General features: G+C 41.6%; 3 protein-coding genes across 3 annotated transcripts; all 3 read right to left on the bottom strand.

Annotated features, from left to right (window-relative positions):
• Positions 1 to 574: 574 nt before the first annotated feature.
• mgst1.2 (microsomal glutathione S-transferase 1.2) lies at positions 575 to 3,773 on the bottom strand. The gene is made up of 4 exons (XM_085769240.1): positions 3,683 to 3,773; positions 3,044 to 3,181; positions 2,122 to 2,213; positions 575 to 823 (listed from the first exon to the last, which is right to left on the bottom strand). The coding sequence occupies exons 2-4, from the start codon at positions 3,158 to 3,160 to the stop codon at positions 577 to 579; spliced, it is 456 nt and encodes a 151-aa protein (XP_085625366.1). The 5' UTR covers positions 3,161 to 3,181; positions 3,683 to 3,773; the 3' UTR covers positions 575 to 576.
• A 35,840-nt stretch (positions 3,774 to 39,613) lies between these two features.
• dera (deoxyribose-phosphate aldolase (putative)) lies at positions 39,614 to 58,982 on the bottom strand. The gene is made up of 9 exons (XM_085769540.1): positions 58,820 to 58,982; positions 57,447 to 57,544; positions 56,611 to 56,758; positions 55,782 to 55,877; positions 55,492 to 55,626; positions 48,397 to 48,525; positions 43,822 to 43,934; positions 40,739 to 40,888; positions 39,614 to 39,872 (listed from the first exon to the last, which is right to left on the bottom strand). Exons 1-9 carry the CDS (start codon positions 58,848 to 58,850, stop codon positions 39,816 to 39,818), a joined length of 957 nt encoding a protein of 318 aa, XP_085625666.1. The 5' UTR covers positions 58,851 to 58,982; the 3' UTR covers positions 39,614 to 39,815.
• A 17,187-nt stretch (positions 58,983 to 76,169) lies between these two features.
• On the bottom strand, positions 76,170 to 120,882 carry hmga2 (high mobility group AT-hook 2). Its single transcript, XM_085769539.1, has 5 exons — positions 120,638 to 120,882; positions 119,299 to 119,385; positions 111,323 to 111,373; positions 86,165 to 86,197; positions 76,170 to 77,450 (listed from the first exon to the last, which is right to left on the bottom strand). Exons 1-5 carry the CDS (start codon positions 120,743 to 120,745, stop codon positions 77,394 to 77,396), a joined length of 336 nt encoding a protein of 111 aa, XP_085625665.1. The 5' UTR covers positions 120,746 to 120,882; the 3' UTR covers positions 76,170 to 77,393.
• Between the last annotated feature and the right edge of the window lie 250 nt (positions 120,883 to 121,132).

Genomic DNA, 121,132 nt, shown 5'->3' with positions numbered 1-121,132 from the left:
TATTAAATTTAAAAATAAAAAAATCTTATATGTATAAAATGAACTCTGACTTTGTCTAAGGCCAAAGTTTAATATTGCACACAAAACACACCTCCAACTTACCCATAGTGCAACTCAAAGGTGGCACATTATTATGATTATCATTATTATTAAAGGTGAACTGTGTACATGTAACTTTATGTTATTCAGGAAGTTTGCATCAAGAAGTAGTCCATAATATTCAGTACCCTTGAAATAGCTCTCAGTTTCAAAAACATTGGCGACCCCTGGTCTAAACTAACCATCAGGAAATATCACTCATTTTACATGAAAGCCTTTTTTAACAATAGACCATTTTATACATGCACTTAGTTAAAGCTGCAGAACCCGATTCATCACCTTGAGAAGTAACTATACAAACACAGAGTTTAATAGAAAGGTTTATTAAAAACATATCTTCCATCTATAGCTCCAGAAAGTCAAAGAAGATGCACAGAATAGACACAAAGGATGTTTAACCATCAAGCTCATGGGTAAAAAGACACATTCAGGTTTCATGTAAGGATGTAAAGAAAGCGAAGGTGTAAAGTATTGTCTCTAAAGGAGGAGAACCGCGCTGAGCACCCTGTAAGCCATGGAGAAGGTGGTCACCATGCCGACTATCCAGGACAGACCCCTGCTGGGCTGAGGCAGGGCACCAACGTAGGCGATGGTGTGGCAGAGCCGTGAGCCGGCGAAGACACGGAAGTGAAGCAGAGCAGAGGAAAGCTCAGGTCCAGTCAGAGTGTAGAGCAGACCAATCACCACGAAGGGAATGATGTTCTCCAGGTCGTTCTGGTGACACCTGCACCACAACACACAGAATATAATGTAACTAAGTAGTGGGTCTGATAACAATCAATTTGGTCATAGGAGCTCTACATTTTGCTACTACCCAACATTACCATTAACACCTGTTGACTCACCTGTGAATGATTTTTTTAATTTACTAAGAGCTGCTGTCCCCATTGGTTGAAAGCAAACCACTTGTTTTAAAGGTTCATGGTTACTTTAACCCTATGTACCCATAGTTAAAGGAGCTGTTATGTAAAAAAAAAAATGTACAGCAACTAACCATAGAAATCTCTGTCACCAGAGACTAAGGAATCATGTTAATTTGAAATACTAATCTAATTGACAACAATGGTACATCCGGAATATTCACATTTATGAATTGTATTTGCAGCCTGCAAATCATGCTTATGTTTTGATTTTGTGTTTTGGCCTGTTTTGGCCTGTTGCGCCACCCACCACTCTCTCCCAATCACACAGTCAGTGGCATTTCGGCCTCCGGGTTGCCAGTTACACTACCACTGAGCTGCATCTTCGGCTGGGAGAGAAAACGACCTCCAATTGAGATCTGAGTGAGTTTTTGGCCACCATAGCCACAAAACTGGAGCAGGAGAGTCTGGCCTCATCCCCCCTGTAAGCGTTTGGGGTGAAGGAGCTGGTGGGAAGCAAAGACGGTTTAATATCTTTGGTAGTAGCGTTGACAGACAACCCCATTCAGCCAATCAGCAAGATGGTGTAGTGACGGGGCTTTGCACCAGTCGGTTCCTGATTGGCCAACGTGCTGTGTCAATCACAGCGGGTGACGCTGATTGGCTCGGCCTTCTGAAGGTTTCAGTCCAAACGCTTAGAATGGGGATGAGGCCAGACTCTCCCGAGAAATGAAATGAAATGCATTTCCGCGAGAGGCTGGTTTACGAGCTGAGCCTCCATTCTAATGGAAACTCAACATTAAGACTTTGGGATTCATCATTTAAAAACAGAGCCACTTAAAATGTTTTTGCTTTCATCTCAGTTAGCCTGCTAACCTGCTATCTTGGGCCAACATCACCACTCTCTGATACTCAGTGACTGCAATATCCTAAAGAAGTAGCACTAGGATGTCACATGAAAATCTCTTGTGGCTGAAGGCCAGTGGCCATGTAGCAAAAGCAATTCCTACAAATGGCTCCTTTATGTTTAGGTATAAAAACAGCATCAGGTTCAGGGAATGATCACCAAAGGGCAAATATTGCCATGGTTACAATGGTAAATATGTGTTTAAGGGTCATAAGAATGTTTGTAACAGGCAGAAAAATAGCTCAGACATCTCACCTTCGAACACGCTCCACATCTGGATGGATTCTCAGCATCTTCTTCTTCTCCTCTGCAGACTTTCTGCTCACATCCTCCTCATTAGAAAAAGCCTAAATGAGGGAGATAAACATTCATTAAATCAAAGGTTTTGACTTGAGTAGTTACTGTACCTCCGTCCATATTATGTGGAAATGAAGAGAGCAGCTCAGAGCTACGCTACGGAGGCTCATAGAATTTCTTGGTTTCCCTCATCAAACTCATCAAATACACAATCCAACAACTCCAAAACTCCACCACGCTGTGAGATAATAATGGAATGTTACAGAGCTGTTTTCTAGGTAAATTCATGCAAAACCGCTGACGCACCTTCCCGTCGGGAGCAGTTTTTCGGCAAGCAGTCTCTGCATTTGCCTCGAAAACAATTCCGTCTTGTAACGTTCCACTATTATCTCATAGCGTGGTGAATGTGCAGCTCACAACTTGTCCACGAGAGCATTTTGGAGTTGTTGGATTGTGTATTTGTTGAGTTTGATGAGGGAAAGCGAGAAATTCCATTAGCCTCTGTAGTGTAGCTCTGAGCAGCTCACGGTTCTGCTCCACCACCAAAATGTTGAACTATCCCTTCAAAGCAGTGAATAAAATAATTACGTATCATTTTGATTTCTTTTTCAGTTATTTCCATTCTCTTTGTTTGAGTGCATACAGTACATGACTTTTCATTTTGCACCTCTGCAGAGTGCAAGACACAGTGAATCTGGGGGGTTATTTCTTGCATCACCTTGCAGCCTGTTTGCCAGGGATGAAAAGCAACACAACTCTTACAGGCTTTGAAGTTGTTAGAAGGCTAATCTAGGCCAGAGACCTTACATACCCAGAGTGCATTAAAACCATTTTTAAAATGCAAAAAGATCTTGTTTTAACAGATATTGCCGTTACCCACCCCTCTGGTGAAACGGAAGTATCCAGTCATGGGCCCCATCAGCAGCATCTTCACAGTGACAATAGCAGCATAGGTGGCGAAGGCCTTGAACACATCATTTTCCATCAGCTCTTCCATCTCTGCTGCTTCACAGGTTGGCTGAGGGGAACAGGCAGAAGGTGGTTTAGCTATTCAGTTTCACATTCACAATTTAAATCAAATCTAGTTTAATTAGGAATGAAAACTGCAGCACATACAGATATGTATAGCCTAGACCAAATGACAGAGAATAGACAGAAAATCAAAAACAAACTGCTGCTAAAGACGTCTTCAAAGCTATTATATAAGTTTGAGCAGTAATAGATATATTACATATATTATGTAACATCAGAATTTCCTTATCTATACAATTTAGCACGTATCCTATTATTCAGTGTTAGTGACTGTTGAGCCTCTGTGTGGAGAGTAAACCTTGTCTGTGAGATAAAAGGACAAAACAAACAGACACAGTCATGCTGACTGATCAGACTAGTTTTAGTTTTAACTGTGAGTGTAACTGAGTCGAAGTCTTTTCTAAAAGCAGTGAATGCTCTCATTAAACAATGTGCGAATGCTCTATCGCAAACTATATACAGTAGGTAGTTCAAAAGTTTGACTTACCTCGTGCTGTGACTCTGCACAAACGCAGAAAGAATGCGTCTCTTATACAAAAACAGTTTGACTTGTGACCCAGAAAGCTGAAGGGGGCGGGGCAAGCACAGCCACAGCACGGTGCATGACTTCATGTGAGAGTTACAGTGTTCCTCGGCATGTAAATATAATTTATGCACTTATTAAGATTTGGATTAAATATTGTGATCTTGAGCGTTATTTCAAACTCACACCACTGATTTATTTGATCTCTGCAGCTGAGAGTTAAGATTCCTGCATGTCGGTCATGCAGGAAAAGAAGTCCACTTCCTCATCAAGGAAGGAATTCTTCTTATCTTAACGCTACTGGAGCAGGGGGCATGTGCTTGAATGAATTTTTTTTGTCTAGCTTTTGCAGCACCTGCCTCCATAGTGTCATCGTGACTTGCTTGTTATTGATTCCACACCCCCTTGGTAAGAACTGCACCGCCCTGAGTTCACTTGGCTGCAATCAGGAAAAATAAATCAGCGCTTTCAAATGATATGAAGTTTATTTCAGTCAATACTGGTGAAAAATAATTAATTGTTTCTGAAAATGTATCTGAAAGTCTTTTTAAACATGTTTAAGCATTTGTCTGAGTTTTTAGATGAGGTGTTTATATAGGCTGCCTGTGCTTTCATGTTGATCGCCTACTCTTCCTCTACCCCAAGGGAAAGTTGGTACTTTTTTTTTTTCTTTTTTTAAAAAGTGTGACCTTTTTATTTTTTTTGGCAGGAGTTTTTGTTTTTTTGGGTAGGGTGGGGTGCAGCTGCCCACGACTTTGATCAGATAGCAGCAGTATCTTTTCACCCACATTGTATGCCAGAGACAGCGTGGGTGAGTAAAGCATGAATTTACTGCTTTACTTATTAAAGACTGCAGAGCTGCATTAGGAATCATGCAACCTGTTGTTCTGTGGCTCGTTTTTGTGTGTGAATTTCCTTGTGAGCTAACATGAGTTGGATGAAACCTGATTAAAAAGAAGTTTGCCAAAGTTTGACTGACTTTTTGTTGACTAGCTACTCCTCAGATGACAAAATAAAAGACTAACAAAGTAAAACAACACAATGGGCCAGTGGCTCGATGTGAGAAATATGAAACATCAGAGACAAGAGAGAATAAGAGGAGCCCAGAGGAGCGGCTGAACCGTCCACTCTGGTTCTGTGTGTCCATCTTGTCCCTCATGTCTGTCTCAATCTCAAGTTAAAGGGTCTGTTCAGTCCCACTGCTCCATCCTCACAATTACAGTTTCAGTGTTGGTGTCTTCATCATGGTTTAAACAGCAGTAGTGCAGTGTTTTCCATGAATGATGTCTTAAAGAGACCCCGAGGAGTTTGCTTTTGGTTATAAAAGAGTCTCATATAAATGTGGATGAATCTACATTACCCACTTGTTAATGGGTCCATTTTCGATAAATATATCGTTTTTTCTTTATAGTTATTTTTGATATTATTATTTACTGGTCGACGCGCCAAGCATTTCCAAGTTTCGGTTTCCTGGACGTTGCCCGGCGGGTCATGGGAATAACGCTGCCGGATCACTAGTTGGTATCGTTTATGGTCAGAACTATGACGGTATCTGATCGTCTTCCAACCTCCGACTTTCGTTCTTGATTAATGAAAATGCTTTTGTCTGTCTTGCGCCGGTCCAAGAATTTCACTGTGCATGTGGAGGCTCATGGGAAATGTAGTGTGAAAACACTTCCGAAACTCCTCATAGTCCCTTTAAAGGGAAATGAGTGAGTGCATTGTGGTGGTGGTGGTGGTAGTGGGGGGTCACCTACTGTATAGGGTCACCAACTATAATATTAATAATATTAGATATTTCAAATCAATATATAATGTAAAATATGGGAATAATATATAATGTCACTACTCCCTTATGTATTTTTACACTATTTTGTATGGTTATGACATTTTTGTTGTTTGTAAGACATCATGACAACTTTGTGTGGTTATATATCACATATTAATATGTGTAAATGTAGTGAGAAAACAGGTCTTCATAGTAACAAAAAAAAAAAATATGAACATGGAAATGATTGCTGTAGTTGTGCATAGCAGCAGTAACTCTGCAGACAACAGACAGGAGGCGCAGAGCAGGAGGGTGGGTTCAGGACCACCGGTACCGGTAAGTCCAGTCCAAACACCAGTCACGTTTTACAACATAACAGGCAGGAGACAACAGGAAGACTGTTTGAGTTTATTCTGCAGGATAATGTTGTACAGCTCTGGTTTTATGAGAAATTCACGTACGCTAATCTAAGCACTCAGAGTCTGTGAGATCAGCTCAGCTCTACAGTGTTTTAGTGCAGAAACATCTAAAAGCTGCTCAAATCCAAACCTGCCTGCTGGTGTATTTACTGCTGCACTGTCCTATTTGGATTCTAATGTCTCCCTCTGACTCTGTCGCAGCCTTTGAGAGCTTTATTGTCTCAGCTGCTTATTCAACATCAGGTTCTGCAGAAACAATAGCCTGTCTGCAGAGTGTGTGTGTGTTTGTGTTGACCTCACCAGTGGGTCTGTCAATTGAAGCGATATAACGATTTTTTGGCTGTAACATTTAATTTGTCTGCAATAACAGGTTTACTAGTTGGAATGGATTCTTTTTTCTTTTTTTTTGTCTGGAGCTGCCAATGATCAATACGTTATGATCACATATCATGACACGGAAGCTAAACGCCTCTAATGGATCTTACATATCTGCAGCCAGACATCGTCCTTTGTGCAGCAGTTTCTCCAAGTAAAATAATGTCTTGTGATTTCCCACAAGGAGTAGTAATGGCAAAAAGCTGCATTGATTTCTCACCAGCCCTGCCAGTAATTGGGATGCTGGCTGCGATATGCTGCCATTGATTTCTTATGGTAGCCAGGTTTTGCTGCTGGTGTAGGACAACAATGACTAAATAACAGCCTGGCCAATGATCTTAATGCCAGAAGCCAAGCACAGCTATTGATTTCATTACAGAATGCCTCCTAGGGTCGAGGCACATACATTTTTTTATTGATCAGCGGTGGTGTCCACATTACTTGAAGCACTGTCACATGCAGCCAATCAATGGCAGCAGAATGCTGAGTGCATGGAATTGCATAGGTACAGTGGGGCGCAATAAATTTGGCAGCATATAATCAGGGTTTGGAAGGTGACAGTGAAGGTGAAGGTGAGAGAATTGATAAGTGTGAGCTTTTTTTTTTTTCTTTTTTTTTTTCCCTAGCTGCAACCTGTGGGATAAACTGTAGATACTATGTGATTAACTCGTGCAATAGGGTTTCATTTGACCCTATTCACATCTCTGTGGCCCAAGGGCAGCAAGAAAATAAGAAATCAGACCAGTACCCAGGGAGACGAAAATGCTCTGATAAGGCTGTATTGATGATGGGTGGGTGGGTGTAATTTGTTCAGCCTAAACCCCCCGAAATAGAGGAATCATATCAACTGGATGGACGAACAGCAAAATAATGGATAAAGCTATAATACCAGTAATTGGCTGATTTTTGTTGAACTGGAACCTGATGATACAGTCACAGCCCGACAATTTTCATGGGCTCTAAAAGGGGGTGATGGGTGAAATCACAGGAGGAGGGGTTAGTTTATGGTTTAGGACTTCAAGATGAACACACAGGAATCTAATCAAGTTTAAAATTATTATTAGATCATACATGACTTCCTCATTGATGCAGATATAACTCTGAACACTGTGTCTGACAGCCGTAATATGGACGGGCCGTTATCAGACTTTGTGCCCGGTTTGGAAGTAAAGCAGCTCTTTTAACGGCCAATAGGTTTTTTATCACAGTACTGGAAATGGCTTTTGTTAAAGCCCTTCCTACCCCCTAAAGACTTAGATCAGCCTCATGGGACGTGGAAGTATGTGAGCAAAATGGCAATTATCTTAATGATTGGGTTTAATTGTTTAATGACTAAAATGCTTAAAATGGCCCCGGTTACAAATGTGTTGAACAAAAGAGAGAGAGTGACAGAGAAAGAGAGAGAGAACGAGTGTGTGTGTAGGCTATGTGTGTGTGAGGTGGACTTTAACTTTGTTTCTTGAACCCTCCCTCTTTTTTATCTCTATGTTTTGTTACGGTGTTTCAAAGAACACCCTTGGGTGATTTTGGCACTGTCACCAAAGCCTGAGCTCCATGTCATGATGCCAACCAGCTGTAAAATGCTGCATAAAATGAATAAATAATAATAATAATAAATATAATATAATAGACATTCATGACAAGCACCTACTGTATGAGAGCAGTGCACTGATTTCTTTGACCCATGACCGTGATCACACCCAGTTTTACCTGCATGAGGTAGTAGATCAGAAAACCACTGAAGACCCTGATAACCGACCTGTGTTGTTATGTATTGTGGGGATGATGACTGTAATTGTTGTGAAATACGGTCTGATATTCAGTCCCACAGAACCAAATGTCCTTGGTTCTAAAACATACTGTTACAGTAATGAAAAAAGAAATCAATAGCAGTGTCTCTGGCTGATTCTCTGGGCAGGCAGTGGTCCCAGGAATACAACTGGGCTGTAAAGTGGTTTTGGAGCACGGGCCATGGCCAGAATTGCAGGTAATTTGAGGCACAAGGTTGTAAACAATGATAAAGACAAAGGAATGACTATTTGTATATAACTCTCTTCATCGGAGTGGGTGGGCACCATCTGGAAACATGGAATCCAGTTCTCTTAAAGGTCCCATACAGTATAAACTATCAGTGATGCATATTATCAGGTCTAAGTTCTGTATTAATACTGTGAAAGTATCAAAGCCTCAGTCCACCGAGAAACTCAGCCTCGAAACGAGCCATCAGGATTTCTGTAATGTTGTGATGTCACAACGAAGCAGTCACTCTCAACCATGCTCCAAGCCCCGCCCACCTTGTCGCTTGACCCAATACCATTCCTTGTTTGTTTATCAGTGTTGATCAGAAACTGGCTATACATTTTTCTTTTCTTTTCTTTTAGATCAGACAGAAAACAGTCAGCCAGTCACAAAAGAGCTGATTGGCTAAATGACCAGTTGTGTATAAAGCAGCAGAGAAAAGCCTGAGAGAGGAGAGGAGTTTTTGTGTATGTGTGTCTAAAAAACACTATCATGGATCAACACTTCAAATAAAAACACAAAAGAATGAAATATAGATCATTTAAAACTGTATACTCATGGCTATGGCTCATCTGTTGTTAAAGACACACATTGAAGTTCAGTGTCCAACATGCAGTGATTAATGTTATCAAATGTTTGTTCATTACTACTTTGCACATGATATAAATCCTCCCTGCACTGCCCTCAGTGCCCTGTGATGCTTTTCAACTTCACTGCCAGTACATTTCATATTCAGAGCTTCTATCAAACTAAACACTAAACGCCACTGAAAGTCAAACTACAGGTTATCATATCAGCTCTTTCAAGCTTACATCCTCTCCCAAATACACTGCAGCATTCAAGTGAATTAAAATGAGCAAAAAACTGACGTATCAGTGTTTCTCATTCATTTTTATTTGCTCTGTGGTCAGATAGGATCACACAGAACAGCTGATATCTAATATTGGAAACTACAGGTTGATTGAAGTGTGAGCAATAGTAGAGAGGATTAAACCTTGTGTTAGGATCTATTGAGTCGAACGTGTCCTCACATACACCATGTCATTCCGTAACTAGCGTATTTGTAACAGTTGTCCCTGATGGGGGTATATGTTGCCCTGCTGCTCCAGGTGCTGAGCCTGGCTGTCTACAGGCCTTTCTCCTTCCAAATGGCTCTTAATGAAGAAGCTCATTAAGGATCAGCGGTTGCTCTACACTCTTAATGAGGGCCACACAGCTGCTCATTAGGCTCAGGCCGTTAGGCTTTGTCTCTCCACCAAGCACTGACAGCAGCTCAGCACCTTCTTTACGTCCACCTTTTTAGCAAGTTATACTATTGAGGTGGATGATCAAGCAGGTTAGTACATATAGCTGCATTTCACATTCTTGTCACTGGCTGTTTGAAAAGAGGATGAAGGTTAAACAGCCCTTGAAGCCGCAAGAGGCTCCAATGTTCTCTATATTCTTTTTTTTTTTCTTTTTAAAAGGTGCTGGATTGAACAAACGACCCTTTTCTCCTAAAGCATTTTATAGCTATACTTCTTTTTCATTAATATACAAGAAAAAGTTTTTAAAGGGGCTTTTTCTAAGTTTTTCCAATGCTAGGCTACATAGTTAGCATGAGCATTAAAGGGATAGTTCAACATTTTGGCAAACTGGCCCATTGCCATAATCACTATAATCATAGCAGTAGGTTAGTTACCTTTAATTGTCGGTGCAAGCTGTTTTTAGAACAGCGGAGCAGAGCAGCAGACTGCTCAGAGCTACGCTACGGAGGCTAATGGGATTTCTTGGTTTCCCTCATCAAACTCATCAAATACACAATCCAATTATTATGGGTTCACAAGAGGTGCAGCAAGAGGAGACTGTATTATTCCATTTAGGAAAAGTTCGTTTAGTCAGTCTGCATTCTCTGTTAGAGCTGCACTAGAGTGGAATTCCATCCCAGCTACTATTAGAGACCTGAATACTTACAATCTATTCAGAGCTCATTTGAAGAGATGGTTGATTGGTGCTCAGATCTGTCAGCACTAGTTTTTTTTTTTTTTTTTACACCTTCCTTCCTCTCTCCGGTCCGTCTGTGCTGAACCTGTAGCCATCTTGTTGTTGTCTGTCTGCCTGTGTCGGCATGCATGTCTTTTTGTGGTGTCGTTATATTGTGTATGCATGCAGTTTGTGTCTGTGCTTCTGCTTTGTATGCTGTGGTGTGATGTGTCTTTGCTGCATGTGTTGGGGATGTATTGAATTATGTTTTCTGATTGATGTTATATATGTTCTTTTGTCATGTCATGTTGTATGTTCTTTTGTCAAGTTGTTAATTGCTGTGCATGTTTGTAGATTGCCTTGGCTAATAACTTTGTAATTTTAATCATATTCATATTCTGTTTTTAGGGTGACTTTTTAACATCCGTCTGGGGACTACAGATGAAAAATAGCCTCTTGGCTAATTCTGGCGCATTTACAGTGATGTTATTAATGTGCACTGTCCCTGTTTTCAAATAAACTTATAAACTAAAAAACTAAAAACTAACAACTCCAAAACGCTGTCGTGGATAAGTTGTGAGCTGCACATTCACCACGCTATGAGATAATAACAGAACGTTACGAGACGGAGTTGTTTTAGAGGTAAATTCATGCAAAACCACTGATGCGCGTTGCGTTCAGGGACAGTTTTTCAGCAAGCAGACTCTGTATTTACCTCGAAAACGGCTCAGTTTCGTAACGTTCCGATATTATCTCATAGTGTGGTGAATGTGCAGGTCACAACCAAGAAATCCCATTAGCCTCCGTTGCGTAGCTCTGAGCAGCTCACGGCTCTGCTCCGCCGTTCTAAAAATAGCTTACACCGACAAATAAAGGTAAAGAACCTGCTGTGACTATAGCAATTATGGCAGTGGGCCAATTTGCCAAAATGTTTACCTATCCCTTTAAAAGTTGTTTACATACCAGTCCAGAACCTAAACTGCCAGTCAAACATGAAACTTAATTTCTTTACCCACCAACAGCTGTCTCTCAGAGGTGGAAAGCAATACCAGTGATAACTACTGTCTCCATCATAGGAGTTAGCATGCCAAGCAGTTAGCCTTGACCTGGCCAATCAACACCATTTTCTGGTAAATTGTAGATCCCCAATCTTTCCTGAAGAGATATAGCCTAATGTATTTTAACCTTTTGTATTGTCGATACAACATTGTCTTATTGTAAAACATCACCACAACCCACTCCTGGCACGAAAACACAGTCAGTGTCAGAGAGAACTTTCAAATAACTCCCTTAATGCATTTTCCAGCAAATTCCCCAAGATGTTCATTTGAATGAATGGGAATGGATTTCATTTGTTTTCCTGCAATATCCACAGTCTGGGTAATGAGGGATCGTTACTGTAAAGTCAGATTCAGTTTGACTTCCTGATAAAGTGCTTAAGATACGTTTGATAAACTGTCGGCTTGTTTCCAGCCTGGACTGATCATCGCTGCCGACCCATTTCAAGCTCTGTCTTCGAGATCTCAGCAATTACACTGGTGTAAGACTGCAGTGTTGTCCCATAATCAATAGGACTAATAGCCAAAGCTACGAAACTAAAAACCCAAGTTGTAATAAACCGCTTCCCATTAAGCCGCTTATTAACCTCCCAGAATTCATTTTTCTTGATTGGAGCTGATAATCATCAGAGACAATCTGCGAGCATCTGGGTACAGGTGAGCCGCCGACGGTGAATGTTTGAGCGGAGAGACAGTCGGAGCTGTAATTAGCTGTAACAATGACAACAATGATTTTCTTTTCCCCTAGATGTTTTTCTGATGAGGACATAATAACCGCTCAGTCATCCCTGCTGCCCACAGTCTGAATACAAAGTCACCGGAGTTGTACCCTGTGATTAAATGCTCAAGATAACTGAATTATTTCTAACCCATTTAACGTACATTGTGGGGAGTGCACGCTGATAAGAGGAAGGCTTCCTGTTCTCACCGGCGTTGCCTTTAAAGAAGGTTGATGGGCTGAAATGAATAGAGAATCTAAATCATTGCTGCTTTAGGTTCTAAGTGATTCTGGATGTGTCATCAAGCCCTCCTTATCTCTGGTTCACTTTGGGCCCTCGGTGAATAATAAGATCTTACTTAGCATTAATAGCTCTGCTGCATGCTGGGAGAGTGCGAGTCTGCTTTTGTGAGCTGGCAGGACGGGCCTGCGGATGAATTCCCCGAGTGATCGTGTTTCAGAGCTGATTAGCACTCGGTGACGGTGGTCAGCCAATACTGCAGCAGGCTACTGCTAATGTGTCTCAGACAGCGTTCACTCCGAGCCATTCCTTTCATCTGAGGCCGTCTGTTTATAACACTATTTATTACTGATGGCCTTGTTACACTTGTCCTGCAGAAACAACCTCAGTCGCACCAAACAAGTTGGAGCAGGACCTGATCCATGTTGTGTTTTCACTTCAGTCGGCCATGACGTCCCTCTGCTGTTACATGTTCACACATGTAAAGTGTAGAATGGTAAAGTCACATTATCCAGTTGTTTAACACAGTATTCAGCTCAGATTTGGTTTATAATGTCTGGGGAAATTAATATTAGCTAAAGACTAAGTTTTATTTTCTAACAGTGCTTCTATTATAAAATCTGCCAGCCCACCCACATTTTCTAAACTGTCAATCATCTGGGATGGATTTCTGTTCGCCAATGCAACATTGTTCACAGGAAAGTCTCAGCAAGATATAGCTATATAACTCTCCTGTTTAAATTACATTAAGGCTTTAAGTAGCATAATTGAAGGTGTACTGCTTTGAGTGACAGGTGGGTGCACACACAAACCTGGGAGTCAGGTGGAGTCAGGCCTTAGCAAGATAACGACTATGAGCTTCCAAACTCATCAGAAACCACAGGCTGTGGAACTGGTAGGACCAGGTGACTTCAATCTACATCCACATTAACATCTTAACATCTTTAAACATTGTTTTTGAATGATCTCCATCCACTTCACATCATAAGTAATCTCATGCTAATGCACCTGAGAGCACGTTATACAGTACATGACCTTTCACATGTAGGACATGCACGTTAACAGGAAGCAGCTGTTTGCTCTTCAGGAACAGTCAAGGCAGTTGTTGAAAATAAACCGCAGAGCTGCTGGACAACAAGGAGTGTGACACCTGAAAGGTTGATATGACCTCATCAATGAGTAAATTTTTCTATCATCATTAGGCCTGGGACGATAATAAATTTTGCTGGACGATATATTGTCCCACAAATTATTGACGATAAACGATATTATTGACACATTTTTTTGAGAACAAATTAACCACTAATATAATAATAATATTTCATAATAATGCAAGTAGACCCTTTTAAATGCGATAAACTTTTATTTCTCATGAGTATTTTTTTTTTAACCATTGTAATTGGAATGACAAGAACTTATATAGCTACTATCCTAAATAAATAAAATAAACAAAAAATAATAAACAGTGCAGTGCAGCTCTTCTGTCCAATAACGTTACACACCTGAAGCTCCACTTTTCATTCAAACAAACTAATGTGACTTCCACAGATGTAAAATTTCATCAATGAGACTAGCATTTATCTCCTAAAAAGTATTAAACCAGCCGGTGGTAAACCTCTAAAAACCTGCTGATAAGTTTTCTTAGTCGTTTTCTCCCCCAATGACGGATGTTGACCGGCCAGTGAGCTGCTGCAGACCATAATACATCCATGCTGCAGACTGTGGGAAGCCCCGCTCCCCCTGCTCGCTGCTACCACATTAGCTCCAAAAACGTGGGAGGAAATCTTCTAACAGGCGATATGTGGATAAACTGACCACAGACTGGGGATCTTAACTGTGACTTTCTGGCATGAAAAAATATTAAAACTTTAAAAAGTGACGTGTTAACAGCGCGGCAGCAAGAATTACGGTAAAATAGCTTTTAGCTGCTTAGCTTTACAGCTAGCGCTGCCGGTTGCTGCCAAATGCATTCTGGGAAACAAAGATCCTGGATGACTGAAAAGAGGGTTCACTCCTTTCATTCTGCAAAACAAACGCCCAGGTGCTGAGACCGATGCAGAGTGAAGCCTCTTGTCATCCAGCCTGGTTGGAGGCCAGAGACCAGGAAAACAAATACGTGCGCATGCACATGGCGATTTATCGAGGCCGGAAAAACTATCGAGTTCATTTTCATTTATCGTGCGATTAATTGATTTATTGATTATCGTCCCAGGCCTAATCATCATCATCATCATCATAGTAGATAGTGCCGCACTCACATTGCCGCACTCACATTCCTATACTCCATGATTTTCTCTCATATTGATTACTGTATCACCACCTGGTCCTATACTAGTGCTTCCACCCTCAGACTTATTGAATCTTGCTTTAAAAAAGCTCTGAAGGTCTTGGACAAAAAACCCCTCTCCTATCATCATTGCAATATCCTAGACAAATATAATTTCTTAAGTTTTATTAATCACAGGAATTTTAAATCTGCCTGTCTCATCTACAAAGTTCTACATGGCCTGGCACCCCCTCCACTAAACACCTTTATCACACAAAAGTCTATCCGTGGCTCTACCTCTCATATGACTAGAGCCACTGATAGAGGCGACTGTGAACTCGCTTTTAGACGGACATCTTTCGCTCAAAATGTCTTGTCTGTTAAAGGTTGTACGATATGGAATAGTATCCCACCTTCCATGAGGGAATGCCCAAGCCTGGTAACCTTTAAATCCTCGTTGAAATCATGGTTAAGGGAAAACCAGACTTGTGACCATCAGTAATGTGTGCTACATATTTGTCTATTTGTTGCTGGTACCTCATCATATTACATAGCACTAGTTGCAGTTGTAATAAGTATTGCAGCACTCTACCCCATCTTGCTTATACATATCCTCACTCTCTTATATACCCCAACAAGAGTTATGACCTGGTTTTTGCATTGCTGCATCCCTCTAGTCCACCTTCACATCACCCACCGTCCCACATCTTGTACTGAGCTGTCCAGCTGTAGTATACTGGTATTGGCGATGTTGGTTCTTTGCCCAATTGTTGTCCACTTTTTTGCTGTTGTTGTTTGTTTGTTTATCTGTTTTTTATTGTATTTATTGTTGTTTGTGTGTCTCTGGTGTGGCGATGCTGTTTTTTTTTTGTTTTTGTTTGTTTGTTTGTTTGTTGTTGTTATTTGTTTGTTTTTTTTTGTCTGCTGTTATTGTTTTTTGTTTGCTTCTCAATGTTCTGGGGACAACGGATGGAAATTAGCCTTTGGCTACACTCCGGCTTGCTTACATTTTATTCCTAGTGAAGAAATGTTCATTAGCATGCACTGTCCCTCCCAAATAAACTAATAATAATAATCATCATCAATATCATCATCGTAAATTGAGGGTTCATTGTAGTGGTATGGGTCTTGATGCTCAGAAAACAGGCAAACAGGAATGGAGAAACAGAGACGGACTTTGTGTTTACTCTCGTCTTCACTCACCGGCCTCATCACCATGACAACCACAAACAATCACAACTACCACTAATGTTCAAGACAACTCGGAAGTCGGAAAAAAACAAGCTCCGAGTTGTAAAAAATGAATTGAACGGCGTTGAACTCGGAAATTACAGGTCGGAAACTCAGGTATCATATCAGAGCTCCGACTTTCCGACTTGACGTCACGACAACATCAAAACATGGCGGCCCTCGTCTTAAACGGTTAGAATTTAGACATTTGAAGTTGTTTGTTGAGGTTTTACTGCATATTTTTGTGTATTATTGCAGTAGCCTATATGAAATACGTTTAAGCTGTGATTGTTGTATGGTGTGAAATTGTGTTCCTCGTATATGACGGAAATAATGTTTAACTGTTATCAAGGCTGTAACATTATATGTGCATTGTGCACTCATCTGCGGCGTCTCCTCTCCTCCAAAATAAACATAATTTACTGCTGCATTAATTTTCCGTATTCAGCTATGAGCCACAATACGCCAAACTTCCTTCAGGTATGCATGTTTTTTTTCTTCCGAGTTCCTGCAGCGTGAACGCAATTATGTCAGAAGTCGGAAATTTCCGAGTTGGCCTGGCCAGGGGAAACAGCTGATAATTACAACACATACGAATACAGGCTACAAAATAACAAACTATTAATATATTAACTACAGCCTATGCACTAAATGTAACACCCAAACATATCCCAACTTTACATTATCATCATCATCATCACTTTAGTTAAAATGTCTCTTTTTCTGCCCATTCAGACTAATCAAAAGTCTCTGATTTAGGAACTTGAACAGCAGGCAGCATGGACACCAGGTGGAAATGAAGGAAACGTGACTCAAATGTATTACAATGGATTGAGCGCCAGAACAGTTCTTGACACTTGTACACAGATTTTCCTTTTATTTCAACATATTCATGTGTGTGATAAATCAAACAGGCCTACACTAAGACAGCCACACTGAATTTAAGCGGAGGATGTTACAGAACAGAAAGTGAGAGCATTTTCTAAGCAAATATCATAAGCAGTGTTTTCACTGTGGATTATACTCACAATGAAAATCAGAAAGTGATCAGTGAAAACAAAAACAACCAGAACTGGCAGCACAAAACAAACCTTCCCACACAGACGCTAATAAATACGTGAAGTGCATAAAAACTCCTTTGTCTTTGACAGACACAAGAGTTTTCCTCTGGAACGTAGCTGAGCTTTTTCAAAGGTTTCCTCCCAGAATTCATGCTGAACACACGTCCTCAAAGGGGCAAATAATCATATAAAGTTAAAAATGTTAACTCGAAAAACGAAGAACCGAGGTAAAAAAAAAAAATCACACCTTAGAAGCTGGAATAGAACATTTTCAATGACCTCTAATGAGTCTTTCAGCGACATCAAAATCTCGCCAGCGAACCGCTAGCGTGATTTCCATGTAGCCACGTTTCCTCCACAAAAAAAAGGGGCCATAATTGAAGAAAAGCAATGCACTCTGGGTGGTCAGGCCCGGCGCCGCTCCGCTGCAGCAGGAGCAGCGGCTGCGCCTCATTAGGGCACTATTTTAACAAAGCCCCCTTCTCTCCACGCTGCAGAGAGGCACCACGGCTCCACATCCCATGCTTTCCCTCGCAGCCGCTCACAAAGGGATATAAATCTCCTTTGGGCAGGATAATTACCAAGATAATTTTATCCATAATGATGCTTGTCAGTCAGGAGTGCTGATGAAATTAAAGAACTTCTTCTCTGTGAAATCTCTCCCCCAGATTTCTCCTCCAGATTTATGTGACAGGGGAGGAAGAAAAAAAAAAGGAAGAAGAGAAACTGAAAGTCGGAGAAACTTTTCTGTCTATTATAGCCTGACTCCATAAATCCACAGTGTGAAGGGTGTGTGCATCCCTCACCTGGCCTCGGGCCGCACGTCTGCTTAGAACAAAAAGGTCGGAGGGGAAGCGGACGGATGTTGACAGAGCATTTGCATTTTCTGCGGCGGCGGCAAAAACCTACAATGGCGCAGAACAGAATGTACTCAATGCGCGACTCCTGTCATCAGAGAACATCATTCAACTTGATGCTTAACTCGCTCTTCACACACACACACTCACACACATGCTGGTAAATATGCAGACACATGTACTAGCGGGTAGATCTTGGGAATCCAGGACAGGATCCTTTTAACAAAACAGTGCACTTGATCATGGTGTACTGTCGGAGAGGAAGCTGGAGGAAGTCAGCCTTCGCCCCTTGCTGCAGAGAAACTTCACACTTTGATCTTGAATCTGAATTCTTCTGACTTGTCTTAGTGTTTTTTTTTTTAAAAAGGGCTACTTAAATTATTTCTGAGATGCTGTTATGAGGCTCAGTGGCAAAGGTAAAGGCCTCCTGTGGATAAGAGGAGATAAAAGCGGAAAAACAAAAGACATCACTGCCTGAATGTTATAATATTTAGCATAAGCAGCGGCAAACATTTCTTCAAGGAATACATGTCTTGTGCTTTCTTTTAAAAAATTAACATGGAGGAATTGGGACCCTGTTACCCATTGTATCACTCAACAAAGGCAAACTGAACAATCGCTTATGTCAAAGTTTGACAATGACAGAATTAGAGCAGGGTTTTTCTCGGCTCCCTGTCCCCCACAGGGAACCTGCCGCGCACAACTCGGAGAAGAAGTTTACTTTCGTTGTCATTTGAAATTACGCTCATTTGCATTTTTCCAGAAGAACGGGACCAACATGAAAAAAACAACGCCACCGAGAGGGGTGTGAAGACGCGCCTTTGAAATGGAACCTCGGAGCGCTTCAATGAGATAAACTGTCTGGTGATCACCCCTGAAGGGTTTTAAAAAAGAACGCCGAATTCGGGGTAGAGACGGCGAAACTTCTCCAGATGGCTTCCAGAGCTACGAACGAACGGTGGTGAGGGAACGTGTAGCCCGCCGGATCACGTTCCCTCCATCCAGTAGCTGCACTTCTCATCTCCATCAGCATGTTCAGAAGAACTCCTATTCTCTGACTTGGTGAGACCAGAAGCTGGGTATCATGTGGTTGCAATGAAAACAGATCTTTACTTGGCTCAGTCCAAATTTAAAAAATACACATTCCAGCACTTTCATTCATTAACAATTTGACACTTTAAAACCCATTTGTAGCTTTTACTTGGCAAACCAGAGCTGTATGGGGACACTGACATTGCAAGAGAGCATTATCATATATATATATATATATATATATATATATATATATATATATACAAAGTTGTCATGATATCTTACAACAAAAATGTCATAACACAATAGTGTAAAATTACATAATAAGAGAGTAGTGACATTATATATGATTCATATTTTACATTATATACTGATTTGAAATATCAAATATTATGAATATAATAGTTGGTGACCCTATAGGTAACCCCCCAACTACCACCACCACCACAATGCACTCACTCATTTCCCTTTAAAGAGACTACGAGGAGGACTTTCGGAAAGCGAAAGTGTTTTCATACTACATTTCCCACGGAGAAATTCTTTGACAGGCGCACGACAGACAAAAGCGAAAACATTTGCCAAGAATGTTTTCATTAATCAAGAGCGAAAGTCAGAGGTTCGAAAACGGTCAGATACCGTTGTAGTTCCGACCATAGACAATGCCAACTAGCAATCGCAGCGTCCGGAAACCAGGAAATGCTGGGCGAGTCGACCACTAATAATAATATCAAAATAAAAAATGATGATATATTTATTGAAAATTGACCCATTAACAAGTGTGGGTAACGTAGATTCATCCACAATAATATGAGACTCTTTTATAACCAAAAGCAAACTTCTCAGGGTCTCTTTAAGATGTGATGATGTAGGTAACATTTTACTAATTCTTGTGTTAAACGCTATAAGTAAGGAGGCAGCTGGGGTGGATGTGTGAGTGTATGAGGCACAAGACTCTGAGATTACAGGCAATGATTCATGTTGTGTGGCTTGAGCATTTAAGCACGTAGGTTAAAGGTCAAGAAAAAATCAAGGCAACACATTTAGCATCAGTCTTGATTCTCTCCATAATTCAGCAATTAATCAAATCCCAGTCTGTACTGTGATTGCTGCCTCCCAAATACACTGAATGTGCCTTAAAAGTTGAAAATGTGCATCTTCACTATCTTTTCTATTTCTACTCTGTTAATCTTTCTCCACCTTTACAGAGCACGTTGTGTTTCCTAAATAGAATCATAAGAGCATTAATCATGTTAAGGTTGCCACGGGTTACGAAAAATAATCAGCGAGCCTTTCACAAACGCACACAGATGCTTTCCATTCATTAAAAATGTTGATTATTAAAAATGTAATTAAGGCAGAATCACAGTTCCTCTCAAATGTATCTGCTGTTGCAGATTAGTACACAGACGTCACGGATTGCTAAGAGATGAGGTTGGAAAGTGTCACAGTGTAGCGAAATGATAATAATTAATAATAATAAAAAGGTCATTACATATAACCAGGTTGTAAGTTAAGGCAGAAGTCAGTATATTGTTAAACATGTTGCTCTCCTTAGATGAAGATTTAACTTTTTGCTGCTATAAAGAAAAAGAAGCCCTGTGATTTCAAAATAAGAAGAACCTGCCAAATGTATCTAAACACTTGAAAGTAGCAGTGTGTACACATGTGGTCCAATTTCCTGAATAGCTCAATTTCTCAAAGAAATCTGCTTCCTCTTTGTTACACAGTGCACTGTCATGTCCTAAAAATCACAGCGGGTGCAGCGCTCCTCGGTATGGATAACCTTTTAACAGAGCAACATTTTAAAGAAGGGAAATGAAAGCAAAATCAATGAGGCTGGATTTTTTTGTGCGAGCGGGTCAGTGTGAAAGATACAGCCGAGCGTTTCACATGACGCTGAGGCCGAGGCTGACCTCCATACAGCCGCTAGATCAATGGACAGGACAGAGGCCACTGGGATATTGATTGATTAATCAAAGCCAATTTTCTTTTGATCAGCAGAGCCGCCCGATGAACCGACGAAGGCAAAGTAAAGCGGCATGTTTTATTTACTCGTTGCGGGGTCCCTTGTTGACTCGTGCCGCAGACTTCAAATAGACTGCGACGATTCTGTCACGGCTGTGATTGACAGGGAAAAGTTTCCCCTATATTCCCAGCGGAGTCATCCAACAGCGTGGGTTTGTTTAATCGGAAGTTGTTTGATTTTTGTTAATAAATCCCTGAAAGAAGTAGCTGTGTTGCTCATGCCTGATTTATTTCCTTCAGTCTCCTTCCTTTGTCTCTTTTTACTCTGTGTTCTCCACACATTATTCATTTAAAGCATTTTCTTAAACTTATTCATACTTTTTTCTGTTATTCCTATGTGCATAAGTGTAAGTGTAGATTTCTCCCCTAAGTAACGCCTCATGTCCTAAATGCATATTACAATAAAAGGAGCAAAGGAAGCAGGAAGATACATCCCTACTGCTGACTGAGGTACAGACAGTGAGATGTTATTGCTTATTCTCTTTGATGGTCAGACCTTATCTCCACATACTGTAAATATTAGATTTTTTTTGGTCCATAAAACCTCTGCTGCCTAAACATTTACTGCATTAACTTCACACTCAAGGGCCAAATGCAGAGAAATGAGGGGAACCGCTAATGCTAACACCACTAAACACTGGAGTTACAGAAAGAGGCAAATGAAGTATTTACTGAATGAGCAGATCTAAGCGTTGCATTAAAGGTCCAGTGTGTAAAATTCTAGAACTCGCTCACTCGCACTCACCCCTCCCGTGACGGTGGCCTCCGAGAACAAAAAAACTTGTTTACCACGTCGGGGACGACCAGGATTCAGCAGCATGGAGCGATGAGGTGAAGATCTAAACCATGTCTGCTGTTTCCTACTCCTTCTTTGTTGGTTTGTTTTTGAACGCAAAACTCGCAAAACCTGCTCTCTGGTTGGCTGGACTTTCCGTTCGGGCTGCCGTACAAACATGGCGGCGGAAGATTGCGACACAAAACCCTTGCTATATGTATATATAAAATAATAATTATAAGACTATGAAAACCATACAAATTTTATTTTATAGCGATTATACAAATATATAAATGGGTCGTATATTCAGATTTGCCAATTAACCATGCCAATTATTACATACTGGACCTTTAAGAGAGAGAAGGCTAACAATGGTAATGCCACTATGGGTGTATTTACGATTTTGCATGCGTTGGCCTGTATTTTTGCACACGTCATTTCTTCACACCCTGCTTGGTGGCATTCATTTCATCATTATAAAATATGTCCCCAAAGTGCTGTAATAGAATAATTGAATGTCAATTAAGGCAGAAAAGTATTTCAATGAGTTGTAGACTGAAAAGACACATCATATGCAGCATCAGTGGTTGCCCTCTGAGGGTAGAAATAGCAGTTTATGTGTGATTTCTCAAAGTCCACAACTTTATAATACCTCATCTATCCACGGAGATGTAGAGCTGATATGCTACATATTTATAAGTCAAAAATGTGATGGAAAGCACCATTCAAACATCTGTCTCAAACGCCCACGTTAAGGGTGGCAATCAGTCCTGATTAACTAGTTTAAGTGAAAAGTGTCATAAGAGATACACAGTAGCTTCTGCAGCTACATCAATACAGACCATAAACAATATTTTTTAACATTTTCACGTATTTAACGTAGCCTATAAGAAATGTCAATTATTAAAACTATTCATGGTCAACATCTGAATTCTTCCATTTCATTAATGATATACCATATGTCATTGTCTTTAAATAGCAGGGCTAATTAGCTGACAGATGTAAGTTTAATACATAAACATTTATCTGTTTGGTCCAAAGAGTCTCTGAGTGACTGAGAGAAACACAAAAAAGTGCTGCAGCCGTCCTCAGTCTCCTCTACATCCAACTACGGAGGCACTGATGTTATTCACTGTCAAAGACTCATTTCCACTTCACTGGTCTTGAAGTCCACAATAAAGATTCATCTCATCTTAAAATAACACTTTGTTGATGGAAATTATTGAAACAAGTTGATTTCTATTAGAATCGGCTCCATTTTAAGACCCAGTGATAAACAGAGATTATTTTACAGCGTACGACTTCGTGTACGGGCCGAGTCCTTGTAGTTAATAAAACATTTTCTAAAAGAAGGAGTTTGGAAACATTTCTCAGTTTGAATTGGAGACAGGTTTGTTGCTGCATCATTCATCAGTCCTGGGCCTTGGCTACATAGTCCAAGTAGTTAAAGAGAAAAAACACAGGAAAGAAGAGAAGAGCTCTACTGGATGTGGTGCTTAAGAGCAGTCCCGTCCTAATCAGCCTCCCAACTGTTTCTCCCAGCATGCACTGGGATCCAGAGCAGAACCCTGACCACAACAAGGCAATCAGCTTCACACATTATGTCTTACACGCTGTGGGAAGACATTTGATAATAAATTCAAGGTTTTTAATGTTTTCGGGATTTTTTTTTAATACACTTACATACTATATATATAATATATATATACATATACAGGTTTATAATGGAGGGATGTTTCTCTCTGTTTTGTTAAGCCACTGCTCTGAAAGGAACGACAAGGTCCTCCGCTGAATCCGCGCGGTTCAGACCACCTCGCTCTCTCTCCCGCCTCGCAAACACAACTCGTTTCATTTTTAATGATCTCCTCAAGTGCAGATATTCAGGTCTTCCTTTTGCTTAAGGACCCCCACCCCACCACCTCCCTTCCTCTCTCCCTCCCTCCTCCTCCTCCTCCTCCTCCTCCTCCTCCCCCACCTACACCTCAGTTTACTCTCACAAACTTGACGGCTTCTTGAAAGCGCTGCTTATAATTTCAGAGGTGAACGCCGGCTCCATCTTTCTTCATTTGAGAGGGCCCCTCGTTCCCTCCCCGCCCTTGAGTTTCTCCAATGTCAGCGCTCACTTCAAACGCCTCGGAATGAGCTCTGAGGACTCCATTGAGATTTCCCATTGCAAACAATTATTCTGACCATGGTTCTTTGACAGAGATTTCTCTAGATTTATATTACTAGGCCATGAATCAAATTTCCCTCTGTCTCAGTGGTGCCTGGTGCTTCACAGTGGTTATGCTATTGACCCAAAGCTTGAGCTGAATGTAGATTATTCTCTACAGAGGGATCTAGGAACTGATTTAATTCAAATCAGTTCAGTCAGGAGTGAGATTTGGAGAGCAGATTTAGGGAGTTTAGATGTAGGAGATTTTTCATCTTTGCTTGGCGTCTTCACACCCACTTTTTTTGTGTGTGTGAGTGAGTGGAGAGGTGGTAGTTTAAATTCACAACTTCTATGCAACTTCTAACTCACTATTTCTGGTCCAGTCCTCCCACCTTTTCCCTCTCTTTACCCTGAAACCCTCTGCAACCTCTCTGGCCTCTATAGCTGACATCTCCCACCTGGGCTGAAGGGGGATCTTTCATGGTGTGTTTGTGACTGCATCATCCAAAATAGATAAGAAAGCCTCTCTATTGCCACAGGAAGTGATTGTGAAGTCTCCCCAGCAGTGGCCCCCACACGAGCAGCTGATGAGAACAAGGGGGCCCCGCGCTTTGAAGAGAGAGAGGCTCCAGCACAACACAACACAACACAACACAACACACCTCCCTCAGGTAGCCGCCCATGCTGCGGAGGCTTCACTGATGCTGCACCTTTGTCCTGGAGGATAAAATGAATTTGAGTAAACATGGCTGAATAAATAAATGCATCAACTTTCTGTACTCTGAATCTGAGATTATGGCTGGAGGACTCTCAGGCGAAGTCTGAAAGCAGCCCGGGCCCACCTGAGAGACGCTGTTCACACAGGCCAGCCAGCTCCTCCAAATAAATCCAACATTTTTTATTGTTGTCTGGTTCTGTATTAGGGAAGCTGAGTATGAGATATATTATTATGATCAAATATATCATATTGTTTCTCTTGCTTTTCAAAGGGCGCTGTATTATTATAAACCTTGGTCTCCTGTCTTATTTACAACAGAATGAAATCAAGATTACAGAAACCTGAGACCTGCTGGAGTTCAGGAATCCCAAAGTTGACTGTCATTGATGTCCAGTGGCGCTTGAGTTGGTTCCTGGGGGCCCCAACTAGAGACGGGACTCATCTACTGTCATAATGGGTTTTTTTCCTTCTTTTAAAAGCAAACTAAAAACATTCTTTTTTCACAAGCTTTTAGTCATGTTTAAAGAGTGTGTTTTATTTCTGTCTTGTTTGCTTCAAGAATTTATCTCCCTTTTTAAATGATGATAACAATAATACATTCTTGTGTGATTTTATAATGTCCTAAATGTTTTTTATATGTAATATTTCTTATCCTATATGCTATTTTATGTTATACATTGTATCTTTGTTTTAACTTTTTGAAGCACATTGAGTTTACGCTTGTCGTATGAAATGTGCTATATAAATAAATTTGACTTGACTTGACTTCATCAATCAATTAATCAATCAATCAATCAGAATGTATTTATAGAGCATGTTTCATACAAATGAAATGCACGAATTGCTTTACACCATAAAAGCAGGCAAAACGGGGCGGCGTTTAGCTCACCTGGTAGCTGCTGCCCCATGTTGAGGCTACAGTCCTCACTGCAGGCGGCCCCAGTTTGAATCCCGCATCGGGCGGCCCTTTCCTGCGTGTCATTCCCCCTCTCTGCCTCCCCATTTCCTGTTTCTCTCTCCTATCAATTAAAGGCAATAAAAGCCCTAAAAATATACTTTAAAAAAGAAAAAAAGCAGACAAAACAAAGCAAGAATAAAACCACACACACATACACACACACACTCATTCATAGAGCTTGAAAGGAGGCAAATCATTCTCTAATAAAACATAGACAAGATCGTGTATTTTGCATCAATTTATGGATCATTGATTCGAGTCAATAGCACTAAGAAGCTTTTAAACTGTTTTCTTTGCATCACTGATGTTGCTGCTGCAAATGTGAACTATGTTTCATTCAGTGCAGTTATTCAGAGACACTTATGCATCATCTGATTTTTTCATTTCAGAAGCCGTTGTTATTTGATTATACTTTTTAATGGATTCCTCACAACAGGCTGACACAGTTTGTTTTCTATTGATCTGGTACATTGTGTTAACTCACATGTTCTGCATCATCATGAACCACTGGTTAGTTCACAAACTGTAACCAACGATACAATCTGTTGTTTGTGTCGGATTCCAAACTTATTTGAGGGGGATGTGAGTCAAAATCAGGTGGTTGTTTCGTCTTTGTAACTTATCCTTTTGAATTTGCTATTTATTTTTTTTAATCTAAATTAAACACTTGTTCTGTGTTTATCATTTGATGCTGTTTTATGAAGTTGTATCTCTGCATGACTTCCTCACTGGAGTAAGCCAATTTCCCTGTGTTGGGTCAATGAGCTCCATCTCATGTGATCTGTTGCTGCTCTTCTCTTTCATGTTGCCATAGTTAAACATTTGATCATTAATATTCTGGACTGAATATGTCACTGCTGCGGCGTCGGTCCATGCACGACAGATATCAGCGCTAGTAAACTGTGTCATTTTTTCTCTCCACAGTGCACAGCTGTGTCTTGGAGCCGGGATGAATCGATGCTGATCATCTTCTATAATGAACGCGGGCTGTGAAAACTGTGTGCCAGTGTTTGTGGAGACAGGTGAGCCTGGACCGTTTTGATCTTTCAAACATGTATTCCATCTCTTCTCTCACCACAAGGGAGCCTCCAACCAAGGTCAGCACTAAAGGCAGGGTGCACCCTGGGAAATGAGCCCGAGCAAGTGTGTGCCAGCCTCCCACTTTTGTGGGATCAGCACGGCATCAGAGGGATCAGACTGACACTAGTGAAGTCCCCCGGTATCACCTATCACTACCTGTTTCTGCCACAGAGAAAACCAAAGGCCTGCTCTAATTGTATCATTAATATCATTGCAATCTGAGGGCCAATTATTCTCTCTTTTGAGTTTCACCTGCCTCAACCTTGAATCGGGGCTCTGCCTGGATATGTGAGCTCAGACCGGGCTGTGTAAGTGATGGAGGAGCTTTTCAACCATCTGTGATCAAAGCTGTGTGGATGCTGGAAACGAGCCTGAAGACGCAGCCAAGTTCAACACGCAACAGCGACGCGCCTCAAACGGCGACTAATAAGGAAACAAAGCGGCGTAATGTACAGTAACTAATGAGATCCGCGCACTCGCTTGACCTTTGCTCTGCTCTCGCGCACACGTCAAGCTCTGTGTTTTTTTTTTCCTGATACGAGGCACAGATGCAACAGAACTCCAGCGCACTTGCACACACACACAAAACGGGTGCACGACCAGCATGGCGCACAAGAACCAAGGCGCAACAGGGCGCAGCTGGGCGCAACACAGAGGAGAGGCTGAATGCATCATTAGCAGGACCAGCAGGTGGAGTTGAAGCGAGCTTCGGTAATGACCGATCACAAGAGCTCCTCTCATCCTGGTTAATAGCCTCTGCTGAGGTCTGAGAGAGGGAGGAAGAGTTCACAACACGGAGCTGGAAAACATGTGTGTTGCAGATGTGCGATGGAGCAACAGCAGCAGCAGCAGCAGCAGCAGCAGCAGCAGCAGCAACAGCAGCAGCAGCAGCAACAACAGCAGCAACAGCAGCAGCAGCAGCAACAGCAGCAGCAACAGCAACAGCAGCAGCAACAGCAGCAGCAGCAGTGAGGCTGGTTAGAGGTGGAACAATTAAGTTCCAGGTTAATTTCTCTAGAGTCTCACCCTCCTCTTCACATGTGAACACTCATTTGGCTCTTTAAAGGGATAGTTCAATATTTTGACAAATTGCCCCATTGCCATAATCACTATAGTCATAGCAGTAGGTTTGTTACCTTTATTTGTCGGTGCAAGCTATTTTTAGAACGGCGGAGCAGAGCCGTGAGCTGCTCAGAGCTACGCTACGGAGGCTAATGGGATTTATTGGTTTCCCTCATCAAACTCATCAGATACACAATCCAACAACTCCAAAACGCTCTGGTAGACAAGTTGTGCACCTGCACATTCACCACGCTATGAGATAATAACGGAACGTTATGAGACGGAGTTGTTTTACAAAGTAAATTCATGCAAAACCGCTGATGCGTGTTGCCTTCAGGGACAGTTTTTTGGAAAGCAGTCTCTGCATTTGCCTCTAAAACAACTCTGTCTCTTAACGTTCCGTTATTATCTCATAACGTGGTGAATGTGCAGGTCACAACTTGTCCACCAGAGCGTTGTGGAGTTGTTGGATTGTGTATTTTATGAGTTTTATGAGGGGAACCAAGAAATCCCATGAGCCTCCGTAGCGTAGCTCTGACCAGCTGGCGGCTCTGCTCCGCTGTTCTAAAAATAGCTTGCACCAACAATTAAAGGTAACGAACCTACTCCTAAAACTATAGGGATTATGGCAATGGGCCAATTTGCAAAAATGTTGAACTATCCCTTTAAGGCTCAGTGTAGTTACAGAAATGTAACTTTTTATTTATCCAGTGGAAAATGAAATTAAAGTTAAACGGAATCTTTAAACGGTTTGGAGATTTTACGCGCAAGGTCAGTTAACAAAATCTTTTTGTCTCATCAAAAGATTTAAATAATGGATGAAGGCAGCCGGGCGGTGCCAGCGGTGCTACAGTAAAGCTGGGAGATCAGTGTGCAGCTGTGCCACTGTGTTGGAGGTAGAGAGAAAAACAAGAGAACATAATACACTCACACTAAACAACCTGCACTGGTGCATTTTACTTCACGTGTCACGTCACTGCCCCTAAACTGTCCTAACTCGGCTCAGCTTGAGCTTTTGGCCGCTGCAGAGGAGTGGTACAGATTTGCACACAGATTAAAAACAACTTGACATGTGGACTTGTTTATAAAAATAAAACCAACACCTCTTACTCTTTTCTTTTTAGTAACTGTCTTATGTTCACACACTCTTCTTAACACTCCACATTATTTATTGTTAGACTCTGATTGATCCTGTCGCCGTTTCCAGGGATTTTAATAATTCATCAATGTGTAAAATTAGGCGCAGCCCTTCTCTCAAATCAGATGAAATACACACATCATCTCTGCTGCTGTGAGATGAGTCCACACAAAGAGCTCATCCTCCGATAGGCAAATCAATCTAATAGTGACGCACTAAGAGAGGCCGACACCAGACGTCACTGATTTTGGAGATGTCCGTGCGCGTGCGTGACCTTGTGCTGCCTAACCCTAACCCTGCCAAAAAAAAAAAAAAAAAAAGCCACCAAAATTGACCTGCTGCATCTTCTTCCACGCGGGCAGGTTTTAATGGAAACGCAAACACACACACATACATTTGCGCTGAGGAAAACTGTGTACAAATGTGTTTGCACAAGCAAGAAAATAGACCATAATGTTTAAACCAGTGTCTTAAGATTAAAAATTAACTTAAGATTTTGCTATTTCTTTATTCTGACTTTCAATTTTTAATTAATCTTTTAAAAATGGTCTCCAATCGAGCACTTTCAACAACAATTGTATACTAGTAATAACTGTATTTATATGGCACCTTCCAAACCACCAGTGTTAACAGACATAGAGAAATAGAGAATAAAACAAATGAAATCTAAGACCAAAACCAGGTAAATTATTCAAACCAACAGGAACAAATAGCTCCAGGTAAGAGAAGCCAAAAAAAAGCAGCAAACTCACATTTACCACTGCATTCGCTACTGGTACAACTTATCACTTATTTTCGGTAAATGCACTTTGACTACCTAATCAAAATTCTTGCCTTGCACCAGTGAGTGTAGTGTATTACAGTTTGGAAGCATCTGAGCTAAGATGACCAAAGACTCTCCCAGACGTGGGCGTGGTTTCAGCCATCAGGCTCATGACTGGCCATGTTGATGAAAATGTTTTATGTTTTATGAATCAGCAGCCCATTTGTCCATTTACATGTGTTTTCTTTAGTTACGATGCATTGATCTCTCAAGGTAGCGAGAGAGGGTGTGAACAATTGCACAAGTTACTTTCAAAGGACAAAAACCAAAGTTATGAACCCAATTCTTTTAACATTACTGAATATGACACTGACGGGATGAGAAGTAGTTGATTCTGCTAACACTAGGTCCAGGTGCTGTAGTTACTATTCACTCAGCTGCAGGGAATTAAAGATCATACGCGTCCTTTATTCCACCCAGGCAGGACTAAATAAATAACAAATAAATGGTACAAGGCTTTACAGTGACATTGAACATATTGTCTGCACAGCAGTCAAAATCAATAGTATGCCTACACATGATTTACCTCACGGATGGTATCCAAATAGTAATCAAAAGGACACCCAGAATAGTTCCCTGAGGGACGCCACAAAAGAGAGAGATAACACCAGTTCGGAGCTACAGCACTGAAAGCAGACTGAAATTTGATTACTGTCTGTAAAATAAATTTTTGGGTGAGGAAAATGTTTTCTCTTACAGTAGATTTAAATACATATTGTATTTATAGTTTGGCTTCTATAAAAGGGTGTAAATAGGGCCATGATTAAAAATGGATGGAAGAAAAGCCAGCAGACAGGCAGCGGTGAACAATGACTAAAATATTTGAACCAACCATCTGAAATACTGCTTTTTTTTAAAAAACAAACAAGTGTGTGTCAATGCAGTCTGAAGGGCAGATGGAAGATTTTAGAAAGTGCTACAGTGCGTTCCAGGGTTGACAGAGAGATTTCATTAAAGTGAGTCAGTGCTGAAGAGGGGCAGGAGTCAACATGCAGCTCTCTGAATTCTGTTAATGTCCTTCACATCTCTCTGGGGAGGATTTGAGCGGCTGCCTAAACAGGGGACCAATCACAGGGTTTATGGGTTTTAAAGGAGCTTTTTCTAAGTCATTCAAATAGTCTCTGGCTTCTTTGACTGCAGGCTGCTAAGTACCTCACATGTTCAACAGAAACGAGGGGATCACTATGTTTATTCCTCTTTCGTCTCCACTCTGCCTCCTGTGTTGTCTTCCTAAATCCCTTATTTTCTAGTTTTTTTTTATATTCCGACAGGAGCAATAGGATCTCAACATGTACAAGATGCAATGAAGTGCAGCCATGATGTCACACTTGAGACAGTGAATTTGGAGGACAGGAGTAAATCAGGATCTGGAGAGACAAACAGACTTGGAAGAGCTCTGCTGTAATGACTGGGATGCTTCATATAATATATTTAAACATTTGATAAAACTAAAATGAATATTGGAACATAATGACTTGTAGTGGATTGCCTGTGAATTTCCATGGGTGACATTCGGAGTTCCCCCCGACAAAGGTTTTCCAGTAGTCAGATTATTCCCCACAAGGATCACAACTCAGCCACTCTAGACCATGTACTGTGTGTAGGGTACATCATGATACAATCAACCACCAAGACAAGGCACAGCCATGACAAGCAAAAGAGCCAACTGACAACACAACACAGCTAATCCCAAAGTTTAAGCACCAATCCCAATAGAAAATGTCCTTTTCAGGTGAAACCACAAGTGAAAAATGTCCACAACGTCCCACACCAGCAATGAACAACAAAGGCCTTTTCAATTTGAACAACCACAAAATTCAATCCTGTAAAACCAGACCCCAAAGTGACCCCCTCTCCCTCAACAAAACATCTTCGGGTCAGGCAAGTTCCATTTTTCTCCACCTGAGTAACTCAACTTCCCAGAAAAAACAAACAGAGGATCTTTCTTTAAGTCAAACTTTCCACAGTTAGTTGCACAGCTGTTGCACTTACCTTTAACTGGCGGCTGATTGGCTGCTGCTGCTGTAGCTCCAATATTCCTGCAGAGCGATGATTAATCCTACATGACCGTGGAGTATGTTCAAATGCCAAATGCCAATGCCAAAGAAAAGCACGAAGCTGGCACTGCTTTTCCTCAGGTAAGGTGAGACGCCATCTTGCCACCTGCGCACCATTTTTTTTTTTTTAAGGTGGGCATCATTGAGGGGGCGCTATTGGTCAATGTTGGAGGTGTGTCGGGGGCGTGACTTAACGGGAAGGGACTAGAAAAACCTCTATTTATTGTCTGACCGCTTCTGTTGTTTTATGTATTCATTTGCTTGTTTGCTTATTTTTATTTTGTGTCATTATTTCATTTTAGTTATGTAAATATATTTTATTTCTAAAGTTCTATCTGCTTTGATATTGCTGCTTGGTTGTTTTTAAAAGTGACTTATCCATTTTGTACTGTAAAAACAGCGTTTTTGTAATATTTCTTTCTTTCTTTTTTTCAATTAAAATTTTTTATTTTATTTTTTATTTTTTTCCTGGCTGATCACCACACTCTGATAAAAGGTCTGCAAATTAAATGAAATTCAAGAGGTCTGTGTATAAAATGGAAAACACCTTTTTATTTATTTATCTTTAGGGAAACTGAAACTATGGATGAGAAAAGGTGCAAAATCATCAAGTGAAACTGGAGAAAAACTAAAACTGTGTATTACTGCAAGGCCCTCGCTTTGACCTGTCTATCATGGCTGCTGGAAAAATAAAAAATAAATCCTGGAGGCATGACTCACGAGAGGGGCATATTCATCAGGATTAATCCAAGACTGTGGAGAAAAAAAAATCAATATTGGTCATGATAAAATCCTGGCAGATAAAAGACTTATTAGCGAGGGATCTTGTATTAACTGAGCAGAAAAGAAGTGTTTCGACAGAGGGAATGGAGGAAGCAGCTACGATCAGATTGTCTGTGAGTAAACGCTGGTATTGCACCGTGACATGAGTTAGTGAGGGACTGTGGAGCACACAGCCAGGATATTGGACAAATCATCAGCTATGGCTAAAAGCAATGACATTGTTTCTATTTTTCATGCATGCATATATTATCATATATTCTAATAATTTATCCTGTTCCTTTCCTGTTAAGATGTATGACATATTCTCAAAAACACTCATGAAACCAAGTCCAGTAGCCAACAATAGTTCAGACTACAAGGACAAAAAAATCGTTCAGCTGCTCAATGTTGTTTTAGATTTCAGACAGTAGAGATTACTGAGCCTTCTACAGTAAATACAGCAGCTGAAAGACTAATATCAAAATTATTTATACATTATATAGGGTCTACTGCACCTTCTAGGTAATTTCACCACATTCTAAATTCAGTATCTGTTCTCACTAAAGTCAGAGAGACCCACTGACAGGTCTTTTTATGGGGCAAATGATCAATTATACAACCTTTGGACTTAACATTAGATATTCTAAACCTGCAAACTTTTACCTTTTTAGGAGATTTGATAAATTGGTTATAGTGGTTTGAAGCATTTGATATTCTGTGAGAACAGACATTGAAGGGGGATTGATTTTACTACTGTATTTCTGTACCTATTTACTTTACTTTTCTTGTTTTGTAATACTCATTATGGCCACACGATGACAAAGTGCACCACTCCTTTGCTGGCTTTTACACATAGACTGTAAAAAATATAGACGTAGCATCCGTGACGTCACCCATTGGTTTTGGGGAGTCGTTTTTGTGACTCAAATATGGCGGCCTGAACAGCGCCATGTTGGATTGGCCGGCTGAGAACCCGCCCACTGGCCTCGAAGCAGCTGTCCACGGACCGCCTCGGACCTGTCACTCAACGTTTTCATGTCTTAATTGGCCAGAATTTTAAACCTAATAATAGTAAAACGGTAGAGTTTTAAAAAAAATTCACCCCCCTCAGAGTGTTGAGACCAAAAAACGTTCTGACACCAGGCTTTTAACATGTTTATTGAGGATGTAAAGTCAGTGATTTTAACATGGGGGTCTATGGAGAATGCTGCTTTCTGACACCAGCCCCCAGAGGAAGCCAGATTGGAGTTTTTTGAACGCGGAAGTGAGCTTCACTTCTCAGACCGACAACTGCCCCCTTGCTTTTACAGGTAAAACAAACAGAAGCTTCCCTCTGGGCTTCCGTAGAAACCTGAATCCCTCACAGTTCGTTAAGTTTCATAAACAGGTCCAGTCACTTGAATGAATCTGGGGCTAGAAACAGTCGTTAGAAACAGTTAAATGTGCAGAAAACCAGAGCCATATTAACACTGTCACGTAAGTTTATTGCAGGTCTAATGTAATGTAATAAAACCTTGTTCCCGGCCTGCGTCAGACTATACGAGACCGTATCAGACTGCGCAGTGAATCAGGGTGAATCATGGCGCCAAGATGTAACAAAAAAATTTTATATCTCCCAAGTGTTGGTGCCAGTCGTTGACTTCTTCATCGCTTCCACGTCTCCCTCTGATTGGTTTGTTATGGCAGACGTGGGTCATAGCAGCCGTCACGCTGTCACATTCTGATCCTGGATTTCTGTCACTTGCAGAATTTGGCCCCGGGCTGTTTTCAGTCTCCAAAGCTCAGGTGACTCGTCTCAGAGAGAAACATTTTAGATTGATGATCACACTCCTCACCTTCAATTGCACAATGCATATAGGAAGAGATCTCTCGGAGCAGAGATGGCATGTGAGTGCTGTATTCATTTGCAAAGACTTGAACCTGTCCTTTAGTTTCTAGTGTGTGTGTGTGTGTGTATATTTGTGTGTGTGAACTGAAGTTGTGAATGGTTTCCACACAGCTCAGAATCAGATATTGGAAACACTCTCCCTGCGTTCTTCTATCACTCATCCGCTCTTGATGTCTTTTCATTAACATTTCATTGGACACATCAGAGTGCTGATCACTGATAATAGGCCACATGACCAACTCCATTAGCTGCCGCGTCTTCATTGTCTCCTCATGGCGTGTTCTGTCTCTGCACCAGCACCATCCTGTTGTCCTGGAGGTGGCTTATGAATTTATTTAGCCCAAAAGTAAAAAAATAAAATAAAATAAATCTAAATTTGAAGTTGATGTATATCTGGCGGCTTATTCAAACACGTCGTATTAGAAGGGTATTTTAAATCATAGTGGCATGAATGGGATATTGATTTACATATCTACTTATGTTGGTGCGTAAAAATGAAAAAAAGATTCAGATATGTCAAACACTTCTTTAACAAATCAGCCATGAAGGCCAATATAGCAGCAGTGCATCTTGGGATATTAATAAAAGCATGTACAGCCACAAATAGCATGACAAATCCGAGCTGTGGCTGATAATGGATAGTCAGGCCATTACTGACACTATGTCCCCCGCCCGGGCCATTTTTTCTCCATCATAAACTATGTGTGAAGGTGCTGCGGGCTCACAAAGTGTTATTTTTTCACACCTGCTTCAGGCTAAAGAAACACTGATGAATTAAACAACAGGAAACCAATCAATCTGAGCGAGCCGATTTGTCAGGTATGAGCGACTGGATCGCCGCCTGTGACAAATTCAGCCCCGGCTCGCTGCTGGGTGTTCATCCAAACCACCGGGAGCCTCCGAGGAGAGGACAGATCTGCACACACTGTCCAATAACACACTGTCCAATTCACATCAAACACACACCTCGTGTTGTCCAGAAGGCCACAGTGCTGCATCAACACCGTGAGGTCAGGAAATCAAATCTTATCTGAGGAATTGTGTCACTTTTCTCAATTAAACTCTTCTTGTTGATTGGAAGAATCTGCTGCTCCAATGTAAGAATGAGGGGGAAAAAAGTTTTTTGTTGAATAATAGCATTTTAAAAAATATATATCCTGTTTCTTTTCACATGAACAGAGTTTATTGCAGCTCATTAATTCTTCGCTTTTATTTCAACGTCCCTTCATTTTACATCAGCAATTTCCCCAGTGACTGTTTTATTTCATGGTTTCATGATCCACTAAGTCATTTTTTGTCTGTCACCAGAAACAGGCCGGAGAATGTTATATGATTGGCGGCTTCATCAGCCTATAATCAATCTAATATTTCATAACTGAGCTTAAAAAAAACGCTATTATTATTGTTTTTATTATTACATTAAGACATGTTTTCATGGAATACATTAGTCAAACACTATAATTATTCAAATAATTTAAAAAAAAAAACAGCTTATTTTAAAGGAAAATACTCAATAATCAAATAATTAAACAACTTTTCAATTTATTTTCTAACTCTTCACCCTTTTCCTTATATATATATATTTTTACTATTATTATTTATTGTTGTTTTATGTCATTTTATCTTCTGTCCTCTTATCACTTTCCTTGTCTTTAACTTGCAACACCCACCTAAATTAAAAATAAAATGTTTATAAAGGTTGCAAAGACGCAGCTTGTTTCACAAATGACTTGTCAACACCTCTTTTATATACAGTCTATGGTCAACACCTACCTGAAATACACCAACCACACACCCACAACACCTCTGGATTTAAACTGATAACTGGACACATTTCAGTGATTTAAATGAACTTTAACTTGTGTTTGCTGGAGGAACTGATTTCTAAATATACAAGCCAGTGAAAAAGCATGAATGTAAGCGAGTGTTTGAAAACCTGTCATTTCCATTTGTATGATGAATCAGTGATGCGGCCAGGACAAGGTTACGAAGGCCGGCTTTTCATCCTGCCGTCCGCCTCAGACGTTCAGGTATTCAGCTCCGGTCCTGATGCAACCGCTTTGTTTGAAACACTCTCAGACCTTCAGAATAGATTTCCTCAACAAATTCACAGCCGCTGAAAAAGTCTCAGTCAGTAGTAAAAGCTCTGAGCACCAAACCTGAGGTCTTAGTCAGATGACATACCTACTAAACTTTTAATCCTACAGCAGTCTACTACTCTCTGCTCCGTGTGTGTGTGTGTGTGTGTGTGTGTGTGTGTGTGTGTGTGTGTGTGTGTGTGTGTGTGATCTTTATGGATGGCCCAGAGAATCAATCAAGCAGAATCAAGTTCCAGCCTCCGTGCCTCTGTCTTGTCAAGTGGCAGCGTGCTGACCGATGGTCCAGATTTGAGATGATCTACATGCCTTTACGTAAGTGGGACTAATCCATCAAGAGCAGACCACAGAAGCTCACTCCATCATCCCCACTCACACACCTCACACACACACACACACACACACACACAGGGGGAGGGGATTTTTTTTTTTTTATCTCCCAGGAGGAAACAAGAGGGAAAAAAAACTATTTTGCTACAAAGTTGTTGAACAGTTGGCATCATTTTTTATAACATCAGAGACGGCATCATAAACACTTTCACTCTGACTGAATCACACAGGTCGGACTCGGCATTTGTACAGTTTCCAGATGTGAATTGCACCCGACATCTGGGCTAAAGGTAAAACTGGGAGAAGTTCCAACCGTGCAAATGAAGACAAGAACGTCAAAGAGCCCTACACTGTTCTGCTCTAAACAGCAAACAGGTTGATTCTGCTTCATTACCACATGGATCCTGGAGAGCTAACGGCACTAAATGGTCTTAACTCACTTGCACTTCTGTTTCCGCCACTACAACACCAACTGAAAAGGGTGAAGCAGGTAGAGTGAGTGAAAGGAGCTGTAGATGAGGTGGTCGTGAATGCCCCTTTAACATCATCATCTTGACATGGCAGCATTTTAACTGAGCAAACTCCATACACTTACTAGGTTTTCCTGAAAGCCTTGGAAAAAGCTAATAAATTGACCTTGTGTTAAGATTTTTACCAAAGTTTGATTTTGATGTTGTTTGCCCTGGACATTTTCTTCTTGTACCTTCATACACACACACTGTTGGTTTGGTCAGGATGGATGGTGGTTGTAAGAAACTGATGGCACCAGAAAGCTGAGTTCAGTTCAGTTCAGAAAAAATGCTTTTGTTATGGTTAGAAAAATATAATGGATTTATTTTGTAGTGTATGTGTGAAAAGAACCATAATTACTGCCACTCAGGTGGATGCTGATGTTTTCAGTAGCTGTATTTCCATTGCAGTTTTGCGCGACATAGAAGTGATACTTTTAAAAGCTTGGTTTCCATTGAATAAAGTTGTAGAATTTCTTGTGTCCTGAGGTTGACCTGGTGCTGTAGATCCTGAATATCCACAACATACGTCAAAGAAATTCTGAGGAGCGTGTGCTCGCATGGCTGCAGACACATGGTGATGTGAGCGGTGAGTAAATGACACAATAAAGGTACTGTTATCACGTATGAGTGGTAACACATGTGTAACGGTGCTAGCAGCATCGTTGGCCGTCGAAAAATCATCCTGCTTCTTGGTGAATTCAAGATCTCTCTGTGGTGAGTGGCATTTGTATTTGAGTGTAATAAAAATTCAAAATTGTAACTTGTTTGACAAAAATTGGCATTTGGGTGGTTTAGTTGCAGTTTAACAGTCGTCCAGTAGGTGGCACTGCCACAAAAACATAAGGGGCCTAGAACTTGTGGCCTAAATCCGCATCCTTCAGGTTTTGAAGACGCATACTGTAAATTTCCAAATAAAAGCGAGTCTCAAATAGACGCCGGTCCGCTACACTGGCTGGATGGATCTGGCTACAGGTTTCAGCAAATAGAAGGCGGTTTTAATTAGAAGCAGGGTCTATTTCTATTTCCTGCAAGTTCTTGTGAATCTCAAAGCCCACAATCGCCCATTTGGTCAGTTTCTAAGCTGTTTTATTTGGGCTAGAGATCTCAACAGGCCTGGAAATTAAACGACCCGGTCCGACCTGTGGGTGTTGAAGCTCTGACCTGGTGGGGCTGGACTCACAAGCATTAATTCTCAGCGTAAACGCAGCCAAAATAAAGGACGCACGTTGTCCGACCCGATGAGTTATTTGTAGTAAATGTTTTCGACCCAAACCCAACGCATCTAGTCGTGTTGTTCAGCCTGGCCCGCCCGGCTCCAACTGACCCAAGGAAAGAGCCAGAGCCTATATACAGTCTACGGCCGGTGCATGCATTTCAGAAATGAATACGTGCTCTGGATCCAGCTCTTTCCTTTTATTCTTTCCCTTTTAAACAGTAAGAACAGAGCGATTTGAGAGGATTGCTGGGTATAAGATTTGTTGAAAATTAAATAAAAGCCTGTCCCATGTAGATATAAGATGGGTCAGTTCAGCAGTTGAAGCAAATAAAAGCCTGGATGTCTATTTTGAGAATTTACTGTACCTAACTATAACTATTGGAAATTCCAGGTATATTGTCATAAGCATGTTGTCAAGAGAACAGAACCAAAGGTGTCATTCAAATCAGTACAAATCATCATGTGTCATCAATATCCACACAACATCATGTCCTGAGCATCGTGTTTTGTTTTGACGCCCGGGGGCCAAAGTGTTGAATAGAGGAAGGTTGGAGGGTGAAACAATGCAATTCATTTCAAAGCTTTGGGGATATTTGTTCTGTAATCTGTGTAGACGCGCGGGCTTACTGACCACACCTCTGCACAACACCCTTCAAAGTTTAGTACTTAACCTCGTCAAAGCACCACCTACGGTTCCTCGCCGAGCGTGGCCCCATTCCCAGCCCTTCCACCGGCGCCCTGAAGCCAACCTGCTCCCAGGAGTTTTTCATCTAATCCCACATTTTTCTTTCCCCCCTCCCCGAAAAGCTCACATCCCCTTCCTTCCACAATTAATTTACTCATTTATCCTCTGTTCCAGTCAAGGTCAAGGCTTGTGATATTTTAATTAAAGAGGAAAAGGAAGAAGAAAGTTTTCTGTCTTCAAATGAAGCCTCAAATTTGTGAGCTGTTCAATCAGATCTTTTAAACTCACTTAACCCCTGATTAATCCCCAGCGCTCTTCAGTCGGCCGTGCTTCCTGCTTATGAAATTAAGAGCAAAGGAAGCCTCAATAACGGATTCAGCGCACATTGCTGGGATAGATCGGAGACTTGACAAGCGTATGCAAAATCACACGGGCAGCACGAACGGGAGGCTTCATGGATGTGATGGAAGCTCTGTGGGTCTCTCGCTACGTCTCTGTATCTGCGCGTGAAAAAAAGAAACCGTTTGAGCAATCTCTAAGCAATCCAGATCACCAGTGTATTCTTACGTATGAGGAACAAAGAGGGAAAGACCAGGAGCCGCTTCTCTCTCCACTTATATCAACTTTTATTGTCAGCAAGAGCCAGAGTTACAACTTTAAGACTTTCTTTTTCATTTGTTTTATCAGGATTTAAGGAAGGATTTATCATAATTATAAAAAAAAAGCCAGTGTGCTGCCTGGACAGTCACTGACAGGCTCGTGTGGTGAATCGGAGGTTTTGATTGGTCATTGAAACAGGAAGTCCACAGCTTCAGGCCATTGGCAGCTCATGATAGGCTGCGTACTGTCCAGTCACGTGATGGTAGATCTAAACAAACGAGAACAAATAAATACAGTTTGGAAAAATTGACAGTTTTTCAATTAATAATTTTTCTAAGAATAGATTTTTTAATTATCTGGTGCTTTTTTTACATTTATTTTGCTAGTAGCAACAAACAAAACAGACAACAATCCAGTTAGCAGCATGATAGCATTAGCATAAGATAACTAAATTCTACGATCCACTGTTAATAAAATTTATTCCTTCACAATGAAACTCCTGTTATAGCTGCTGTGTCTAAACTTGGACTCAATCGTTTTTTCTAACCCTCTAGGAAACATCATTAAACTTCATTAACATTAGCGTTAGCATTGATATTTTCAGTGTTCGCTATCAAGTTCTCCAGCATACAGTATGATTGCTAATGCAAAAAAAGAAAAAGCTTTTCACCAAGTTAAAACAAGACTTAAAGAATGACTTTGTAAGTGTCATTTACAGTGTCGGTGACAGGATCATCAGTTCTAAAGTTCCAGATTTTGCACAGTTTTGTGATCATTTCAGCTCCTCAGTCAAACAGCAAAGTGACACAGTAAAGGGGCTGAACTCCACTGATCTTCCCGCCTACACTCTGAACACTGAGCGCTGCTCTGCAGACAGAACCTCACAGAACCAAGTCAGAGAATGACTGATGATGGAACTTTTTCCTTTTTTTTCAAATTATAGGGCCCTGTAATAGATTGAATTAAATATAAGATCACAAAAGTGTCACTAATCTGTCAAAGAATACTTTCATGTCAATAACACATTTTAGATCAGGAACCATCCTATAATTCCAAGGTCATATTAGGTGTAGAAAAAGTATTGTGTAGTAGTGTGTGTGTGTGTGTGTGTGTGTGTGTGTGTGGACGCCTCACCTGTCTCTCAATGTCAGCCAACAGACTACTGGCTCCGATGCGGAACAGGTGAGGACAGAGCCAATCGTTTCCCAGCTCCTCTTTGATCAGTGTGAGCCACACCAGAGACTCCTGAGCCGTCCGGATGCCTCCTGCCGGCTTAAACCCCACCTGAGGAAAACACACACCTCTGTTAATAGGACACACACACACACACATCACTTAAACGTGATTATACTTTAAACTTAAAGCACTTATATTGTTTAAATTCAGACTCCAATGTTTTCTTTGACTATAGATCAGCTCTAGGTTCTTTATTAATACTGTGAAAGTATCAAAGCCTGATTCCACAAAGAAGTGCAACAGTCTGTATTCACAAACTGAGCATTAAAACAGGCCGTCAGGCCCGCTGTAACTTTGTGATGTCACAACAAAACAGTTAAAGTCAGTCGGGAGGGATAGTGGGATTCATGTTGGGGTTTTCTTTTTGTTTCGTTTTTTTTTTTCTTCACTCTAATGCAGATGCTCCGACGTAATGTGAAACTGATGTACTTTTCTACTGTCTGCAACAATTCAATAAAGAAATTGGGGGAAAAAGCAGTTCAGGTCAACGAATCAGGAGAGAGAGTCAAATCCTCTCTTCCGATTGGCTCACCACCCTCCTGCACTCGTGTTTCAGAAAGAAGGTAAAAGAAGGAAAAAACTAACTGTAATGTTGTATGTCATGTTAATTGTAAATTAAATTTCTAAATTGTGTTTGATAGAAAAAATCTCATGTATATATACGTATATTTTTTTTACTTATTTGGTATTTCTCATGACTATGTCATACTACAATAGTGAAAGGTGTCCATTTCATGTAATATAGCTGGTTTGATGTCAATATTAATATAAACAGGTCTTTTCTCTGTCTATCTGTGCTGGGAGATCAATGTGAGATGTCAAATCTCCAGATCATTTGAAGCAGCTCCGAGGCGTGAGATGTGCGTCTACTCGAACCCATCAACGCGGGCGTCGAAATGAAAACAGCCGCGACACACACACATGCACACACCGCAGCACATGCAGTGTGTTTCTGGCCTGAGGGTGTGTCCGTGTTAGGAAAGCAATGATACGTTCACTGTCTTCACAAAGAGTTCTCCTTATCAAAGCTACACAGCTCACAATTTCTTCCACAGTACATAACATACCCAATATGGATTTTATAGGCACGGTGTAAGGTTTCAGCTGTTAGACTGTGCCGAGTGCTAATTACCAGCTTACAGCTCTGTTAGCTTTCAGTTAATTCACTTTTACATCTAATTTGCAAAAATTCTATTTGCAGTTTTAAACGCACTCCAGAGGGTAGAGCGCATGGAAACGTCTTACAACAATTATCTTGGTTCATTTTGATACAAATTATTCACCAAATTAAACTAAATGCACACATTCAACAACAAAACACAGGCTACACAGAGAAGCCTCATGTTACGTGTGGTTGTAGCCACACTCATGTGTCTGTGTGTTTGAAACACGCTGCAGAGACGATCCTCTTCAGTGAGGGAAAAACTTGTGTCGACTCTTTCTGTGTCGGCTTTAAAGAGCTTGTAGCAAGCCCAAAACGTAATAACGGCCAATAACGTAATCATTTTTGTTGAACATTTTTTTGCCAATAATATAATAAGTTATTATTACGTTATTACAAACACAATTGTGAAACATTTGAAGTTGTACATTGTGTGCCTGTGTCTGTGTATCTACACGGAGAAGCAAACTCCTACCATGCTTCATGATCGATGCGATGTGACTGGCCGTTTCTCACATACTTTTGCAAACGGAGAAAGTAAACACAGTAGGCTCAACAACCTTGAGTTGGAACAAATTGACATATTTGCACTTCTGGCTGTCATTATTGTTATTGTGCAGTGCATGTCTACATATACGTATGTATGCCTGCACTGCACTTGACTTATTTTTCTATACTGCACTGTGGACATTGTCTTCGTGTGTGAGAATGGGACTTATATACCCGCTGCTGAGTCTCCTATGTCTTGGTCCACTCTAAGCAGCAGGAGAGGGCCATCACATCTGGATCCATTCATTTATCCATGCACTTTATATAGTTAAACTTGCATTTGCACTTTAAAAACTGGCACTTTATACACGGTACTTTATAGAATTCACGCTGACATTACTGCACTTTATGTCTACGTATGAATGTGCATATGATGTGAATTACTGTTTCACTCTGTGTATTTTTTTTCTTTTCTTTTTAACTCTACCTCTTATTCCTGTGTCAGTTTGTTTATTACCTGCCAAGGGAATGCGGATGTAAATTAGCAGGCTTGCTAACTCCGACACATTTACATTTGTATTCACATACTGATGTTCATTAATGTGCATTGTCCCTCTCAAATAAATGAAAAAAAATCTAAAAAAAAATTAAAATCCACCCAGAAAAAAATAAAAATAAATTAGGTGATGCATACAGTATATTATTCCATTATTGACACCAATTACATTTTCAAAGGGGTTTTTAATACTAGGCCAATAATGTAATAATTTCTTACATTCTTGGCAAAAAAAAAAGGTATTATGTTATTGGCTCACACATTTTATTACATTATTGGCAAGTTATTATGTTATTGGATTTATTACATTTAAAATGGCCAAAATGATTATGTTATTGGCCGTTACTGGACGTTTTGCTACAGAGCTCCAACTGTGTGGAGACCTAGAATGTGAACAGGTTATTGTCCCATCTACAGGTCATGTCCTTTATTGGCTCATTGTGGAAGTTTGCATGAGACACTTTGAAACAAGAACAATGTGTATGTACTGTGTTAGGGCTCCATAAATCTGAGCTGCTCGTTTAAAGGCTTGTGTAGATTTTTGGGTCTTGATCTCCATGTGCCTGCGTTGGCTAAAACTGAGCAGATTTACACGTTTGTGCCCTTTAAAATCCTGTGGCTGGTTAAGAAATGGAACTAATAAATTAGACAATACCAGTGGTGAAGCAGGCAACTTCAATGCGGCTGATCTACGGCGTGTGTCCCACTTTCCCCTCCTCTCATTAACCAGGAAATATTCACACCCGGCAGAAAGGCGGGAGTTCAGTACTGTACCTTGTGGCCTGTACACAAGAAGTAGTCACGGATGGCTCTCACCATCACTATGGCAACAGGGTAAGTAGCGTTGACAGACTCCTTTCCAGTGGACGTCTTGATGAAGTCCGAACCTGTCGGGGGGTTTGAACAGGTGACATGTGAGCGAAGCGTGGAACACGGCTCTGCAGATATGGTGGCGCCGCGCTTATCATTTATCTGCCAGGCATGTTTTTCTGCCGAGCCGCTCCACGCTCAAACCCGTGAAGATCTCACATGTGACGAGCCGCTACAGTGGAGAAGCAGAGTCAGCAGCAGCAGCAGCAGCAGCACGGCGGCAGACAGAGGACGGACAGGACATTACTCTGATAGTCTGGCCCCGGCCAGACAAGAACATATGCTGCTGCTGATGGCTAACAGAGGGCAGCTGCATGCTCATCAATAAAACCCTTAATTTTTCCTTCCCTTTCTTCACAGCCAATTATGTTTTATCAGCTTTCCTGATAAAAATAGAAGATGAAATGATGCTCTTTAATAGATTACCCACAAACTGCGGGCTGCAGGAAAGGGAAAAAAAAAAAAATCACCCCTTCTGCCTCCCTGGTGTATAATGACTGTTCATTACTGAACAGAACAAGATGAACATTTTCCAGTTCATTAAAGACATGTTCTATGTATTCTTCCAGTCAGGTCTTTTTTTCAGCTTCTCTCCCCTCTTCCTCAAACTGGCATAATCCTTAAGATTCGTTATGGGGAGTCTTAATTACCAGATAATGGATAACGGTTATTAAATGCGGGTGGCGGTAATGAAGCTCTATTCATTTGCATGGGCAGGGGGATACTGGCGGGGAACGGCAGAGTAAAATAGCCTGCATCAGAGATTAATAGGTGAAATTATCATTCAATTTCAGGAATCTCATACGCAATTCATAGGAACAAGGGGAGATTAAGGAGCGAGTGTGGCGACAAAAGCAATGCATTTTAATAATGATCTCTATCAGAGCCCCTGACAATTTGGTTCTGTAATCGGCTTATTATGTGATGGCTAGTTAAGCATACTGTGTGTGTGTGTGTGTGTGTGTGTGTGTGTGTGTGTGTGTGTGTGTGTGTGTGTGTGTGTGTGCGCGTGTGTGTGTGTGTGTGCATGAAGAGAGGGAGAGCTCTACTCAGCTCCTGCCTTTTCAAAGAGGCAGATGGAAACGTTAAGCAGCAGCGCCACAAGCTGGATGACTGCAGGAATTACACCGAGCCTTTTTACTTTTACAGACTTGGGACTTTTAAAAACTTCTTCAGCGTCACATGATAATCAGGTTGGTACGGTAACCGGGAGGTGCAAAGCTTACAAAGCTTGAGACAAATTTACATTTTAGAAAACATTTTCACATATCATAAAACAAAATGACATTACCATAACACATTTACAAGTCCCCAAACAAATTTACATTTCAGAAAACAAATTAACAAGAAACAAACTCCATCAACAACAACAACAACTCCTATTGGCTGCTGCCGTTATCACTTCCGGTTCAACCCCAGAGTTGGTATGTTCCTTTTCCAGTTGATGCTATTTGTAAATTTGTCTCTGTGTTTGTAAAAGTGTTTTGTTTCTTGTTAATTTGTTTTCTGAAATGTTCATTTGTTTCAGGACTTGTAAATGTGTTAAGGTAATGTCATTTTGTTTTATGATATGTAAAAATATTTTCTAAAATGTAAATTTCTCTCAAACTTTCTAAAAGTGTTCCGGATTTTGTAATGTTGGTTTGCACCTCCCGGCCACCATACGTTGATGACAACAAAGACAATTTAACGCACACATGAATATGGAGCTAATTAAGTGAAAAAAAAGTGTCGCAACTGACCACAGTGTAACAAGAGTTGATCTAATGTTGCAGTTGGCAGACATCATAATACAAACTGAAATTTGCGTTGTGTCTCTGATGGGAACCTGAGGTGAAACACTCACACAGAGAGAGCAACAAACTGCGTACAGGAGGTGCAGCTGGAACATCAACAAGCATTAAGGTACAATAAACTGACTAGGTCACCTGTGTATTACAGCTTTCAGAGCCTAACGCGCAGTTACTGTAATTACTGTGAAGTCATGGTGCAAACAGCATGATTAAATCATAAGCTGTTAACAGTCTGTGTGGACGGCTTGACATTAAAACACAGGATTACCTGTTCTGTCAGACACGTGGGATGGACGAGTGGAGGACACAGCTGGAACACCTCCTCTAGACATTATGTGAGTTTTTTAAAGCTAAACTTGAAATTGTTAGGATTGTGCAATATATAATATATTTTGCAAATGCAGCAGAGTATGTGTTGTGTTATTATTTAACAGATGTTGCTGCTGCTCCAGTTAGAGCTGAACATGTGGGAGCAGCATCAGGAGACGGAGGAGAAACTGCTGTGGTGATTCAGGTGTTTACTGCCGAGCCTCCAGGTAGCGCAGGTACAGGTGATGCAGGACAGTCTGCTGCTCCTTCTATTTCCAGCTCAACTGATGGAGAACATCTGGCACAACTGGTTTGATTTAAAGACTTGAACTCACTATGATCTAAACTTAGAAATCTGACGCCTTACATCTTGTCGTTCAGCAGCTTTCTGCTCTCCTGACTCCCTCATCATGTGGTTTACACAGCCACCGACACGGCCGTAGGGTGTCACCAGCAGTTTCCACTTTGTTAGCAAAATTATATTCTCACACATTACTACTGTGTGATTTGCTATTTTACGCATAACTGAAACATGCTTGGCTTTTTCAATGTGATGTACCCACTTGTACAAACAGACACAATAATAAGGAAGAAACATATTTGTTGAAATGTTAATTGTAAGTTTTGATCTCTCCAATATTAGCTTTAACAGCTGTTTACTTACCAAGCTATTGTTGCATTTACTATTAGATGATATACAATACAAACTCTGAGCAGAGCTACATCTTCAAGGCTGCCAGGATTAGGGCTGGACGATTAATCGAATTTTGATCGTGATTACGATTTTGGCTTCTCACGATCATAAAAACACTGTAATCGAAGAAAAACGATATTTTTTTTGTCTATTGGTGTTTTATTCTGAAAAACACACATGCGCGCTTCCGCCCCGGCGCCTGCACTGCACTCCTCTCTCAGTTAACGCTGTGGACGAGTCCACTCATGCGTTTAAAGGTGTACAGAAATGGCCGTTTGTCCTGTTTGTCGCGCCGAGTTGTCACGAGCTGCAACACGAGTTTACCCGAGTAAGGAAAACGAATTTGATTGGTCGTTATCGAGCGGGCGGGATATTCAAAGCTTGGGGCGAGCCCGAGCTCCGTGTGTGTGTGCGTGTCTCAGACGTTTGAATGACGGATTACGGATCCAATATCAGTGGCTGGTGAATCGTGTACAGGCTGACGTATAATCTGTGCGCCTGCATTAGCCAATGCGAAAAAAAAAATACACACTTTCATCCCGGATTTACTCAAAAATAGAATTTTGCACAAAGTTTGGCCTACATCGTCTGAAAGATGAGTTATCACATTAATTTTATGATCCAGAGTGGGCTCAAATTCAGTTTTCTTTTCTGTACACCTTTAAAAATCAGCGTCAGTGAAGAGAGAGCAGCAGCCACCGCTCAGGACGAATGAACGGGAAATAATAATTTAAAACACTCGCTCGTCTCCTCAAAGCGGCCGCACAACAACAACCCTCCTCCTCCTCCTCCTCCTCCTCCTCCTCCTCCTCCTCCTCTTCCCCCGGCCCGTAGGCTACATGTGCATGTTTACAAAGCAATCTGTAGAGCGGCGGATAACGTTATACGATGTTACGACGTGTATTTGTGTAGTTTAATCTGTCATAAACAAGAGATCACTTATGGGGCGCGTCAAAAAAAAAAGAAAAAAAAAAGTTATGGGGTGCGTTTGTGACGAGAGCTGGGACAGCACAGCGGGGCGGAGGCTCTGATCTTCCCAGGTTGGATTTCATCCCAGAGACGCAATAAGCGACACACGGAAGCAGAGAGCCTCCATTCTCCCTCTTAATAAGTTAAACCATGACAATTACTCCAAATCTGTTTATTCAAGGTAAAAATGTAGAAAAGTTAAGCTAAACATCCTGTATAGTTTCTGCTGCTGGATCATAAAACTTAAAAAAAAAAGTTTTAAATACATTTTGAATAAATATTTTAAATTATAAACTTAAAAACCTTAAAACACACATTGGCACTGTTTATTTAAGGTAATAATGTAGCATGGTCAAGCTATAAATCCTGCATAGGCCCCCCCCCCCGCATAATCGTGTAAATAATCGTGATTTCAATATTGACCAAAATAATCGTGATTATGATTTTTGCAATAATCGTCCAGCCCTAGCCAGGATGCTACAAAGACTCAGTTACTTGAGTGGAAGAAAAGAAGTAACAGAAATAGAAGGTCAACAGAGGAGTGGAAAGAGTTCTCAGTGAGTAAAGGAATAAAGTTTGATTCACAACGAATGGTGAGTAAACAGCTGTTAACGCTAACATTGACTATGGCTAATATTTTTCTAAGAGACATTAAGTAAGGCTATGTGACTACATCTAAGACAGTGAAAGGTGTGAGGGTGTGGTGAGACTGACCAGCCATCATGGAGACCATGCTGGCCTTGTAGACGTTGGTGAAGGTGCCCAGCTCTCCGATGGCCAGGATGGTTTTCATGTGGGCGTCTCCGCAGGCCGACCGGAACTGACGGATCTCATCGTACATGGCTGTGGAGGGAGACGGGGAAACCAGGGACCAGCGTCAAAGTCAAATTCATTTCTATAGCACATTTAAAAAACAACTATACAGTAGGTGACCAAAGTGCTAAAACACTTCAGATACACTCATGCTCCAATGCTCCAATCACAATTTTCTTTGTGATCAATTCAATTTTTGTTCCTGAAAATTGAGATGTGACAGGGAATAAATGTACAACAGAAAAAAAGGAAGGAAAATGGAAAAACACAGATTAATCAAAAAGCAAAAAGAAGATGACAACCATGAATTACTGATAGAGATATTGTTATTAATAATAACAGAAATAATCAATCAACACTTGAATTTAAGTACTTCCACGTCCATACGTAAACAAATAAAGGTACAACATTTAAATAGGTTTTAAAGTGCTTCAGATCCTATATTAGAAATGAATGAATGAATAAATAAATATAAGATAGATTAAAAATACACAACACAATTGAAATGAACAGATTCAACCTGAGTTAAAGGCCAAGGAGAAGTGGTGCATTTTTAGCAATGACTTAAATTATTGGATGTTTTCAGCAGTCTTTATACTGTATATATGGGAAGCTTGTTCCAGAGCCTGGGAGCCGCCACCGCAAAGGCTTGGTCACCTTTGTTTTTGCATCTGGATCTTGGATTATCTAAAAGATGCTGGTGTGAAGACTTTGTCACTCTAACTTGGACTTGAAGGCTTAAAAGGACATAAATATGGTGGCACTTGTCCATTTAAAATCTTAAAAACAAATGATAAAGTCAATTAAATTGGGTTTATCCCTCTACACATACAAGGAGCTTCTGGTTTCACATGTCCAGGCTTCCTGAGGAGATCAAGAGGTGGAGGCCGGTGAACATCTCAGCTCCACCCTTCTCCTCGTCCCCCTGCTCCTCAGTGTTGGGATGTGGCAGATGTGTCTCTTTGCTTCTATCGCCACGGACACCGACCCTTTTAAAAGCCAGCCACTTCTCAATAACAACCACTCCTTCCCCTCTCCCTCCCTCTGAGTGGTTTGCAGTTGTTTCTGTTAATGCGCGCGTTGACTCATCTACGCTCTCGCTCTCTGTCGGGCTCATCTCACTCCCACGCCGTCACCAGCAAAACAGATTTTTATCTCAAGTGAACACGCCAGCCCTCTGTGGCCTCTCCACTTCTCACTCATCTGTGTGTGCTAGTGGGGGGTTTCTCTTCATGGCGCAATTCAGATTTTGAAAATGATGTTTTTACTCACATACATGCCCAACACACACTTGAGCTTTTTGTGTGTGTGTGCCCTCCCATGGGCTGCACTGAGCAAACATTTGGCTCACACTGCAGCAGAGAGGGGCTCTTCACTGGCTGTCACTGAAGTCCACACAGGTGCCTCACATGTGGGCTGGAAAATTCTGCTTGCTGTGAACATTTGGATGGTCAATTACACAAGAATTCCTTAATACTCTTCTTTATGGAAGAGGGAAACTCTTCCATAACTCTTCTTCACAGCCCTAATACTCTTCCTTATGGAAAAGTATTATGGCCGTTCATGAAAAAAGAAATGAGGAGAATAAAGTCAAAATGTCGAGAAAAAAGTCAAAACTTCGGAAAAAGAGTCAAAATGTGTCTACTACTACTACAGTACTTGTGCACATGTTAGGTTGACAACAACCAGGTTAAGAATATTTATGACTTGAAAACACATGATCTGATATCAATGAAGTTGCAATGAAGTTGTTATGCAGTTGCATAACTTCAGAAACCCACTCTTACTGTTACACTCGGAGGATGCATTGTCAATCGCACTCAACTCCCAATTTGATGGACCACAGAGAAAATTTTGACTTTATTCTCAACATTTCAACTTTTTTTTAAACATTTCAGTTTTATTCTCGAAGTGCATGATGGAAAAAGATCTCCCTCCTCTTGTTTTTTTTTCATGAGTGGCCTTAATACTCTTCTGTACCTCCTCCATTCAGACTTTCCCTGTTACTGATGGAATGGGCCCCAGACTTGCACTGTCCTTCTTCAACAAACCATTGATGAAGATTCCACTTCACATATTCACCGTAAAGCATGGGATGTCATGTGTACGTCCTGGTATTTAGACGTCTACTTCTCCAGTCACAGGAAATTCCTGCTTCACAGCCCAAGAGTCTCGCTGCAGGAAGACCATCAGTGTTTTTATCGAATCTGGACATCCTGATTCTGGTGGAGGAGAAAGTGCAACACTCAACATAATGGAGCTAGCGATGCATGTGTGACTGTTGGGCTTTGCCACTGTTTACTTCCTAGTAATTTATCCATGTGTGAATTTGCATTCCTCCAAAACCGTCCCCCCAGAGAGGGGAGCTGCTCCTCTCTCTCTCTCTCTGCACATCTTCCTCACACGGTGAATGAAAGCTGTATCTGTGATGTGTTTACTGAGCATCATGTCAGACACTTGTGGTGGTTCCTCTGGGCCTTCTTCACACGATGATGAGGTTTGGTCCTCTCCGTCTTCACTATGTCGTAAAAAGGCTCGGAGACCGTCTTTTTTTTTGCCATTATGTCAAACCCTGGTACAATGGAAATGTCCACTTGTTCTGTCAGCAAAGGAGGAGCGGCGTCACATACACACTGGCCTTTCAGATGAAGTGGGGAAGAATGTGTCGGTCTCACAGTGTGACTCCTTATATATGAATAGCATTGTTCAGCAGCGTTCAAAAGGACTATAATCCAATCCAGCAATTTTCCAGAAATAGGCCAGTGCCGACGGGCCTAGTACACCCTGAATGAGAACACCTGGACAGAGACATATCTTTGACCATTCACTGATCAAACACTTACTGAAAGGAGAACAAAGACACCAACAAAACTACCCAGGTTTTTACACACTTAAAGGAACCACTCTCTAGACAAAAACACAACCGCTCTCTTGACTCTGATCCTCAGATAAAAGAGTGATTTACAGTATATAAAATATATGCCCTAACTTTTGCAAGTCCACCGTTGTTTCTGGTGACGGATTCGATCCTCCTGGGCATGGATGATACCAGTCTTCTACAAGTCTGTGGGGAGATGTTCTTCTTCACAGATCCACTCTTTGCTGGAGGGGTTTTGTTGCTGTACCTTCTTCTTACTCTGGATTCAAGTCAGAAGACAAGCTCTCCTGTGATTTTTGCAGCATTTGTGATCATCCTCATGTTGGAAAAATCCTCTCCTGCCAAGCCTCAAGACTGGAAGCCTCCTGTTTTTACTCAGTATTATGTACCAACTTCAATCCACAGTTCAGTCCGGTCCAAAGCAAAAAAATGCAGATGCAATAAAAGGTTTCCTCTGAAGAAAGAATGTCTCTTAAGCCTCTTTTCATGCTCTTTGTCAAAGTTTAATTTTGCAGTTTTCTGCAATTTCCCCCAACAGCATCCAGAGAGGTTGACTTAATGCAGTTAATGCACCGTCTGATCCGTTTCCGCAGGTAATCATAGAGTCAGACGCACTTACAGTACAAGCTGGAATGAAGAGAAAATAGAGGATGGCCACTCTTTTTTATAAGTAAGTTTTATAAGTGTCTCTTCCTGTACCACAGCTGCAATTGTGCCTGTGTTCATATTCAGTAGCCTGCTGATGGCCTTGTCTCACTGTTGAGTTACTTAGTTGCTGAGGCAGCTCTGTACCAAGAGGAGCCATGCTGTAGTAAACAACCCAGGTTCTTTTACCATCCTATTAATGCATTTACTCATGATTTGGATTTGGGAATCACATGTTCAACCCAGTGAGGCCCACGGATTTGTTGCAGTGACCACAAGTAAAGTGACCAAAAAGCATGCTGGTCAATGAAGTCCATCTAACCTGAAACCAGGCCTGTCTCAATTATTACATCATCGCAATTATTTTGCATAATCGTTAAAACTGTTTCCATTCATCCGTATAAAACAGCTGGATGAAACTAACAGAAACGTCAGATTTCCTCATCGTTTTCCACTGTTTGAGGTTTGACTGGTCCTCTTTTAATGACATCATCACGTTGCGCCCCTCTTCTTCTTGTGGTGATGACACATGAGTGGAGCCACAAACTGTTTCTCACATTCGACGACCGCATTTCGATGAGCATCTATCATGGATTTAGCTGCAAAGCCTAAAGTCAAACAGAAATGTAATTTTTATTTCTATGTTCCAATGTTTAATGCCAATAAGTGGCTGTTGTTCTTCATAACGTGTATGTATATTATCAAATTATGTTTAGGCTTATATACTGTAAAGTGGCAGAAATTGATCAGAAAAAGAAAATTAAATCATTAATCTCAATTATTGGTGTGGCAGTTAGTCGTCAACTAAAACGTACACACCCAAAAATTCTGAATCATTTAACACTTTTGTCATTTTACACAGTTGTGTACTCGGCTGCGTTGTGTACAGCGTGTCCTCTCTCTCTCTCTCTCTCCATCTTGTCTCGTGACTGAAAGTGACGGGACTCACTCATTTCCTTGGAGGGAGTGTGTGTGTGTGTGTGTGTGTGTGTGTGTGTGTGTGTGGCCCCCCCTTCTCAAAGGAGTGAGATGGAGGAGGAGGAATCTTGTCGTCTCTGTTCTGTCTCATTATGTGACGTGCGCAGCAGCCTTCAGACACGTCCAACAGCTGCTTGTGCATTATAGGGAGGGTTCCCAAGGGAAGCCTCTGACAAAACAGCAGCTGTCTCATTGGCTGTTGCACAGAAGGACCACCCACATGGTATTAACGCTCATCCTGCTACACCCTCGTGCTCCTCCACATCTCCTTTCAGTGGAGAGACAGGAGATGAACTCTCTGCAGCGGCATCGTGGGCTTCCCCTTCTCCATGTATCCATTTCTAACTACATTTGTCTCAGTTTTCCTTAAAGGGATAGTACAACATTTTGGAAAATTGGGCCATGGCCATTGCCATAATCCAAGTTTTAGGAGTATTTTCGTTAGCTTTAATTGTCAGCGCAAGCTATTTTTTGAACGGCAGAGCAGAGCTGCGAGCTGCTCAGAGTTACGCTACGGAGGCTAATGGGATTTCTTGGTTTCCTTCATCAAACTCATCAAATACACAATCCAACAACTCCAAAACGCTCTGGTGGACAAGTTGTGACCTGCACATTCACCACGCTATGAGATAATAACGCAACATTACCAGACGGAGTTGTTTTCGAGGTAAATTCATGCAAAACCGCTGATGCATATTTCGGTCAGGGGCAGCTTTTCGGCAAGTAGTCTCTGCATTTGCCTTGAAAACAATTTTGTCTCGTAACGTTCCATTATTATCTCATAGCGTGGTGAATGTGCAGGTCACAACTTGTCCACCAGAGCGTTTGAGTTGTTGGATTGTGTATTTGATGAGTTTAAGGAGGAAACCAAGAAATCCCATGAGCCTCGGTAGTGTAGCTCTGAGCAGCTCACGGCTCTGCTCCGCTGCTCTAAAAATAGTTTGCACCGACAATTAAAGGTAACAAACCTACTCCTAAAACTATAGGGATTATGGCAATGGGCCAATTTGCTGAAATGTTGAACTACCCCTTAAACCCATTTGGTATTGAGTGACATTGACCATAGAGAGGTTAATATGTGTGTCTCTTTGAACTTGAATTTGTTTTTTGAAGTGCACAACATTTTTCTCTGTCTGCTTTGAAAGCATCAGTTTTCTGCCTGAACCTGAGACTTTAACAGTGGTTTACAGTAATTATCTCTCTGATCCTTCACAGCAGCATCGTGTTATGAGAGTGGACAGGCTGCACAGGAGGAGGCTGTGACTTCAATCAAGCAACATTTTCGCTACATCGACTTTTGCCTTTTATCTCAACAGCTCATAAAGGTCAAAGCCGATGCACAATGCAACAATAGTTACGCATCATAACCCTGGATTTTACAGGTACAGACATGACTCACTAAGCTGTGGGTACGATGTGCAGGCAATGATCACACTAAGGTTTGTTCTTTAGTCTCAATTACTGTACAGCTACATGCACTAATAAGTTTGATCAGTGACAAAAGAAAATTTGAAAAAAGTAATAAGACATAGTCAGCAACACAATCAGCTGCTAAAGACCATGTGATTAGATGGTCAAAAATAAAAAATCAAGGGGAAAACTATTTCTGCCACAAAAAAAGCAGAAGTTTGTTTTGCAACTTTCATTTTCCTTCGTGCCAGTCACGTGAAACCTCTCAACTCCTCAATATCTAATGGGGCATGGGACAGGGACTAATGGGGCATGGGACAGGGAAATATATGACATTTTGCTGAGAGCTGGATATGAAGACCATTATTATTATTAACAAAGAGAAAGTGGAGATTAACGTATTAAAATAAATTATTTTTCAACAAAGTAAAGATAGATGGGCATTAGATATTTGGGGTAAACCAAAGCTGCGTACTTACTGTGAAATAAAACTGGTATTTGGCCCAGAAAATTATGTTTTATATAATTTGTCTAAAAAGAAAAGATCCCTGTGTGCTCAATTGAGAGCAGGTATTCTTGGTCTTCATATCGAGACAGGCAGATACTTTGGCACAGCAGAAGACGATATAATTTGTAACTTATGTGACATCCAAGAGGTGGAGAATGAAATTCATTTTGTGTTCTTCTTTCCTTTTTATGACTCTATAAGACAAAATTTGTTTAGTAAGGTAGATCCAAATAATGAATTTGTGTGGTTAGACGATGCTGAGAAGCTAAAGCATCTTTTTCAGTCGAATATATTTGCATTTTCTTTATTTCTTGAAAAGGCTTGGGTAATGAGAAGAAGAGCGATATATAGTTAAGTAATCTTAAATTGTTTATTTATGTCACACCTGTGTGGCAGGTAACACCAACAGGAAGAACTGTTTAGTCTTTTTTTTTGTCATTAAATGTGTCTTGTCTCTCATATGGGATGGGCCACAGTGGTGGCATGACACCAAAATAAAAATTCATTAATTCATTCATTCATTCTAAAAGTCCCAGCAGGCCTCAGTCAGTGACCTGGTGGTGTGATCACAGCGTACCTTCCCACTGTCCCGTCAGGGCGAGCGTCCTGTTGATGACGATGTCGATCTCGGTGGCGCCGTCAGCCACCGCCATGCGCACCTCCTGCAGACGCGTCTCCAGCGGCGTCTGACCAGCTGGGAAACCGGTGGCCACTGGGAGAGGAGGAAGAACACACTGTCCGTCAGTCCCAAGTACAAGTCTTATTCATTTTCTACACAACATACACACACCTCATGTCATCCAAACAGTAAGGAGTTATTCTACTTGTATCAAATAGGTCTGATTTGGTTCCAGGTGACTTTCTGACCTGAGGCCACAGGGAGGCTGGAGTTGGCTGCTCTCAGAGTCTTGACAGCATCAGCCACACGGGACGGATACACACACACTGCTCCTGTGGTTATACCTGACACACAATACAACACAACACAACACAATACAACACAAGACAAGACAGAAGAGTATTGAAGAAACACTGTGATGACGTGGTCTTTGTCGCCCTCTGCAGGATGAAAAAGTCTGACACTGTCAACAGGCTCCAGATCTGTTGAAGGGGAAAGTTCACTGTTCATCTTCACTGTCTCACTGAAATAAGTCAGACTAACTACAAACACACTGTCACACTGTCTTAGCCTCACTTCTTTTTAGGGTTTCAAGGTTTCCAGGCGGCCAAGATACAAATACAATGGACAAAACTATACTATATAACAGTATAATATATAAATCTATATTGTGATTTTATCTATTACGTAGACCTGAAACAATTAGTCGATTTATCAGCTTGTCGATCAAAGCCCTGGAGCTTGGACTCAGGGAACTAGGATCAGGACTTTTAACCATTTTCCGGCATTTCATAAGTCGAGAAATATTTATCAACTTATTAAGAAAAGGATCAAAAGATAAACCAAAACAAAATCTATCATAGTTTTCTCAATAGTTACAGAAAAAAATGCAACAGACTATTTTCAATCAAGCTTTTGAGGAATGTATGTAAATTAGCAACGCTGTTAGGAATAATGAGGGAATTTTGGTGGAACTCAACAGACAGGATCTGGAGTGATGAGCTCTGCAGTAAACTGTGCTTTATGTTGAAACGTAGCCACACCGTGGGGTTTGTGGCAGTAGCAGAAGCGACAGACCTTTGTCGTGCATATCCATCTTCTTGAGCAGGTCGTATCTGACCGGCTGGATGGCCTTCAGGCACAGCCGATGGACGTTGGATGGCGTGTCGTCTCCAGCCAGAGTCGTCAGGTCAATGCACGTCACAGCCTTCAGCAGCCAGGCAGCCTGCAGGACAGACATGTAGAGAAGAAAATAGTTTTAGTCTGACTCAGTGTTGGCGAGTTATTGTTTCAAATAGATCAAATCAATCCCATATTTTACACTTTTCCTGTGTCAGTGTAGTTTTATATTTCCTCTCTCTTAGTCTCTCTGAGGAGGCTCTGAGTCACTCTTATGATTGTCTACGTATCATGATTGTTTTTTTGTGACATCACAAAGTTACAGAACTTCTAACAGCTCAGTTTCTGAATACAGGCCGTGCACATTTCTCTGTGGACTGAGGCTTTGATACTTAAACAGTATCAATATAAAACCTAGAGCTGATTTATAATCAGAGAACACATGAACATCTATCTGTATAGGACCTTTAATTTGCTGGATCAGCCAAAACTGACATTTGGGTCTCACTATTTATCTGCAAAGTTTGAATGTCCAGCAAAGCTTTGTACTACACATGGCTACTGCAACATAGAAATACCATGTTATATCAGATTTTATACCTACTCTTATTCATCTACTGTCAACCATTATGACTGAAAGATTTTTGCTTGCGCAGAATAAAGACAAATAAACAAACATTAATATACATTTGCATGCAGACAGAGAGGCATATAGTAATAAACTGGTTAAGTATTATGGACTTGGTGTCCTACTATGTGTAACATAGAGGATGCAGGTGAAACAGAAGAACTACCTGCCACTGTTTCTTGGGGGTCTTCATCCCTTGGATCTGCTGAGCCCTCTTCAGGACAGCCTGCGTGTTCACTCGCACCTTGGATACCGACTCCAGGTCTGCGGAGGGAAGGTAGCAAAAAATAAATTCATGTCAGCTTGTTTATACAGTATATTTCCCTATTTCTTACGTATCCTCACTCATGAACGAGGCACTGAGATACTGAAACTCCTCCACCTGAGGCCTAACTCACTCCCTGCCTGATGGGAGCAATCTGCCATTGTCGGTAATTATATAGATTTATATCGGCCATTATGTTGTAAAGAAGTACATTAGGACAAGTGATTAATGAAATGGCACAAGTCAGGAGGATTTTAGGAGCATAAGCAGATAATTTAGGGGTGCACATCTTAAATCACATTTCCTTTTCATTCATGATCCTCACACACAAAATCTACTGGTTGCACATGTGCAAGTAGATGAAAAATTTACTTGCACTGTCTCAGATTTTACGGGCCATCATGACCCCTCCCTAATGCCATCATATCCTCCCGTCCCATCACACCAACCATGACTTCTGACCACTGTTTCCCTCTTGGTCACTGACTAATGCTGCAGCCTCTCTGCAACACACACAACAATTAGTATCTTCAGAAATCTGCTTCACTGCACCATCACTAGTTTTTCTTAATAGTGTAAGATAAACATATTTCAAGAAGTAATACTGATACTGATTTTCTCAGCTTGACAGAGAAATTCAAGCACATGAGTGTTTCTAGAACAACACAACTCTGATCTGAAGTTCCATCTATGTTAAATCAGTGTAAAGACACAATTACAGCTGCTACAACCCAGAGCACATCTGGACAGTGACCAGCAGTGAACCATGGCACAGTGGGGTCGACCAGTCAGCTGAGCAGGGAGAGGTGGGCTGTCATGAGTTTACAATTACACCGTCATGAGGGGCTCCCAGCCGCCACATCACATCTATATTGACTGTATGTAAAGGAAATACCATTGTGTACGTGTAATTTCTGTTGTGCCCTCGTTTGATAGCGTTAATAAAACACTTGTTTCGTGATAACAGTGTGTGTGCTGTGTGTTTGTTACACAACAACATCTCTACTGTTCAGCAGGTCAGTTACCTTTACCGTTACTCATTAAACTGACAGGTGTTACTGTCCAAAGTCGCTGTCCGTCTCTCTCAGCAGCGGTATTTTCACTATTACACAGCGTGAGGTGACAACTAGTGCGAGCTAAATCCTCAATTAAACGCAGGTTTACGTTATAACGTGATGAGAAGTTGTGATAAAGTGGGAGCTGATGACCACACGTGCAAAAGTGGAACTGAGCTCCAGCTCCGGTTTAACGGCGGCGGCAGCGACGAGACTCACCGAGCTTCATGCCGGGGTTCCTGGCCGCCATGTCTGCGGACGGACGGTGTTTAATAAACACAAGATATTAGAAAAGAACAACAGCAGCAGCAGCAGCAGCAGCAGCGACCTCCTGGCGAGCTGCAGACCTGTCAACCCTCCACTTCCTGACTACAACGTGTGTGGCGGAAGAAGACGAACCCTTTCAAAATAAAACCGTTTTTTTTTGTCAACTTTATTAACACATGACAGGCAACAGAGCAGGGAGTAACGGGGGGGGGGGGGGGGGGGGTATAAAATGCAAGTAACACAAAAACAAACAAATAAGGGATACATGAATAAACAATTAAAAAATAATAATATATAGGCCAATGTACAAATTTATGTCAAAAAATTTGTTTGTTTTTTTTGCTTCTTTAGACTCTACACACAGACGGGGTAGCCATGTGTAAAATGAAAATAACACCAAAACAAACATATGGGGATACATTAATAAACAATTAGAAATAATAATATTATATAGCCTATCTATATTTTATTTTATTTTATTTTATGCTTCTTTTTTTCTTTCTTTCTTTTTAGACAGAAGTTTATAAATAGGCTAGCCTACTTAATCCTGATTTCTGGTCAGATAAAAATAACAGATATTATGTAGACATCATCACTGCCAGATCTTTCAGGTAGCCTACATATTAGAATAAAACCAAATAAAACTCATTTGACTCTGCTGTTGCTTTACATAATGTTTCCCTACATCTGCCATCCTCTCTGCTTGACCCAGCCCCCAGTCAGTCACAGCCCTCTCAAGCTGATTGCTTCACTTTGGTTTGCTCTTGTGACACTATCACTTCAGTATTATCCTATCTAGCCCGTGTGTGCAAATTGGATGTAAAACACCTGTGGTAAATTCAGATGATTGGACTTGGAAAGGCACACTGTGTTTATAATCACAGCTGACAGAGGGAGAGAGCCGGGCAGCTCACCTCTGAAGGCTCAGGTGCTATTACAGCTTTCACTCCCTCCCCATCCTTTATCTTCTCCTCATCCACCTCCTGCTTTCTTGAGCTCCTTCTCCGAGATAGGGATTTTTCCTCCTCTAACTGCAGCAGCAGCACCGTCGTCAACATCCCAGAGGTCTTGAGTTAAAGCTTAGCAGGGAAACTCCTCTACCATTTCAGCAACAAACTGAGCTTCAGATTTCTTCTCTCCTCACCTCTTGAGCCTCATTAAACACTCTTGTCATCTTCTTCAGTAGCGTGCTACTCCTCCGTTGCCTTCAGGCTCTCTTGGGCCTGGAAGGCATGTTCACTCTGCAAATCGTTAGTCAGTTGTTGAATGTACAACAGTTCTCTCCTACATGCAGGCATTTGTTTTTTGTTGTTCCTTTGACAATCTCTTTAATGACTCTATTACTCTGTTGTTGAAGGTTTCCTGACATCTAATGTGTTCCTGCCTGTTCCTGAGTCAGGGGTCTTATAAACAGAGGTCATCATCTCTGCAGATATGCTTTTTACTTTTAACACACTCCCAGCTCGTGATGCTGTAGCCACGGGCAACCCACCAGATTATTAGTTGATGCAGTTAGTAGGCTAGTCTCAACTGCATCTTCTCCTCAGCTTCATCTGTCCACCAGGCCCATCACCTGACATCAACAAGGAACCTGCCCTGACAGCTGCCCATTGCCCTACTCTCCTCCAGGTCCAGGTCTATTCTGTTCCCTTCTCAAATTTGGACAGATCTTGTTTATACAAATCTGAGAACAGTTTTCCCTAGAAGATCAAGACTTGTGCTGTTAAATAACATGAAATTCTGTTAATAGTTAGAGGTAAACTTCAAACACCAAACCATACCCACATTCAGGGGGTCGGAAATGTTGCTATTCATATCAGAAATACATTTTCTACCATCCTGGTCACAGTTAGTGCAGAATTTGGAAGGAAACAGTTGTGAAGTCTGATTTACTTGGTTTACGACTGAAGCCTAGAACTGAGGAATGCTTTGAAGCACAATTCTTAATGGAAAAGGGATCATCCAAAAAAAAGAGGGCTGTACATTGTGTTATCAGATGTTGTCCTCCATTCTCACACATCATCAGGGTGATTCTCAGCTCATGGAGAAAGTAGCGGAGGTGCAGACAACAAAACAAAGGAAAGCTAGGTTAAAATACGAAGCTCTGTAAATGTTTAAATCTTGAAGATGTTCACTACTGAAAAGGCCAGAGTCAAGATGTACCTGTGCAGAAGATGCTGCCTCACTGCTAGCCTACTAACAGCAGGGCTCTACACTAAATGAGAGGTGATGACCACTACCATGTAGAGGATATATGGACAGGAGGCAATACAGTGATGGCGGCCTCTCACTGCAGCTTTTGCCTATTGCTGAGTTAGCTGTTGATTAGAAAAAAGTAGATGTAAAAGAAGTAGGAAAGGAATCAGGGAGATGTAGGAAGACAGAGCATTGAGAGAAAAAAGGGAAAAATAACGGGTATTTATGAAAAGCGTAAGGAAGGAAAACAAAGACGTCCAAGACATGCAAGAGAGTAAGTTGCATCAAGATAAGGTAAGTAAGGGGAAAGAAAAAAATGCTGAAAAAACAGTCAGACTTGTGAATCTTCAGATGAAGACATAGTATATTCCCTGTAGCCAAATCCACAACCGAAGCCTGAGGGCACAACGGGAGAGACTGACTGACATCCTGATGAAACAAAGGACTTTGTAAAGAAGTAATGCCAGAAAAGCAATGACGAGAGAAGTGATAAGAATTTCTGGAAGACTCTTATATAAACTTTTATTTAATGCAACGATCCAAAAAAATGAAGGTTAAACCACTGTTTCCACATCTACTGGTTCAACTCATCTCTAGTGCCACCACAATGCGTTTTTCTGTTTCACTTTATTTCTGGTACTCAGCCCCTGTACTGTACTACATTCTGCATAATGTGTCTCCAGCAAATCTAATATCCTCTGCACATGACAGGGCGAGTGAGAGACAATCTTAGAGCTTATTATATCCCAGGGCTAATTAGGATTTTCCTCATTTTACCAGCATGAGGCCCAAAGTGTCATTTAAATGCTAAGTGATCTAGCTAAATGAAAAAAGCTCTGTCAAAAAGAAAAGGCCACTTCAGTGCAAGAGGACATGGGACTTGCCCTTTAAAATGTTTGATTAAAACCTGTATTGTTTATTCAATCTGTGATTTATTTATGTTTCGAATAAATATCCGTTACTTATTTAGGGATTTATAAATGTATCTTTAAATGATGCACTTATTTGACGTTTTCAATTTCTTAATTTAAATAATTTAGGGATTGATTAATATTTCATTTGTAAATTATTTGCACAATTCTTCTTTTTATTTCCCATTAAAATATCAATTAATGAAATATTTAATTATTTAGTCTGCCTATTTATGGATTTATACATTCATTTTGAGAATAATTAATGATTTCTTTCTGCTCAGTTTAATATTCATTAATGACATGAGTACAATGTTTACTTTCTTTTATTGTTTGACAGTGAAGATGAGAATGGAGTTAAATATAGCATGATATCAAGGCAGAGACACTAGTTTACTGGTCTAATTAATATTCACAACCTATCTCTACAACCTGCAACTGAGATGAGCATTATAATATATTACAATGTCATTTAAATGTCTGAGAGATCAATTTAACAGTTGTATCTTACTGTACTTCACCATTTATTCCTTATTCACAGCTATTAAAGTGGTCAGATTAAAATGAAAACTGATCTGAGGCGATCACCTGCTCCATTCTCTGGAGAAGTGTCATCATTCTGTTCACAGTAGTGCTTGCAGCGAGACGTCCCTTTTTAAATTTTAATCTTTTTTGAATATAGACAGCAGAAATCACATTAACCAGAATTCATGCAGAAAAGCAAAAAACAGTCTCTTCTGCTCCTCCTGCTGCTGCTCTCAGTGGTTTTACCCAGTGACAGCATCTGTTGGCTGTTTTGAATTGATCATGTAGTGTGCAGAGATAAAAGGTTTGATTAAAAATTAATTAACAAGTCTAAACACTTTGTTGACTATGCGGAATCAAAGGTAGAACTGCTATAAATACATCACTGAGATCTGACAAAAAACACTGAGGTTTCATGGTATATAAACTACATCTGCAGCCACGGCACCAACAGGACACTCTGTCACATCTGTTTTCAGTTAAGCCAAAGTTGCATCATTTTGCTGTAATGCAATTGTGAGTTCAAACCGACGTGGGAATGACATTACCATGAAAAACATGAATGTTTCTTACAATAAATGTTGACACGATGTGAACAACCCAACTCAAGCAAGTACCAAATCTTCAAGTGTCGGTATACACTATTGTGAATAAATTCATGAAAAGTTACATAAACTAAAACAAAACACAATGTAACGTTTGCCTTAAATGAGTTAAAACATGCACAGACACTGGTTAGCCTTTAAATGCTTTGGGCTGCACAGGCACAGCATTTTTCATTTGTGGTGATTCATGACTGAATTGTTGCTTTAGCCAAAACCACAGACTACCACACACACAAGTGCACACAAGACTTTTCCATTGCCCACCCAGGACCAGAAGCAAAGGGTGACATCTGTAGGAATAAAGACATAACCAGAAAATAATATTAATCCGAAGGGACAGGAGACCTTCACTTTCATGTTCGAGGGCCTTGATGTAGAAACGGGCTCTCGCCCTGCAAGCAGTTAGCTCCACAACTTCAAGACCGGACCCCAGCGCAGTTTCACATGCTTGAGTAATTGTTGCATACCAGACTTATGCAGAGGCACATATCGGATCTGTGGCTGGGAGAGGCCAGGCCTGAGCCAAATCCTGCCCAGTTACCATGGAGCTGCTGCATAATATTATGGAGACATATGTCAGGGAGGCCTTGTATTGTTATGTAGTCCTTGTGAGAAAAAAAAAAACTGCAAGTAAGTGGCCACAATATTTATTTTCAGCAACGAGGTGCAACAATCACTGAAAAACCTTGTTGTCGTGTATGCGGTCAAACACTCAACAAGCCAGTAGGTTACAATGCAATGCAATATAAGTGTAAACACCACTATAAAGATATATGATACTCTTAAAGGAACTTGTTTTTGCAAAGGCACATGCAAAAACACATGTATCTCTTACTCTACTTGACTCTTTTTCAACATGCCAGTTTCTCTGTTTTCATTGGTTACCGTTGAACCAATTGATGGTGACTTTGTAATGTCTGATGTACTTATGCAGTAACAAACACAGTGTGTGTTAGTTCACGGTGTTCTTGGGGTTTCCACTAGATGTCAGCGCAGCGCTGGTTGTTGCACCTTTTTAACACTATTTGAACTTCGGAGTTGTAGATTTCTGATCAGTGTCTTTACATATTTGCATTATGCAAGCAAACCATGTTGAAGGGATTTAAACATATACATTTATAAAGTATGCCAGGGTGCATTTTGGGAAAATGAAACACAATATTTGTTTCAAACATGGAGTTTTTGGTCTCAGTATGATATTCAGTCTACGCTTCAACCAGGCGCATTGTCTAACATGCATGCTGTAAATGTCTTTTAACTGAAAGGACAGATAATGATACAAAACACCTTTGCAGAATTGTCCAAGACTTGATTGTGTTGTGTTTGAGGCTGCTGACGATTCAAAGAAAAGTCTTGAAGTTATTGATGATGAGTTATACAGACAAGGTACAAAAATAGTAAACACCTTTCCTCAACATGTCTGGCTCCTGACTGAGCTCCACTTACAAACTCTGGTGTCCTGTGTGTTTTGTCATGACACACTTGAGGTGGAATTTCCCCAAAACCAGCTTCAGGTTACCACCGTGGCTTTTTTTTTTTTTTTTTGCCAAAAAGAAATCTTACTCTGCCATCATTAAACATCTCTGTTTCCTAGGTGCACGGCAATCTCATTTTTCATGAATCCACAGAGGATGTGTTTCCCCTTCGGTCCGATCCCCCTTTGTCTTATCTTACTGCCCGGGCTGCCAAAGAATTTGCAGATGCATCCCTGAATAGCAGCGCATGGCTTTGATTCTTGCAGAAATGTGAATGGTGCACAGTTACGCCACTTAGGAGTGGTTTTGAGCAGCAAGTGGAAAGGAGGAGGAGGAGGAGAAGGAGGGGGATCCTCGCTGTTGTGGTTCGGTCAGCCTTCCGAGTCTGTGCTTCATTAAATTGAGGTCATGCTCAAAAGCGAGGAGGAGGAGGAGAAGGAGGTCCACTGTAAGAAGTGAATCAGGGGGCAAACTGAGGCCCAAATGAATCACAGGAGGAGGAAGGGGAGAGGAGGTTATGGGGAAATAATTCTTCGATTACTGGGCTCTGGTGAGAGTGACAGGGCCACTGAGCTACTGAGAAGAGGGATCCAACAAAAGGAAATGAGTCAGTGGATGGAAATGATCTGATGCTGGTTAATCGGAGGTGCTGAAATGTACCTTCTAACAACAAAACGCAGAAACACATGTTCTGTGAGATCCTCTATTGTCCTCGAAGGGTTGCTTTTTTGTGCCATTTGTGCTCCTGTACAAAATGAGTGTATTTCCACATCAATTTTCAATTTCCCCCGTTTCTTTTTGGCTGTTGGGTCGTGGGCGGGGCTTATCGATGAGCTCAGATGCGTGAGGTGTAGAGACTCACTCGGGGTTTGAGTTGTGACTGACTTGCTGTTGGATGGAGATAAAGCCTTACACATACGTAATCTCACATTTTCCTCATTCTAACAACTATTTATTATTCATGCAATTATCCAATCAGACAATGATGTCACTGCAGTGCAATGCATAAAATCCTGGAGATACAGAGGGAGGAACTTCAGTCTATGTTCACAACAAACACTAGACTGTGGAATAAAAATGTGATCCAGGTGACTCTGGCTGTAAGACAGAATGGTTTAAGTGTTTCTGAAAAAGCTGATCTCTGGAGGTTTCATGCAGGATGGAGCCAAAAAAGAGAGAAACATCTAGTACTGTAAGCAGCAGCTCTGTGGAGGAAGAGAGGTCAGAGTCAATCCATCTCTTGTTGGTCAGCCTGTTCCTTCTTTTATGGCCACAGGTTACCATCAGTGACCAACAGCCCATTGCCATAATCCCTGTAGGTTTGTTACCTTTAATAGGTCGGTGCAGGCTATTTTTAGAATGGCGGAGCAGAGCTGCGAGCTGCTCAGAGCTACTATGAGATAATAACGGAACGTTACGAGACAGAGTTGTTTTCGAGGTAAATTCATGCAAAACCGCTGATGCACGTTCCCGTCCGGGCAGTTTTTCAGCAAGCAGTCTCTGCATTTGCCTCTAAAACAACTCTGTCTCGTACCGTTGTGTTATTATCTCATAGCGTGGTGAATGTGCAGGTCACAACTTGTCCGCAAGAGCGTTTTGGATTTGTTAGATTGTGTATTTGATGAGTTTGATGAGGGAAACCAAGAAATTCCATGAGCCTCCGTAGCGTAGCTCTGAGCAGCTTGCGGCTCTGCTCTGCTGATCTAAAAATAGCTTGCAGCAACAATTAAAGGTAACGAACCTACTGCTATGACTATAGGTATTATGGCAAAATGTTGAACTATCCCTTTAATGCACTGTGTCACAAAGCTAAAGTCAGGGAGAACAGGAGATGTGATCCAGTCATGTCGAGCCATGAATGTTCAGGTTCAGGTCTCGTCACTCCATTTTGGTAAATCCACACAGTTAACACACAAATGCAGACTCAGACGCAGGCGGGAATGAAAAATGAATATTTTACTACAGAGAATACAGGAAAACACTGGGGAATGCAGAGGAAGCAGCATGAACAAAGATGAACCAACAAAGAGCAAAGGGAAAACACTGAGGTATAACACACCAGGGAGAAACAAGACACGGGTGGGGCAATCAATCACAGGTGAGACACATGAGGTAAGCAGAGGAGGGCGAGCACAGGAAGACAAGACATGGAGCTTCAAAATAAAACAGGGAACAGTTGACAAACCATATGGCACAAATGCCCATTAATGCATTCAGTGACACAAAGTCTCACATGATGACAAACAGCGTATGTCCTCGTTACAAAGTGAGATAAGTTAAAAATAAAAACTTTCCTCACAAACAGAACCTGGAGGACAGAATACCACCCTGTAGGTGAAGCTGGTGTAAAGCTTCATTGACGTTGCTGTGCAGCATGATGCCAGTTTACGTCCGCTAAGAGAACTACGAGTGAGCTCTATCAGCCAGAGTTTGTGCGTTTCTCTCTGGCTCTCCACTCAGTCTCACACAAAGACCTCTGGAAAGACATTTTAAACTCAAACCAGCGCATACCTCAAATTCCACAAATCCTCCCTCTAGTGTGTGTAGCCTCAGTGCTTTCACACACATACACCTTGCAGCCGCCCACACCGAGCAGAGGCAGGATGCAGTGGTCAGTTCTCACTGTGGAAACCAGCGACCACACGGGATCCAATTACTGCAGTAGGCACAGCATCATATTCATTCACAGATTCACACTTGTCATGTTTCAGTCCATTCCTCTTTGAACCATTTCATTTTGACAATTATAGTTATATAATGGACTGTACCTATACTGTATGTCACTTTTCGCGTTGTATGAACCACAAGCACTTTACACTGGTAGCCCCTTTTACACACACTCATACAGCACCTCCTAGACATATAGCACCTTTTTTCCCCATACATACACCAATGATAGCTAAATTAAAGGAGACATATGATGCCCCTTTTCCACAAATTAAAATAGTTCCCAGGTGTCTTAAAGACATGTCTGTGACATTTTGGTCCAAATACCTCAAGGATCAAACATCACAGCTCTTTTCATCCTCTCAAAACAGCCCTGTTCAGAACGGCTGGTTTCAGTTCCTGTCCCTTTAAATGCAAATGAACCGCTGCTTGCCCCGCCCCACCCCTTCTACTGGCACCAGGTACAGTAGGGGTGGTATTATGCAAATTTGAAAACTAATTATATCATTGTCAAACAACTGAGGGAAAAGATCGTGAAACCACGTGGATTTCGACCTAGGGAGTCTAAAAATTACAGATTTTTTTGTCAATTCTCACATTTTGGGGTCCGGAAGGCAAGACAAACACCCAAATATATGTTGAAGAGCCTTCAAAAAGTTATACTTCCATAATATGTCCCCTTTAAAATCTTGTTCACATGTGAATTGGAGAAGTCCAGAATGGAACTGACCTTTCAATTAGTGGATGACAAACTCTAAACCCAGAAACTCCTGCAGATGAATACCATGGTTTGTCATACTGGACATGGAAGGTGTTCTTCAAACTGTAAACTGTTACTGTTTGATTTCTATGGAGGAAAAAAATGACATGAAATTACACTGTCAAAGATGGTGGATGGTGGAGATACTTGTAGAAACACTGCCTACCCACTGACGCAATGGATCCACCCAGCAACATCAACCCTCAAGATCAGAAGGATGGACATTGAGAAAGCTCTTTAGTCAATGAAAGGACATTGAAGATGTTCAATGCATTGTTGCATTTTGCATATGTGTATGAAAAACCAAGATGCTTTTATTTGCACTCAGCAAGCAGGGCTGATAATAGAGTAACTGTCTGACTGCTGGTTCTCCTGGACGTGTTAATATCCCAAACACAACACATAAGTCGTCATAATTGTGATTTTCTAATGGCACTGAAACATCACCACCAACACAGATGTCCCTGCCTTCTTGCTGTTCTCGGCTACACGTAGCTACATATTGTACTGGGCCATTTCAGACTGGCACGATCCAGAATCCATCTGACCACCATGTCCACACCATTCCCTTGTGGGAATTAGATTTGTGTGCTAATGCAACTACCAGACAGCTTTATGAAGTTTTTCCGGGTTTTTACCAGCACTCTGTGAGCTGCGCATCTTTAATGGGAAAGACAGGAGCGTAATACACAGCAACACTGAGCGCATTAGCCAATGACCACCAGCGATACACAGCGTCATCACACTGCCCCCTGGTGGAGATCAAACAATCAGTGGTCAGGTGCACAGGTGTTTTACAGGTCGGGCATAAAGACGCTCAGACAGGCAAATCATTTCACGTACATGCATGTAATACAAAGAGGAGAGCACAGGAAGTATCAAGGAAAACTGCATCTTTGAATGACTCACTTGCAGAGTGTGTGTGTGTGTGTGTTCTTCCTAACATTTCCATCAATTCTCAAACCAAGAGAAATATATACAGTATAATTTTAATTATGGTGTGTTTCATTTGTTGTATCCCATATGTGCAAATTTGGTCAGAGGTTCAAAATGTACTTTTATCACATATCAATTAAACCACTTTACGGACCTGTTTTCACACCTTGGTTGGGTTGGTTGGGTTGTTGGGCTGTTTACATCCCTCAAAGCTGCAATTTTTTTCCACAGACAGCGTCAGATGGCTACTCAAATATGCACCGAGAAGTTTATTTACTACAAGTAAGCCGACATGTTTGTAAAACTAGATCTAATTCAATGCAAGAAAAAAAAAGAAAGCGCAAGACCCAAGTTGCCGTGCTCGGTGTGTTCACGTGCAGTCGGAAGCTCCCGTTTGTGTCATAAACACAGGAATATCTATCAACTCTTGACTTGCTTGAAGTAAACATTTTTTTTCCGCAGACAGCGTAAGCAGCCTAAGCAGCGGAACTTGCATCCGCTCCCATTCATCGCTGCGTGGCGATGCGGGGACAGACACAACTACCGCAAAACAGGAGCAATTAAACTGAAAATCTTCAGATTCCTTCTTTTAGACCTAAAATGTTAGGAAAATACAGCCCTAAGTTGAATTTGCCCAGAATTGTCCTTTAATTGGATGTTTAGATCTTAAAATGTAAAGCTTTCTTTAATCTGTTTGTTTAATGATTATAATCACAAGGTCTTTTATTTTGAAGAGGACATGACCTCTGGAACTGTGAGAACGAGTGACAACTGAAGGTATCCAAACCATGACAACGGTGGTGAAGACAACAAGTCCCATGATGCTATGTCATAATATTAAACAGCATAGAAAATCAAAAACTGACAGGTTTATTTTATGGATGCCATACATTTTATTGTGCTGAATAAAACACAGTGAATATCTATAAAGACTTTGTTTAGCAAGCAAGCAAAATTTGTAGTGAACTCAAAAGATAGTAATATTAGGTGGATAGAGAAAGCAATAAAAGTTAGACACTGTAGAAGACATTTGAAATGATACAGAAGGAGCAAGGCAGAGGGAGAGCTGGGAGGTCTCTCCAGCTGCCTCGCGGCTAACTACATAACATTGCATAAGGTAAGAAAAATTCCTTTTCAAAGGGTAAATGTCCAGTCTTACCTAATGGTGACTGAGAGGCAGAGAAAAACAGTCTTACAAAATTTATCCCCCACAAAAATAAACTATATATATATAAAAATTTTAAGATGTTCTCCGTCAGCTCTCAGACACCGCTTTTTTTTTTTTAAACAGTATTTAAGTTTGAAAACGAGGTAAAAATAGGCCTTTTCTGGAGGTAGTAATGTGTATTTGATTGTACTAGAACATGATATCATGAAGAGAAAAGATCAACTTCATTAAGACTCCCAGAGCTGAAAGCTCGTCAACAGTGGCTTCGGTGATCAGTCCACCCAACACTGAGGTAACGACACCTCCAGAGAACATTTAGCTGCTGTTTTAAGTCAAAGAAAAAACAAACCTGGAGTTCACGGAGCTCAGTGGTGTCAGTAAGACGCCGTTTACATCTGGTGTCATCATGTGATCTGGATCTGGAGTTATTAATCTGGATTTGGTTAGACTCTGATTGTATGTATATTAAAACTCTGTATTTTACACATGATCACAAAGATCCTTGATTGCGTTAATAGAGGTGATTTTTTTTTGTTCTTGAATTTCAAAATGTAGCTCAGTGGAGTAATTTGGTTCCAAACTATGATGTAACAACAAAGACTCAGAGGCCTCTGTCTATATGCTGATTGGATAACTGCATCCCCAGCTTGGTATAGTGCTAACTATGGGAAGTCAGTGAACACAACACATACTACTGCCAATGATTTGGTTATGTTCATGGCTTAGCGAGTAAAGACCATGATGTGCCTCTATTTCCTGTCACGTTGTCCAGCAGAGACGCAAAAAGCCTGGATACAACGCCAGTCATTGCTCCCTCACCCCTCCCATGTGTTTCTAAATTTGATTTCAGACTCTTATCAGATTCTAAGGGTGGAAATTATCATTTACAATACTTTTTTTCCTTTATCCAGGACACATGATAACACCATGTCAAGAGGTCCGTCTGTCTGTCTGGTGGATGGTGAGGTGTTTAATGACTCTTAAAGCCTGTCTGTCTCAAAGCCGTTTGTTCAAAGCTACTGATCAGCCTTCCTTCAGCCAGAGCACAGTTCATGCAGCGTTTCTTAGCTTGCTGGTGTAACAGCAGCTTGTGATTCCTACAGTGGAAATTGGATCACCTGAATCACCTGCACAGTGTTTAGATGTCAGTCATTGAAGTCAAGATGGAGTTCTTCCAGATTTCTTAACTCAAATTCAGTTTTCAATCACATTTAGTTTTTTAAAGACAAAACTGTTGTGATAAAGATTAGAACCCGTTCACACCTACCATTAACATGTGTTTTCAGTGATCGGATTGCAATCGGATAGTGCTCGATCACATGAAAGTAAAGGTGTAAACTCACCCGAGACACATTGTAAACGGTAATGCATCCTGTATCCGCACGTGGGTGGAAATATGTCATTCCGGCGCGCGCTACGGTTTTCAAAACAAACTAGCCTGGTGGACAGCAGCAGTCCACGCCAGAGACTATAGAAAACGGTGAGGATACTCGCCGATGTAGGATGAGACCATGCGTCTCCTTTCAATTTGGTGCGATGAGAGTTTACAAGCCAAACTTGGCACTTCCTATCGTATCCAAGCAATTTAAGAATCAATGGTAAAACAAATGGCAGAAACACATGAAAACACATGAAACTGGCTTCTCTTTATCTTCTACTATTTAATTAATTAATTTTTTAATTTACCCGTGGAAATATGTGATCGGATCCCAATCAGATCTTAATGTGGACACTGGATACGTATATAAATGGCAGGTGTAAATGCGATCTGGTCAAATTGATGCATGTTAATGCCAGGTGTAAACGGAGTGATACTGTTCAGAGCGGGGCAGTAAAATTAACAGCCGGACATTTTACATTAGAACACACTAGTCTGACGTTTTTAAGATGAAACACCAAAGTGTTAAGTCTCACTGAAGCCAAGCAGCAGGCTGGTAGAATATAGCAGCTGTGGCTCAGGAGGTAAAGTGTGTTGTCCACTAATCAGGAGGTTGCCAGTTTGATTCCTGCTCTTTCTGTCTGCATGCCAAAGTGTCCTTGAATCCCAAATTGACATAGCTGTGATGGATACTGACTGTGTGAACGGGCAGAGTCTAAAGCACTTAAAATAATAAGACTAGAAACTGATTAAGCATATCCTTGTGTTAAAAAATCTTCTCTAACGTATTAAAGTACAGTGCTGATGTGGAAGTATCATAGGCTGGTTTTTGTGCGAGCAGTAAGTTGATGAAGCTGCTGAGGTATGTTCAGTTTTATAGGTGACAATCAAGGTCGAGGCAAGATATCAGCACGAACAAAGCTGCCCTGAGTCACACGTCTGCACACACACTGTATCCTTAAGTCCTTAGCAACTCTGCCCCTACACTTAGCCTATTCTAGGAAATGAGTGAAAAATACATTAATCTAAGATCCATACAGCTGTTGAGACAACGACTATACCAAATGTGAATAGAGGTGATGGTTTGTTTTGCATTCAGACTGAAGACGCCTTGATGCTTCAAAACACTGTGCAGGTTGTCGGTTGGTGTTAAACTGCTGCTGGTCACTGTGCAGCTCTGGTGTTGCTGGTGAAGGCAGGTTGACAGGATGAGTGTAGCTCCTCTGAGGTTCTACCTCTGGCCAAGTTCAAAATACCATGTTAACTTTTTTTTTTCAAAGGTTGCCATGATGACAGGTGAAAAAATTATATAATCTATCACTAAGTGAAAAAAAAAAGCAATTCCATATACATCTGGTTTAACCATATAACAAGACAAGAAAATCACATTTGTGTGAAGTACACAAAACAGCTAATCAAGTATATTGATATCTACTAATTAAAAACAAGAAAAAAACATATTCATGAATGCAATATACAAAAATCCAAACATATCTGTTTCAAAACCTGAAAGTCACTTTGAAGGTGAGAATCCAAATGTACTGAGATTTGAAGCTGAATGATCTGATACAATACTCAACGTAAGGAGCTTCTGTAGTCCTGATATGGATCATATCATACGTCAATGTAACTCATACTGAAAGTAAACCGGCAGAATCATTCCTTTTCAAGACTGGAGGTAGGTATTTGTCAACTGATTAGTCCATTTTTATCGGCCTATTTGAGGTACTGTACATATATACGTAGGTAGTACACAACTCAGGAAAAACAACTATTCAAAGCCCCCCCACAAAAAAACAAAAAAACATATGTAGTTATATCATGTAGTGTCATACAAACACTTGATCCGTATTAAACCATTGTGTAAATCAGTACAAAATAAATTCAAGTTAACAGTTTGTCAAACAGAAGTCCCAGTTTGCAGATAATGTAAAATATGTTTCATTACAATGTTAAGATACAAATTAACATTGAGGTGAACGAGGAAAACAGTACTTAAAAGGTTAGCTGCTTTTGTGTTTTAAGTATATACTGTATATATATATACTGTATATCATGTATATATATAAAAACAGACGAGTGAATCCTGGCTTTTTCCAAGAATCTCAGAAGAAGGAAATGTCAAGTCAGCGCCAGGTGCACAGGTGTAGCTGGAGACAAACTCTAAAGACTGCATCTTGGCAATAGCTAAGATTGTTATGATAATAAAATTCCCAAGTGAAATTACATCATCCATGTCTATAGATTCTTTTTGTACAGAAATGAAAATTGAAAGTACAAAAGAAAAATGTAATTTACAGTAAAGTCTTATGGAAATTATCGTCTTGAGAGTTTGTCTCTAATTAAAGGAAAAATCTGAGAGAGATTATTTTTTACCTGCCTTATTTTCACAGTTTTGACCATTACACCTGAAGGTTATGATGATGTTTCAGTTACACTGCAGTGATCAGAGCTGGATCAATAAACACGTCCTCACACTCTGGGATGTAGAAAACAGGGTTCAACTTTAGAAAACATTCATATGTGATTAAAGCTGTTGGCCACATCTTATTTATGTTTAAATTTGGAAATATTATGTTATCTTAATGGATGAGTTTTATCTCAGATCCAATGTTGTACACTTTTCTAGTGATTTTCCATTATTTTATTTTTTTTTTAATATAAATAAAAAATATATATAAATGTACAAACAGCGAAGTCCTGAAAGGATGTGTGCTTTCATACTTTCACTTTAGCAATCTCACTCTCTAGAGTAAAGGTTTCATATTGTATAAGAGTAAATGTCCATGCTTTTCTGATCATAAAGAGGAGTAGCAAAGTTATTAGTCAGAAACTTTGCCTTAAAATGAAATCTGTAACTTTGTGATGTCACAACACAACTCTCCTCTGATTGGCTCATTGTTCTGTTGTTACTAGAGCTCCAGAGGAGGTGTAAAACTACATCATATCTTCTTCATATAAAACACTGGGAAAGTGTAAAATATGAGACGTGTGAACGTTAAGACTGTCTGCGTAACCCATCATAACCAACAGGAAACAGGGTCACAAGTCAAGAAACATGAAAAAGCCGTTATCTTCCTTTAACGCTGGTGCACGTGACTCTGTCACATTTGACTTTTGCTTCTTTGTGGATTATGTAGAGTTTACCTGACTGAATCAAACAAAACAGTTGCAGACAAATTGCCGTTAATCCCCCGTGACAAGAACAACCGGCATGACCTCGCTTTAATGTACAGTATTAAGTTACAACACATTGTCAAATATCTGAACGCACTCTCCCATCCCATGCATTGGTTTGTGTGTTTTATGAGCTGGATGTGCTGAGTCAGAGGTAGTTTGAAATCATGAGAAGATATTGCATATCAGTGACCAGAAAGCGCTGGTATTATACCATCAGGTTTCCTTAAAACGTAAGGCTCCCCAGAATTACAGTGCGAGATGAGTCATCCGATGTCACACTGTAGTTTAATCCAGGTATCAAGTGTGTTGAGAGGTAATGTGTGGTTTGTTCTTGTGGTTTTTGTTCTTGAGGTTTTACGAAAGCAAGGCAGAGCAAGTCTGTGGATTTCTTTGCAGTGTGACATCAATGAGAGAATCAAGTTATTAAAGCTATGTTGCGCAAAGAACAAACTGAGTGAACATGTGAATGTAAATCTGAACAAATGGTAGGTATACAGTAGTCTGATGCAATGTCAAACAGCTTTGTTGTGGATTAACCAACAGGATGTGGAGATGATCGGAGGTGTGGGAGTCCACCAAAGACAGGGAGAGCAAGGCAGAGCTCTGATGTTCTGGTTTATCAAGCTGAAGTAAAACCATCCTGGGTGAAATCATGAAATCATTCATTTCACAATTAAAGCTTTGGATACATATTTGAATCACTGTTAACTATTTACTACTATTTGACTAATTTGAAAGCATCAAATTCATTCATTCATTCATTGTGGTTTAAACTGGGGATGAAATCACTTATCTATCCTTCATCTTTACTGGATCTATTTAGGTTCAAATTCAGTTCATATCTCATGGTAACATCAATCACCTGAATATTTCGCCTGACACATCACCTCTTTTGTTGTGTTAAGGTGTGAGAACAAAGTATCTTTGGCTAAGTGCAGACTCTGGTCTACAGAAAGCACATGAACCCAACAACAGCCAAGTTTCACTTCAGACAAGTTCCTACAGAATGAATATGAATTAGCCACACATTTTGTCAACCTGGGAGTGAAACTAAAAAAGGTTAAATCCAATTTTTAAAGCAGCGCTTGAAATTTTAAAGCTGTTGTGCCTTTCACATAACCCAAAAGGTTGCAATTTATTTATACTAATTAAAGATTATTGGTTGACTAAATTTCCTTTTCATCTAAATTCAACAATTGCCCTTAAATGCTGCCTTGTGCTTCGATACAGGGCCTGACACTTTGATTTAAAGTCTATTAAGTGCTCCAGCTGAATGCAGCATCACCTGATGCAACAAAACAGATTTTTTCATTATAATTTATATTAATCCAAAGGACTTTGGTCAAATGTGCCTCTGGTGTAGGTTAATTTGTAGATTTAAGAAACTAACCCTGTCATTGAAGATTTGCACCTATGAACCTTTGTATTGGAGCTAGTTAGTTACATGTCTATTAAAGCACAACGACACTGAAAGCTGGCCTTTTTGTAAGACGATGTATGTGGAATCTAGTAGAGGACGATCAAGCCAAAAGATCGAATGACAGTCTTTAGTGGAGCATCATGATCGTCCTCGCTCCACTCTGGTTTTATTGTGAAAGTCTTGACAGGAAGTCATATCTTTCTTGTCACTTTGATGCTTCTTTTGCTCGCTGCTTCTCTTTACTCTACCATTCTGGTTAAACAGTCTGTTCTATGGGATGGGATCTGCTTCTTCTGCTCCAGCGACGAACTGGTAAACGTCCTCCTACACAAACTTGCAATTGAACTTTCAATTTAAAAATCAGTATATAGCACCTTTAAATCTGAGCCGATGCTAGCGACAACAAGCTTTTCTTCCCAAATGGCTTCGACCCAGCAGGACGGATAAACCCCCTGCCCTGAGGAGAGACGTCTGTGTCTCCCTGTCTTTGGTGGTCTGACACCAGCCTGGGTGACGGGTGGGGAAGGTCGGGGCGGTTCGTTTGTTTTCGAGCCAACAGTGATATATTGGAGCAGCAGACATTTTGTTCTACATTTCTGTATGACAAAACCAGACTGTTCCAGTCTCCTCTCTACTGTCAACATCTGGAGAATCAGTCAGCAGCGATGGTGTGTGTGTGTGTGTGTGTGTGTGTGTGTGTGTGTGTGAACTGCAGTGGTACTGTGAGGGCATTTGATTTGCAACTCACCGTCCTCAGGTGATGCTGACGCTGTCATGAAGACGACGATGTTCTGAAGATCCTAGAACTACAAATCCCAACAGCTGGGATGTGGCCACACTTGTTTCTGTTTGTATCTAGTCGATGTTCATTGAGGAGTGTGTGAGGCTTGTTTTGTTTTGTACATGTCTGTCTCTGCCTGGTGTGTGTCTGTTGTGAGAGGCAGAGATGATCTTTGTGTTCAGCCAATAGGAGCTGGCAGCTGTTTTATCACTAAACCTTTTCTTTTGGATGTTCCTCGAGCTGCTGCGGTTAAACGCTCTGTCTGTGTAAAAAAAAAAATCAAACTTCAGACCAATCCTGAACAATTTCTGCCCGTTCAGCGACAGATCAGTGTGGATGCACTCAAAGACCGAATTAACTGGAGGAAAAGAAAAAAAAAAAAAAACAGACATTGAAAATTCTCTAACTGAAATTAAACCATGTAAAATAATGATGGAAAAAGTCAAAAATAAGTGGTCAAGGCAGTCTTTTCCCTTTGAAAGACCTGACAGCTGAATGAGGTAGAGGTTTGACGGTGTGGAAGTTTAGTCCTTCTCCGGGGACTCTCCAGCCTCTTCTTCTTCTTCTTCTTCTTCCTCTTCCTGTGAATAAAAAAACAACAACAGTTAAAATTCTTTAAGTTTTCTATAAACACATGACTCACACCATTCTTTTCTTGATGGCCACGGTCAGATCTGCTGTTCACAGGGTTAATCAGGCAGCTAAACGGTACATGGTCACATGGTGAATGATTAACCTGGGACAGGAAATGGTGCAAAACAAAATGTGCATGACAGGACAGAGCAGACCCCCGTATGTCAGGGTACTGATTCACCATTTAAGTCACATTTCAGTCAGTTAATGCTAAAAAGGTCTTTAATGGGATGAAAACACAAATTCACTTTGTTTTTTGTTTTTCTTCCTTCAGATATTCATTCCCTCGTCTCAAAGGTTTGTACACTCACCGCTCTGCAACCTTCAGCTGTACATCTGGATTAAGTGCTTACACTGTTTCCTATGGTTGCTATGTGCACAGGCTTTGTGGCTACGAGGCATGTAATGCAAACCTCCTACCTCGACCTGTGTCAGTTGTTATGCATCAAGACTGGACTGGATTTAACTTGAAAAATGATTACTGACCGAAAAGGTTACAAGAGACAGATTACATTGATTTTAGTCATAGTGAGGGAGAGAAAATTGAGGAGAGAGAGAGGATAACATGCAGCCAAGGGCCACAGGTCAAACTCAATCCTGGGCCCAAGTGATTAAATATGAATAAAAGGCCTCAAATGGTCCTGTAAATACACAAAACCAAGGTAACACGTGTCAATAATAAGGACGTACAGCAAAGAAAATGCTGAGACAGAGAAAATATAGCCCAGAAGTTCCTAGAAAAATCTCTTCTGCATGAAATGTATTATAATTTCTAATTCATATGTAACTCACCTGTACAAACTAAGCCCACACCAGAATTAATAATAATTCATAAACTAAAGCCACAACATAATGACTCTCATTGGAAACTCGGTGGCAGTAGAAGCTGCTGTTGATTTCACCTCAGTGTTCACTTTGATCTCAACCAAACACCTCTACACATTTATGACTAAATCTTGTCAGACAGATATTTAAAGGGATAGTTCAACATTTTGGCAAATTTGACCTATTGCCATAATCCCTATAGTCTTAGGAGTAGGTAACTTAAATTGTAGATGCAAGCTATTTTTAGAACGGCGGAGCAGAGCCGCGAGCTGCTCAGAGCTACACTACGGAGGCTAATGGGATTTCTTGGTTTCCCTCATCAAACTCATCAAATACACAATCCAACAACTCCAAAACGCTCTGGTGGACAAGTTGTGACCTGCACATTCACCACGCTATGAGATAATAACACAACGTTACGAGGCAGAGTCGTTTTTGAGGTAAATTCATGCAAAGCCGCTGATGCGCGTTCCCGTCGGGGGCAGTTTTTCGGCAAGCAGTCTCTGCATTTTCCTTGAAAACAACTCTGTCTGTAATGTTCCGTTATTATCTCATAGCGTGGTGAATGTGCAGGTCACAACTTGTCCACCAGAGCGTTGTGGAGTTGTTGGATTGTGTATTTGATGAGTTTGATGAGGGAAACCAAGAAATCCCATTAGCCTCCGTAGTGTAGCTCTGAGCAGCTCACGGCTCTGCTCCGCCGTTCTAAAAATAGCTTGCACCGACAATTAAAGGTAACAATCTACTCCTAAAACTATAGGGATTATGGCAATGGGCCAATTTGTATCTCTTTAAACACCTGCCAAGGTCTGTGGACCGTCCTGCTGCAGGAGACAACAGATTTTATACAACACTCAAACCTTTACACGTACTACCCTTTATTTTAGTACTTCCAGTGGCTGTACAGACAGCAACATGTTCACACACGGTGACTGTGTGGCAACAATAATTTTATGCCTCATTCATTCCAATATCCCAGAAGAGTATTGTTCTCAGGTTGTCCGTCCATTCTTGTGGACACAATATCTCGACAGTATAACTTCTTCAAATCTGCCACAAACATTCACTAGGACTCAGCGATGAACTTACCACTTAAGTGGTCAAAGGTCAAATTCACAGTGACCTCAAAAGACATGCTTTTAGCCTTGTTAACACATCATCTCCACAAAACCTTGCAGAAATTGTAGGAGTAGTACATATGACTCTGAATAAACAGGGATGTACTGTAGGCTGAAACTAGTCTGGTTGTTGGAGGCATACATTAGTTTATATTCTACTGACTCTGCTATACACACTAAAAACAGTGTGTATAGTCTGTGTTACAAAGAGATTTACTTTTACAAAAAAAATCTAAAATGATGTATGATAAGTTAATGATACCTCTACAAATGTCCCAACAAATGCTACTTTGTCACTACTGTGACAACTAGCGAAGATGCTCCTCCTCCCTCCGCAGATTAGATGGATTTCATTTTCCACATGGCTTCATTTTATTAGGGGAGGCTAACTGATACAATTTATAACCCACTTCCTTTCCCAGACCGTGGCGGTGCACCCATTCACCAGAGGTCCGCTGCCCAATCCTGCCTGCATTCTGCAGCCCCAACTCCATTCATTAGCGCCCATACACTTTGGCTTTGAATGGGCCGCTAAATGCTACCATGTGTGACAAGGGCAAATGAGAGCAGGAGAGAAAAAAGGTGATGGTGGGACAAAAAAAACAACCCTAGTCACTATTTCACGCCATCATGCTAGCAGGAGGAGACTTGCAGTGACTTGCAGGTGTTTAACAGTGTTGCACTTTGTACATACAAAGAGGTCGTAGTAGATCTTGTTCCTGATATTGACGGGCATAATGATCAATAATCATCAAATATAAAATGAGCATATTGTGTGCTCCTGACCCATCTGTCCAACTGTCCCATTCTGTTGCTTCTGTTGCTTCTGTTTCTTATTCTCTTCTCTCTAAACACTCAACTCACAGCGTGCGTCCCTTCCAGCCATTTGACATCTGTTTGCCTCTATTTGCATCTTTCCATTGACTTTGTACCAGTCATGGCAGTAAGTTTTACTTAAGACGTTAATAGGCCTCCTCAGTTGTCCTCTGACTGTTCAGTGACACCAGGTCGATGACTTTGATGGCTTCATAATGATTCCAGTCGTGTTCCCTACAGGTTTGTGATGTGCCAACCCCTTGAGACTTGAAGAACAGGGGACCAGTTGTACAAAACGCTAAATTAACATTTCCATTAAAAGGTTTAGTTACGTTTTCCTTAATAGAAAACATGCTTAAGTCTTCTCTTAAAGGGACAACGAGGAGTTTCTATTTGGTTATAAAAAAGTCTCACGTTAATGTGGATGAATCTCCGCTACCCACACTTGTTAATGGGCCCATTTTCGATAAATATATCGTTTTGTCTCTATCGTTATTTTGTTATTATTAGTGGTGGCGGAAATGCTGGGCGAGCCGACCAGCGTTTCCTTATTTTCGGTTTCGCGGACGCTCATGAGAATAACGCCGCCGAATCGCTGTTTATGGTCGGGACTACGACGGTAACTGAACCTCTTTGAACCTCTGACTTTAATTCTTGATGAATGAAAACATGAGTCCGTCTTGCGCCGGTCGAAGAATTCTACGGTGCGCGCGGAGGCTCAAAAATGTAGTGTGAAAACACTTCGCTTTTCCAAAACTCCTCGTTGTCCCTTTAATGGTTTTCTTAACTGACAACAGGTGAATTTCTTACATTAGTCCTTTTAGACCTTAGTGATCAAAGATTAGAAAAAAAAAACTTAAAGCAGAAGTAAGCGATCCGGTCGTTTTGGCTAATGCTGCGTTCCAGGCAGGCTTTTGAAACCGTAAATTACAGCTTCAAGTCACAACTTACGACTTTGTAGCGTTCCAGGCAACCCACTCGTGTTTCTCCGACCTGTTTTACCTGTGAAAGTCACTATAACGGCCACTCGTAACTTCTGACCCGAGAACTCGTACCAGATCGAACTGGTACAACTTCATAGGTCGGAAAAACACGAGTCACGAGTTGCCTTGAACGCACCATAACGTCTTGTCAGCAGATGGAGTTAGCAGCCCCCGCCCTCGTCATGGATCTGTTGGTCCTCGTCCCTATGTCACCACATTCAGGCGCATCCCTTGGCTGCACACACAGCCCTTCATATGCTGTTCTCTCTCCTCATTGGATAAAAACTGTAGGATACGATAAATGTTTTCTCTTCGGCTCAGAGCAGAGCAGAGTGACTGACAGACCCGTGTTTCAGACCAAACACTCTATCTAAGTGATTGCTGTCGGAAGATATAACTATTTAAGACTTATATTAACACAAAAATATCGCTTACTTCTGCTTTAAGGTAACTCTGATTCTTTCTTTTAAATGACTGAGTTTATGGGGATAAATGATGGAAATGAAAGGGTACATGATGTAATCAATGTAAAGTGCTGTACTTATGTATATTGAACATAATCTTTGAAATTGGCTTTAGATTTGTTTGTTCTCTCCTGTTGTCTACACTACTTAAGAGTTTTGGTTCCTGCATTTTCCTTCCTTTGAGTACTGCATTATTTATTTATGAACCACGTATCAGTGCAGCAAACCTTTGACTGAACTTTTACAACAGCCCAAAAAATCAATAGTTTTAATTGTCCGATTCAAGGTTTTGTGTGACCTTACTGTACTTCTTATCTTATATTATGTGGAAACATCTTTGGCAAACAAATAAATAGTGTAGATGATAGTTCAGAAGTGTATTATCTACCTACAGTACATATCAGTTAGATATATCTAATATCTAGTTATGCTTTATAAAGAGAGGCTCTTATAAAGCCTGTAAAGGGAAAAACATCAGCAGATTTATCAGTTATTTGATCATAATATCTATAGATCAATACATGAGGTGATTCTTCTTGCTGCCATTTTTCCTGACTGGCAACTGGAGAATATAGAAACTGCTTTTATTTCTAACACCAACACCCATCTGAACCCACTGCACCCGGTTCCTCTGATGAGCTTCCACATCAGGGCCGGTCTGAGTCTCATCATCAACCATTGGGGAGTAGCCACAGTCTGTCATGTATGGTTTGATCTTCTCTCACTCCCTATTCTGCCTCTCACACTGCTCATTAGTTAGTTTAGCCGAGTTATTAATCAGGTGATATTTAGACAGGTCAATTAAAATCGTATTTTAAAGGAAAAAAAAAAGGGAGGGAAACCAGGATGTGGTAGCCAACAGTAGCTGAGACGTCATTAGGAAACTGTGCTATGTGCATGTTGCGTGTGCGTGTTTGCAGCTTCCGTTTGGGTCACGCATCCACCTCACCCTGCGGTTCCCGAGCGCTGGATGAAATGAAAAGGGTTTGGGGTTTTGTACAGGCTGGTGGAGGTGGGGCTGAGATAAAGCAGCCTATCAAAGTGGGAGAGCTAAATGACATTTTTATGGTTTGCAGCTCCCAGGGCCTCACGGCACCTCCCAAACTACCTCAGCACTGTTCCCACACAGCTACAAATCAGAGCCGAGTTATGCATTCACACCAAGAAGTGGCCCACACCAGCGAGAGGAGGGAGGCTGGTGGATTCCTGGAGTGTGAGAGAATGCTGGGGTGGGGGAGTGGGGGGGGGGGGGGGGGGGTGGGGGTCCTGTGTCATGTTTCACTCACTTATTACCATTCTGCTTTCGCTGGTTCCTCTGATGTGGGGGGGGGGCGCTCGCACCGGCAACACAAAACGACATCTAATTATCTGCTGCATGTGAACACGGCCGACGACGCGGAAGAGCTGCACTTTACTTTGGAATTTCTCACTACGAGCAAACCGGGAATAACTCGCGTCTGGTTTCACCTCTTCTCTCTCTCGGAGAAGCCGCTCCTGCATTCACAGACGTGACTTTAACCGCAGCTCTCACCGGGCCCAGCGTTTTATAGGAGTTTTATAGCTACAAACAAAAGCACTGCTGCATTAGCTACATGGATACTCCAACTCAGAGAGGCTTCGCTAGTCCATCAGCTGAACTTAGACACAAAAACACAACAGAGAACAAAAGTGTGAGAGCCACAAAGCATTATGAGCGCCGTAAAAACTCTAAGGGAACCTGGGCTAGACAGATGGTCAACAGGTTAAAGGGATACCTCACCAAAAATTCATAATTCACCAATCTTCTACTCACCGTCATGCCAAGGAAGGGTTCAGAGAACTTTCAGAGTTATCAAAATGCTTTTGGAGTTCCGGGGGGGTCCGACCGGCTTTTTCATATAATGGCGGCGGATTGTGCTCACTTTTGAATCGTCCAAAACACACACTATGAAACATCCAGATACCTCCATACTGCTCGTCTGTACTGACCCAAGTGTCCTGATTGCTCATATTTGCTGCGAGATGTTCGTTCGTTGTTGTAAATCATCGGATGTATGATCACATCAACACTGAAAAACATGTTGCAGCAAATCTCACGCATGCACACAAACATCAACAGAGCCACTGGGAGCCACTGCTACAACAAGGCTAAAAACAGAGATCAAATTATTTTTTTCCGAACAACTTTTTCATGTCACGGCTTTAGGACACTTGGGTCAGTACGGACGAGCAGTATGGAGGTATTTGGATGTTTCATAGTGTGTGTTTTGGACAATTCAAAAGTGAGCTCTATCCGCCGCCATTATATGAAAATCTGTTGCCAGCCGGACCCCCCTGGAACTCCAAAAGCGTTTTGATAACTCTGAAAGTTCTCCAAACCCTTCCTTGGCATGACGGTGACTAGATGATTGGTGAATTATCGATTTTGGGTGAAGTATCCCTTTAAGGTTAAGTTTAACACTCATTTAAACACTAATTTTTCTGCTGCTCTTTGTTCTAGAAAACACTGACAAACACTCACTGTGTGTGGCGTAAGACTTGTCTATTGTGCGTGGATTTGTAAAATAACCCCACAGGTTGTACATCAACATTGTTATACACTATATGGGCCAGGTTTCAGTGATAAGTCCGCATACGTTTTTTTAATCATTTCGCTGTTTTGTTGGAAAAGTTTTTAGTTTTTTTTTGGAAACAGGTCCCAGAGTGGGAAAATCTGAAATCGCCGCCCCAGCGTCTTCATGTAGGCACCCAAAACGGATCTTTTGTGAGATGATGATGTCATACCCCCCACCTCTCTAACCTGTAACCTGAGCCACACTACACAGTCTATGGACATAACGTAACAACAACGACCGACTACTGTCTAGTCCCTCAGACACTGCGGCATCACCGATACACCACTCAGTCAACATTTAGTCAGTGGATCAGTTTGCACGCAGATATTTCTTGACACAGCGCCGTGTTTATGGGAAACATTTTCAAAACGAACAAGAAAATGGTCGTTTTAGGTGAAGCTCCATTCCAATGTCGACATGCGTGCCAATTTGGAATACTGATGTTAGTATTTTGTTGATTAAAAGTTGTGTTGTGTTGCGTAACCAAACTTATCTTTCAAAAGTCTTGTACCATTTGAAACATATCAACCTTGTCTACTTAAGCAATATTACCCGAGAGGGTGTGCTTTAACGTCATTTGAGCACGACGGTGATGCGGTCAGGACCGAGGCGCTTGCGCCGAGGTCCGCAAGCATCACCGAAGTGCTCAAATTACGTTTAAGCACACCCTCGAGGGTAATATTGCGATTATACAACAATTACCAACAAAATAAAGCGTATAATTAAATAAATATTCATGTTGATGGACGTTTTGCTCTCAAAATGTAAAGTTTTTTGCGAGTGTGCTTCCCGTTTCCATGGAAATAAATGGGGTCTGACTAATAACTGAAACACAATCAGTCACGTCAGTAGACTCCTATGTGTAATGGAACCTAGTTCACCTCTACAGCAAATAGTCCGAACCTTAGTAACGACCTAGCAACAGAAATGATTTTCTAGTCCCAGATGAGTGAACTCTGAGCTGACGTTCATGTTTTAACGCGGTCTCTGTCTTTCCCGAACTAAATCAACACCGCACAAACTCGCACAAGTTATGACAAAGATGCCGTTTTTTTCCTTTCACAGATGTAGCTTCTACAACCGCAAACTCTGCATGTAAATGAAGTTATAGCGCTGTGTCGCCGACACAGCTGATAGAGAAAGCCAAACGATTACTCCAGATTATTTAAAAGCCCAAAAGACGCAAGCGAGAGAGAGAGGGAGAGAGAGAAACATACAGGTAATCACCTCCGTTTTATCCAATGAAAATATTCAGCTCCAGGCCATATTTTAAAAAACATATTCACCGCGATCACAACTCGTGTCTCTCCGACTTTGTAACGTTACACACATGGGAGGGAGACAATCCTCTCTGCTGTAACGGGGAAGTTTACAATATATTAACAAAAAATAAAACATAATTGTTCTATAAATGTGACTTTGGCAGCTGTCAGGAACAACCTACAGGAGGTCAATGTAGTTTGTGATTTATTTTCACGAGTAATAAATTACGAAAAATCCATGTTGCCATGGAGATGTGTAAACAACATGACATGGCGAAGTAATATTTTCAGTGATGAGTCAGCCGTGCTGTAATGCTGATTTGAGCACGTTCTAAATGTCTTATTGACCAATCAGATTGCTTGGTCGGAACTACTTGTTGTATAATTGTATACCGACTTGTCTTGACCTGAGAAAACTCATCAATCTACTACATGTCAGAATGTTAGCCAACAGCCCGCTTTTCATTTCCAACCAATTAAACACTATCTATAAAAAGTCAAAACACAGAGCAGCATATTGAAACACAGAATAGGAGTTTGGGTTAAGTTCATGTTTTGCATTTGTGTTTGTGTGCATGTAGAGTCCTGTGAGTCTCTTACCTGAGCAGGCTTTTTCTGGACGACTTGCTGTGGCTGCAAGAGAGCAGATAGAGGAGGTCAGTGGTGTTTCTGCAGGTGTTAAAACTGTCACTTTCTGTCTCTATGTTCATTTGTGGCCTCAAACTATTTAATGTTCTCAACTGAAATGTTCCATCACTTCCCAGGCATTTGTTAGCTGCAGCTTGTGTAGATGATGAATAGAGTCATTAGTTATGGCTCAGGTTGAACTTAAACTGACTGTAAATGAATGCAAAGTTGATGCATGTGCAGATGTTCAGTGACTCTGGTTTATCGGTTTGTTAAAAGCTACTAAACCATGTAGATGCAAAAAAGCAAAAGCTACAGTTGAATGTAAAAACTGTTGAGAAATGGTGAATTGATGCTATGAGTTTGAGCCTGTGTGTGGTGATGAGTAAAAAAGAGAGAGAGAGAGAGATGGAGATTTGGTGTTTGTGCATTGGTCAGGAGCAACTGTATTTTCAAATTTTCAAATTACGTAGCTACAACTTCACCAAAGATACTTCTCATTCTGCCATCTTGTCTGCAGCCAAACTGAAGCAACTCTTCACTCAACAGCCCTGATGATGAATCATTAAGTGTCTGACATTAAAGGAGACATATCATACACCTTTTCCACAAATTAAAATAGTTCCCAGGTGTCTTAAAGACATGTCTGTGACATGCTGTGGTCAAAACACCCCAAGGATCAAACATCACAGCTCTTTTCATCTGCTCAAAACAGCCCTGTTCAGAACGGCTGGTTTCAGTACCTGTCCCTTTAAATGCAAATGAACCACTGCTTGCCCCGCCCCTTCTACCGGTCCCAGGTAGGGGTGAGGTTATGCAAATTCAAGTCCTAGTTACATCACTAGGAGACAACTGAGGGAACAGCTCGTAAAACCACGTGGATTTCAACCTAAGGAGTCTGCACATTACAGATTTCTTTGTAAATTCTCGCATTCTGGGGGCCGGAAGGCAAGACAAACCCTATATGTTTAAGAGCCTCCAAAAAGTGATATTTCGAAAATATGTCCCCTTTAAGTAAAGAAGAATTCATGCTCATCCATGATACCTGTATGTAGGTAAGTGACTTTAAAACCACTAATCATAAATAGTACACGTATAAACTCATTAAGGCATGGCGCAGCATGTACTACATTTAATAACAATTACAAGGATTGCTCACGGTCAAGCAGAGTGAGAGCCAATCACAGCTCAGCTGGGACTTCCGATACAGCCAGAGGTCACCAGAGTATCACAGGGCTGACTCACGTACACAACTATTCACACTCACATTCACACCTACTTGCACTTTAAAGGTTCACTGTAAGTGTTATCTGACTGCAGTCAAAGAGTTTCTGCTCTCTCTGATTGGCCACACACACACACACACACACACAGGGCTAAAAGCTAAAAGCTCAGCAGTGACACCCCGTTTCTCCTGTACTGTGTCACCCACAAAGTCACAGAACTGTGTTTTCACGAAGAATCCAAAAATTAACACGTCATCATATTTTTAATCTTATCTTTTGAATATTTATGGTCGCCCAATCCTACAGGCCCTGTTTTGTTGTGTTTTGTTTGTTGTTGCTGTTTTTTTTTGTTTTTTTCTCTGTTCAAGCAATGTGATCAATTATATTCTCTTTAACCATTTTTAATTTACTTTACAGTTACTTTATTTTCTGTATGCGTCTCGTCTGTCAGTGTCCTTTTGAGTAATGTGTATTGTCTACACCCCTTGTGCCTTGGTATTAATCACTCATGTTCTTTTCTTCTAACTTGAAAATTGAAATTTTGATCCAAAAAAAGAAAAAGAATCAAAAAAGGAAGTTCACTCAAACTCGCTCTGCTTCTACACCACACCTGGCTGCTCAGGTAGAACTGAACTGAAGCTGAATGAATCAAACCTGCAGATGTTTGAACTGCATTAAAACCATAAGAATTAGCACATCACTGCTGTGTGATGGGTGTATCTTTCTTAAAATTTTCTGATCTCCTGGCTTATTTCAAATGAGACAACATACTGTATGATTAAAGTGCCTATATTTTTCTCTATTACTGTAAACACAGCTCCAATGGTGATCCAGCGAGCCGAGGTCACGTACCCAGGCTGAATGTGAACCTGAACTCCGTCTGGTCAGTAACAGTCATTAAACAGTACAGTGATTGTGGGCAAAGAGCCAAACAGAAGCAGCGGCAGCAGCAGCACACCACGGGGGAATTTCAGCTCATGACGAATGACGTCGACTTTACAGAGGATGCAGCTGCCTCTCGCACTTCAGAGTCATGGCACACTGTGACATGTCTTATTTGGGTGACACTCATTCTCACTGAAGCCACATGCAACAGCTCTATAAATGGAAAATGTTGGCAATTACATGATAAAGTGGAATTAGCTGAGATGAGGAGTCTACTGGTGTAGTGGTGACTTTACAGCTCCAAAATCATCCACCAAAGAATTTAAAATATATATATATATTGGGCGGAATTCGGTTTTTGTACAAAACCTTATTTACATTTATAAATATAATTAAATATGTGGAACATTTGCGCTATTTTCATTCCATACATTTACACTTGAAACTTTTCAGACCCTCTATCTACAGGTGCAGGAAACCGTGTTGGTACAACCTGGATTTTCATTTCACTGAGGTCTTCTTTCATTTTGGCCTTTGACAGCACACACACAGGAAGTAGCTCTGGAGCAGAGCTGAACAGCTGAGCACTCCAACAGCTCTGAGAATGTAGAAAGAAAATGTAGAGTCCCTGGTGCTTGTAAGCCCGGCCAGCTGCTGGCCTTAAGAAGAGAGTTCCATGTCCCCAACCCACACACACACACACACACACACCAGATCAGTTCAAACAGCTGGTGTTTTCTTTGCCAGCTCTTGGTGGAATGTCAGTAGGCTCAAACACAGTAATGGAGTCCATGTCAACACCGGATGGGCCCTGTGTGAGGAATGCAAGCAGCAGTGAAGGAAACATTTGGAAAGGAGTACACACACAGACAGGAGGATGCTGAGCACTGTCAGACTCCTCACCTCTAAACACCAGCAGCTCTCTGCCCCCCTGTGATGATGGGATGTTGGCCACGCCCCTCCCACTAGATCTCCTCCTGCCCTGATCATTTATCGTCATCTTATTATTGTACCTAATTAGTATATTTCAATTATCAATATACATTTTATATAATGATCAAACAGCATTACATATGCATTATGGTTATTTGCACAAATAATCTCATTCTCATTTTAAAATTACAGTTGATCATCTTTGTGATGATGTCTGCCCTGCGCGTCTGTGTATGCGTGTCCCGCTTCTTACAGTGATTAAATTATCACCAGAATATTCAGTACATCTCAATTTTACTTAGTAATGGATATATATTATACATACTGTATATACCACACACACACACACACACACACACACACACACACATTTGCTGTGTCCATTGCTACTTTTGTTGTTTGTTTGTTTTGTAGTTATGTTTCATAATCGTAATTTTTTTTTAAATAGTGTAAAATATTGGTGTTTATACTAAGCCAATGCAATTATAACTATAGAAAGGGGCAGGTATACGTTTTTCTTCATCCTGCTCCTTTTCATTTATGGTGATTATGTGTACATCATGTAAATATGTGCAATCATGTGAAGTATGTAAACCATGAATGGAATAAATTGAAATGAAATTGTTCTAATTTCTAATAGGATCCATATATGATCTGGATAGGCTTGGGTATATATGCAATTATCATATAAGGAAATTCAGTTAATGTACATGTATTAGATTTGCTATAATGAAACAAAAAATAAGTATGGGTTTAAGTTAATGCTTCCAAAGTAACAAGTAGATAATATGCTTTGAAGTGTCAAAGTGAATGACCGTAAAGACAAAGGATGAAGAGTTCTCTGTGTTTACAGTCTGAAAGTAATAAAATGTACAGCTGCAGTTGCAGAGCATCTGGGACAAAGTATTCTAAAATAAGCATTAGTGAAACCTGCTCTGTAAGTACAGGAGCCCCTCCTGCTAGTAAAGCTTCTCTTCCCCCCGCTGCCCCAACCCGGACCCCTCTCCCCCCCTGTAACACAAAAGGGAAAGCATTGTCTTTCACAGGCTCTGGCAGATCTTTGATGTTGCTCAGCCTAACACTATGAATCACTTGTAGGCCTTAGCAGCTGCTCCATCCTACGAGTAATTTGGCAGGAAGCTGGAGGCTTAGCATGAGGGCAGGGTGGGCAAGCCTCAGCCATTCCCAGTTATGATAAAATAAAAGTAGGAGCCCCACGGTGGGGACCCCATTTCAGCTGAAATCCAATCCCTCCGCGGCTCCAAGAATGCGGCGCTCCGGGCTCTCAGCTCTCCAACCACCCAGCAGCCTCTTTCCAGAAGTCTTCCTCTGATCAAAGACAGAAATGCCTCCGCTCTGCTGAGCACCTTGTACAGGCCACCATTCACTAAAGCCCCACCTATCACGAGAGGTGGGCCCCTCACCCTGCTCCCTCGCCATCGCCACGGTAGCTGTCCTCAATGCTTTCCACTGTGTCTGAAGGTGGCTGACTTAATCTACAGATCCTCCAACTGGTCATAGGTCTGTACTGTACCGGTCTGTACCGGTCTGTACTCTCCACAAACCGATGTGTTGGTGTTTCCACAAGTCCTCCTCTCAACAAAGACAGTAAATATCAGATAAACAAAGACGCATGGTAAAGTTCTTGAATGTTGACTGTGAAAGTCAACATTCAAGAACTTTACAATGTCTCACTATCCACAAGTTTCCGAACGTCATCTATGGTCAAAACCGGAAGCCGGTTTTGCATTTCCGGTGGAATTGTACGTTTACGTTTCCAGGGTTTTCAGTCGTTGTCATAGTTGCGGTAAACGCATGGGTCTATTAATGCTGGCTTTTAACACGGATGCCAATTTGTGTGATATCCATTGTTAAAAGCTGGCGTGATGATCCATGCGTTTTACAGATTTTCATTGGAAAAAAAAAATCCATGCATTTATCGTGACTACCAAAACCATGGAAACGTAAACATAAAATTCCACCGGAGGAGCAAAACCGGCTTACGTTTTTGATGTTCGGAAAAAGCTGCATTTCCATTACCCCTACAAATGCAGAACACCTAAATATCACAATAAAGAACTGGTAATGGAAACACGTACATTTCAAAACTCTCAAATATCGCTAAAACATTTTTTCCACTCTCATGAGGTGGTTTTTCAGACGTGTTGAGTGTAATGGAAAGACTTTTTTTTGCATTTGCACATCACCGGTGTCACCAAACATGACGTAGGGGGTCACGTGACCAGTCCATTTCAAGCAAGGTGGCGTGGTATGCCACACATAAGGGCTCAAGCGCTGCCTTTGACTTTAGTTAAAAATACGCACAAAAGCAGCTGTAGCGGCAGTCGGCAAAACCGTTGAAATGCAAGATGCTTTCGTCCATCTTTCCTCAAAGTGAAGTCTTGTGGGACAAGAATTATGGGATATCCCGAGACTAGACTTTACGAGAATTACGGCTTATTCGCAAAACACCCTTCAATGGAAACACCAGCAAGTATTTGTGGAAATTTCAGAAATATCACCTTTTTTTTGGCGAAAAACTGTAATAGAAACTGCGCTGTTATGAAGCGTCTGAGAACATTCATGAAGAATCCATACCCAATGAAAGTCTAGTTTAAAACCCTTTCACACCCACTGGTCTGTGGGTAGTGTTTTTGCCTGCCGGACCCTAGACGGGCCAAAGGATATTAAGGGGTTAAATGTGGATTGCTTGCAGGTGAAAGTGACCCTGTTACCTCACCGCTAAAGGTCCAAGATAGTTGACTCCTGTGCCATCTGCTGGGACACTGGCTGAGCATTTGGTCCTGGACGGTCTGTATAAGAGCTGATGATAATGACAGTATGTCTCCAAGAATGTCGGAGATATGGAAATCTTTCGCGAGTATCATGGGATGTTAAGCTTCCGCAGGCGAAGACGACCTGACTCTCCAGTCAGTGCAATCTGCAAATGTGGCTACACCCGTCACAGTTTTTTACAGCCTGGACAGTTCCTGTGGAAACCTCTTCCTTTGGGACAGCCCAATAATCTCCACTTCTGGATTCTCAAGCCCAGTCCACCGATAGACAACTTGGAACCATCTCCGTCTCTAAAAACGTCTTGTTTGCACCCCCATGTAATCGTCTTTTCACACCAACATTGGTTGTATATTTGCAGGCTTTAAACAAATCAGCAGTGGAGTTAGGAGGCGGTTGGGGTGGGGGGTGGGCGGACAGAGGCTCAGGCCAGAGACTGGGGTTCACATCAGAGTCCTGTTTGTGGCGAGGCTTAGATAACAGAAGGTTAAGCTTAGGAAAATATTGTGGAGCGGCTCGATAAAGACAAAGTTCAGTAGTAATGTGGATTTGACTCACGTCTCAAGTCTGTGTGACGACCTTTTTAGACAATGTCACCAGTGTGTTCAAAAGTGACGCCAGTGGGTCCCGACCATGCGTCCATATCTGTTGCTATGAGAACGCCCTGTTTCATCATGCCACTGATTTTGACCAGGATCATCATACTGGGTGTTCTTGACCAATGCCGTGGTATCTAAATAACAGAAGCTCCAAAAAGGCGGGTTTTTTTTGTTTTTTTTTGCTTCTTTCTTTTTGTTCCTGGATTCACGTGGACTCGTTCAAGTTCCTTTGCATAAATTTATGAATCCCATCTACGAGCTTATTTCATTCAAATTCTTTACAATTGATTTTTCCACACTCATCAATCACACATACACACACACACAGGCTATATAAAACCATCTTCTCAGCATGACCTCACTAGAATGAACCAGAATTATGAACAGAACTCAGACAATTAAACATAAATGACCAAGAATGAATTGAACCGACAGCTTCACCTGTTGGTCGTGCAACATTGTGGTTGTGTCTGATCTGGTACTATCAGTAATTATAGTTTAGTACTAATACTAATCACTTGCCATCATTTCATTGCATTGTTGTGTGTTTACAACATAAACATTTCAAGCATGTATCTAGACTCTCTGGAGATCTGCCCTGCACTGGCTGCAGCTTCTTCTCTGCTTGCAGCTGCTGCTTTGGCTCCTTCCCTCTCATATATTCTCACATGATTTATCATGAGACTTTTTATTTCATAAATGCAGTAAGTAAAACACTTAATATACTTAAAATACAGATTTACGGCTGAAAAGCTGAATTTCATAAGGATATCGCGGATAATCTCAGTTCAACATAATGAAAATAAAACCATATTCATGTATTAAATCATTTAGATTATGTGTGCACCAAGTGTGCTAGTAATTGTGCTATAATGAAGTATTCATTCATTCAATGGAAACGGTTAAAAAAAAAGGAACATTATTTGTGTGTATATAGCATCTAACTTTTACACCTTTATCTTTAATATTTTCAAATGTTGGCCTTCACTTGGTGAAAAGAAAATAGAATATGCATTTATAAATGTTACACATTCATGATAAAAATACACTGCAGCTGTGTATGTCATTAAAAAACTACAGGACTGAATGGTGGACTGGTGCAGTCACACCTCACCTGTTGGGTTCAGTTCAGCTGAACACTGGTACATTTCCTGTTTGGTGCAGTTTGTTTGTACTGGTGACTAAACTGTCAAGTGAAGTCTGGCTCAGACTAAACAACTGGACCAAGACCGCCTGGCTCTCAGTATGACCGAGCTGACATACACCAGAATTTTATTTCACCATATGGGTTCAGATGATCACGCCAGACTTCTGCAGTACGTGAGTCAGTCTGAATAACTTTGTATTTACTCCTTGTGGTTCGTTTGTAAAGAGTAAAAAAAAAAGTCATAAACCGGAGCAGAACTAAAAGGCAACGATGTAAAATAAACTGAACTAAGTGCTCCAAACGACATGTCTGCACAGGAGGCGTTTCAGCCGTGTCTCATTTCCGTCTCGAGCACTTCTGATGGCTCCTATTTTAAACAATCCAGCTGTCTGCACAGGGCCATGCACAGGCTCATGTTTTACTCGCACTGTATGCACGTAAAAGTGAGCCGATCCGTGCTCTCACACACAAGGCTATTTTTATTCCCTCTCTCACGCTCGTAACTGCACTGATTGTATGCTGGTGCGTGGAGGGTTACCAAAACACGGGGGTTTATGTTCCACTGTTGTTGTTTGCGCTATCAGCTTATCTCGGCAATATCTGGTCAGGACACATGATGTGATACCGGCGTGCATTTGGGCTGGCAGCTGCACGGAGCTGCTGCACTTTCAACCTTTGCTGCACAGGAGCAAACACGGTGCAACTCATGCACAATAGAAATTAAACAATTCACTTGATTCTTACTAGAGCTGTGCATTATTTTTTTCCAAATGTCAGTGTTATTGTGCCTATTACTTATATTTTAGCACAATTATTGCATGTAGAGCATTAATAGATGTATAATGACTAACATGCATGAATAAAAGTATATGTAGGTATGTAAATATGATATAAATGTACCTGATTGTACTGTATAGTGTGTGGTGTGTGTATGTAGGTGTTCCTGCTCTGCTGTCTTTGCAGTGCGAGTATTAATTGTCCCATAAAATAGGCGCTGCTGCTGTTTGCTCTGGTTAACCGTTAGCAGACCCTGCTAACCTTTAGACCCCCCTTTGAAGCCAAACGGATAATTTGACCCACTAAGTTCAAACCTTCCATCCACAAACACTGGGTGCGCGGAGATGAGGAGTCCGGCATGAAACGCGCCGCAGACGAAAAAGGCCGCGTAGAGAAGGAGGCCGTTAAAAGCTGGAATGCTCTCCATTTAAATTGTTAAAATGTAACAGCTCTGCCTTATAGAGCACTTAGGTCGGTAAACATTTGACTTATCTGGCAGGTTTGTAAAACACGTGGGAATTCACAGTCTGCTGGAGGGGAATGTCCGTCTGGGAAACTTTTAGGGAAATGAGGAGGTTACAGTGTGTCTAAAGAATAATTATAACCTGGTTTAATATGGTTAATTATAATCTATTAGTTGACCAACATTTATAAAACCAAACCGGTGACTCAGGAGTTTAACTTTGAGGAAGCAAATACTAAGTAAAGAGCAAGAGAACATTGGTGAGAATGAAATGTTATATACACCTTAAAAGGCCATGTTGCCATGTTAGTGAGATGTAAAATTAAAAATGGATAAAACTATATAGTAAAACTATTTTTTATTAAATACAAATTGTAATCTTTAATTTATTTTTAGAAATGTATGAAAACATACTTCTGTTCTCAGTGTTCTACATCTGTCTGCCTGCTCTTAGAAAGTGCTCTCAGACTTTTACCCACTGTAGATCATTTATCCTGACTGCCTTTGGGATGGATACATGTACATAACATACACACAATATAAGAACCTACATAATAGGTTTCACATATAATCTACATATTTCAGCATGTAGAAGGAATATGGATTATGTATATTAGACTTGCATATAAAGCAGTAGAAAGTAAAGTTCTTTATACTGAGCAGTGTTTTGCAATTACTTTTTATGGTGCGACACTAAGGTATCTGAATACATGCAATATTCTTACATTTCTTTATCTCACATTAGCATCAATCTTAGGAAAAACTAATTTTTTTTTTTTTGCACATAATATCCAAACTGTAGATGGTTAGGACATTCACTGAGGAAATGTATCCTCCCATAACAAAGAGCTCTGGCCTCCCGCCAAACTCTTCTGCACAGCTTTTTTTGCAAGTTGTCTCTTTTCTGTCCTGCGATCTCTCTCACCCACATGTGTGTCTTTTCTACCTCTCTCATCCTCTTACGTTGCTCTTTGTTTCCTTTCTTCCCCTCTCTCTTTTAAAAATTACTTAATGGTATTAACTCCAGCCCTGATTAAGTTCGCCAAACATTGTCAGACCGACATCCAGCCTTGGTGAGCAGGAGGAGGAGGAGGAGGAGGAGGAGGAGGAGGAGGAGGGCCGGCTGACGTACATTGACCCATTCAGAAAAGATTGCATCCCACTGCCTCCTCTATCTCCCTCGCTCTGTGAACGCTGTGTCTTTGTAGTCTTGGCACAATTAATCATCCAAATGGAGATGGGCTGCACACACTTTCACACACACAGAGAGGGGCTTCAACAAAAGGAGGAGGTTGTGTGAGAAGTTCAAACCCTACACACACACACACACAACTGACCAATCGCTGCCTCAAGTGGCATGTTTTAGAGCCCGACTGGAATTATTATCAGTTGTTGGAAAAGTTTAGAGGGGAGGGGCTTTGCTGTAGATGTTCTTTAACTTGACACTGATTATTAAATATGATTTGGCAAAACCTTAATAGTCATGTCCTCTGGGGTAGAGTCTCATTACAGCCTGTTGTTGTCTGGGTGTCTACACATCAGCCAGAGGAGCTTGTTCACGCAGGTCTTCGTCTAAACAATATCCATTTAAAAGGTTGTGCAAAGGTAAAGTGTGAATTTCTGTTGATGCAATCCCAGAAAGGAGCACGGAAGAAAACAATCTGAAGGACAAGAAGAAAACATTCTGCACCTATAAGCACCGGCGGCTCCACAGAGAAGAGGAACCGGGGCCACCCAGGAGCTGAAGCAGGGGCTCAGACCAGCAGCACCGGCCTCATCATCTTCCTGAAATACTTTTACTATTTCCTCGAAGGAAGTTGCCCTTCGCCCACCTTGTCCACCCTGCACCCTCCCTCCTATACCCTCCTCACCACCAGCACCAGCACCAGCACAACCCCCCAACCCCCGGCCGATGCCCCACCAGAGTTATGAATTGCACCTATCAGGGTCCAACTAAATCCTGTGATTAGGGGGAATTTGCCGAGGGGAAAAATGTCTGTCGTTGCAAAGAATGTGGAAAATTCCTAGCAGACAAGCAGCCTTTTGTTGGGAGGGTTTTGGGGAGGAGGAGGAGGAGGAGGAGGAGGAGGAGGGGAGTGGAGCGGGGTGGGGGTGGGTGGTGGTGGGGGTGGGTGGTGGTGGTGGGGATGGGGAGGGGGGGGTGCTCTGAAAAGAAAGAAAGGCGCAGACAAATTGGATCGGCTCCATTTAGGAGCCTTTGCTGTTTGAAGTGAAATCTGTTCCCAAGTATCTCAAAGGAAAAGCGGAAGAAAAGTAGGGGGGGAGAAAAAAAAAAAAAAGGCAATGCAATATGTCTGCTCAGCCTTTACAAATCTTTCTTTGCTTCTTGGTTATTGAATTTTGCATTTAGAGAATAGAAAATATATATAAAAAAAAATAAAAACTCAAACATGGTTTTGTTTTGTTCGGTGTGTACGTTAAATGTTTGCGAGCTCAACAGTCTTCAGTTTCTTGGAACCATTTAATCCGAATGCATGCGGCTATTCCCCCCACCCCCCTACTCCACTCCCCCATGTGTGTGCATGTGTGGCTGCTTTGAAACAGGAAGGACTCTGTGCATGGCACTCAGCTCTGCCTTGTTTTAACAGAGCGTTGCAGATGTTATGAATTAACCTGTAGTGTCTGGAACGGCTCACTTCCTGCCTCATAATAGTGGTAGCAGAAATACTCTAATGCCATAAATGTCCGTATCTATTTAAGGAATTTGAAAGAACTGCATTGTGAAAGGAGGAGGAAAAAAAAAAAAAAAGTCCAAGGCATCGCCGCGCTAACAGCCAAGACAACACAGGACAGCCATGTAACTTCCTGTGTAAAACAAACAAAGTGAATGAGGGGTGCTTTAAGTCAGTGCCCTCTTACCACTTTGCTTCATTATGGTGTGTCTGCAATTTGGCTTCATTTGGTGGCTCCATTCATCATTATGCTCGCATTCTGGACCCAAACCAATTAACCTGCAATGTTTCCTGACTTTCTTTTAACACCAACTCTGACAAAGCCATACGTGATTGTGTCTGAGTGAGTGTGAAATAGTGATGACCTACAATCCCACCAGGGGGATTTCCAAAGGAGGCCTCAAGTAGGTCAACAAGCCTTCCTTTTCCTTTATGTGCTTCATTCCACACAAAAATGCGACGTGTCTGCAGAGGTTTCGTATGGTTTAAAGTGAGATTTGCGAGTGTTTTTTGATCAGTCCACAGAAGAACGCACACAGCCTGAGCTCAGAACACAGCCTTAAAACGAGCCGTAGGGATTTCTGTGTCTTTGTGATGTCACAACTGTCATAAATCAGTCATTGCTATCTTGGAGATGAGATGTAAAACTATACTGACGTGTTTTTTTGGTTCTTAAAACCAGAAATACAACTTCTTATGGATCGACACTGCAAATAAAATTTAGAAAAGCATAAAATATGAGCCCTTTAAATAGAAGTCTCTTACATTTCTAACTTTCTGACTTCTTTCAAGGTTTTATTAACCAAAAAATATACCTTGCTCAAATTAAATATTTGTTTCCATTCCAGAAATCATGTATTTTGCCATTAACCAGGATTTATTTCATACATCGTGTTGTTTTTACATCACACGTTGGGAACATTTTCATATTAAATCACTATTGTTACTGAAGCAATGGATTGAAGCAAAAAAAAAAACTATGCTAAAAGTTGAATTATTACAACATGGTGTTGTGTAATATGACAACTGAGTAATCCATACAGCCCAAATCCTAATGTCAGTGTCATTTTGTTGTTGTCCATGATGATTCAGAGTATAATGATTAAACTGGGGGGTTGCAGAAGGGGAGGGGAGGGGGCATAGGTGACCTGTAGACATCCGCTCAGGTCCCGGAGAACTCCTGATGTTTGTCGTTTGATGAGCCCCCCCTGTCTGAACAAAGGCCTCTAGTGGCTGGAATTCAACCTTTTAGCCTGGCAGCAGCCGTGGCTGGAGGAAGGTGGGGGGTTGAGAATGTAGGGAATGAGGCAAAGCTGCTGCCCACCCACCCAACCACCCCCCCACCCCCCAAACCCCCCCAGCCCCTTTCACTGTTTCTCTGTGGTCTTTGAGGTCTCGCTTTCTCTCACTCTTACAAATAGCCCGGGGAAGGAGAACGATACAGCGGCGGCAAACCTAAAAATAACTGAACGCACCGCACACAAATACCAAGTCGCTGCTCAAGTAATCGACCACAACTTTAAACAAAACCCCCTGTCTGCTTCGTACACGGAGAGAAGAATGCATGAAGTCATGTAAATGTGACTCTGATGTTCACTGATCACATATGTCTGGGAAAGCGCTCAACTGGGTTTCCTGAAGGCAACGTTCAAAGTTACTGTAGGACGCCAACATCTCCAACAAGACCGAACACAGAACTGAAGCAGATCATTTAAATGAACTTTGTAACAAAGACGGACGAGAGGTCCCGTATTGTACAAAGTGAGATCTCCATTTGTTTTTTGAATATAAAGTAGGTCTACAGCTGAGTCCCATTTCAGGGCCTGCATCCTTCACTGACTGTATTTTCACACTGATTGCATCACGCAACACAAACACACTGTCTCATCCCAAAGGCTCCCTTCAAATGTGGCTGGGAAATGTGGCCGTCTTTTTCTAGGCAGGGAAGGGACCGATAGCTGGTTCCTTCTCAAAATCCATTACTACACACACTAGTAATGTAAATCATGTGGCAGCAAACAATATTGACACAGAGCCTGAGATTTACTCTTTTAAACATGAGTATTAGGTTTCAGTTCATTTCATCAGTAATGGGCCTTAAAACCCCAAGTTTTTGTGGAAAAAAATACACGTTAAAACGTTCCATGCAAGGTGAGTTGTGCTTTGTGATGCAATACGGCTGGAGGCGCAAAGCAAAATCTCTCTGTAGGCCAGACCAGAGACTCAGTGTTAAAGAGGAACTATGCAAGATTTTGACCTTAATCAAAAAGCTCTGGAGTAATTGTGATGGATAAATGACTTGTTACAGGGTGAACGGAGGCTCTCTGCCTTCCACCTAGCGGCCGAAAACCAACCTTGTAAGATCAGAGCTTCCGACCCGGTGGCCCAGATCTCGTCTCACGAGAGGCCAGGAGGGGAGGGGTTAGCGTTGAAATTTTACAACAGTGAAAATATTCACTCTGAAACTATAGGGGGAGCTGTGTGGAGAAAAAAGCGACCAAAACAGTGAAAAAGTGCATAGCTCTCCTTTAATACTGTGAAAGTATCAAAGCATCAGTCCACAGAGAAATGCAGTCCTCCGTGCCTTCTCGGAGTTACAGCGGGGCTCTGTGCAGCACTGCATGCCCATATGATGGTAGCGAACGGAGCTCACTTTTCTTCGTTCAAAAAGACACACCAAAAAACATCCAAATACCTCCACACAGTTCGTCTGTAATGTCCCTCTTGTATTGAAGCCCCAACATGAGAAATTATTCCAGAAAAAATTAAATAAGTCTATATTTAAACTTGTTTTTAGCGGAAGCTCCCAGTGTCTCAGTTCACTGCTCTGCCTGTGTCTGTGCAAATCTTACGCAACCCAGTTCACAGCTCCGCCGGTGTCAGTGCAAATCGCGCGAGATTTGAGCCCCGTTCGCAACCGTCATATGGACATGCAGTGCTGCGCTGAGCCCCCCTGTAACTCAGAGAAGGCACGGAGGACTCTGAAACTTCTCCCAGCCCTTAGTCCACATGAGGGTGAGTAGATAATGAGTGAAATTAGAATTTTGGGTGAATTATCCCTTTAATGTGGATGTATCACAGAGACGAACCCAGATCCATCCAGAGATTGTGTGGAAGGAACGACAGGTGTCGTTGGGTGGAACCATTATTATCTAACAAATGATGAAATGAGAGAAACTCCCCTCAGTGGATTCACTGGCCCCTTCATGCTCACTGGTCATTTATTAAAGCATCAGTGGCAAAATAAGTTTAAAAGCTCATCAATGATGCAGAGAGGACAGGAAACACGCGTCGTCCTTCATGTAATTAACGTCTAACTCAACGCTGTTCTCAGCAGCGACGCCGCTCTGTCTCATGAACCTGGACACAAATACCACAGAGCAACATAACGGTCCGTCATGGAAGACCATGGTGACATCATTCATCTTTATATTTATCTACATTTCACATACTCGGTTGAAGATCAGAGATTTACAAACTGCAAGGTAAAATAAACAGACAAGACAGGACAGAGCAGCAGCAAAAGGTGGGTTTAAAGGATGGGTACACACACACACACACACACCTTATTCTGAAGTTTCTAAATGATCTGACATGTTGTATTCTGCTAACTCTCATATTATGGTCCAAAAACATCAGACGTCAACATGAGAACATCGTCCCGGTTTTTGTTCAAAGCTTTTTGTCTCGGATCAGACGAGTCTTCAGAAAAATCCCTGATGAGAGTTTCTTGTTTCTGTGTAAACACAAGTGACTCCTCCACACATGAATGAACTCCAAAAACAAATTCATGTCTCTTGTCTCAGCAGAGATGCAGTTTTGAGGCTGTCTCCCCTAAGAGGTGTGTGTGTGTCTGTGTGTGTGGTAACAATTTCTGCACTGCCACTGCCTGTTCAAGATCAAGCAGGTTTTTGTCATAGCTCACAATCTGGGCTCTTGACATGATAAAGCAGATCCTGGAGCCCAGTATCAGTCTGTGAACTCAGAAGTTAGAAAACCAAACTGCTCGAGGGCTGTTTTTTTTCCCAGGTAATTAAGAAAAGTGCAGTTATAAGACTCTGATGCTGTTAGGCAACAACGGACGGCTATGCTACGTCTTCTACAGCTTAGTGAGAACAATTTAAGAGTTATATTATTCTGACAGCACATAAATAACCCCAGGAGTTACATGATTTATCACAGAAGTTTGGATCAAAATCCCTCTGTTTGGTAACAAGCTGGTCTTTTTATAATGCAGGACTCCGGTGACCATGCAAAACCTTCTGATCAAGTTCAGGTTGTTACATGCAGTGAAGAATAAGACCATCCATAGTTTATCAGCATATCCCAAAATATTAACCCTACCTATACCTTTCAGTCTTCACAAAATAACATTAACTCACTGTCAGGTCTCTTAGTATTTTCTTGAACTCTGCCTGTCAGGGTCAGAAGGAGCAGCTCAGTGGTCAGGGAGTTAAGGGGGAATCCCATCCTGCTTTCACACCAGGACCGACGCTGCTAAATTGACAAAGCCACAAGAAGCATCCCAGTGGGACGTCCAACAAGTCACAAGGAGTCAGTGCTGACCACAGTTCATTCATCAGTGCAGATTTTAAAGGGATAGTTCAACATTTTGGCAAAATTGCCCCATTGCCATAATCTCTATAGTCATAGCAGTAGGTTCGTTACCTTTAATTGTGGGTGCAAGCTGTTTTTAGAACGGCGGAGCAGAGCCGCAAGCTGCTCAGAGCTAATGGGATTTCTTGGTTTCCCTCATCAAAGTAATCAAATACACAACCCAACAGTTGTGACCTGCACATTCACCACGCTATGAGATAAGTTGTTTTTGAGGCAAATGCAGAGACTGCTTGCTGAAAAAACTGCCCCCAGGAGCGTGCATCAGCGGTTTTGCATGAATTTACCTCAAAAACAACTCCGTCTCATAACGTTCCATTATTATCTCATAGCGTGGTGAAGTAGGCAACGAACCTACTGCTACAGTATGACTATAGGGATTTATGGCAATGGGCCAATCTGCCAAAAATGTTGAACTATCCCTTTAAAGATTAGCATTGTTTCATGATGTAAATATGGAAGAGTGAACCATCTCCATCAAAGAGAAACCATTAACCAATGAGCATTAGAAGATTCAGTTAAAAGCCCATTCTTTTGTTAAACTTTCATATCAATGAGTTTTAATGCTACTGTATACTGGAATAAAAAGTCAGATTCAGCTTTATTGTGTGCCACAGCCTCACTTGGGGATCTGCTGTCTAGAAACCCCCTGAGGCCAAGCATCCAAGGCTATAAAAAGGCTTTTAATCTCTGACACTGATCTCAATAACAATTACGCAATCCAAAGTTCCTAAGTTTTTAACATGTTGCCAGTTTGCGGGGACCTTCCTGACCTTTTCACAACTTCTTCAACCCCCTCGCTGGACAAACTCATTATCAAGGTGCTCATCAGCTCTGCCAGACTTTCCTTCTTTTCTTCTCCCCTGAGCTCTGATTCCATTGCTTGGCACCTGCCTTCCTTCTGACCCCGAGCCAAGAGCAGCAAAGCCTTAAGTGAGATGGGAGTATACCTCTCCCGTTCACACTACATCAACTCCCCCCAACACCATACCCACGCTACAGCACTTGCGCTTCCCTTGCCCATTCACTTCACTTCCGCCCATTTAACGCAGAGGTCATTAGTCTCACAGTAGAGTCCATTTAATGTGAGGGTTTGCATTGACTCGGAAAGGGGAGATGGGTATGAGTGTGTCCTGGATGTGGAGTTGCTTCGGATGTGGCTGCGGGGAATCGAACACAAAGGGGCAGCTGTGTGGACGGCAGAGGGACGGCCCGAGGGCAGGGAAACAATTTGGCTTCCGAACCCTGGCAGGCAGGAACTGGCTGAGCAGAGGGAAGGGCCCGGCACAAAATAGGGAAGATAGATTAATGCAGCAACCTTTCCCTTGCACATCAATGTTGCTGTTCCTGCTCAGCATTTGTCGGAACACAGCTCGAATAATCATCTAGCTGCAACGATGCCAGTCAGTTACATCACCAAACCAACCCAATTTGATTCAACATTAACTCTATCAGCATTTCATTAATATGCACTGTGCAAATGGTTAAAAGTTAGAGGGGAACTCAAGTCCGGTCAATTTTTCCAGTCATTTAACCATCACAATCACTCCAAAGCTATTAAATAAATTAATAATTTAAATCTAATAAAGGTAAAAATCATCTTTAAAGGGATAGTTCTGTCCCCTAAGTATAATGCGTATCTGCAATAGAGCGCTCAACTCTGCCTCTTCCACACACCGCCAAGAGTCCGATCCAAATACGCAATAGGCGGAGTGATACAGCACGTCGTGGAGCCTCTCCGCACTGAGGGATACAGTTGGTTATATCTGGAAAAAAGTTTTTTTTCCGACTAGTTGATGCACTGTAAATAATTTGTAACATACATTTAAGCATGTGTATTAATTTGAGATGGGACTTTTTGTAGGCAGCGAAAATACACTGTTAGTTTGCGTCCATTCACTGCCCATGTCTCTAGCCAGCACAAGTCTGTGGTATGGCTAACTAGAAAAGAACAGAAAGCCGTCTACTGCAGATATTATACTTAGGGTCCATTTGCACCTCATACAACCCCACTTCAAAAAAAGTGAACTATCCCTTTAAGTTGCCAGTCGTTCAGTGGAGCACATAGCTCAACCAAGGCCAAACAATTCTACATCTTCTCCACCAGATCCATGGTACTGTATTACCTGGATGCACCAAAAGGATTCATCCCCGGCCCATGCCCCGCCCCTCCACCAATCACTTCAGTACTTCTTGCGTAATGTTTCTATAGAAATAACCAAATAAACAATCATTCACACAAACATATCACACTATTTAAAGAGGAACTATGTAAATCCAGTTGCTTTTCCACTGTTCTGCTAACCCTCATCCTGGTCATGTGCATTTGTTTACAACAAATCCGTCAAGAAATCAATCAATACAGCGGTAGATAACGTTATATATCATATACGATGTTACAATGTGTATGTTTGTGTGGTTTAATCTGTCATAAACAAGAGATTACGGGTTACGGGGAACTTTTGTGTCGGTGGCGGCGACACTGATCTTGCAAAGTTGTTTTTCAGCCCAGAGACGCAGTAGGAGACACGCACATGGAGGGCGGAGAGCCTCCATTCTCACTAGTAACAAGTTAAGCCATTTATTAAACCATCACAATTACTCCAAAGCTGTTTAATTAAGGTAAAAATGTAGCATAGTTAAGCTACAAATCCTGCATAGGTCCTCTCTAAAACAGTCAGAGAGAGGCATCAATTAGCATTTAAAACGGAACCTAATAAACAAAAGCATTAGACGTCAAGTGGGTCAAATAATGCTCAGTATTTTATGATAAAGCTAAATTAGGTAACAAAAGACATAAATATACAGAATTTCTAATACAAACAGTGCATCATACGGTCTTAAAGCATATCTGATCGCTCAATAATCAATGAGTGTTGTGGGAACTAATCTAGTTCCTTGTAAAAGAGAACTCCATGTGACACTTATGAAGTGATGCGTGATTGGAAAACAGCAGTTTGCACAGCAAATAAGTCTAAACACTGTATCAGTATCCTCTATAGATGATTGTGTTATGTTGTGATGAACGGCTTATCGCTCACCATCAGGAACATCTACAGTTACAGGGTTGCTCTATGGTGTTTGGCCACAACAAGGAACATTCATGTTTTCACAGACTGTTTGTAGTTTTCTCATCATAAGAATAAACCTCTACTTAGCCGATGGTAAATAATCATTTATCCATTTCTGTTTGCGTGCTATCTGTGACCCTATGGATAATTCCTTTGATGTAGCCAGTCAATGTTCCTATTCAGCATGTCCGTGTGCGATAGGATCTCATAAAACTTTCCCAGGGAAAACTCAACTTTGAGCATCCTCAAACGGCCCCAAGTCTGTCTGAGTTAGCAGAGTCTCTGATAGTGGGAACACTGTAGGCGATCATGGTCACACAACAGCAGCAACACAAAACTGTGGAGGGTCCACCTCGTTGTCAAAGACCCATGAGGTTCTCTTTATCATCATGGTGGATGACAGAGTGCAGGAGATCCAACCAAGGGGATGTGCGATGTTGTCCGCTGTATGATGAGCTTCCAGATACAATATGACTAATAGAGTGAGTTCTTTCTTTAAATACTGTGTGCAGCCTAATGATCTTTTAAGCCATTGGTTAATGAGAACCAGAGGTAGAGCAGAACTTTTAGGAAGTGGAAGAAACACTCCTGCGTTCAAACAAACACAGAGGTGTCACATTGTGAGAAAAAGATCATTAGTATCAACAAGAACAGTTTTCCTGGGCCTGAAATTGTTGTAGGTTTTGCAGTCACAGTACAGATAAATTGGGCGGCACAGTGGTACAGTGGTTAGCGCTAACAAGAGGCTTCTGGTTTGAACCCTGGGGCAAAGTGGAGCTTTTTTGTAAGTTGTCTCTGTGGGTTCTCTCCAGCTTCCTCCAACATTTTAAATACCTGAAGCCTGTAACGTTTTTTTTAACCCATTACCCTTAACACCTTATATTTTCTGTGTTTCTTCCCTTTAAACCTACTACACTTTACGTCAAAACCATGCAACCATCACAAATTCAAACCACAACAACAAACTGAGATTTTCAGCCCTTGTATTAAATGTCCAACTGGAGGAAAAACAACTTCAATTCATGGATCTGTCCACCGCCAACCCAGAAATGTAGCTGGGCAGCCGACTCACAGCTGGCCCTCCTACTACAGCTGGCCGTCCTACTACAGGAGCTCCAACCAGGAGCGCGAACTGAAGCCTCCTTTCACTAGTTGGCATCGTTTACGGTCGTAACTATGACGCTATCTGATCGTCTACGAACCTCCGACTTTCATTCTTGATTAATGAAAACATTCTTGGGAAATGCTTTCGCTTTCGTCCGTCTTGCGCTGGTCCAAGAATTTCAGCATGCACACAGAGGCTCATGGGAAATGTAGTGTGAAAACGCTTCGCTTTCCGAAACTCCTTGTAGTCCCTTTAATAACAAAGGTTTCTCTAATGAGGTGGCAGATCGCTCGAAATTGTTCAAGGGTGCTCAAGTGTTTAGAGCACTAGGCAGTGATCGCCGTTTCAACTCCCAACTGAGATAATTCTTACTGTAGTGTCTCTGCACACTGTCCTACCAAATAAAAGCTTTAAATGCTTTGTATGTGTCAACGATTGTCAATAGGCCTATGTCAGTCCTGTGGAAGCCTGGCAACATGCGCTCACCATCCAGCCTACTCACCTTTAACCAGTACAGATTAAAGATTAGGAGCAATTGACCTGGATTATAGAAAAAACCCTGACGTCTGCAGGTACAACTGTAATGTTTCCCTGCATATGACTTCATTAAGACACAGCAGTATAAAAGTTACATCACAGTCTTCTTTCTTGTTGCCATGCCCACACAAAGGCCTTTCTTTTTGGCAGCCAAATGCTGAGGATGGAAAAAGCTTTACTGTAACAGAGCAGCAAACAGCGACGGAGGAGTTTATCTTGCCTGTGTAGGAACCAAAGCACAGCAGCCATTTGGCAGCGGAAAAGGGAAGCTGTTGTGCACAACTGATGAATGCCATCTATTGGAGGCCACTAGCAGAGGAAGCTGCTCAGCTGGTAAGCATCGCAGCACCTGCACATAGAGGACAGGACCTGCAGCCAAACAGTGGAGGAGCGAGAAGACATACCAATGAGGGACTGACCCTGGCTCAGCCAGGTCTGACTGACACGAGCAGATTCTGGTTTTTTAATAAGCCAAAAACAAAATCACGGAGAGCTACTGACTGACTGCTCATACCTTACCTCACCTCTCAGTCATTCTTATTTAAATGTTATTTTACCGTACACTTTTATTCGAGTGCTGATCCATAAGAAGATATATTTGTATAAGAACCAGAAACCATCTGAGTGTAGTTTTACATCTCCTCTCTCAGGCTTCTCTCTGGAGCTCTAGTAACAACAGGTCAGTGTCAGCCAACCAGAAGAGAGGAGTGCTCAGAGATCTCTTCTTGGCCGACTTGTTTGTAAGGGATCAAATAAAAATCTATTAGATTTCAGGTAAAACACTCAGAGAAACCGAATCCTGCGAGGTGGGACGTGACTGAGAGCGAGGACTTCTATTTTGTGACATCACAAAGTTACGAAAGTCCTGACGGCTGGTTTTAAGGCTCAGTTTCTGAATACAGGCTGTGTGCATTTCTCTGTGGACTGAGGTTTTGACACTTTCAAAGTATCAATGTTGAACCTAGACCTGATTTATAATCACACTATACACATTCACATCTAACTTGATACAGTATGGGACTAGATGGGTGTAGATGTAGGTCAGCCATCTGTCCTGGGACCTCTGTATGATATCACATACTTGTCATTGTACTGTATTTAATCTGAGCCTTGCTGAACTATATGACCACACCAACAAAACCTACGCCCACAGTTTGCCTCATGATAAATAATTCCAAAAGTCACACAGAGTAGCATGTCACTCACTGCTGACAATGCCAGACACCCATTTAAATCCCTCTGATAATAATTCACGTCTGGAACAAAAAACAGGTCTCGACCTGCAACAACAAAATTAACAAAGTGAAAGCTAATGTTGCTTTTGGCAAACACAGGAGCACTGGGTTGCAGCCAAATTAATGTATCATGTTGCTGTAGTGCTTCATTTCTGATACAATATATGAATGAATAAGACAAAGACAAAGAGTTGCACGCATAGCACGCATGCTGGAGTTCACAGTTTCTTGAATTTAAATCCAGGATTAAATACAAATACAGAACTTCAGAAAAGCATCAAGAGCAGCTTATCCACACAAGTGGAGTGACATCCTGGAAAAATACAACAAATACAAATTCTCTGTAAACATTCACCTGGAAATGTCTGTACATGAATGAGCAGAGCTGAAAACCATTGTTCTGAATATGGCTCTTCGGGTTATAAAGAAAAGGTGTAATGTTGCCATGGAAACAAAATAGGTGGTGAAAAAAAAGGATGATTGTAAGGCAAGAGCAAAAGGTCAAAGGTCAGTTTGTCATACTCTGACTGAAAGCGGTATTGAAAGGAACTAAAAGCATCGTTCTTTGACATTCACAGAGAGTTTCTGATTCATGCATCCGTCCACGCTGCGTCGCTCCTGAATCCTTCGATGATGAGCTGCGTTCAAGTCAACAAAAGCCCCAAAGTAGCTAAAGAGCCTAATTATCCCGCTGAAAGGTCACCGGCCTAGTTAAACATTTTCTAATCCGCACACTTGAGATACAGCAGCAGGGAGCAGCAGTAAAGCAGCACCTTTTGATTGTCATGTGGGTGTCGGCGTGCCGTACGCCCTGTAGTGGTGAGAGCTACAGCCTGTGTGTAGTCGTGCCAGAGGCGCTGACATAAAGCAACGGAGGCAGCTGCAGAGGTGTGTATGCATGGAGGTGTGGAGGTGTGTGTGTGTGCACACCGCAGTAAGCCCCAACTGTTTCATCAGTTCAGTCCAAGGGTTCAGAGTTGAGAAATAGATTTGTTGAGGCTGCTGCTCTGACGACGCAGCAGCTGTGAGGCTGCGTCTGATAAGAATCTTTAATATTCCTTTTATTCTAGGACATTGGATCAGTTTTTAACCCATTCCCCACAGACCTTTAAACGTTATTGTCTACATGTCACAGCTCAGATTAAGACCAACGGAGGGGGGGGGGGGGCTGCACTGGGGGAGACTACTTGACATGTCATCACAACATGAGGTCAAAGATAGAAAGGCATTCATGTAACATAATAAACTACTAGAGCTCCTCATATGTGATTGGCTGATGCAGCATCTTGCTCTACACCAGAGGTCTTCAACAGGGGGCCGTGACCCCAGGGGGTCCACGGAGGTGCAACGGGGGGGGGGGGGGTCGCAAAATCTTTGGTTGATTAGACTATTTTCTATAGTTTTTCGTTTCCACATTTATGTTTAAAAAAAAACATCAGTTTGAATAGCTTGTTTGCATGATTACCATGCAATTGACAGATAAGGTCTGTTTATGGCAGTGGGATTGCTGCCCTACTCACTGTACCTGTACACGTTTAAAATAAAAACATGAATATGGACCTGTGTGTTATTTGAATAGCTTAGTATCCAACACACAAACCTGTGTACAGATGGCCCGAGAGAAGGGTTAGCAAAACAGTGGAAAAGTGACCGGACTTACATAGTTCCCCTTTAACACATAAACTGTGTGCAATTTAGTGTTTGTGCTTTTTTTTGTGTTTTGGGGGCCACAAACAAAATCTTGTTTCGGGCCACCAAAATCCTAGGACCGGCCCTGTCTCTGAGCCACCGTACGTTGGCATTTTAAGGATGACTACATTATTTGTTATAATATATACACTCACACTTGTTTAGTCATGCATTTATCCAATCAGCCAATCACATTCCAGCGGTGAAGTGAATAAAACCTTGCAAATACAGGAAGGGAGCTTCAGTTAATGTTCACATCAAACATCAGAGTCAAGAAAAATGCAATCTCAGTAGCATGACTGTTTGTGCCAGAGGTACTTTAAATTTATTACTATACCAATATATATTTTCAAACAGTAATGGGGATTTATATTTGGCTTGGCAGTAGGGGTCACCTGGTTTACCTGCTCTTGTAACTCTCAGAAATGCCCTTTTCATGCTACCGTGGCCTACTGGGAGTTCCTCCAAAGACATTAGAGCAGAAGTGGCGTCCTGGCAGCTGCAGGCCTGCTGTTGAAGAAGGCCGCGCGGGCCGAGGATTCAATGCCCCCGCATGCGAGCAGAGCAGCTAATTTACTTGCTCTCAATTTTTTAAAGCCACCACATGGAGCTAACAAGTCCCAGCATGAGCTTGCACCAGTAAACCAGCAGAGTGTTGACAGTGGAGAATATACTCAATGTGCACAGTTGATTCTTGGAACACACCATTCCTTCCAGGAAAATAAATATAAAACACACACTTTATGACCCTGCAGCTCTGTTCTCGCAGGCTTTCCCCTTCTTTTTTTCCCCCTTCTGGCACATAAAAACGCAGACATGATATATGCGTCTCTCCTCGCCCTTCCTGGTGGCACTTCTAAATGCCAGCTGCTTTTCCCTGCATTATCAATCAGCCCTGTTACTTTGGAGCTGATAAACACTGAGGCGTTCAAGCTGTCGGTGGAATTATTTAAGTATTCCTGCAGTCGGCGTGGAGAGTAAACATTTTCTTTAACTGATAACACAAACATTTTGGCGATCTCCCTGAACACACACACACACACACACCAGCAACAACCAGAACCAGGAAGCTCGGAATGTGCTCGGGCCACATAATGAAAGTCAATATAAAGAAATGTGTTAAAGACCAGGAAATAGACCGTACCTACTCTGTGCAAAGAAAGGCTTTTTAAATGATAAGGAATGTGGTGACTGTGTTCCTTCACTCTTGCAGGCTTTTTCCCATGCACCACAAATAGATTTTTATCAACAGACACAGCTCCTTAGTCACAGCCCCTCTTGTGTTGTGTGTTTGTGTGCGACACGTGCTCCAGTGTGCAGCATGCAAACGCACGCTCGCACCTCCAGAGAACAAACTGACTCACCCATTTCCTGGGTCGTCCTCGGGGTCTTTTCACTCCAGTTGCCTCGGCTTTCTGTGAAGACAAATGAATCAGTCTTTAACCTATGACCTCATGACATTAGTGGCATTATTGTGTTACATACGTCATCGGGTTGGATGAAAAAAGTGAACTGAAACGTTATTTTTGGCAAAATGAGAGCAAGAATGGAACAAAAATACAGTTTTTTAAAAGATTTTTTTATTCTTTATTGGACCTAATTGATCAAATTCTAATAAATTAACTCCAATCGGTCATTTTGAGGTGTTTGTAAAGATCAGGAAAGATGTATTCAACATTTTTCCACCATGTGTAATCTGTGTGTAAGCTTTATTGTGGCCATGATGTTCATATCCATTGTGTTCCACTGACAGATAATTGTGGTTTTATTGCAACCTGCTCATCCTCTCATATCTCTGGTTATTGTCTCTATCAGTCGGAGCAACGGGCCAACTCAGCAGAGTAATTGCAGAGAACTGAGAACACGGTGAGATCACTACAACAAAGTCCAGCAGGTCAAAGAAATGTGAGCGGTCTCACGGATCAGACAGGTTGGACACGCACCAACAGTTTATCCCTGTGCGAGCGCACACACGGCCCCCAAGAAGAAACTGAGACTCTGTAAAACCGCGATGGGGAGCGTTCACCAGCGGCGGTCTGAGCAAAACGTTTGCGGGTCACTTTTGTTTTCTCCTTCAAATAAATTTGACTAAACAGGAGGTCGGTTTCCAACCCCGTGATCGTCTGACTCCTCGTGTTACTGGACGCGTCGGCTCGTCTCTAGCCATGTCACTGTTCCCACAGCTCAGGTATTAGCTCGGCTCGGGTGTAATATTATAGCGGCTGATCAACATTTCAATAAATAAGAATTGTCCATCAAATGCGTATCTATCTGCCTGGTAAAATAGTCCCCAACAACTAAGTGCACTATTTCTGAGTAATGTCTGCCTAAAACTACATCAACCATGTGTTTTATGAAGTTACTGAGCATTTTACGCAAATGTAAATATCAATAGCAGCCAGCATGTATATATTATCCCTCTGCACCATAGAGGTCTATTGTTATAATGTAAAACAGCCTCTCACTGGGGGGGCTTGTTGCTTCATTACCATGAATACTGTGAATTAATCTGCCATCCCCAACAAAATTTCCTGCTTCCTCTTCATTGAGGAATGTTTGCTAAAAAACTACAATGCCCACTGTTCCAGGAAACTACTGAGCCTTTTGTTACAAATGTCATTTTTTTTAAACATATTTCCGTCTTCAGATGGAACCAATGGAGCTCAGTGTCACAGAGAGGGTAGGAGGGTCCATTCATGCTCTGAATAAACAGAATTCAAATGAAATGAGAACACTGAATTCCACTGAAAGGAGGCCCCTGTTTTAATATGTGATTGTTCAACTGCGCCTTTTTTTTTTTTTTCCAACAGCAGTGGCTGAATTGTTTTCCTGCTCCTTATGCAACCTGTAAATGCACTTGTGAGACTGATTCTGCCGTTGCACGCTGAGCTGAATGCTCCATGACTCTCTGTCGTCTTAGAATAAAATTCTACTGTTATGATGCTGGAGGAACTGGACCAAATAGGTTGGCCTATAGATGATAAATTAATGATTTGATAATGATTATAGAATTGATTTAGAGGAAACACAAAGGCAACACCGAGCGCGAACGCAGACGAATCAACAGAGGGCAATGGGAAACTGAGGTGAAACAAATGAGGGACAAACGAGACACAGGTGGGGGAATCGCACACAGGTGAGACACATGAGGTAATCAGAGGAGGGAGAGGACAGGAAGACAAGACAAAGGGAATTTCAAAATAAAACAAGACATAAATAGGGAACAAGGGACAAACCATAACATCTACTTGTGAGATAAAAAGGTTGTGAAACTACTACTGGTCTATCATCCAGCTCACCTTTAAGTCTTTAAATCACAAGCTGTATGTTTTACACTGCTGCAGCCATCTTGGAAAAAGCCATGGAGATACTACTGTTTGCATGTTTGTCTTTGCTTCTGTGCAGTTGCTGCCTTCATATTCCTGTCAGTACACTATTAAAAACAACTTGTAGAAACTTGCAAAGTGGCATAACTGCTGTGTGGCTGCCTAATGCATTTCAAAACAATCTTAGCTGCACCGCCATGCAACAATAGCGTAACACAAACCCTGCCTACATGGCAACCAGTTCCCTTGTAATTCGACCGGATTAGCTTTCTTATTACCATAACAGGACGATTTGACGTTTGTGGGAACTGGTGGAGATCGCAGACGGTCATCCACAATTAACACGATCAGACCGGGGAGTCAATAATTGATCAGATCCAGGCTCTGCGGCTGCTGGCCTGGAGTCAGGTGAAATCTTACTCAATTTGCTGAGCTGCAATGAATTTTGCAGACGATGACCAGCAAAAGGCCCCGTATCAGTGATGTGCTGGTGTTAGGGCATGTGTGCAGCTTTGGTTCAGTTATCAACAGCAGCTCTTTTGTCAGCCTGACACCGAGTACAAGCCACTCAACCCGCCCACACAGCAGCAGGTGGATTTTTGTTTTTCATTATTTTATCTCACAGATAAAAAACATTCAGAGAAAGTGCATAGTGTGTCCACTACAGCCCACAGACCATAAACCCCCTCAGAGCCGTGATTCTGACTGACGTAGGCAAAGTCAGGTGACCTACAGTCCACACTAGGAGGAGGTTGTGTTTGATTTAAGTCGTAGTTAACATTGTTTCCTTTATCTACAGCTATTCCATAACTATGTCCACCTGCAGGGCAACAAAGGTCTTTGACGTTAAAGGGATAGTTCAACATTTTGGCAAATTAGCCCATTGCCATAATCCCTATAGTTTTAGCAGTAGGTTTGTTACCTTTAATTGTCGGTGCAAGCTATTTAGAATGGCGGAGCAGAGCCGTGAGCTGCTCAGAGCTACGCTACGGGGGCTCATGGGATTTCTTGGTTTCCCTCATCAAACTCATCAAATACACAATCCAACAACTCCAAAACGCTCTGGTGGACAAGTTGTGACCTGCACATTCACCACGCTATGAGATAATAACAGAACGTTACCAGACAGAGTTGTTTTCGAGGTAAATTCATGCAAAACCGCTGATGCATGTTCCCGTCTGAGGCAGATTTTTGGCAAGCAGTCTCTGCATTTGCCTCTAAAATAACTCTGTCTCATAACGTTGTGTTATTATCTCATAGCGTGGTGAATGTGCAGGTCACAACTTGTCCACCAGAGCGTTGTGGAGTTGTTGGATTGTGTATTTGATGAGTTTTGATGAGGGAAACCAAGAAATCCCATTAGCCTCCGTAGCGTAGCTCTGAGCAGCTCATGGCTCTGCTCCACCGTTCTAAAAATAGCTTGTACCGACAATTAAAGGTAACGAACCTACTCCTAAAACTATAGGGATTATGGCAGTGGGCCAATTTGCCAAAATGTTGAATTATCCCTTCAAACAAATCTACTTATTCTAATCCAAACCATCATCATGTCCAGTACCTATTTACTATTTTTCTTATTAGCACTATTTGTGCCCTAACAAAACAAAAAATCACCATTACACAACTTTAAACATGTGTTTATTACTATTACCATGACAACAAGGGTCCATTATGCCCTGTTATTGGTGCACGCCTTTAGATAGTATCTCAGGATAGAGACTTTCATCCAAAGGTTGTTTATAGGCATGCACTTACGACATTCGGTTACCTTGACCAGATGCATTGTAACATGCAAACAATGCACATATTGTACGTTTCCTGTATGAGCTGCTTTATACATAAACATAATGAGTTTCTATGTCTACGTCATGGCCTCCAACAACACAGAACAACGTCCTTATAAGCCTCTGCAATAACCTTTAGCATTATGTGCAAAAAAAAACAACAAAATGGTCCAATCATGAGGTCAGGATGTCCCAGTCTTTGCTGTGCATTCACCAGACACTTCCTGCTGGTCATTTCATCTAAAAGAGTAATCTGTTTCTTTCTCATCCAATGAAGGGAAGAACTATCAGGTTGTGTAGCCTAAAGCAGAAGCAGGGACGGTTGGGACCCTCCATAGAGGCATATAGGTACATTAAGCAAATCCTGTGATGTTCATTAGCAGGTCTTTATCATGACACATCACATTTCTGGCTAACCAATCTGTGTACTGTAATCCCAGTTCTCCGTTTGGGATGATGCATTTTTAATGTGGAGATTTAATGGTCTGAAAGACAACACCCTGTTCAATTAATCATCAGAGTGTTTTCTATGTCTGAGCACAGAGACACAGCGTGTCTGTAGAGGCCTCTGGATAACCGGTCATCTGAAGAGGATCCCATAAGTAACCATTTTACAGAAAACTGTAAGAGTAAGAGCCAAGGTGAAACTAAAGAGTAGCAGGATGATCTTTCACTGAACGTTGCTGTTGCTGGTCCTAAAAGAAGGTTTGGAGGAAGCTGCAGCAGCTGTAATAAAGTCCAATATGTCATTTATCACTTTACTTTCTTTCTTTTTTTTCATTTATAAGTAGGCCTATTTTCTTAAAACACCATACGTATATGAATCTTTTCACATGTAAATCACACAACACAGAATTCTGGGATCTCATTTCCCTGTAAACCTGAACTCAGGTTTAGGTAATCTGAGGTTATGTGGCAAACAATCTAATTTTGGCATATGATCTAAAATTCTGATGAATCTAACAGATAGTATTATTTAAAAAAGTGCAATATTTACACATTTAAAAGAAATATATTAAGATATATAAAGATGAAGCAGCAAAAAGGCTATCAATCAAAATCTCCAGGACTTTCAGAATAAAATCCGAGCGGAAACAGGATAAGAAAGTTTTGCCGGACCACCCACGTCCATACATAAAGCCTTATCTCCACAGAGTAAAACCCAGTTGACTGTATTTTGTAGGAAGGTGAGTAATAGTCCAGTCAAGGTGTGCAGTGCCATTGTTTCTCCTCCAAAGCTGCATGTGAGTGATGTGGGAAGGGGAAATGAACTTTTAAAGAGTATATGTTACAGGTGTGGGCTGCGCCTGGGCTCCTTTCATCTGAAAAGACTAATATCCTCAGTGTTTATTATAACACTGTCAGATGAGATTGGACTGGATTATGGCCAGAGCAGAGTGGTTCATATCTCCTCAAAGAAGTGCTGAGAATGTTTACAGTGGTTCCTGGTGGCAAGCGAGCGCTAAGGCCGCTGTCACCGCCAGCCCATCACGGCTACGTCTAATTAATGAACCAGGACACGGGGGACGTGGAACACAGGCGAGAAGAGACGGGTGGGACACCGCTGTGAACTTTGAAAGCTTCTCTCTGGATTACTTTTCCTTCGCCACTTTAACCTTTTTTCATTCATCATCTCTATCTCTCATGCACGCTGTCTCCCTCTCTCTGTGGAAATGTGTACACAAGTGTGCGAGAGTGCTGGTAAGTGATGGCTGTGTGTGTGTCTGTGTGTCTGTTTTGTCTGTTTTCATGTGTGTGTGTTCCTGTTGTTGATGAAGCTTGTTTACCGGGGTGTGTTACTCTTTTTGAGGTATATGCTACTTCATGTAAACATGCAACAGGTGTCAACTTGAGATGTACTTGTTCTGTTACCCATAACACCTTTCTCTGCGCACACTGCTAGAGCTCAATGTTGTTCCTAAAAAGTTACATGAGTTACAGTACCCTACTGATACAAAAACTCCTTTCTATGGAATATAAACATGTATTTATGCGTAACTTTTTGTCTTTTTTAAATCTATCTCAAAGGGATAGTTCAACATTTTGGCAAATTGGCCCATTGCCATAATCCCTCTCGTAACGTTCCGTGCAGGTCACAATTTGTCCACCAGAGCGTTTTGGAGTTGTTGGATTGTGTATTTGATGAGTTTGATGAGGGAAACCAAGAAATCCCATGAGCCTCCGTAGTGTAGCTCTGAGCAGCTCGTGGCTCTGCTCCGCCGTTCTAAAAACAGCTTGCACCGACAATTAAAGTTAGCGAACCTACTCCTAAAACTATAGGGATTATGGCAATGGGCCGATTTGCCAAAATGTTGAACTATCCCTTTAATGTATCAATGTATGTATTGTGTTCGATTCATGAAAAAGGAAAGACGACTATAAGTGGCCGGATGTTTCATGCCGTTCTAGTCTGGGACAGTTTTCAGTACTCTCTATTACACATTACTCAACAATATGCAAAGGTTATATTATATCACATTATCATCATTTGGGAACAATTACACTGGGAGTTGTAATTGTTGCTTTTCACTTTCACTGAAAAAAATGATGTAAATGATGACGATGATGTCATTTTTGCAGTCAGTTTCAATCCGTTTCAAAACAAGCTGCTGTTTTACAGGTGCAGCATATGATGTGTGGCTAAGATACCTCATTTATGGTCTGTTATTTACCTAAAAATAACGTGCAGTTCTTGCACATATTGCACCATATTGTAGGCTACATTTAATAATTTCAACTGATGCCAAAACCCAGACTTATTGGACAAGGATGCTGAACCATTAGCTGGATGACACAGTTCATTATCATCCACCATCAAAACCTTTGATTTACATTTGTTTATGCACAATATTTAAGCTCATGCTCTCTTACAACTATCACTCATGTTAGAATACACATTTAGTAAAATATAAAAGTCCTGTCCAGTAATGGAGCTGCATATCACTATAGCATGTTTCTAGCATGTATAATCCAAGCCTGAGAAACAAAAACACCTGGTAATGTAGTGTTATCTAACAAACACCCACTATTACTGCAACTATATTTAAATCCAGTCGTCTTTAACTCAGCTCTGCTCTGAACCTCACAGAGCTGGACTCTCTACATCGCTCCATTACATTACACAGGTAATCAGTGGAAAACTGGAGGTGTGATTCAGTGTCTGTGTGTGTGAGTGGCTGTGTTTTTGTGGTGTGTGTGTGTGTGTGTGTGTGTGTGTGTGTGTGTGTGTGTGTGTGTGTGTGTGTGTGTGTGTGTGTGTGTGTGTGTGTGTGTGTGTGTGTGTGTGTGTGTGAGGTTACATTGAGGTTAAGGTGAGGTTTGCAGCTCATGCATAGAGCTGAGCAAAAGTGAAAGCAGTGGAGGTTAATGACTCATTCAACCAACATATAACAAACAGTCAGACTGAAACTAGTTCCACTGAAGGAGAGAAAACATGGAGACGGATGAACATGTACATCATGTAGCCTATGTATGGTGGCTTGATGAAAAATTAAAGGCCCAGTATGTAACTTATTTGGCTTTTTATTAGCATATGTCTTTCATAAATACGTATTTCACTGAAGTCTAATCACACCCGCATACAAATGAAAGCTTTCTGGTACCCTAGAATGAGTTGTTACAAGTCGTTACAAATACATAAGTGGGCGACGCACCGAACCGAGGCGGCCATGTTGCATCGCCATTTTTTACGTTGAGTGGCAGCGTGACCGTAGGTAACCACGGAAACTGAGCGGAGCTGTGGGCTCGGCCTGTTAAAACTGTCACCACTGTGTAGTGTGAGGAAGGACGGAGGCACTGATGTTGCATTCAGGTGCAGTCAGGCAGACGGCCGTCGGCAAACCAACCGGATGTCATTTTACTCCACGAGAGAAAGACAGTACGATACAACAATACGACATCACCATGACAACATGTTGTCACCCCTGTATTGTTTTGCCTCGTGCTGGAGGACCACTTGTTTGACATTGACGCTTGTTTATCCTGTTACATGCAGCGTTTGTTGTCTGTCTGACGTCTGCCCCATTTCACGTGAATGCAACATCAAGAATACGTTCAGATATGCAACCGCACCGCTAGATGGGGGAATTCCTACATATTATACCTTTAATGAAAAATTAAGAACAAGGACAGGTAACAGATATCAGCACCTTCAAACATGTGTTGGTTAAATGAGACATTAGCGAAGGTGTGTGTGTGTGTGTGTGTGTGTGTGTGTGTGTGGTTCCTCACCTTCTGCGCTGCCTTGGAGGGGCCCTTGTTCTTACTTCCTTTGGGACGGCCCCTTGGTCGCTTGGGGACAGGCTCTCCACTTGGCTCCTGAAAGAGCAGGGAGGACATGATATGGGTGTCAAGGACAGGAAACAAAGCTTTGAACCCCCACCCCCCCCCACACCCACGCCCCCTCCTTCCTTTGGTCAATGCGCGCTGTCGGGACATAAATCTGTTTATACGGCTTCATCGTGGAGACGCCACTTTGCGCTTGGAAACAAAAAAGGAAGCACACACACAAAACCTACATCATCATCACACTCAAGAGGAAGACTTTGGGCTGAAGGTTAGGTCAAGGTTAGAGCTGGGGTAACGCAACGACATAAAGTGTGGGATTGTATAATGCAACTTTATATGTGAGAATAACCCAAATGCAGCCTGTAGATGTCCCAGCATGCAGCTCATCATCATCATCTTCATCATCATACATTTCAGCTCTGACTCTGCTTTAACATGAAAACAGCTGCAGGCTGCTGCGGCACTCACACACACACACACACACACACACACACACACAGCCACAGTGTCCAGTTTCTGACACCTACAGGGACTCTGCAGCCTGCGGAGTGTCCAGCGACCTGATTTGATTTTTTTTTTTTTTTTACTTCTTTTTTTTTACAGTGTAACTTTTGCAGTGGGAAATGATCAATGTGCTACAAACGCCTTTCACATGAACTCTTTAAAAGCCCCTCAGTTGTCATGGCGTCTCTTGATCCCAACTCAACGGAGGATCTTCAGAATCACATTCAAACCCCCTTCTCCTCCTCCTCCTCCTCCTCCTCCCCACCTCCCCCATACCTTTCCTCTTACTCATGTTGTCAATTGGAGACAGGCGCATTCCTCATTAGTTTGTATAGAAACATATTGAGCTGTGGGAGCAGCAGCAGCAGCAGCAGCAGCACAGTAAAAGTGAGCGGAGAGGAGCTGGAGCACAGTGGAGGTTATGGTGGACTGCACACCCTGCTTTAATGTAAATACGGTGCAGGCTATAACCAGATCAGCTCCATAGGACAACGAGCAAATATGAGTCCTTTGCTTTGCAGAGTTTTTGCAAAAGTAAATGCAATCAGAGTTGCATTCAAGCGCAGTGGGAATTTACAAAAAAAAACCGAGTTAATGCCGAAGTTTAACTTAAAGTTTGGAGAGTTAAAGCTGCAGCACATCCTGCTCCCACACCGTGCACACATACACATACACACACATACACACGCTGTACTTGCAGGATTAAGTCATGAAGTAAGAAATAGTCCACTCTGTCCGCCTGTCAGGACACCGCGACCCCGCAAAACTCGGGACTCACTTTCGGGGGCTTCCTGGGTCTCCCCGGCCTCCTCTTCTGGGGCTCCGCGGCCCCCGCGGGCTCCTGGGAGCCAGAGCTTTCCCCGGCCTCGTCCCCGCGTCCGCTCATGGTTCCCGGCGCTGCAGCTCCTCCGTTCTCCCGGTGCACACAGAAAGACTGGAGAGGAGAAAGGAGGGAGAGGAGGAGGAGGAGGACGACGACGAGAGTTTCAGTGGCACTTTCACAGGTCCGCTGTCTTCTGCTGAGTCTGAGTCCCCCACAGCCACAGGCGGGACGACCGGAGGCTTTGAAGCTGAATGGAGAAGCCAGGGAGCAGCTGGAAGTGTTGGCTCAGTGCGCGTAAGACGGGACACCGGGGACATCGGACTCTGAGACGCCGAGCGGCTTCGACCGAAACTCGGCTACGACGCACCGCGGCACCGGGCAGGAACCATGCAGCAGCAGCAGCAGCAGCGGCGGCGGTGAGGCGTGACAGCTCAGTCCGGATCGTCCGGG

The sequence above is a fragment of the Trachurus japonicus genome, chromosome 23 (assembly GCF_045865225.1).
Source record: "Trachurus japonicus isolate A0001 chromosome 23, Traja_1.0".
Taxonomy (NCBI): Eukaryota; Metazoa; Chordata; class Actinopteri; order Carangiformes; family Carangidae; genus Trachurus; species Trachurus japonicus.
Note: the sequence above shows the minus strand (reverse complement) of the source record. Positions and strands in the feature narration are given on the sequence as shown.

Coding starts and splice junctions, on each gene's coding strand:
- dera (XM_085769540.1), bottom strand. CDS start 58,850: ATGGCGGCCAGGAACCCCGGCATGAAGCTCG. Junction 55,627..55,781: donor CAGCCTCCCTGTGGCCTCAG/GTCAGAAAGTCA, acceptor CTCCTCTCCCAG/TGGCCACCGGTTTCCCAGCT. Junction 39,873..40,738: donor TGGCTGACATTGAGAGACAG/GTGAGGCGTCCA, acceptor TCGTTTGTTTAG/ATCTACCATCACGTGACTGG.
- hmga2 (XM_085769539.1), bottom strand. CDS start 120,745: ATGAGCGGACGCGGGGACGAGGCCGGGGAAAGCTCTGGCTCCCAGGAG. Junction 111,374..119,298: donor CCTCCAAGGCAGCGCAGAAG/GTGAGGAACCAC, acceptor TTGTCTTCACAG/AAAGCCGAGGCAACTGGAGT. Junction 77,451..86,164: donor TCCAGAAAAAGCCTGCTCAG/GTAAGAGACTCA, acceptor TTTTATTCACAG/GAAGAGGAAGAAGAAGAAGA.
- mgst1.2 (XM_085769240.1), bottom strand. CDS start 3,160: ATGGAAGAGCTGATGGAAAATGATGTGTTCAAGGCCTTCGCCACCTAT. Junction 2,214..3,043: donor ACTTCCGTTTCACCAGAGGG/GTGGGTAACGGC, acceptor TCCCTCATTTAG/GCTTTTTCTAATGAGGAGGA. Junction 824..2,121: donor GATGTGGAGCGTGTTCGAAG/GTGAGATGTCTG, acceptor GTTGTGGTGCAG/GTGTCACCAGAACGACCTGG.